This window comes from Acipenser ruthenus, chromosome 2 (genome assembly GCF_902713425.1).
Source record: "Acipenser ruthenus chromosome 2, fAciRut3.2 maternal haplotype, whole genome shotgun sequence".
Lineage (NCBI taxonomy): Eukaryota > Metazoa > Chordata > Actinopteri > Acipenseriformes > Acipenseridae > Acipenser > Acipenser ruthenus.
In genome coordinates, this window is record NC_081190.1 from 86,107,989 (window position 1) to 86,252,167 (window position 144,179).

General features: G+C 38.5%; 3 protein-coding genes across 3 annotated transcripts in view; 1 reads left to right on the top strand and 2 right to left on the bottom strand.

Moving 5' to 3' along the window:
• b4galt1l (DP-Gal:betaGlcNAc beta 1,4- galactosyltransferase, polypeptide 1, like) overlaps positions 1-18,149 on the top strand; it is a 23,547-nt gene extending 5,398 nt beyond the window's left edge. The window contains exons 3-6 of the mRNA XM_034014933.3: positions 3,521-3,708; positions 5,137-5,259; positions 14,235-14,339; positions 15,894-18,149. Of these exons, the coding sequence (XP_033870824.3) occupies positions 3,521-3,708; positions 5,137-5,259; positions 14,235-14,339; positions 15,894-16,029 (552 nt within the window). The 3' untranslated portion in view covers positions 16,030-18,149. The remainder of the gene's footprint in view (positions 1-3,520; positions 3,709-5,136; positions 5,260-14,234; positions 14,340-15,893) is intronic.
• Positions 18,150-45,957: 27,808 nt separating this feature from the next.
• On the bottom strand, positions 45,958-48,585 carry LOC117409672 (probable pancreatic secretory proteinase inhibitor). The gene is made up of 4 exons (XM_034015988.2): positions 48,350-48,585; positions 48,039-48,067; positions 46,832-46,944; positions 45,958-46,070 (listed from the first exon to the last, which is right to left on the bottom strand). The coding sequence occupies exons 1-4, from the start codon at positions 48,399-48,401 to the stop codon at positions 46,019-46,021; spliced, it is 246 nt and encodes an 81-aa protein (XP_033871879.1). The 5' UTR covers positions 48,402-48,585; the 3' UTR covers positions 45,958-46,018.
• Positions 48,586-57,603: 9,018 nt separating this feature from the next.
• Positions 57,604-118,288, bottom strand: LOC117408622 (phospholipid-transporting ATPase ABCA1-like). Its single transcript, XM_034013785.3, has 50 exons — positions 118,111-118,288; positions 114,002-114,118; positions 112,958-113,051; positions 111,411-111,552; positions 109,351-109,469; positions 102,238-102,359; positions 99,875-100,066; positions 98,510-98,599; positions 93,899-94,133; positions 93,222-93,361; positions 88,209-88,325; positions 86,591-86,788; positions 85,895-86,100; positions 85,440-85,616; positions 84,803-85,025; positions 84,452-84,673; positions 84,116-84,320; positions 80,921-81,034; positions 78,368-78,539; positions 77,802-77,933; positions 77,494-77,633; positions 76,727-76,864; positions 76,377-76,597; positions 76,185-76,257; positions 75,467-75,669; positions 75,211-75,259; positions 74,721-74,837; positions 74,451-74,599; positions 73,511-73,635; positions 72,914-73,012; positions 72,147-72,336; positions 71,750-71,844; positions 69,495-69,527; positions 69,161-69,266; positions 68,988-69,062; positions 68,434-68,603; positions 67,916-68,093; positions 66,792-66,907; positions 65,933-66,077; positions 65,369-65,492; positions 64,986-65,115; positions 64,534-64,654; positions 64,324-64,386; positions 63,581-63,687; positions 63,252-63,393; positions 62,760-62,894; positions 61,136-61,239; positions 60,672-60,764; positions 60,035-60,278; positions 57,604-59,335 (listed from the first exon to the last, which is right to left on the bottom strand). The coding sequence occupies exons 2-50, from the start codon at positions 114,065-114,067 to the stop codon at positions 59,195-59,197; spliced, it is 6,792 nt and encodes a 2,263-aa protein (XP_033869676.3). The 5' UTR covers positions 114,068-114,118; positions 118,111-118,288; the 3' UTR covers positions 57,604-59,194.
• Between the last annotated feature and the right edge of the window lie 25,891 nt (positions 118,289-144,179).

The following is a 144,179-nucleotide window of genomic DNA, read 5'->3' on the forward strand; positions in this document are numbered from 1 at the left end:
AAGTCTCATTGAGAGCTACAGAAAACGTTTGATTGCAGTGATTGCCTCTAAAGGTTGTGCAACAAAATATTAGGTTAGCGGTCCCATCATTTTTGTCCATGCCATTTTCATTTGTTTTCTTATTTACAATATTATTTTGAATAAAAAATCAAAAGCAAAGTCTGATTTCTATTAAATATGTAATAAACAATGGTGGATGCCAATTACTTTTGTCAGTTTCAAGTTATTTCAGAGAAAATTGTGCATTGTTCGTTTTTTGTGGCGGGGTACCAACAAATTTGAACACGTCTGTGTATATATATATATATATATATATATATGTGTGTATGTTAAGGACAAGTCTAGTTTTGCCCAGACCAATCTAGTTTCACCAAGGGCTTTTGGCGAATCCCGAAGTTACCACTTTTTTCGGCACTCACCCGCATCCAATTGGGTGAATCTAGATTGGCCCAGAACTTGAAAAACATGACCCGCTTTTTCAACAGTTTTCACTGAATTTCAGGTGAGTCTAGTTTCGTCCAACAAAATCGATGCTGGGTCAATCTAGTTTTGCCTATGCCAATTATTTGGGCGAGTCTAGTTTTGCATTTCTACACTCTCCCCTGCCAGCTTCCAAGTGTGTGTCGGGGTACCTGCCTCGCCTCCACTTCTGACAACAATGTAGTGTCGGTGTGCTGGGTTTCCAGCGACGATGCAGAAAAGGCAGGACACCAGGGCTGGTTTTAATAGTGGTTAAAACCACTCTCTTGATTAGCTCTCGCTCCCAAAAAGTCCAGTCAAAAAGACTGGTCAAACTGTCTGGAAACGAGTAGCCATGGCACTGATAAATAAGTGAAATTGGCGGGGTATGGGATTTGTAGATTTTAATGTGTGATTAACGGTGGGCAGTGGACACCAGTAAACTACATTCCCAGAGTACATTACGATTGAGCTATGAGAGGGTGCATTGTTAAATTCATCAGAGCTCTGCATCGCTGAGTCGGAAGTAACATCACTTGGTGCTCATCGGTGCGGGGAATTTAACAATAGTTTGGTGAATCAACATAGCTGATAATAATAATAGAAAGGTTGCTGCTGCGGCATGCAAAGCTGTGGTTGACCTGTGCGAGCTGAAAGCTTATCGTTAACCGACTAATTAGGAGCTAGCTTGTTGTTACATTAAAATGTAGAAAGCAGCTAGCCTGCAACTGTAAATATTTATAAATATGAATATATTAATGGATACACTTTCAAATACAGTTTGCCCTTTTTTCGCAACTTTGTAACCTATTTGTTTGAAGTATAAAAGGACATAACATACACGATAAAAAAAAGAATCTGTTCTCTCTCTCATGTCGAAGTCTTGTATGTTACAAGCTCAGTCGGCTACTCTGGGTAAGTTGGCAAATGTGATAATGTTTATCAATATGTTTATTATCGCGATTATATATTTATTAAAAACACACAACTCCATACCCCTTTTTCAAAAGATTTGGCATCTCTGAATCTACAATTACATTGATAATAGTATCTCCATACAAGACAAACTTCCACAGTGGGAGCGGCCATTTTGGTTTTGCTGCAGTTCACCGACTGTCAACCCCGGTGAATCGTTGAGCAACTCCTGGTGAATTTAACAACGGTTTGGTGAATCCGCTTTACATCAGTGCATGCAGCGGTGGATTTAACAACACACCCAGAGTTAGAGCTGTGTTTGTTTGTTTCAGCTGAAAAATAAAAAAAAAATCACGTTTATTTTTTATAGTCAACCTTTAGGGATTTCTAGTGAGGCTGTGTGGTCCAGTGGTTAAAGAAAAGGGCTTGGAACCAGGAGGTCACCGGTTCAAATCCCACCTCAACTACTGACTCATTGTGTGACCCTGAGCAAGTCACTTAACCTCCTTGTGCTCCGTCTTTCGGGTGAGACGTAGTTGTAAGTGACTCTACAGCTGATGCATAGTTCACACACCGTAGTCTCTGTAAGTCGCCTTGAATAAAGGCGTCTGCTAAATAAACAAATAATAATAATAATAATAATAGTGGCACACGTGTGCCTAAATTAAAATGTATATTCACACCAGCAAATTTGTCTCACTGTAGAGCCTTGTTATATCGTTTTGTTTCTGATTTAGTTCCTAAGAAGAATAGTTGCCACAGTTATTATTGAGGTGTACTTGCTGCTCACTGTGTGTTGTTGTTTTCTGTAAAACATTGATATCCTGTCAGTTAAGAAAAGGCTTCATGCAAAAGCTTGTTTTAACGTCTTTATTACGCTGGCCAGAGAACAGTGCTTACAACTGTATTGTCATATTTTAAACATTTTCTTTAAATTCTCAAATTAATAAATCGAAACCTGGATAGTAAAAAGAGACCTGGGTAGCGTCGGGTAATTTAAAACTGTATATAATATTGTAGTGCTTGACGGTCAGACGCCCAGTCTCCCTCTCACAGTCTCCTCTGGAGGCGCTAGAGATGGCCCACAAGAGGGAGACGGTCTGGGCGTCTGACTGCAATATATATTTAGGGCTTCTGTTTTTTCAGGTTTTATTAATTGTATTTTTTCAGTGCTTATTCTGAGCTATTTTCAAGTTTTATGTAAATCGTTTTTTTTCGGGGCTTTCGTTTTTGATATACTGTATGAAATCTAGTGTTTTTGGTTACTTTCCAAAATGCTTGCGCGTTTTTTTGTGTGTGTGTGTGTGTGTGTCAAAATATGTATAGTAATTGGACAGTACTTGCACACATAAGTTGTACCTTCTTTCCTTTGCTGTCTTCCACAACAAAATCCCTATGGTCACGGGCACATTCTTCTGGGGTTTTTGTGTGTAGGAATTTTTGTACATTTCGTCACAATTCTGTTTTAAATGCTCCTTATCTTAACTGTAATACAGCTTTAAATCCCGCTAACAAGCCTCCATCCTAATTGTAATCTTGTTTTAAATCTCGCAAGCGGAGTCTCCAATAGAAATGTAGGAATGCGCTGTCACTCAGCGGTTTTAAAGTATTCAGAACGACCCAATGATAGATGTCAGGAAGGCAGGACATTCCCCAGCACCCTGGGAATTTATTATTATTTTTGTAGTAGGTTTTATTTTTTCAGTGGGAAAAGGGTAAAGTCAACTTGAATAGATTAACCATTTCCACAGTTTTTCCGGTGTTTTCTGGTGTTTATTGGCTATCCACCGATTTTAATTATTTTTGTATCATGAGTGTTTTATCGGGTTATATCGGTTAAAACCGAAAATCAGAAGCCCTATATATATGGGAAGTTAACACTGCATTAAAATCTGAGATACTGTGTTACTTTACGCTTTCTGTTGGTGCTTAAACTTAAGAGACATGTGCTCTGTTTACTATTAAACCATGTCTTTACTTCTCAGAGACCTACTATTTAATTAAAAGAATTATCAATACCATTAAGAAAATATTACTAGGACAGAACTTCTTTTTTGTAGTACAGTACCTTTGCAAGACTTTTCTCAGTATAACTGAACCATTAAGACTGAACAAACCTTTTTTTTTTTTAAACCCATTTTAACAGTACGGAGAAGAAACTTTCAATCGGGCTAAGCTGCTGAATGTAGGCTATGCTGAAGCTTTGAAAGAATATGATTATGGTTGCTTTGTGTTCAGTGATGTGGACTTGATCCCAATGGACGACCGCAACATCTACAAGTGTTTTGGTCAGCCAAGACACATCGCTGTATCTATGGATAAATTTGGCTTCAGGTAAGTAAAAAAAAAAAAAAAAAAGCTATTTGCATACCATAAATACAAAATCCAGGGAAAATAGTATTTTTTTTTTATTATTTATTTATTTATTTATTTATTTATTTATTTATTTTACCATTAATTCATTTTCAGATCTAAAGGAAGAACATCACTTTTAGCTAACCATCAACCTTCAGTATAAATATTAAAATTTAAGAAAATGTGAACATTGTAGCTCTACTTTTGAAGTTTGTCCCAGTGAACTACCCTGAGTTTCATATAAACCGATTCAATAATATCTAGGATTTTGTCTCGACCACATCAGTGAGGGCTCTATAGTGGTTGACTGACAGCTGCATGCCAGGTATAGCTGACTGAAGCAATTAAAGGTGTGATCATCCATTACAGGAGTATGAGTTATCAGAGCCACACTTCTGTTTACCTGACATTCTAATTTTAAAAACTTGAATTGTCAATGTACTTTAGTCAAAGTTGAATGTAATTAGGTAATTCCAGCTCAAGTAGATCAAGGAGTGTTACACAACCCATTGCAGTATGTCAGTGACTTCTCAGTTAATTAATTGTTTTTGTATAGGTCATAGAAAAGGGCATTTAATCTTCAGTCATTCTCTCATACAGTGGGGATTGAGTTACACAGCAAGTATTTTGCATGCATACCTCCCCAGAATTTGGCCCACTTCAACTGGAAACACCTGACCATTCAAAATCAAATGTTTTCCATTTTGGGGGAGGGGGGGGTATACTTTTTAAATATTTAAACTGATCTTGCCTTGTTCTTTGTGCTAGGTTGTCCCTTTGTCCCGTTGTGTTCAGTGTGAAGTGTCAGAGCTCTTGACTGTTTTTACTTGATTGGTCTCCCAGTCTTGGGCAGCTTTCCCTAACTCCCTAGAATCAAAACCAATTTTGGTAATAATTCATTTTCTCACACAGCATTTTGTGCTTGGGAAAAAGTTCTCTTCTGATTAAGAAGTATTGAATCCATATCTCAATTGGCTGTATACCCAATGGCTCTTTCTGTGTCTTTTGTAATGTCTATCTGCTGCAGTCAGGATGCCCCTGTGAGTGAAGTGCTTCACCCAGGTGGATTAATCATAAATAAATACAAATTAAATTAATATTAATTTAGGCATTCAGGCACAGTAATGGAGTATCAGTGTGGATGTAAGCATAGTGAAGGTTATGATTTTTGGTTCAGTTAGGAAAGCCAGAAACAGATGAGGAATGAGTTTGTATTGAACTTTTTCTATGCCAGGTGTGATGATTGGACTATGACTATCTCTGTCTAATATACTGTATATCCTTACAGCTGTTCATATGAGATGAGCTGCAAGCACAGAGTGTATAAATTGAAACCTGTTTTGTCAAAAGGGGTGGTTGCAGAATTTAAGTTTAACAAGTGAAACTGATAATAATTTTGTCTTTCAGTTTGCCGTATCAACAGTACTTTGGAGGTATATCTTCTTTAAGCAAGGAGCAGTTTGAAAAGATCAATGGCTTCCCCAACAACTACTGGGGGTGGGGAGGTGAAGATGATGATATTTACAACAGGTATATGTATGCAGGTTTTGTGCATCCCATATCTGCCTATCACATGAATGATAAAGGTACATTTTCGTTGAATCAGACTTTACGTGAAATGGCTTTGTCTTCCACATTTTCAAAGGCTTTCATTACTTTTGCAAACAACATGGATCTGTAGCTCCATGCAGAGTCTGTAGTACATTTATCCTAGATAAATAAACCTGGAAATATTTAAAGAGCATTCAGACATATCCATGTTCACCCCAGCACTATTAGTTGTCTCTTCCACAAACTCCTTTAGACATTCATTCTGTCTCGTTATGCTCCCTTCCCTTTGACCTGCAAGCTGATACGACTTCTATATTGTGGTGTCTGGTTTTTGGATGATTTACACAATTCTATTCTGTGAATGAATGTAGTTGGTTTCATACAAGAAAAAATGGAGGCTCAAAGCATAGGTCAATATAAAAAAGATGACAACTTTGTACTAAGTGTATACTAAATGTGTTGGGGATTTCCCTCTTGCTTAAACTGCCTGCCATATTGAGGTCACATGACTTCAGCTGTCAAGAGACAGTATGGTGTGAGATGTTGTCTTCACATTTGGTACACAGCTGTATTCTATTCATTTTCTATTACCGACTGTAGTAGGTAAAACCCTGTAGTATGAAATGACTGATGACTCCACTCGGCAGCAGCTCAAGAAGCTTTATTACAGTGACAACTCACTCTCTCTTGGTTATTGACAAGGTAGCACAATATTTATACACTACTAGCGTAGCAACAATAAGCCCTGTTAATTAAATGCACAAATTAAATAAAAACCATCACACAAAAAAACCAGCAAGCAACTAAAAACACTCTTGCTTCCTCAACTACCTCTCCCTACTGAGGAGCTGAGGCCTCCTTTTATGTCAGGTGGCTGGGTGCTCATTGATTGTTAATTACTCCCACCTGACTCCCACCAATATTTACAAGGGCAGAGCCCTGCTCTGCCACACACCTCCCCCCACGTACAAAGTAAGCAGGCTGCAATCGGCCAAACTCACCCCCCCCTTTTGAACCCAGGCCCTCCCCCCAAGAGTCCCCTTATGTCCCTCAGGTGGGCTATTTCGGTGGGCGGTGGTGGGCGGGGTTGATGTCGGAGGCTCCACGTCTTCTTCAATGGCAGGGCCCCCGGACCTTCAAAACACGCAGACGCTGGCAGGGAACCTGGACCCTCGCTGGTGACACCTCTGGTGGCGGAGGCGGGAGCGGCTGCCCGTCACCCTCTGGAGGCGGGAACGGCAGCCCGTCTCCCTCTGGTGGCGGCGGCGGGAACGGCGGCCCGTCTCCCTCTGGTGGCGGACCCTCGGGAGCGGTGGCTCGTCTCCCCCTGGTGGCGGACCCTCGGGAGCGGCAGGCGGAGACGGTGGCCACTCTGGCAATGGCAGTTCCAGCTCCTCCGGTGGCAACGGCTCCAGCCACTCCAGCATCGGCGGTGGTGGCTGTGGCCATTCTAGTGGCCTCGGAGGTCGGGCTGGCACCTCCTGCCATCGCAGTCGGGTGCGCCTCCACTGAGCTCCTCTGAACTGACCTCCAAGGGCTGCTGAGGGGCGTCAGCCTTCTCCTCTTCCGGTTCTCTGGTCCGTGGCTCCACCCCCTCTGGCTCTCGGGACGGCGGCTTCACCCCCTCTGGCTCTCGGACGACTGGGTTCTCTCCCATGTCTTCAGCCAGATACCCTAAAACCATCAGGGTGATTTCTTGGATGGACGCCGGGTGGTGTTGCCTTTCCCATTCATCCCACCTCCCCCCATCTCGGCACCACAGGGCGTTGATGGCTAGGGGGAGGTCATTGAAGAGGTCCCCGTCTGGGTGTACCAACCAGTCCCAAATCTCCCGGGATGGTGGGTGAACCCGGTGGCAGTGGAGGTAGAGGGGTGGGCACTGGTATCTGGGGTGGCAGTTGCTCCTCTTCCTGGGCCTGGACGTAGGAGCATCCTGCCCAGTTGTGGCCGTAGACATCGCAGCGGCCACACCAGTCCGCTGGTGGCACCTCGGGCAGGCTCTCCAGTGGTGGTCCTCCTTCCCACACCAGGAACACCAGGGAAAAAGGCTGGCTGGGTCCTCCAGCTGGGGTGGCAGCAGCTTTTGTCGGTGCTGCCGCTGCCTGCTTCTTCTGCCCATCTTTCTCTTTTTTTATTTATTTTTAATTTTTTTCAACAAAAAAAAAATGCTCACAAAAAAAATTGATATCCAAAAAAAAATCCTGCATCCTGGAGGCGCTATATCCCTCTTCTGACACCACATGTGACAGGGTGGCGCAAGGGATGAGGCCCAGAGACAAAATACTTTTATTAAATAAAAGACACAAAATAAACAGGCAGGAGGGCCAAACAAAAGGTTTTTAAAACACAAACAATAAACACAAAGTAAAACTTACAGAAAATAAATCTTCCAGGCTGAGCTTTGCCTTCACTGGACTGCACAAATTAAAAAAAAAAGCACACAAAGAAAAACCTCAGCAAGCACCAAAAACCACTCTTGCTTCCTCAACTACCTCTCCCTACTGAGGAGCTGAGGCCTCCTTTTATGTCAGGTGGCTGGGTGCTAATTGATTGTTAATTACTCCCACATTACACAATAAACCTGGGCAGGGAGGGGAATTTAACCCCATCCCTGCCAATATTTACAAGGGCAGAGCCCTGCTCTGCCACAGTCATATAAACAGTTGGGTGGTTATTGCAGTCTGTCTTTGGGATAAAAAAAATATATACATATTTTAAAAAACTAAAAGCCTAGTCTTTAACTCATTTTATTTCCTGTGTGCGTTCGTGCCTGCAAATCGATGTTTATTTTTTGCAATGACCCGATTTAAAGTTTATTGTAACTGAAGTACTATTGGTTCATTTCAAAATACATAATGTATGGCCAATCAGAAACCAAAGTATTGCCATGCGGTCTAATATGACAAGCCGTTATGTCTGGTGTGAGAGTAAGAGTTTTTAGCTTTCAATCCAGTGAAAAAATCTGGATTGTTGACTCAATACTAGTACATTACTAGCAAAGGGCGATCAAGATGAAATACTTGAAATACTTACTTTTTTATCCAAAAGTAAATATAATATATTTCTTTCTGTTATAATACTGTAACTTTTATAATTGTATCCATCACACACTCCAAGGCTCTTGTGCGTTTTGGTGTATCATGTTATTGTACAGATCTTTTTATTCTGTTTTCATTTTATTATGATTCTCAGATGGGGGTACGTGGTGGATTACATTTTTTGGAAAGGGGTACGCAGCTTAAAAAGATTAAAAACCTCTGTTCTAATATGATTTGGTACAATGAATATCCTCTACTCAGTGATACACCAGCATCACTGTGACACATTTCCCAATATTTTCCCCAAAAGTGACAGTGAGTATTGTAGAGACACCTTGGTTGTATCTACAGCTTTATATTTTTATTTTTTGTTCTTCAGAAACAAAAGGTCAGTAAACTCTGTTGGCATATTTAAAACAAACAAAAATTAGAAATGGTAGTTGGTTCTGAATCAAACATCTTGACCCCCTCACTGAAGAAAATGTCCCCCTAAAATTTTGAGAGGGGGCCACATTGACTCTCAGTCTGTAAGTCCTGGAGCAAACACTGAGGTTGTGATACACCATGTTCCATTCTGCATCTGCGCACTGTGCTCGTACTGTAGCTTCAGGTGTAGAGTGGCATCCATCACCTGTGCTGACAGGTTTGTGCTACCGGCATGGTCACATAATATCCCGTCATCCTGGAATTCAATATATTCAGCTGACCTCAGATACGCACTCCAATTACTACCCTGATACTACTTATTCCGGTGCTGTGTTGGTTTTGACTGGCGGTATATGGGACAACTAGAATAAAACATATATCATTACTGCAGCGTTCGGTCCTGATTACAATATTATCTTGAAACTGACGAGACACAGGAAATCCGGTCTGTCTAGTTTCTGGAATATTTCTCTTCTCCACATCGTGCTTAACATTCCCTTATGCAAATCTCTAAAGCAGCTTGCATTCTATAGCATCTCTCTTACCTTGTTGTTAGATTCAAATCCTCAGATATATCATGTGATATTACTCGTAGAACATTAACAGCAATGTTAACGGCATCCTCGGTCATTCGCTCTGCCGTGGCCAGCTTTTGAATAGCATCGCCTGTTTTCAAAAACTGCCCATGGTTTTCTTGTTGTTGTTCAATGTCCTTTACAGAATTTAGGCCAGAATTCATAGCTCCAAACCACCCCACATTGTTCAATGTATATCTATGGCTACCGTTTTGTTGTCTCAATGGTTGAACCGCTTTCACTGCCGCAGGTACCACAGGGGTTCTTGAAGGTATCACAGATTGGTATGTGATATTGGTAGTGTGGTACAGGCCTCAATATGGGCGGGTGAAGACAGCGTCCTGTACCTCGGCAGCCCATTCAATACCTAACCCACCCACCTTAACATGTTGGAGAGACTCCTTATCTGTTAACTGTATTGCATCATACCCATAGCATTCAATGTATTAGTACCATCATTATCACGCCGCTGGAATTCTGCATTGATCCCATTTATTGTTGATTGAGCAGCCCCAAACCACCCTGCCAGTTCAGATAATACTTCACGCTTATGCCAGGTCCTACTGACCGTTGCTATAGTGTTTTGTTGGACATATCTTAATAAACCTTCCATCATTCATTGTGTAAAGAACCAGTGACGGGAAGTTAGAACAGTGACGTACAAATATGGGCACTGAGTAGTTGAAATGCACTGTGACCCTATGCTATACCACATTTTCCGAATAACTGTAGTGGATCTCCAATTTCAACTAACCCGTGACTAGGATGAGGATAGGTTAATTGGCATGGGAGGCATTTATTTTCCCTGTGGACCAACCGTCTGAAGGTTACATGCCCCCTTCCAGCTTGCTAGGCCCACTGCTAGCAAATTGTTTTCCACCTGGACCCACGGCCGATTACTATCCCCTTGCGTCCTTATGACATTTTCTAAATGTTCATGTGCCAGACCTGAATTTGTGCTGTATGTAGAGCAGTTGATCTTCCACATGCCTAATCGCCACACCCATACGGGTCCTCAGGACCGCAGGAGTGAGGCAACCAGCGTATAACTTCCTGGGTGTCATTCCCCCTTTGGCAATGAGGGTATCTCAGGGAGGATACTCCCTGGACATGCCGATCCATTGAGGAATGGATTCTACTTTCAGACCTGACTGACAATTGTTGGAGCTCACCCTGTGGGGACAAAATAAAGTAAGTACAGGACACCTGATCCATCCCACTTACTCATGAGATTCGTTCCATCCCAAGTCCATCACTGTGACCCTGTAAACACAAGGAAGTCATTATACGTTCAAGCTGGCCCCTAGCGGAAAAATAATTAATATTTATACAGTTTAGTTTGCATCTTAGGAACCAACCCACTGTCCCTTATTTTGTCCAGGTAACCCTGGTATCAATTAGGATCATTTATTGTTAATCTCCTTCACCTCCAGTACTAAAGGCATTAATACAAGCACAGGGCAGACCAACACAGGGCTCCATTGCTCATCTGTTCTTGTTTGGCGGCCTGATCAACATAGTTGTTGCATTTCCATTTCTCAGCTTCAGTACCCCCACTTTGTTGCAGTTCCAGTTCATCTCCCAAATATTGTCAGTCAAAGCCTGATGCTTGATGTTTGCTCCCGTTGTGATGATAAACCCTATTTAGCCCAGGTGGTCGTATAGTCATACACCACAATACTACCACTGGCACCAAAACTCCACCTCTGAGCTGCTTCGGCTGTACTGCTCAGTTCTAAAAGGATATTCATATCCCCTTCACGATTTATTACTGTTTCAGTTATCACATTAATCTAGTTATCATCACCTGTCCTGCTAGAAGCTCCTTAAAACATTAATTGTGATCAACATAAACAAAACATATCGTATATGTGCAAACATCCCTTAGCACATCACTCGCGTAGCTGAGTGAAACTGCTTTAGTCTTTTATGCTACACTCGACTGAAGCCTCAGCCTGTTACACAGTTGAAATCCTTGTAGATCACTTACCTCTTTCTGCCTTATTCATGGAACACTGTATAAACTTTAGTTGCTTCTTAAGCAAGGCATTCTCTTGTTGACACATTTTTGCCTTCTCCAATGCGGTAGTCAGTGCTCCCTTCACCTGGGGCAACACACTACATATTATTACAACTACTTTATCATTACGATGTTTGTCCTGTTTTGTCCACCATTCTCGGTGCTGTGCTGGGGTCCATTTAGGATCCCAGCCATCATCCAGCATTGATTTTTGCCATTTGCTGTGCTTTGTTAACACATGATCAATAACCTCAGTCATGGCTATTAACGATGTTCTGCCGGCTACAGCCCTATTCCGATGACTGCAAGCTGTGTACTTATATTCTGCCGGCTATAGCCCTATTCCGATGAGTGCAGCACTGCCTCTACAGTCCTATTCCGATGAGTGCAGCACTGCCTCCACAGTCCTATTCCGATGAGTGCAGCACTGCCTCTACAGTCCTATTCCGATGAGTGCAGCACTGCCTCTACAGTCCTATTCCGATGAGTGCAGCACAGCCTCTACAGTCCTATTCCGATGACTGCAGAACCGGCTCTACAGTCCTATTCCGATGAGTGCAGCACTGCCTCTACAGTCCTATTCCGATGAGTGCAGCACTGCCTCCACAGTCCTATTCCGATGAGTGCAGCACTGCCTCTACAGTCCTATTCCGATGAGTGCAGCACAGCCTCTACAGTCCTATTCCGATGACTGCAGAACCGGCTCTACAGTCCTATTCCGATGAGTGCAGCACTGCCTCTACAGTCCTATTCCGATGAGTGCAGCACTGCCTCCACAGTCCTATTCCGATGAGTGCAGCATTGCCTCTACAGTCCTATTCCGATGAGTGCAGCACTGCCTCTACAGTCCTATTCCGATGAGTGCAGCACTGCCTCCACAGTCCTATTCCGATGAGTGCAGCACTGCCTCCACAGTCCTATTCCGATGAGTGCAGCACTGCCTCTACAGTCCTATTCCGATGAGTGCAGCACTGCCTCCACAGTCCTATTCCGATGAGTGCAGCACTGCCTCCACAGTCCTATTCCGATGAGTGCAGCACTGCCTCTACAGTCCTATTCCGATGAGTGCAGCACAGCCTCTACAGTCCTATTCCGACGACTGCAGAACCGCCGCCTCGGGTTTGCAACTGCAAACACCCCGAGTGAAACCACAGTACGTACTATTCAGCCAACACCTCAAGACCCCTGCTCACTGGTGTACATCAGTCACAACACGTATAGCCTTTTAGTTGTTCTTTTATTTCACCTCATGAAGTTTTTTTTTTTTTTAATTTAGTTGTTGCCAATTAGTTTTTTTATTATTTTCTCCCCAATTTGAAATGCCCAATTATTTTTAGGCTCAGCTCACCGCTACCACCCCTGCGCTGACTCGGGAGGGGCGAAGATGAACACACGCTGTCCTCTGAAGTGTGTGCCGTCAGCTGCCTGCTTCTTTACACTCTGCAGACTCACCGTGCAGCCACCTCAGAGCTACAGCGTTGGAGGACAACGCAGCTCTGGGCAGCTTACAGGCAAGCCCGCAGGCACCCAACCAGACTACAGGGATCGCTGGTGCGCGGTGAGCAGAGGACACCCTGGCCGACCTAACCCTCCCTCCCCCCGGACGACGCTCGGCCCCTGGGAGCTCCCGTCCACGGTCGGCTGTGGAACAGTGCAGGATGCGCTCTATAGCCTGGACGTCGCCGGTTCGAGTCCAGGCTATAGAGCGCATCCTGCACTGTAGAGAGTGTTTTTACTGGATGCGCCACTCGGGAGCCCCCCCTCATGCAGTTTTTACCACTAACTATGGAAGGTGGTTTTCCATAAAATACTCACCCTCCGTGGCAGGACAGTACCAGACAGGAAAGAATATACACTGTGGTGAATCCTGTCCTTGTCGCCAAGTTCTGTAGTAGGTAAAACCCTGTAGTATGAAATGACTGATGACTCCACTCGGCAGCAGCTCAAGAAGCTTTATTACAGTGACAACTCACTCTCTCTTGGTTATTGACAAGGTAGCACAATATTTATACACTGCTAGCGTAGCAGCAATAGGCAGATTAACACGTCAGCATGGATATAGAAATTTTTCGAAGATGAAGATTTCCTTATAAGGGGTTGTTTCCTCAAGGCTTAATAAGACAGTTCCACAATGTTAACCCCATCACTGTTAACCTTGGCAACCACAGCTACAGCAATTATCAAATCTCAAACAGTCATCTCATACTAGAACATTCTGTGTTAAACAACATCATGTGATTCTCTTTAACCTGGTAGATGTAGGGCTGGGTGGTGGCTGCCTCTTCACCGGTAATCTCCTGGAATATTAACCTTTTCACTGCTATATTGTTTTAACTTTATTGTCTTCACATTTGGTACAGCACGTTCAGTTATCATTGTTTTGTAGTAAAAATGAACTGCCTCATTATTTTAACGCATCTGGCCAGATCAATCACAGTGATTACACACTGACCTTGCACTTAATGTTCCCCTTGCTATTCCCCTTCATTGTGCCCATGAGAATTATTTGTTTTTGTTCACTTCTAGTTGAACATGCTTTCCATTTACAACATCCCACATGAGCACAACTCTTTCATGTACTGGCGGCATTCAACATATAGTGAAAATACCTTAGCAAACTTCATTTGGTATACACTGGAACATGTGTAGGTATCCTTGTACACTTCTATATATTATATGTCCAATATATCTTGTCCTTCTCTCTTTCAGCTAAAAGTAAACATTGCATTGTATTGCATAGATTTAGGACTGGTGCACAAAACAATTATCCAACAAGGAACTTGTGGCTGATTAAGAGTGTACGGTATTACAAATGACTTGCAGTGCTAATACGGTAAATGTGGTATTTATTTATTTATTTATTTATTTATTTATTTATTTATGTATGTTTCTCAGAATTGTTTCTAAAGGTATGGGAATATCTCGCCCAGATGGCATTATTGGAAAATGTCGAATGATCCGGCATAACAGAGACAAGAAAAATGAACCTAATCCACAGAGGTATGTGTTTTTTTGCCCATTTATTTTTTAATTCCATTTTATTTTTACTTACTGGTTCTTTCCACAGCACACAGTCTGCTACCATGCCAATTTCTTGAGTTTTCATTGCATTTTATAGCAGTAATTCCCCATAATCCCCCTGGGGATGCGTTACATTTCTTGTTATTGTTAGTATAATTTTGAAAAATATAGACAGCTGTTTTGAAAGCACAGGTCTCTTTGAAATGATAGCTGCATAGAAAGTACACTACTGTCCGTTTCATTCAGTGGAAGCTGGAGTCTGTGCTGTGTTTATCAAAGCAGCAGGAAACAAAAGAAAAGGAAATAAATGTTTAAAATCAAATTCTTTTGTAGTTTCCTGGATATCAATAGGTGTTATCCGAGATATGACTTGGAACCTTGTTTTAGGTTTGTATGATTTTCAATTCCCCATTTGTTGTACCGAACGAACAAAAGACGAGGTTGGTTTTATAGATTATAACCGAGGTCTACTCAAGACAGGAAACCATCTTAAACTTTAGAGATATCCAGGATAAAAAGTTCACAAACACCACCAAGCACTCTGAACAGAACTTTCCATAGAAGCAGAATTGCCAGATGCTTAAGCTAGAAACATTGTTATGATGAAAAAAATCTTTAGTTAATGACGATAATAAAATGAATGTAACTAAAACATTTTATTCTGGGGCCGGTTCCACTAATAGGTCTTGACTTAAGTCTCAGACTTAAATTGGTGATAAGAATGCTGCACAAAGCTTCAGGGTCTTATGTAAGACAAGCCTTAACCTGCTGTTGCTAAGCACTGAAGACTGGTTATGCATTCTAGAACCTGTTAGAAAAAAAGAAAGTGGCTGCCAGTAAATCACATTTTTTCCCCCATTTCAAAAAAAATGAAAAGAAAGAAATCATAATAAGAAAATAATTATGGATATACTGTTCACAAAAAGTAGGGTGTATCTGATTTCAAAACATAATTTTATTTTATAATTCTATAATGACACATGAATAGAACTGGGATGTAAATGCGGGATGAAAATAGACATGCGCTAATTATCAGGTAGCTACCTGTACCTTTTGTGGTTTGTTGGGTTTTGCAATGTTAGCTGAATTATCCCCTATTTTTTTTTGCAAGCAGCATATTATGATGGCTAGACATCTCTTTTTTTAAAAAAAAAAAAAATGAGACACTGGATTACAAATTACAGTGATTTGACTGGAAAAAAACAAAGTATGATGGTTGATTACATTTAATGTGGCCAGTGAAATAAACAATCTTTATTGGTCTAAACTTCCAACCATTTTCATTTGTACTAGGACAGGATCATATTATAAATGGTTAATTCAGTTGAGTTTTGCAGCTGTGGTTTTATAAAATTAATATTTTGTGAATTGGGCACAAAAGGTTTGAGTAACATTTAAAAAACTATGCTGGTTAATTAGCCTTGTGTGATTTATACTTTTTTCTGTACAGAATATATTGCTGAACTTCCTATCCTATTTGTTTATGTATTTATTTTTTTAGTAATTGTCTGATAGATATACATTTCCTTACAGGTTTGATAGAATTGCACACACAAGGGAGACAATGAATGGAGATGGCATAAATTCTCTGTCTTACAAGGTGGTTGAAATTAAAAAGAATACATTATTTACAGAAATAATTGTGGATATTGGCTCTCCAAGAAGGTAACCTCCAGTATATGCAAATTTTGTTTTTATATATATATATATATATATATATATATATATATATATATATATATATATATATAACATTTCCCAAAATGTGCCTTATAATTTACTGCATGTAAATAAAATGTTGTTTGGCTCCTGAGATTGTGGAATCCAATCATACAGAGTTTCTGTTACTGTATATTGCTCAAAAATACTGCTGCGTCAGTTAATCCAATTCTTGTTTTAAATAACTGGTCAGTAGTGACAAAAGGGATATGTGTTTAATTTGTATGTAAACTGACAGGACAAAAAAAGAACCCTCTCTGCAACGTCAATATAGATCTGTAATCATACCGGCTCCAAACCGGTTATATCTGTTGCAACATACCCAGGGAAGACCCTTCATGCTTCGCTGTTTGCACCACACACACACACTGTAGATGTTAAGCTTCATTGGAGTTGTCACACCCCACCCAAAAAAAAAAAAAAAGAAGAAGAGGCAGAGGCAACGATGTGCTCTGTGATTCATAAATGCAAATCAACCACAACACTCAATATTTGTCCAAGGTGTATGTGTGTGTGTGATTTCTGTGTATGTAAATATAGGGTAGTGCAGACAGATTATTTCAATTTATGATAATGATTGTACTCTTGTTGGCAAATCTGGATAATCTGTGTAAAACATTGAGGATGATCATGGTTGTATGAATGGTTTTGGTCTATCCATATATTTCAGGTAGAACGCCTTCTTGTTTCTGTCTGACACAAAATTTAAAAAATCTAAATTCTCTGCACATGTAGAGCAAACCCTGAGTAAGTGGTTCACCAATGGTGAGTGTAGGTGATCGTAAAGATGGGTCTTTGTATGTTTGCACACACTTTTATATAGAGACATTGGAAGATTTTAAATAATTGCTTTTCGGGAAGTATCATTGAGCCTGTATCCCAATGTGATTGTAGCTTTAGTATACAGAACTCTGGCTGCTGATTCTAAATTATGCAGTCTGCAATGCAGCCATGCTGTAATGCAAAAGCAAAACTGAGGAAGGAATACATAAAGTTATAAAATCAGCAAATTCCTCTCTGACAATTTTCCTTTACTCAGTGTCTTCATGTTTTTGTGTCGCATTGTATTAAACAACTCTCGATTACAGTAGGCAATATATACAACACCTATATGTAATTTTATCTTTTATTGTATATGTAATTTTATTTAAACTGCAGTAAAACAGTTAATGGATAAAGTTTACTTTTTTCCTTTTCATTAAAGGCATTGAAATGTGCATTAATTGCCCTTTTATACCTATTATTGTGTCGAATAGAAATATGTCTAATGTTGATGCTGTATCTGTATCAATTTGTAATATCAAGTTATTTGAATATCTACATTTCAACATTTAGACAGCCTGTAGATGTGGGTCTAGCTCGGTTATTTAATTGCAGTGTCAAAACTTGTATGTTGTGTTATTTTTGTAACTACAATCTAAGACTTCCAGCTCAGCCTCTGCAAGATGTTCTATAGAATATTTCAACTATGCAGTGACATAGGCTTTATTAGGAAATAGTGGTTGTATTGATCTCTTATAGACATGCTATGACCCCATAAAGGAGCTAAATAACCCACCCCACCCTACCAATGGCCAGGTATGCTGTATTGCTCATATCTGTGAACTGATTTCAGGTCTCACTGGTTCAAGTGGTAAAACCGGAAAAAACGTGTTTGGTGTTTGTTTTGTGGTCTTGTCAAATGTACCATTGTTTTCAAATGAATAGCTGTGCTGTATTTTGTTTGCAGTAGAATGGTTGTAATATAGTGATATGATTGTAACCATAACGTTGTCTTGGGTGTTGCAAGGATGTTGGTTTGTAGTTTCTCTGGGGGAATTATGTGCTGTTCTCATTTTTCCCATCAGCAAACTGCTAAATAAATACCAGTCATTTTCAATTTGTTAACAGGCAGAGAAATTGCATGTACCCTTTTGTTGCCCCTCCTCCACCCCCAGTCCCTTCAAACCGTCATCGTTGTGACTTTCTTAGTTTATAGAGTATGCAGTGAAAATATATGTTTGTTGTGGTGTGCTGTTATGCAAAAATGTATTAGTTGGAATAAAAACATGTTTATTCAGTCAAAACAAAGCTTTGTTTATTTTTTTGTTTTAAAAGATGTACTGCAAGAATTTGAATGCCTCTTAACAGATAAATATAAATCATGCTAGTTTTTAAAAGCACACGACATGCAGTCCTGACACAGAAAGCACAAAAATCTCAAATATTTTTAACATTGTTTTATTTCTTTCTTGTTTAAATAACATTGCTGTGTGTGTGTGTGAAAGAAAAGGTTTTTAAAAAATGTACACAAAAGGATTAAAAGATTTAAAAATATATATTTTCAGGATGTTTCAGGCAAAAGCCCTTGAGCTGTTTAAAAAGAAAAGTAAACACAGTGCAGTAAACTTGTTGTTATTCAAGATTTGTAATTATTGGTACACTTGGTATATTAAATTGTTTTCAATCAAATATACCTGGCTTAAAACAAACAAAACAAAACAAAAAATGTACATTGCTGAACTAACAGAGCTAAAACCCAATCGTCTAAGAAGTGCTGCATCCTCATATGTTTCAGTAATTATTTCAAGATTTAACAAACTGTCCGAAGGTTAGTGATGAATATAGATATAGAAACATTAACAATGAGAAATGTATTTATTTATGTTCATTTAAGTGTTAGTAAATGAGCTGAATTATGTGCATTAGTAGACTAATATACTAATGGGTTGAGTTAGTCAGCCTGGTAATACCCTATGGCAGGTTGCCCCGTCCCTGTGTGTGTGTTTTGTGTTATATGTTGTATGTTGTGTGTATGTATTGGTTCACGGAGTGTGGGTTATGTAGCACAGGTGATGTAAAATGTATATTTGTATTTAGGCACGGGGATTGCACAATCACTCCACGTACAGATTAAAGTGGATATTCGTATGGAAGCACAGGGAGCACAGTTGGTTCACATGCAGATGTACCGAGATTGCAGATTAGGTGATTTTTTTTTTTTTTTTTCTAATTCACATTCATTATTTTTTTTGACCACTCTGCTGTACTTCTGTTTTTGGATGCTGTTATTCACACTGGAAAGCCAGACATTTGAGAAACAGGGTAGATAGGCGTAAGTATAGGTGCATATATGGCATTGCAGCCATTTGCACTGCGTCCTATGTAAGCTTAAGAGTAATGCAAATTTCTCAACACGCACCAATAATGATCCACAATTATGATAATGAGGGTCTCAATGAGTGCATTGGTTTATTTAGCGGCTGCACTTGCAAAGTTAAGTACAGAGAGCAGTAGTCGCTGTATGACATTTGTGGAGCACAAAAATACAAAGCAAAAAAATATGTCTGTGGAAGGGCAGCAAAGCCCTTGTGGTGCACGGAAAAGAAAAGAAAAATTCTGAGAAGGAGCTGAGCTTACGGCTGAGGTCACTCAGCAGGAAACGGAATTGTTTGGAAAAGCCTCAACCAACATCAGTTATGCTAGTATCCTTATGTATTGGCCTGTCCTTTTCAGCATGACATCTAGAAATTTGCCTAGACTCTGGAAAAAGTGGATTGAGCTATCCCTCCAGACATTCCAACTGTGGTCTGAAAGGAACCAGAGGCTAAGTAGTGCAGAGAACACAGCACTTTCACATGTGCAGGGTTAGCGGCCCCTAGAATGATGCTGGGGTCTAGCTCATCCCTCAATTATAATGATAACACGTTAGCACCACATCCCAAACAAAGTGACCCTGGGATTGAATATGCAGGGTCTTCATCTTGTCCTTCTCCTCCGAACGTGTTCCTGCCTCTCAACAAGAGCCAAGTGTCGCCACATCAGGAAGTGTACCACAGCAGCCATCCTGAAGCCAATGACAGGTCTCAGCAGGTGTGTGCTTTTATGCAGCTCTTATTTACTCTCTTCTACAATGGTTTGCACCTTGTAAGAAGAGGTGTAAAGTTTTTGGAGGGTCAGCAATTGCCTAAGTGCAAGGCAAAATCCTTACATCACATGTTAATGTTTGTGCCCGCTTAGTATCCAGATCCCACCCAATGCCATGCTCTTTTCTTTATTTGAATGTATTTCAATATAATTGTAGTGGATTAATGGTGGCAAAGTGCAAATCTTTAGCGGTTGGTAAAATCAGACTTTATGGCGGCTAAACCTGATTTAAAGCAGCATTATGGGGGTTTTGCACCCACAAATCACTTTGAGCGTATCCTTACACCTACCCCACAGAATCTATAATAGACAATGAGAGAATAAATAAGGTTGGAAACTAGTTTTAAAACATCACAAACACCTGGACCATTACATATGCCCTCCTTCGCACATACAATGGTACCAAAACATTTCATGAAGTTACAGTAAGTTGAATATCCATAGTTCTATGTAAAGTTTTAAAAAATGGCCAGTTAAATTATAACATATTGTCAACACATATTGTCAAAAGATGATTCTGTCAGTTGACATACCGAAAGAAAGTATAAATGTATTAATCTGTCAGAATATTGGTAGGCCATATTCATAGGTGTTTTAGTAAGTAAAAATATAGTAAAGTGTAGTAAGAAAGCAAGCAGGTAGTAATACTTAATGTAGAAGGCTAGAGCTGGAGAGATGGAACTTTTTACGCAACATAACATATCTATAGTACATAAATGACAATAGGGCAGACTTGGCAGTTGGGGCATGAATGAGAACACAGCCTCATCCACAGTGGGTGAAACCACCAACCCTGTGAATGTGAATAAGCAAAAAGTTTTAAAGCTTAATCTTGCATCTCTTGCATTTGGGTTACCACTGTATGTGTAAGTGCAGACAGCTGAACTACCTGAGAGGAGAACAGAAAGAGAAGAGGAGGATTGAACAAAGTGATCTGTCATTTAGCTGTCTGTGAGTACATCACTTCCATTTTTTATTTATTTTATTTGTTTATTTAGCAGATGCCTTTATCCAAGGCGACTTACAGAGACTAGGGTGTGTGAACTATGCATCAGCTGCAGAATCACTTAGAACTACGTCTCACCCGAAAGACGGAGCACAAGGAGGTTAAGTAACTTGCTTAGGGTCACACAATGAGTCAGTGGCTGAGGTGGGATTTGAACCGGGGGACCTTCTGGTTACAAGCCCTTTTCTTTAACCACTGGACCACACAGCCACCTATCTCTATCTTTGAATGTTATAAAACTAGAAATAAACAACTCAAGAATACTTATGAGCCCTTAATTAAATTCCTAAGTGGTTTTCTTCAATGGATGGTTTATTCTCCTTTCAGAAATAAAATGGTGCTAATGACACTTTGGGATAAATCACTTTGTAAGAATATTAATTTGCCCTTCTTGAGAGCTTTCAGAATCTGGAGATAAATTGGAGGTGCCTAAATGTCCATAATCTTTACAGCTGTGGCAAAAAGTTTTACATCACCTGCAATTTTAGGCTTGAGACATTAATAATAATATGTGGCAGTGTGCCCCGCCCCTGTGTGTATTTGTGTTATATGTTGAATGTTGAGCTACAACAAAAGACAGCCGCCTACAGTCTATGCCTACCATCGGCTCTGCATCGTGATCCCGATTCTGTTTCACATTTCTGTTTTAATAAGTTTGATGTACTTGCCTTTCTCAATTTCCTTTAAGCTGTATTCACCCATGATTAATTTCTTGTAAATTTGGTTCTACATATTCAAAAACAGAGTTCGAAAACATTTTCATTCAGAAGCAACAGGCAACTAAGGAAAGTGCAAACAGGTGACTGTGTCAGCTGACAATGCTGTCACATGCTTGTACTCACTGTTTGTACTCTGCACTCTTTTTTACAGGTTTCAATCAAACTGGAGTGGGTTTCATTTTTGGCATATTCTCCACACAGTCACATAAAGTATCTACCCTAAATCTTTTTCATCTCTTGGTTGGATAGCTATTTCCGGCATAGTAAATGTGTTGAGCAAGCACAGAGCATGCGCAGTTACCGAAGGAAGCAAAAAGTGACAAAAAAGGGGCAGAACAGTCTTGTATTTGCTCAAAATAAACAGGTACTGTCTTAATAACTTACTATTAAGTTATGAAGTTGTAAGCTGTAAAAGTATGTGTGGCAAGTGAAGTGCTTTATTGATAATTTGCTAGTTATATTCTTGGATATTAAGAGTTAAGACATTTTACTGTAGACGTGAGAATACAGCAATGTTTATTGTATAAAAAAATGATTTTGTTGTATTCTCAATCATTTAACGATTCATGAATTAATTGTTCAGTGTTTCATTTTCATTGTTATAGCCAAAAGAAGAATGAAGAAAAGGTGCACGTGTGTACGTGTTACATTTGTTGTATGTTTTACTGTGAAATGTGCACACCAATGATAACAATGTTCCTCTTAGTGCTTAATAATGAAGAGTGTTCATACATAATTGATTACTTGGAGAGGATTTATTTCTGCATATCTTCTGTTTAAAACAGAGTAGCTATGCAATAAGAAATATGTAGGTTACCCTGTCACAGACGCTGTCTCTGGGGAAAAAAAACTAACAAAATAAATCTCAATGCATCCAGCTTGGACCTGCAGTGCCTGGAGTGCAACATGGTGTGAACCTTGGCTGAGTGGGAGAGGTCATTGTCGTCTTTATCTCACCATCTGTTTATCTCTGTCTCCTTCTGTGACTGCCTGGAGCTGATCAGTCTGGCACGCCCTGTGTAAAACTGGTCCAACAGGCATTTGCACACTGCCTGGGGCTGTAGGTGTGAATGGATACTCTTCTGCTTTTCACAGAGGGCAGTCTCCACTCTATAATTATATATGTAAAATAATCACATTTAGATAACTTATTACAAATAATTTGTCTACACCCCCTTGAACTTTTTTCACATTTTGTTGTGTCAGTGCCTCAGAGTTTCATGCATTTAAATGATGATTTTTTTCCACTTATCTACACACCATACTGCACACTGTTAAGGGGAAAAAAGTTATATTTTAAAAATACAAAACTGAAAGATCATAATTGGATAAGTCTCCACCCCCCTGAGTTAATAAGAACATAAGAACATAAGAAATTTTACAAACGAGAGGAGGCCATTCAGCCCATCTTGCTCGTTTGGTTGTTAGTAGCTTATTGATCCCAGAATCTCATCAAGCAGCTTCTTGAAGGATCCCAGGGTGTCAGCTTCAACAACATTACTGGGGAGTTGGTTCCATACCCTCACAATTCTCTATATAAAAAAGTGCCTCCTATTTTCTGTTCTGAATGCCCCTTTATCTAATCTCCATTTGTGACCCCTGGTCCTTGTTTCTTTTTTCAGGTCAAAAAAGTCCCCTGGGTCGACATTGTCTATACCTTTTATGATTTTGAACGCTTTTTTTTTTTTTTTAATAAATTCAGTTGTTGCCAATTATGGAATGACCAATTATGATTTGAAGCTCAGCTCACCGCTACCACCCCTGCTCTGACTCAGGAGAGCGAAGACGAACACTGCGGACTCACCATGCAGCCACCCAAGAGCTACAGCGTCGGAGGACAACTCAGCTCTCGGGCAGCTTACAGGCAAGCCCGCAGGCGCCCGGCCAGACTACAGGGGTTGCTGGTGCGCGGTGACCCGAGGACAATTGTGCGCCACCCCCTAGGAGCTCCCGTCCACGGTCGGCTGTGGAATAGCCTGGACTTGAACTCGCGACGTCCAGACTATAGAGCGCATCCTGCACTCCATGTGGAGCACCTTTTACTGGATGCGCCACTCGGGAGCCCCCGATTTTGAATGCTTGAATCAGATCACAGCGTAGTCTTTTTTGTTCAAGACTGAATAGATTCAATTATTTTAGCCTGTCTGCATACGACATGCCTTTTAAACCCGGGATAATTCTGGTTGCTCTTCTTTGCACTCTTTCTAGAGTAGCACTATCCTTTTTGTAACGAGGTGAACAGAACTGAACACAATATTCTAGGTGAGGTCTTACTAATGCATTGTAAAGTTTTAACATTACTTCCCTTGCTTTAAATTCAACATTTCTCACAATATATCCGAGCATCTTGTTGGCCTTTTTTATAGCTTTCTCACATTGTCTAGATGAAGACATTTCTGAGTCAACATAAACGCCTAGGTCTTTTTCATAGTTCCTTTCATCAATTTCAGTATCTCCCATATGATATTTATAATGCACATTTTTACTGCCCAGGTGCAATACTTTACACTTTTCTCTATTAAATGTCATTTGCCATGTGTCTGCCCAGTTCTGAATGCTGTCTTGGTCATTTTGAATGAGCTTTGCTGCTGCAACAGTATTTGCCACTCCTCCTATTTTTGTGTCGTCTGCAAATTTAACAAGTTTGCTTACTATACCAGAATCTAAATCATTAATGTAGATTAGGAATAGCGGAGTGCATTTAGGCCAAAAAGTTCAATTTTAGTTTTGTCAGTCCACAAAACATTTTGCCACATTGCTACAGAATCTCCTGAGTGTTTTTTGGCATACTTCAAAATGGGATTCAAGGTGGGCTTTCTTGAGTAATGGCTTCCTTCTTGCCACCCTACCATACAGGCCAGATTTGTGGAGTGCTTGGGATATTGTTGTCACATGCACATTTTGACCAGTCTTGGCACCATTGGCCTCTTGGTAGCCTCTCTGATCAGTCTCCTTCTTGTTCGGTCATCCAGTTTGGAGGGACGGGCTGATCAAGGTTGGGTCTTGATGGTGCCATACACCTTCCACTTCTTAATTGTCTTGACCGTGCTCCAAGGGATATTCAAGGCCTTTGATTTTTTTTATACCCATCCCCTGATCTGTCCCTTTCAACAACTTTGTCCCGGAGTTCTTTTGAAAGCGCCTTGGTGCTCATGGTTGAGGCTTTGCTTTGAAATGCACTACCCAGCAGAGGGAACCTACAGGAACTTCTGAATTTATCCTGAAATCATGTGTATCACTACAGTTTAACACAGGTGGAGGCCACTTAACTTGGTGTTACACCTGAGCTAATTTAGGATTGCTATTACAAGGGGGGGTGGACACTTATCCAACTAAGCTATTTCAGTTTTTATTCTTAATTAATTTTCTACAAATTTCTAGAATATTTTTTTCACTTGGAAGTTGTGGGGTAGGATGTGTAGATAAATGAAAAAAACTATTTTAATGCATTTTAATTCCAGGCTATAAGGCAACAAAAGATGAACATTTTGAAAGGGGGTGTAGACTTTCTATCGGCACTGTGTGTGTGTGTGTGTGTGTGTGTGTGTGTGTGTGTGTGTGTGTGTGTGTGTGTATATATATATATATATATATATATATATATAATTTGACAAGTACTATCCTGGGATTTATTTACAAATTGAGATCCTGACATTTTGGCAACGTGCAATTACAATGCACAATTATAAAGTCAATCATTATTTACTTTGACAGCACATAATTGTCACAATTGTCCCTTTCTGACTGGTTAAAAAGCATTTCTGACACTTCTGCTGCTGTAAATTGCTGTCCTGAAGTCCCAGCTTTTGTTTTCTGGGCACGTTTTGAAGCCATGTTTTCAAAATAACAAACTAAGTTCTCCGTGCTGTTTACGCATTGTTTCACTTAATACTTGTTTCAGTTTGTTTGTTAGACTTTATCATTTTATATAACTCGCAACTTAAAAGCACTCAGAATTCCAGTCTACTTCAATCATATCACATATTTTTTTTCTAAAATGACCATGTCCCAATAAGCCTTTTGAAAAATACTGTAATCGCCGACTATAATACCCCTTCTCCACTGGCACATCTGACCCGTGAGGGCTCGGTACTGTACGGTTACGAATGGTTCTCCACCGGTTATTTGTCGAGCCGGACGAGAACCAAACCGTGAAACTCCAGCCTCACAAAATATCTGAATCCGGCCAACAGTGTATACTTGCAAGACGGACGACACACTCCTTACACCCCAAGCCTGGCACCCTTATAACTCCGCCTCTAAAGTGACGCAATTTCCAAGTCCTCACATTGATGCACTGATCCCACCCATGTGAAGTCGTTTTTTTTTTTGTTTACGGAATCTACTTTTCTCTGTATTGTCAATGTCGTAACATGTAATATGCCCATTTTATTTATGTTTTTCAAATAATGAATACATCGACATTGCGTTCTAAATAAACCATTTAATCATCATATAAACCATTTAATCATCAAACCATTTAATCATCATTACATTTACATCCCCCGCACCCACTCCTGCTCCAACCCCTACACCCACTGCACCCCCTACTAACTCAACCTCCTTCTCCACCTCACCCCTCTCAGACTCTGACCTCTCCTCCCTGCTCCAGGGTCACAAACCCACCACGTGTGCCCTGGACCCCCTCCCCACTCACCTCTTTCAAGCTGCTGCTCCTGCTCTACTTCCCTTCATCTCCTCCCTTCTCAACACCTCTCTCCTTTCTGGTCTCTTTCCCTCTGCCTTCAAAAAAGCCTCTATCACTCCCCTCCTCAAAAAACCTACCCTTGACCCCACCTCCCTCCAGAGCTACCGTCCCGTCTCCATCCTACCCTTCCTCTCCAAAACCCTCAAGCGGACTGTACACTGCCAGCTCTCTGCTTTCCTGTCCAACCACTCTCTGCTCGACCCTCTCCAATCTGGCTTCCGCTCTGCTCACTCCACTGAAACCGCCCTCCTGTCTGTCACCAACTCACTAAAGTCTGCCCGAGCTGCCTCTCTCTCCTCTGTCCTAATTCTCCTCGACCTCTCTGCTGCCTTTGACACTGTCGATCACTCTATCCTACTATCCTCTCTTGCTGACCTGGGAATCTCTGGAACTGCTCTGGCCTGGTTCTCCTCCTACCTCTCCAACCGCACTTACCAGGTAACCTGGCGTGGAGCAACCTCCAAACCTCGCCCTCTCTCAACAGTAGTCCCCCTTTGTCAGTCTTGGGTCCTCTCCCATTCTCTCTCTACACCCGCTCCCTGGGCCCCCTCATCGCATCCTATGGTTTCTCATACCATTTCTATGATGATGATGCTCAGATTTTCCTCTCCTTCCCCACCTCTGACTCCACCATCCCCTCCTGTATCTCTACCTGTCTGTCTGCTATCTCCTCCTGGATGCACTCGCATCATCTCAAACTCAACCTCTCTAAATCTGACCTCCTTTTCTTTCCCTCCTCCTCCTCATCCTCCTCTGATCTCTCTATCTCTGTTCCTCTGGAATCTACCACACTCTCTCCCTCTTCCTCCGCTAAGAACCTCGGAGTCACCCTGGACCCCTGTCTCTCTTATTCCCAGCACATCTCCACTCTGGTACGCACTTGCCGATTCTTCCTGAGCAACATCCGAAGAATCCGACCCTTCCTCACCAACTACGCCACCCAGCTCCTGGTCCAGGCCTTGGTACTCTCCCGCCTAGACTACTGCAATCCCTCCTGGCTGGCCTCCCTGCGTCCGCCACCCGTCCGCTCCAGCTCATCCAGAACTCTGCTGCCCACCTGGTGTTCTCTCTGCCTCACTTCTCCCACGCAACTCCACTGCTCCGCTCACTCCACTGGCTCCCGATCACCGCTCGCATCCAGTTCAAGACTCTTGTACTAGCCTACAGATGCCTTGACCAGACTGCACCCAGCTACCTCCAGACCCTCATCTCTCCCTACACCTCTGACCACATTCCGGCGCCTCCTCAAGACTCACCTCTTCAGAAAGCACCTGTAGAACTCCTCTGTTCTTCGCCTGGGACACTTATCACCCTTCCTTAAATGCGCTTTACTTGCTCTTATCTGCCCCCTATTTTACTGCATTTAATCCTGTACGTCAGAGTACTGTAATCTGCCAAGTGTTTAATCTGTAGTATTTTGTATTTAATCATATCCTGATGTAACTATCACTGACACTTATCTGCTGTATCATTTAATTGTATTTTGTCACACTTGTACTTGCTTGAACCAAAGTCATTGTATTTATCTTGCTCTTAATTGTATTATTACTTGTACTGTGATACTTGAAATGTATTTGCTTTCGATTGTAAGTCGCCCTGGATAAGGGCGTCTGCTAAGAAATAAATAATAATAATAATAAAGGCAGTATTAATTAATGCGCTTACGTTCCCATATAATATATACAAAAGCAGTAATCGTTAACTATTTGTGTATGTAAAAAAAAAAAAAAGACAATGTGCAAGCATTGTTGGGAATGGTCTTGATGTCAGCGAATTTTAAAAATATTACTTGATACTCTCTGATTAATATACTGCCCTCCGCTTCTTTGGAAACTGTTCAATTATCCGTTTGTTTCTATTGCAACAATACTGTTAGAACGTAACCCTATAAAAATGTACCACTGGATTTTGGAACAAGGTACGATGGTATCTGTGAAAGTACAATTGTATTGTATAATATATGTATCCTACACCATCAATGTACAATTCCCTGTGTTACAATAATGCAGTACAACCATAATAATAATAGTATAGCTACACTAAGAACTGTGGTACATTTTTATAGGGGTATAGTTTCACACAATCTACATTTACTTAATCGTATTAAAGTAAGAATTATGTGTGTCATTCTCATCTTATTTACAATGTAAAATTGACATGCTTACATCTGTATAGGTTAGCCTAGGTATACACAATAAAATATAGGATGCTGAAGTTCAGGTCGTCACTCATATTATTTGCATCCCAGTTTTTGTTCTGTCCTTTAAGCTCATATGCCAATTGATTTATCAAAGTTGAATGATGATCCCTTTGTTTAAGTCCCTTTGGTCATATTATGTTGACCTGCTTTTTGTCTGTGAGTATCCCACAAGGATCATCCCTTCTACAAGTACATGTAACCTGGCCCAACATGGATTTGTGTGTCACATATGCCAATGGAGTTTGTATGTCATAGCTAAATATCCCTGTGCCATGTATTTACATATCCTAAATGAAATACAAACTGAAATTAGAATTTCAATGTAGATGTAAAATAAAAATACAGGCCTGCGTAAACCATTGTGCAATCAGTTTTTAATATATATATATATATATATATATATATTTTCTATAACTGTTAATTTGCAGTCTGTGTGGAGTTTGCATGTTCTCCCCCTGTTCGCGTTTTCTCCGGGTACTCCGGTTTCCTCCCACAGTCCAAAGATATGCTGTCCAGGTTGATTGGTCACTCTAAATTGCCCTCTGTGTGAGTGTGTGTGTGTGGTGCCCTGCGATGGACCTGTGTCCCGTCCAGGGTGTAGTCCTGCCTTGCGCCCTGTGTATGCCGGGTTAGGCTCCGGCTCACCACGACCCTGTAAAGGAGTAAGCGGTTAATGATAATGGATGGATGGATGGATGGATGGATGTTAATTTGCAGCATGTACAAAGTAAATTAGATATAGGGTATATTCACCCCTGGACATTTCACATAAATATACCAGCATGTGGATTTGTGTTTAGGGCTCTGGACTCTTTACTGGAGGGTTGAGGGTTCAAACCCAGGTGGGGCACTGCTGCTGTACCCTTGAGCAAGCAGGTACTTCACAGATTGCTGCAGTAAAATACCCAGCTCTATAAATGGGCACAAATACAAGTCACTTTGAATAAAAGCATCAGCTAAAAAATTATCTATAGCAATTTATGTCCATATGTGAAACACACACACACACAAAATACAGCAATTTATCATGTAGTCACATAGAGGTGGTGATTAAATGGGTCTCTTTTAGCAAGGTGCAGTTGTATTGAAGTGAAAATGGTTGCCTATAGGTACAGTTGGTAGCTAAAAATGGAATTGAAGACAAACCAACCCTAACCCCAAACCCTAAATAACAAGCTGTGATGCAAGTAAAAATCCAACTACAGCCTCGTATTAAAGATTATAATCATTGAACACATCTGTGATGTTTGTTGGTATAGAAATGAATTAGTAGAAAGGGAGTGGATTTTATCTGTTCCTATTAAAATTGTGAGATTTTTTTGATTACATACACAACATACACATAGGGTAGCAGTGTAGAGTAGTGGTTAGGGCTCTGGACTCCTGACTGGAGGGTTGACTTCAATCCCAGCTGGGGGACACTGTTGCTGTACCCTTGAGCAAGGTACTTTGCCTAGATTGCTCCAGTAAAAACCCAACTGTTTAAATGGGTAATTGTATGTAAAAAATAATGTGATATCTTGTAACAGTTGTAAGTCACCCTGGATAAGGGCATCTGCTAAGAAAGAAATAATAATAATAATAACAAGGAGTTCTGTAACCACTAGGGGTCTTAATGAAGAACTTGATTACAATCTTTGCTCTTATGATTTATCATGTATATTAGGTTATAGTTTGTGGCATGGTAGTGTGGTGGTTAGCGCTGCTGCCTCACAGCTCCAGGGTCCCAGGTTTGATTCCCGTTTCAGGGGAGTTTGCATGTTCTCCCCGTGTTCGTGTTGGTTTTCACCAGGCACACCGGTTTCCTCCCCTCATCCAAAAACATACTGGTCAGGTTGATTGGTCACTCTAAATTGCCCTCTGTGTGCATGCTTGTGTGAGTGTGAGAGTTGGCCAGTGATGGACTGGTGTCCTATCCTGGGTGTAGTTCTGCCTTGCACCATGTCTGCCGGGTTAAGCTCCAGCTCACCGTGACTCTGTATTGGATGAAGTGGTTATTGATGGATGGTTAATATTTGTAATAATGCATTTATTGACATCCACATGTTCTCCGATTAATAAACATTTGGACTGAACGTGTTTAATTTTCCCACACATAAACTGTCAAAATCCCACATCAAGTATAATACATACATTTAATGGTGCACAATTCTGCTCCTCTAGAGTCGCAGTCAGTCCATCGGGTTTTTGTAGCTGTCTGTAAATCTCCAACTGCTTAAGAACAAATAAAAGGGTAAACTTGTCCAATTAAGCAAATTAATTCAAATCAGGTAATGAAGCCCTCGGGGATCAAAAAAATGAAAACCTTCTTGTCCCAGAGTTCTGCAAAGTAGATGTAACACAGTCATTCATTCACAGTTGTCTGAAGGTTTTTTTTTTTAAAGCACTTATTTATCGGTTTTCATTGAAGCCCTGCTTTCCTGTCAAAAGTACTATGAAAACAAACAAGGAGATCAAACAAAGAACTTTGTTACAAATATATAATGCAGTTTGGATATTAAAAATTAAAATGCAGTTATTTTTGACAGATATGTTTTTATGATATAGCAATAAATAATGAATGTAAACTTGTTTTTTTTTGATATTTTAAAACCAACTTTGGGGGGATTAAATCAACATTTAGACCCATCCACTAAAACCAAATTAGAAATATGTACTTAATAGCAGTTTGATTTATCATAAGTGGGCACTTTCTTCTACTAATAAATACAACCACCATTAAATTCTGACTTTGCGATTAGCTGGTGGGTCAAGATTTAATTTAATTCCCCCATTTCATTACACTGAATAAAGGGTATGAATAATTATGGAGCCTACTGTCTTTGCAAGTGAGTATTCCTGAGCATTCTCTATAAACATTTAAATAAACATATGTAAACAATAAGTATTAATGACTTTATGCACAATATTTTACTTGAAGTGCATATTGTTCACTAAATATATTAAACAAACTTCAACAATGTGACATGTAAAAACCATTAAATAACAAACCATCACACCGCACTGCACCCTTTAGATGGACATCCAAGTGCTTTTTTAAATGGTGGCATTTATTGGGTTTATATTTGCTTGGCTGGCAAAATGGACAGTGGTACAATCTGTAGCATTGGGTACACCGTTTCACCTCAGGCAACACTCCCTCTTTCACTGCTGTTATATGTAACTGAAATACAAGGAGCAAATTACAACAATAATAACCTACAATTAATAAACATCAGTGTATGTGTAAAAAAAAAAAGTTTTTATTGTATGTAAAAATAATGTGATATTTTGTAACAATTGTAAGTCATCCTAGATAGGGGCGTCGGCTAAGAAATAAATAATAATAATGATCTGTAGCTAATGTGAAATTTAGAAAACACTGATGTATATTGGTACAGTGAGGTATATTCAATGGCCTCTATACGCAAAGCATTTTTTGCACATTTTGTATTAGCATCATTTTTTTAGAGCTGTAAATGTTGACATAAAATGCAAGTTATGAAGTATGATTTTCTAATACACAACATCTATACATATTAAGCATATGTGCTGTGACTTCTTACATTTTATTCCTTTTAGAAAAAGTGTCAATGATAGCAAATTTGTGTAAAATGCTTTCAGTAGAGAGACCAATGTTTCTGTAATCGATGCATTGTTAGGGTGTTTATATATATATATATATATATATATATATATATATATATATATATATATATATATATACAGTGCCTTGCAAAAGTATTCAGACCCCTGACCAATTCTCTCATATTACTGAATTACAAATGGTACATTGAAATTTCGTTCTGTTTGATATTTTATTTTAAAACACTGAAACTCAAAATCAATTATTGTAAGGTGACATTGGTTTTATGTTGGGAAATATTTTTAAGAAAAATAAAAAACTGAAATATCTTGCTTGCATAAGTATTCAACCCCCACACATTAATATTTGGTAGAGCCACCTTTCGCTGCAATAACAGCTTTAAGTCTTTTGGGGTAAGTATGTACCAGCTTTGCACACAGTGTCGGAGTGATTTTGGCCCATTCTTCTTGGCAGATTTGCTCCAGGTTGTTCAGGTTGGTTGGACGACACTTGTGGACCGCAATTTTCAAATAGTGCCACAGATTCTCAATGGGATTGAGATCAGGACTTTGCCTGGGCCACTGTAGGACATTCACCTTTTTGTTCTTGAGCCACTCCAATGTTCCTTTGGCCTTGTGCTTGGGATCATTGTCCTGCTGAAAGGTGAATTTCCTCCCAAGCTTCAGTTTTTTAGCGGACTGAAGCAGGTTCTCTTGCAGTATTTCCCTGTATTTTGCTCCATCCATTCTTCCTTCAATTTTAACAAGATGCCCAGTCCCTGCTGATGAGAAGCATCCCAACAGCATGATGCTGCCACCACCATACTTCACTGGGATGGTGTGTCTTGAGGTTTAGGTTTGCGCCACACATAGCGCTTTGAGTTTTGGCCAAAAAGCTCTATCTTGGTCTCATCTGACCACAAAACCTTTTCCCACATCGCAGCTGGGTCACTCTCATGCTTTCTGGCAAACTCCAGAAGTGTTTTCAGATGGTACTTTTTGAGTAACAGCTTCTTTCTTGCCACCCTCCCATACAGGCCAGTGTTATGCAGAGCTCTTCATATGGTTGACTGGTGCACCATTACTCCACTCCCAGCCACTGAACTCTGTAGCTCCTTCAAAGTGATTGTTGGCCTCTCTGTGGCTTCTCTCACAAGTCTCCTTCTTGTTTGAGCGCTGCGTTTTGAGGGACGGCCTTTTCTTGTGCCTGGGTGGTGTGATGCAGCTTCCACTTCCTGATTATTGATCCAACTGTGCTCACTGGGATATCCAAACACTTGGATATTATTTTGTACCCTTTCCCTAATCTATGCATTTGTATTACTTTATCTCTAACTTCTGTAGAATGCTCTTTGGTCTTCATTTTCCTTCAGATTCACAGCCTGACCAATGATCCTTCAACAGTGGGGTTTTTATCCAGAAAATGTGACAGCAACTTTAATGGTTCACAGGTGGAGGCCAAAGTCAAGGTAATTGTGTCCTTGGTAGGGCAATTTCTTTCATCGGTGTAAACTGGGAACTTCCACAGCACAGGGGTTGAATACTTATGCAAGCAAGATATTTCAGTTTTTTATTTTTCTTAAAAATATTTCCCAACATAAAACCAATGTCACCTTACAATAATTGATTTTGAGTTTCAGTGTTTTAAAATAAAATATCAAACAGAACGAAATTTCAATGTACCATTTGTAATTCAGTAATATGAGAGAATTGGTCAGGGGTCTGAATACTTTTGCAAGGCACTGTATATATATATATATATATATATATATATATATATATATATATATATATATATATATATATATATATATATATATATATATATAATTAAAATGCAAAATGTAAGTTTTAAGTTTTGTTTTCTGGGGACAGAAGCCTGGTGTAACCTGAGCTGTTGCAGTCAGATCAAGGCAGTACAAACTAGTTTATGCAGGGAAAGCTGAGTGTTTGGTTAGATGAAAAACTGGTCCTGCAGCTTTTGGATTCTCCATTTCAGGCTGCAGAGTTGTCACAACTATCTTTTCAAACACACTTAAAGTCTGAGCCTTGTTTACTTCTGATCATTTATAGTAAGAAAGTCAAGAGAAAATACAGATTTTTAGATGTAGAAGTTTTATTTCCAGATATGTTTAAATTCGATGAAAACTCTTTGTAAGAGTCAGTTTTTTTGTTTAATTTCAATCTATATTTTCTCTTGACTTCTCTACTGTCAACATATACACATAAAATTATAATATAATGTCACCTCAATGATAATAGAGCACTGTCCGCTGTAAGTCCAGAGTAATTTATGGAGGGGGGAAATATATACAAATGACAAATGAATACACATTTAATATATGAAAAGTGTATATATGTTTATGCAAAATTGTACAACTTAAACGACGTAACCAAATGAATAATAATTATAAAAATGAAAGTTTAATCATTGGTGTAACTTCGGATGTACCGCATGCTAACCTGAATCTTTGTTACTTTTAAGTGGAAAACAATATATCTGCCTAATTGGCATTTTTACCGTTATGTAACAGAGATCTTTGTTATAACTAGCTGTAGTCGTAAGTAACCAGTGTTTATGTAACCCCCATGCTTCCTGTTTCCAAATATGGGTATCAGTGAGTCTGTTTCTTTAACACGACCCCCCCCTTCTGTGCCCGCAATAAACACGTGCACAGTCAGTTGCCTGCATATTAATTTCGAGGTATGACACAGGCCCGGTTTTTGGGATGGAACCGCATAACAGTCTCGCGTTTTGATTGGTCCATGTCTGTCACATGAATACGTCGTCACACGAGTGGAAAAGCGTGCAGGCATTTTTAACATTGTGATCAGATAGAGAGAGCGATTTGCTTTCCACAACCTTACCATTAAAATATAATGTGGTATTACACTGTACTGATATTACAAACTATGAGGAATTACTTTATATAAATTATCATGTTATGCACGAATGTAAGAATTGGCTTTCTGTGGTGGTGTACTTTTTTCTTTCAAGTAGCATATATCTATAATCGTTTTTGCGATATATTTTAATATAAAACATATACGCTATTGCAGTTTTGTTACAGGATACATTAGTTTATCTCTAATGTAATCACAGTTTTACATATAGACTGCCCCTGTTTTCATTTACGTCCCAAATTCTGGGCCGCTTTACTTTTCAGATAATGTCCCAAATTCTGGGCCGATTTGATTTGCAGATAACATCCCAAATTCTGGGCCGCTTTGGTTTTTAGATAACGTCCCAAATTCTGGGCCGCTTTGGTTTTTAGATAACGTCCCAAATTCTGGGCCGCTTTGATAACATCCCAATTTCTGGGCTGCTCTGGTTTTCAGATAACGTTCCGAATTCTGCATTTTCGAATTCAGGCCAGTTTTTGAGATATTCTGCTTAGCTGACAGCCGAGTTACTAAGTCATGCATGCACAGTTTACCATAAACTGGACCGTTAATTCATTTAAGAGTACATGAATCAAAGTTAATGTATTTTTTACTCTCCTCAGAAAACATTTAGGAACATGGTATACAAAAAAAAAAGGTCATCTCATTTGCTTATGTAATGTCCATCAATATATAGTGAGGCATAGGGGTTTATCAGAACTTCTGGGTTTAAGAGACCAGTGCCCTTCAACAACTTCAAATAAATCCTATTGTATTGTATTAGTCAGCATTTCCCTTATCTATTCCTGATCATTTATACTGTAGGTCAGGGGTTTTCAACCTTTTTTTGAAACTGTACCCCTTCTATCTGGAGGTTTCAGCTCGAGTACCCCTTTACAATTTTCGCTCAACTGAACGGTACCTCAGTTACAATAAAATGGAGAATAATTTGACGGCCTTTTGTAAAAGTTTGAAGGCCTTTTGATACCCAGCATACACTGCAATACCCAGCAAAGTTATACACTGATATTCTGATAGCACAGCAATTCAAATGAAGTTTGTAATTGGTTGTGTTCTTCAAATACACAATAAAAAGTGATATTTATAGGGTATACAGTTATACAGCGATACAGTGGTTTCGGACATCTAAGAACAGGTACTGCAAGCATCTGGATTCATACTCAGAGGTACTCTGTAGCCTCCTGGGACATTCACAGCTTGTTTGACACCCTCTTGTAGCCCGTTTCTGCATATAAAGCAAAATGCTGTTTGTCAATCTCTCTTTATTCTTATAAATCAGTCTTTGCAAGAATCATTCCAAAAACACTTGAATCAGTTAGGCACTACCAGTCTGATACTACAGGCCTTTAAATTGCAGTACCAATTTGCAAGTTGCTAAGTGGTTGCGTTCCTCAAATTTGCACTGCAAAGTGATATCTTAAAGAATAGAGTATATAGTGCTTTTTCTCGCCTCCCCTCTCTTTTGGTGCAAAACTGTGCTCTGATACACTCAGGCTGATACTGTGATCACAAAACACTTCGAATGGACTTAAATTGGTGCTTCTGTACTCTTTTTAGATGCACAACAATCTTAGCTAAAGAAAATGGGTTCCTTCGAGTTCGTAAGACCCACGACCGCCATTAGCTGAGCCTTACCCCGATGGTGTTTTTATAATGGGATTTGCCATAGGGAAGGGGGTGGTCTCTTATCGTACCCGTATCTCCACGACCCCTGGGCCAACAAACTCAGAAGGACATTCTTTGCATGCACAAGAGTCTTAGCTAAAGAAAGACATCAGCCACGGGTTCAAACGCCACCCCACCGCCAGATGGTGGGCGTTGCCCCAAAGGGGTTTTATAATGGGATTTCCCATAGACATTTTTCAGGGTGCTGTATCTCGGGTTCCGGGGGTCCCCAAGACTTGAAAATCGGTATGGAGGTCCACCTCGGGGCCCCTGTCGATCCCTCCAAGTGACGTGTCCCCAGCTAGAAAGGACACCAGTTTAGACTTTTTTTGCCAACCTAGAGCTCAAAAGCTATTGGAAATGCAACCTTGACATGCCATCATGCTGAAAATGTGAAAATTTGTTGAAAATGTAGCATTTGAAAACGGGTGGCTCCCTGTGAAAGAGGGCCCCCAGACATGACCCTAGGAAGTTCAACCCGGTTTCTAGGCCCCGGGGTCATGGAGATATGACCCCGAAAAGGGTAGTTTTTGGACATTTTTGACAGGGCGTATCTCGGGTTCTGTGGGGGTTAGGAACTTGATTTTTTTTTTGCGTTGGGGCCCCATGGGGCCCCGCACAAGGAGTCACCATTTTCATGGTTCAAATGCCAAGACGGCTTGGCAAAGTGAATTTTTTCGTCATGACATGAGTTTTTGGGTGAACCACCACACCTTTTTAGGGGGTGGTTTGGGGTGCTCCCCTGAGTCTATATCACTTTGAATGGTGGTTCTACGTGCTCGGGTTCGAGAGATATGCCTGAAAATGTGTTTTATAACACTGCCATAGACATGAATGGGGCTGAATACCCGAAAATATATTTTGCAAAGAATTGCTATGGTGGGTGTGTGCGTGCAGGGGTTGCATGGTGGTGTGTGCGTGCAGGGGTTGCATGGTGGTGTGTGCGTGCAGGGGTTGCATGGTGGGTGTATGCGTGCAGGGGTTGCATGGTGGTGTGTGCGTGCCACGGTTGCATGGTGGTACACGTGTGTGGAGGGGAATTGGAGTTCAGGTTTTGCGCACAAGCGGGGCGGGGAAAAGACTGGGAAGGGTAGGGTAAAAGAAAAATTACTACAATCATTTATTTTCACTTTCGACTCCCAGTCTCCTTTCCCTCACTTTATGATTTTATTTTGTGATTATTTAATTATTGTCAAAATAAACGGCCTTCATCTACTCACAGTTGCAGTCTCATTTCTGTCCAAAAAGAACCTGAAACACTACAATATATTGATGGACGTTACATAAGAAAACGAGATGTCCTTTTTTCGGAATACCATGTTCCTTCCCAAAAATGTGTTTTAATATTAGCATTTAATAAAGGTAAACGACTGCTTAAATTAATTTTCATGTATATATTTCAGTGCAATGTAGTTTCTTCATGTAATAAGAAATACGTTTTTTAACATTTACATTTCTGTTTTTTTCATTAAAAAAAAAAAAAAAAAAAAAAAAAAAAGATTTCTGGGGAGAGTAAAAAATACATGAACTTTGATTAATGTACTAAGGGTTACTCTCAAATGAATTCACGATCCAGTTTATGGTAAACTGCATGCATGACTTAGAAACTCGGCTGTCACTGATTCCCCAAAACTGGGCTGAATTCGGAAATGCAAAGCGGCCCAGAATTTGGGATGTTATCTAAAAACCAAGGCTGCCCAGAATTTGGGACGTTATCTAAAAACCAACGCGGCCCAGAATTTGGGACGTTATCTAAAAACCAAAGCGGCCCAGAATTTGGGACATTATCTGAAAAGCAAAGCGGCCCAGAATTTGGGACGTAAATGAAAACAGGGGCAGTCTATATGTAAAACTGTGATTACATTAGAGATAAACTAATGTATCCTGTAACAAAACTGCAATAGCGTATATGTTTTATATTAAAATATATCGCAAAAACGATTATAGATATATGCTACTTGAAAGAAAAAAGTACACCACCACAGAAAGCCAATTCTTACATTCGTGCATAACATGATAATTCATATAAAGTAATTCCTCATAGTTTGTTATATCAGTACAGTGTAATACCACATTATATTTTAATGGTAAGGTTGTGGAAAGCAGATCACTCTCTCTATCGGATCACAATGTTAAAAATCCCTCACGCTTTTCCACTCGTGTGACGACGTATTCATGTGACAGACATGGACCAATCAAAACGCGAGACTGTTATGCGGTTCCATCCCAAAAACCGGGCCTGTGTCATACCTCTTAATTTCCAATGTGCAACCGAGTGCCAGAGCTACCGTCCTAGGAATACATCTGAAATTTCTATATGCTGTATCTTCACTGTCCTGCATTGCTATATTTTATTAATAGTTCGTGGAGACCGGAGATTACGAAGAGTGGAGGACTCGATCCATTGCATCTACCGAGACGGCTTGTAATATTGCAGCGGGACTGTACAGTTCAGCAGAAGGACTTGTTTTTTTTTATATATTTAAGTCCTCCGGAGGTACTTTAGTCGTTGTGCACAACTGATAGAAACATTTTGTTTTATTCTATATTTTTATTTCCAATGTTTTTTTTTTTTTTTTACTGTGAACAATATTGTAACACTTTTAATTGCTACATATATATTACTTTTATAAACATTTTTTTCATAAAGTATATTTGTTGTTGCTGAGTGATTCTTTATAATAAAGTAACCTGGTATAAATATATTAAGGCAACTGTATAACGTAAAGTACATTTTCTTAAGAAGGGTATACGCAGCATTAGAGAGAGATCTCCAGAATTCACATATATTTTCCCTGAACTTAATTCTCAATGTGACTCATTGTAATAGTGGGTTACATTTACACCCTGTAGCAATGTCATCGTTATTTAATAAACATTAATTATAACTTTTATAAGTATTTGAAAATAAATCACATTAAAAAATATGTGATTTAAGTAATTTCAGCGGACACTAACAAATGTTTCTAATGTATATAGATATAAGTTAGTTACACATTTTAGTTATATATATATATATATATATATATATATATATATATATATATATATATATATATATAATAACTCATGGATAGTTAAATACAAAGGCGAATTTAACAAGTTAAACATAGCTTGTATGTCCTCTTCTGTCAAAATTTAAATGCAACCGTGCTTGCAACAACCGTGCATATGTTTCTCCTTCTCAAATGTGACGCCTTTCTTTTTGCGTCACTGTAGAGGTGGAGTTAGATGCGGAGTTAAAGGGTGCCAGGCTTGGGGTGTGAGGCGTGTGTCGTCCGTCTTGCAAGTATACCCTTTTCGTTAAATTCGCAGCCTTTTATCTGAACGTGGAGTACGTTTGCCTCCTTGTGGAAAATACAGCAAGTTACATTTGAAACACCAGCAAATGTACTGAACTAAAAATGGCATATCCAAAGAACGTTGTTATATTGGAACAATAAGAAGGTTCCACCTGATTATTATTGTTTTAACAACTGTACTGTACTGTATTCTTTTATGGTTTAATGTCCTCAGATAACGTTTTACTAATTACACCACACACGTGGGTTGAGCAAATTACTAGTGAAAATGTGCACACATATTTACATCTGATGTCAATTAAAAGTGTTACAACAGGCGATTTTTCTTCTAACTACCATACAAATTTACCCTTTATCAGTGTACTTGTTTGGCTTTTACCCGTCTTTGCTGAGAGTCTATCCAGTACAGGTTAGGTTCATTGTGGCGGAAAATGCCACTTACAGACAAACACATCTTCCCCGTCCCGACGCAGCCCTTACAAAAAAGTCCTAAAGAAATCCTGTAGGTTTTGTGTAGGAATCCTGTAGAACATGTAGGAATTCTGTAGGTTTCCTGTAGGCTTATTAATAGTCCTGCATGATGGAAAAGAAAATCCTGCAGGATTCCTACATGAACCATTATAGTCCTTCTGGCTACCTGTAGGAATCCTGCAGGACTTTTTGACAGAAACCTAGGTCCTTCAGGATTTTTGCTATAATTAGTATTGCCCTATAGTACTCCTGCAGGACTGGTTAACAGAAAAATAAATACTAAAGAATTCCAATAGGAATCTTTTCACCTCAGGAGTGCTTGCCTTTAAAATGTTGTGTAGGATTGTTATCAGTTATACAGATTTATTCTTAATTTCTGTTTTCATGTTAGCTTTCATTTTTTTAGGAATGAACAGCTTGACAATAATTTAGAAATTACTGTAAATGTTTAGTAGGAATCATGTAGAGCATTTAGACATTATTTCTTGAAATAGCTGTTAGATGCCAAATAATAGCACTATTATGACACTGGCAGAAGTGTATATTAATATATCAGACCTTTATTTAATTAATTTAGTGTGCTCAGATTAATTATCCCTTGCTCTTTCTAATCTGGATATGTGCAATTCAAACACCATTTTACCATTTCTTCCCACTTTTGGAGATACCTGTGATTCAAGCGATTCATATTTTTCAACAAGCTGGTAAACTGATTGGCTCAAGAAAATGCATCCAGCTCACAAAAATCTCCAAATATGTACCACTCAAAACCTGGACTGACAAGCCCTGCTGACCCACCTCCCATTCTCTTCATTAAAGACCCAGGCTAGCCAGCTAGGCTCCAGCCATCCAAAAAATCATACCTGCAACTTTTTGGTTTATGATTCACTTACACTTTTACTGAGTCAGTCAGTTTGTTGAGACTTGACAAAAACAAAAATAGAATTGAATCATTTTTTGTTAATACACTTTATATGCCCCCTGGTACCTGTGTTATTGTTAGTTTACAGTAGATACACAATTCACATAACGCGATCAGAGTAGTTTATTAATAATCTTTATTGCATGTGAGGAAAATATACATATCAATTGTTTATTTTATTTTTTGTATAATAAAAGTAAAAATAAACATAGATTATACAAAATATAACTGTCTAGTTTTGCCCGCTTGAGGTGTGCCGTTACATAAGGGGTGTGCAACTGGGCAAAGTAGGCAGGACTAAGGAAATGAAGAGAGCAATAATTTAGACAGTACTTGACTGGAAGCCCTGTGTCGGTAAACCTAAAATTGGTATACTATGTTAAACGGGCTTACTACCAGTCAAAACTCTGGCAATCCATTCTGGAGCAACTGCAGCCTGTGAATATTCTTAGATGAAAAGGGTCCAATAGCCACATCGAGAAGACAGTAGCCTATGTTAGACTAGTGATAACTTCGACAGCAATGAGTCATTTTTTTAATTTTTTAATTTTTTTTTATAATTTAGTCGTTGCCAATTATTTTGTATTATTTTCTCACCAATTTAGAATGGCCAATTATTTTTAGGCTCAGCTCACCACTACCACCCCTGCGCTGACTCGGGAGGGCGAAAGCGTGTGCCGTCAGCCAAACGGTTTTTTTCACATTGCGGACTCACCATGCAGCCACCCAAGAGCTACAGCGTCGGAGGACAACGCAGCGCTCTGGCAGCTTACAGGCAAGTCTGCAGGCGCCCGGCCAGACTACAGGTGAGCCGAGGAAAACGAGAAAAACCTTGGCCGACCTAACCCTCCCTCCCCCCGGGCGGTGCTCGGCCAATTGAGCGCCGCCCCCTGGAAGCTCCAGTCCTCGGTCGGCAAAGGAATAGCCTGCACTATCGAACTCTCGATGTCCAGACTATAAGGTTCACAAGTATACACTGTTGAGCGCCTTTACTGGATGCGCCACTCGGGAGCTTCCAAGTCTTTATTTTTGAATTCTTATTAATTACATTTACTTTAATCAATTTCCCAGTAGTTTGGCTGTACAGAACAATAATTTCTATCAAGCTCATAAACTGCTTCTAAATTCATCAATGTCCCTAAAAGATCAGAAGATTTAAGCAGTTGAATGTCATTTGATATGTTATTTATTTGATGTATGCCTGTAGCCAATGCGTTAGTTCGTGGGTCTTTAACAATCCTGTTATTGCTAGTTTCTAAAGGGTTTATTTTTAATTAACCTAAAATACACAACATCACCATTCGAGATTATATAGACCGGAACAATTACTGTTAAATTACCGTTAGTGCTATAATCGCTTTGTGACAATATATTGGAACACATTACGGCATAACATCAAGTGTCCCAATTATCACCCGATTTGAAACACACACACACACACACACACACACACACACACACACACACACACACACACACACACACACACACACACATATAGGGATTAAAACTTTTAAAATAATTGTACATAAGACTGTAATCATAAAAAAGACGTTCAGGCATTTGGTTTATTATATTCCCAGGTAACAAAACTAGACTCATGAAAATGTTAAAATAAAAAGAAAAGGATATATATATATATATATATATATATATATATATATATATATATATATATATATATATATATATATATATATATATATATATAATGAAGAAGCTTCCCTACCTAAGAAAAGAGCACTAAAGAAAAACAAAAAATACGTCTTTGAAAGTGACTCAGAAGATGAAGTTGTCCGACCGGTGAGTTTTTGTTTTGTTTTATTAATACATTTTAAGAAAAAACGAATTACTGCAGTACATATAATTGTGCTACACCAGTGAAACTACAAATGCAAGTGAACCATTTACGTTTTAGTGTGTATGTAAATGTCCTTATGCAATATATCTATCACAACAAACTTAAATCTAACATTTTACACATTTACAACCCCACAGAAAAAAAAATGCAACTGAGCAAAATATGATTACTATGAGGAAAGTACAAAATCATCTACAACATGCAAAAGATGATCTATTGCAACAAAAAGATTTGGAAATTTAAAAAAAAAACTCAAGAAAGAAAATGATTTCTCACCTGACATGTATGTTGGTTACTAATCTATCTGCCTGCTTAAATACTGTAAGCATGTAAACATCAATCAATATGCCTATTAACAAAATGGAGACATGTTCTTAAATATTCCTGCTTCTTTGAATTAATATTCTAAAATAGCTATTTAAAGGAACCAATATTTAAAGGAAATAGATGTTTTGAAAAGAGATCTGGGTTTGTCTGACCTGTGCAAATTGCTGTTAACAAGGTAAGCTTAATAAGCAATCAACATTTCTGACTGGTTCATTTATTTATTTATTTATTTATTTATTTACAGTAAAACCTTGCTTTATGGCAACCTGAAAACAAAGACATCCTCACTCTTAAGGCAACTTTCTTCATTATTATTATTATTATTTATTTCTTAGCAGACGCCCTTATCCAGGGCGACTTACAATTGTTACAAGATACCACATTGTACATCATTTCACATTATACAGATATCACATTATTTTACATACAATTACCCATTTATACAGTTGGGTTTTTACTGGAGCAATCTAGGTAAAGTACCTTGCTCAAGGGTACAACAGCAGTGTCCCCTACTGAGGATTGAACCCACAACCCTCCGGTCAAGAGTCCAGAGTCCAGAGCCCTAACCACTACTCCACACTGCTGCCCTAGCAGCAGTGTGGAGTAGTGTGGAGCCCCAATTTGCTCATATTGAAGGCAATGTAAAGTTTCTTTCACTATTAGGACCAACCCTGTATTCCCTACAACATCTGCAGTCCCACACGTATATCTAACCTCTGTTAACTTCCAGTAAGATCCGCATTCAGTAAACTACCATGTTGCTTAAGAAGTGGCTACATAGTGCCAGAAGAACATAATATGAATGAAAGCTGTTGGGAGGATGAAAAAGACAAATTCCCAAACCATGGACTGAATAAAGATGTAATCCCAGTTACCAACAACTTTTTAAGGCTGATTAAGATTAAGGGTTTATTGGGGATCTGCTGTGGCCACACAAAATCACCCTGATGGCCACAAGCATACAGTGCATGGTGGTTGTCCATAAAGTAATTTCTAATTGCTTTAAGTTGTGTATAAACTGTATTTCATTATTTTATTTATCCTCTTCAATATTGATGGAATGTTTTTTTTTTGTTTTTTTTTAGGAATTAGGATTAGGAACAAAATTCATTTTGTACAGTATATAGAACTATGGTTATGGAAACTAAGGGTAACTGTCTAAATATTATTCGGTGCTTAGCAAGGACACAGTAACACTTCACAGCTGTCAGTATCAGAATCCTGGAAGACAACAGTTTTTTTTTTATGTTTGCTTAAATCTGAGTGTGATAACAAATACCCATAATTTTATCAAAACTGGACAACATGTTCCCAATATATAGCCTTCCATTTCTCAGTCAATGGCCAGTAATGTGGAAAAGCCGGTACTATAGTGCTGCATTTACAGTAATTTAAAACTATATATTTTTGTAACAAATGTATCTATATTGGACGAGCAGTTGAAAATGAATTCCAGTACACTTAAAAACTGAGCTACAATGGATTCAGAAAAAACGCAACAAATCAGTTGTGTAAAACTACAGATAGAGATCAAAATACAGCTCTGGTTTGATAAAGAAATATGCCTGTCTAGTATTTATCAGGCAGAAGCCTGATTTTTCTAAGCTTGGTAACTTTGAGTTGAGTAAATCTCCAATAATAAAGCTCTGTAACTACAAAAAGCAAGTGGCATTTGTGCATACTTACTTCAAAAATATAACAAGAGTATTACAAAAACAAAACACGACATTGATAAGAGAAAACATTTAATCAAAATCAACTTACCTTACCAAGTCGGTTTCACAGTTATATCTCAATATGTATTTTGGCCAGAACTTTTATAACTTTTTATCAAAATATTGACCTGAATTATTAGAAATAGCATATACAAATTAAGAATATGTACAGTACCAGTATGTATAATTTATACAAAAGCATGTAGACAAAAATAATTGCACAAGCACTGATCTCTTGTTCATAACGTTTCTTATCTTCAGTTCTTTTGTTCTGATATGAATGTTCATATGTTCTGGGGTAAATTGAACTGAAAACAACCCAAGCTTTTTCATGACTAATAAACACTCAACGGTGTGAAATTTAGAAATACTACGGAAAACTTGATAAGTTCAATGGCAAATGTTAAACTACGTTTTGAAATGTTTGCCTTTGAATTCATTGAGTTTCTCTTACTGTTTTTTACAAAGTAACCCTTACATACTGTATATATTCTATAGGCCATCACCTGGAGTGACAGACCATGGGGGTTGAAGTCAGTGACTCCATTGTGAACTAAAGAAGCTAGTGTCTTTTGCTGCTCCCTGTTTGATACACAAGCACAACAAAGTGGATGTTTCAGAAGGCTTTATTTGTTAGGAACTTCTATTGAAACATACAAAAGAGCCAAGTTAATCTGAGCAGATGCCTTCTTTCAGAATCCGGATGTCAGCTTTGGTAGTCCTGTGAAGGAAGGACATTGGTAAATGAATGATAATAATGACAGAAAAACTTGTAATGTGGTACAGAGGGTTTCAGGTAATACATGAGCTCACATGGCATTGTGTTGGAATATTTGGTAAAGATGAACTCCCTTTTTAAATGGCGTTTAAAAAAAAAAAAAAAAAAATATATATATATATATATATATATATATATATATATATATATTCTCCATGACATCTTATAGTTTACAAAACATTTGTTTGAATGTGTAATAAGTGAAACATGGCAGAGGGGCCTCTAGTGGAACCTTTTATTAATAAACCCAGTTCAGTTCCCTTTGCTTTCATGTCACACTTCAGTGCACCAACTATAACATCCAAACTGTTCAATTCTATAAAAATGAATTTTTAAGGTGATTGAGAGTGTATTCATTTTAAACAAACCAGCAACAATCAAAATAAACTACCCAAATGAAGGATGTGCTATGTCTGATAAAATTAAGCAAATGTTCCTACGTTATTGATTATTAGTTAAGAACAGATGATGGCACTAGTATCTGAGGTAGTGGAAGAAAACAGTTGTTGATTTTGCTTGCAATAGTGTTGTGATTATTCTTAATTGCATGAATGGCCAACAAACGATCAACTTCCAGCCGTTCTGCGTTTATCCACTCATTGGAAGGTTGGGTATGTTAATCAGTCATAGATATTGGATAACTAATCAATTGAAAGCTTAAAAATCATTAGGAATTCTACAAATAATTAAAACGTTAATCTTACTGTATTCTGCCACAGAGCATGCACTCATTCCCATAGGTGTTCCCATCGGTCCCACAAACAGGTGCAAAGTTCATAGGACATGCCAGGTTCATTTTAAAGCGGGCACAATCAGGCTAATAAAAGTAACACACACACACACACACAAAATCTGTCATTTTAATTAATATTTGAATGTGTTATTCATAATTAAAACAATTCTGTGATGTCGCCCTTTGATCTTTTGATTGATTAATTAATTCTACAAATCTTCTAACTAAAGTGACTGTGTGGCTTTGAAGAGAAGGGGAGTGTGGGGCAGATATATTGTTGATGAACGAATCCACAGAAAACTTTGTATTGCTAAATTGCATTGCATATAAAAATAAAAAAATACAGTTCTTAGTAATCTGATTTGTTGGGTGATGTTTTGTCGGAATCTATTGTAGCTCATTTAAGATTTAAAGGGTTCTTATATTATTTTAAAAATAATTGTTTTGTTCACGTATATCATTAAACTTCTGTCATATGTCGGATTATAAATTGGTTTGGGATTGTTAGAGACTGTTTTTATTTTTGCATTTTTAATACAATTTAGTACACTTTTCTGAGAGGAATAAAACTATTAGTTTTACGGTATAAAATTAGCAAGAAACATCCTGCGTTCTGAGTAGGCTAGTCTCTTAGCAGCTTTATACAATTACAATTAGTTTATTCCTCTCCTTTGTCTTTGCAGTTGCTTAAAAGCACGCACATCTTTAATTAGTCAATGCAGTTCTTACAATTAGTGGCAATGCGAGCTTTCCCATGTTGCCACAGAAGACACCCATACAATTCTTGGGTTCACGGTTTTAGACTGAAAAAGTACCTACAGCCACATGTGTAAAATTGTGTGTGAGTTTTGTAAGATGTACAGCTCTCCACTGATAACAAACTTGAAACCATTGGATTAAAAACAAAGCCCTGAGGTCAGAGGCTAGTGGACCTAGCCCAGTCCTACAATCACATGTTTGACAATGTTGTTTACCTTGAGTTATTTTTTGAGTCAACACCAAATCTTCATTTCATTTTCTAGTTTAGTAAATATATTTTAAATAGCAGCAGTTCCCCATGATATACCTAATAGAAAGGCCTTAACATGTAAGATGATTTCATAGTCCTCCACTTGTATAAAACTTGAATATTCCCCACTTTAGTGATTTGTTAAAGAAAAAAAGAAATATCAACTTACCATTTTGTACTCTGGTTGTTTATGAGCCTCTGAAATGAAAAAGTGCACCAAACAGATCCCATCAAATATTTTGAGGTATGTGTTGTGTGTGTATAAGGAACATTATCTATGGTTACTTCATAAAACTAGTAAGAAACAACTTAGTGGCACAAAGGAAATGATCAATTATTCAGTCATTTTGCTACTGTTTCCTATAAAATGATTTTATGCCACTCTAAAAAATACTTTGAGCCTGCTTCTAATATTAAAACATATCACAAACCAAGAAAAACTACAACACGCAAATAAACAAAAGGTAAATAATTTCTCACCTGAGCATAAGAGAACACACATGAATAAAAACATCACTTTCACACTCATCATGATGAGATCCAATTGCTAGCAGATCTGCTCTGGAGTTTGCTGCTAAATCCTGCTGCATTTAAATACGTTTCAGATCAGGCTGTTTACAATGTAGTTCCGCAGTGTTGTTTGTGCATGCCAGCTGGCAAGGTAGTACACTGTTTACTTAAGACTAGATAAATGTAGTTTTAAACCTGGTTACCACCTGTTACACTTTATTTGTTTGTAAATGCAATAGAAACTGAATGGCAGTGTAAATATCCTCAAATATGATAACTGTGACTTTTTGTGTGCCTAATACTAGATCCTGTTGGTGACCCAGTTTGTTTGCATTCCCTAAAGTTAATTATTGTTACATGGTTATTTCAGCACAGTTTTGTAGTGCTTTTGCCATGCCTATACTATGCATTTTTCTATGCTCTAAAGCATTTTCTTATGTTTTTACCATAACATTTTTATAAGGGCACTATTCGGGAATGCAGACACATACTGCTTTCCTCCTGGAACCTTCTTGGCTTGATGAACTACTGTAAACAGCTCCTGCTTCTATCTGCAGAAACAGGATGTTTTAATGATCATCTGCAAGCTCCATTGTTGTTAGGAAGAAACCAAAGCTTAAAAATACTAAAAGAAACTTTCTAAAATGAAATGAAAACCTTTTCAACTGTAAGCAGATTATCTCAGGGAAAGAAGTCCAAATTTACCACTATTGAGTGCATGCAAAAAAAATCTAAACTATAAAAAAAAAAAAAAGATTTACTTTTTACCGATAACACCTGCAACTCACTGACCCACTTAGCGGAGGTGATAGCCAAGAGGAAGGCTGTCTTCATAGCAGATACTTCAACTCTATGGAGTGTATCGGCTCAAACGGGGCCTTTGTGAGAGCCTCCAGTACAATATCAAGGCTCCACTCAGGGAGAACGGTCCTCCTAGGAGGGCGTAACCGCAGAGTGCTCTTAAGAAATAGGGTCACCAAAAAATGTGAACCCGGAATTTATGGGGGCATGGCACGCAGAGATAGATGCTAAATACACCTTCAATATGGAAGGTGACCTACCGGCATCAAAAAGTTCTTGCAGAAACTGCAAGATAACCGGCATGGGGCAAGAAACTGGGTCATGACCTAGTCAGACACCAATTCTGGAATTACTTCCACTTATAGGCATACAGCGACCTAGTGGAGTCTGCCCTAGCGCTCTGCAGAGTACCCACAACCGCGTCTGATAGCCCTAGAGCTGTCCAGCGGTCCCGTTCAGGGGCCAGACCCATAATTGGAAACTGCCAGGTTTCAGATGCCAGAGAGTGCCTCTCGCCTGAGGAGATTCAGGCGAGAGGAAACGTACGAGTAGCCAGGGAGAGGCCGAACGGCAGCACAGAGAACTCCCTGAAAGACGAAGCGGAGGCACTTCCTGTGCTCTGGACGAATGGGAACATGAAAGTACGCTTCACGTAAGTCAACTGTGGTGAACCAGTTGTCCGGCTGGACTGACTGGAGTATGTGACGGTGAGTCAGCATTTAGAACCTCCTTTCCTTCAAGAACTTGTTGAGGAATCTTAGGTCTAAGATGGGGCGAAATCCGGCATCCTTCCTGGGTACTATAAAATATCTAGAGTAGAACCCCACTCCGTAGGAGGTGGGGTCTATGAGACAAATGGCTCGCTTGCACAGCAAGGCGGCCACTTTCTCTTTGACTACCGAGACCTGACGAGGGTCCGACATGGATGTGTGCGTGACTCCTTGGAAGGGGGAGGTCCCAAATGGAACTGCAGCGCGTAACTGTTTTGCACGGTAACGAGCACCCAAGTGTCCGAGGTGCAAGCGTGCCAGTATTGCAGCTGTTGTGCGGTGAAGGGATGGGTCTGAGGCCGCAAGCCTTCAGGGCCTCAGCTGGGGCTGCTGAGGCTGGGGCGGAGCACTCTGAGGCAGCTGCCTAGGGCGACGGCCCTGGAATTGCCTCCTGGAACGCTGTTGCGCGGACACACCATCGCCTGCGTTCCTTGTGCTCTGTGGAGGTGCTCGATTTCCCATCGCCGCTGTGGCCTGTAAGCGATGCTTCAGGTCATCTGGCGGGGCCGTGGGCACTGGGACCGTCCTTGTGACGGTATGCACCTGGGGGGCCTGCCAGCGGCTTGACCTACCCCGCACCGAAGTACGGGGAGGGAGCAACGCGGCCACTGCTGCTTTGCGCTGCCGAAGGGAACGCTGTAAGATCTCCTCCACAGCTGGACCGAATGTATGTCCTAGGGATATTGGCGCGTCCAGTAACGCCGCCTTATCCGCATTGGGTACCGTTGCGAGGTCTCGTCACAGGAGCTTGAGTGCAGGGGATCTCCTGCGAGGGGCTCTGTGAGAGCGGGATGAGCGGGGATGGGGCTCCGAGCGCTACTGACTGCTCTGCCATGGGAGACTGAGTGTCTAGGCCCATGTCCCTTCTGAGCCTATTGCCATGCACCCTGGGTTGAAAAGCCGTGCACAAGTCGCAGAAGTCCTCTCTGCCCCTGGCCTCCGTGGTGTGTTGGAGTGCATCGACCACCGTGTGCACCGAGTGGATCTAGCGCAGGGTGCTCTGAGTAGCACATGTACCGAGCAGCGGGTATTGTGCTCGCTGGGATGCTATTGCACAGAGGGCACCGAGCGCACCGAGAACATTAAGCACCATGCGCACTGTGTGCACCGAGGCGATGTGTACCGAGTGTACTAAGCACCGAAAGCACCGGGTGGACCGAGCAAATCTGTGGACGGAGTACAATGTAATATATACAATTACAACAATAATACAGGGGAGCACACTGCTGTTGTTGTTGATTTTTTCTGAAGGCCCGACGCACCGAGGTGAGCGGGCCGAGGCAGTCGGCGAGGTCTACTCTACAGTGGGTCTGGAAAAATACAGCCTGTGGAGGACAAGGCCTGCTGTTGTTTTTTTTTTTGTTTTTTTTACCTAGCTGCTACACAATGCAGGCAAGCGGGATACAACATGTGCACTGCAGATGTCAGAATGGGTATTTAGTCAACAGCAGTAACAATATATATTTATATATATATATATATATATATATATATATATATATATATATATATATATATATATATATATATTAAAACTGCCACTGGCAGCCAGCTGAGTCGCTTGACAGCGGGGGTAAAGCAGAGCCTAGCCCCAGTGGAGGACGTGCTCCCACACGAGTGAAAGGCTGAAAAGACGACAACACTAACTCCTTTAAATCAATACTGCACAGGCAGTCAACTCACGTACCACAGATAGGAAAGCAGCAGTTTGCAACGTGAGCGCACGCAGGCTGCTGAGGAAAAAAGAAAGAAAAAGGCTGAATCAGGAGTCACAGATTCCTTGAAAGCGGCAAGCCAGCTTTCAGCCTGAAAGGCAAGGGAACTGCAGTAGACTCAAAGCTCTTTTTCACAATACGCTCAGATACCAACACAGAGGGTCTTACCTTACCGTCTTGAGAGGCAAAAAGAGAAATGGCTTCCTCAGCATGACGGTTTTAATCCCTCAGTAGGCAGGACCGAGGATGTTACCCCAGGAAGGGGTCTATCGGCAGCTCTGGTATAGACAGCTCAGAAAATACCTACCAATAGGCAGGCATATCTAAGGCCCTGTGAAAATCGCAGAAATTTTCTTTGAAATTCACGTTAGTGTCACAGGTAAAGTATCGTATTTTGCGGAATGTGCATGGAAATATCTTATAAATTACGTGTACAGATCATTATTTTTTTTTTAAACAGCAAATATACAGATAAATGCACTGACATCAAAATTAACATTAAAGTTATTCAAGCACTTTACAATAGCTTGTGAAACAGTGTTGTAATTAACAGCCTGTAGGTAAAGTTTATCTGCAGACAGCTTTCAGTTCTAGTACGTCAGGTATGGCATGTTCACCATTTAGGTCTTGCAAAACAAATACAGCAGTGGGGCAGCAGTGTGGAGTAGTGATTAGGGCTCTGGACTCTTGACCAGAGGGTTGTGGGTTCAATCCCCAGTGGGGGACACTGCTGCTTGTACCCTTGAGCAAGGTACTTTACCTAGATTGCTCCAGTAAAAACCCAACTGTATAAATGGGTAATTGTATGTAAAAATAATGTGATATCTGTATAATGTGAAATAATGTATAATGTGATATCTTGTAACAATTGTAAGTCGCCCTGGATAAGGGCGTCTGCTAAGAAATAATAATAATAATAATAATAATAATAATAATAATACTGATCTTGTGCATCAGTCGACTCATCAGTGACCACTGACAAGCAACCAGACTGTTTTACCAATTCCATAATCTTCTGCTTGTGATACTCGGCAACTTTAGGTAAGTATTCACATCTCAGCTGGGCTGATGAAGGAATCGCTCCACCATTTGCTACACTCTGTCTAAAGAATTTCCATAACTTTTGGTTGTCCAATTTTTCAAAAAGGATATTTGCGCACTTTTGAAATATGAAAGTCACCGTTTTTTGTTTCTTTGCAAGTAAAGCAGTCGCAGTACTGTTCTGGATTTCCGCCTGTCTCTTTCGGTGAATACTTGCTGTCAACAGAGGAGTTTCGGTAGTGATCTACAATAACGTTGCAGGACTTACAGAAGAGCTTACCTCCATTGCTGTGTAAACTCCTGCTGGATACTGCTTTACGTGATCTGCTGCAGACACATTTTTAGGCTTTTTAGAGACATCCATTTTCTTGTTTACAGTATGTAGTATTTTAATTTCCTGCTTAGATTGCATATAGTCACATGACATAATCACTGCACAGCACTGTGTGCATGACGAATATTACACGCAGGCACATATCAGAGCTGTACAGTTTCGTTAATGTGATTTTTATTTGTATAAAATACAAATAATGATGAAATAATTGTTATTTCTTAAGAATATTGTAAAAATCGCGGTATTGGGCTAATTTCACAATTTCCGCGCAGCCTGTGAAATCGCGATTTTCACAGGGCCCTAGGCATATCCCATACCTAATGTTGTTGGTGGTCGTCTTCGACTTGAAAGGGAACCACGTTCTTAAATCAATTTTCTTACCTTACTAGTCCCAGACACTATATTGTGTTGAAGACTTCTTGGTTCTTTGCTTGTTAATTTTACTTCAAAGTCCAGTCAGACCAAGTGACCTATTATTTGACACTAACATTGTTTTTAAGATCTGGGTTTCTCAACTTTACTCATGTAGTATTAAGATCAGTGCTTAATTTGTAAATCGGGAGGTCCCGCAACACATAGTGAGCGCGAGAGGAGGGGTGTTCCGGGGGGCTCTGAGGTACCGGAACGCATGAGAAAAAAAAGTGACAAACACAATGTAGCCAGACAATGTAATTATAACTTGTGTTAAGGTGTCATCTTTAGCCTTGGCTACAATGCTTGCTGCCGCTAAATGGGCCTTGGTTCAGGCATGTTCAAAAACCTTTTTTCTGAGGGCTCTTTGTTGTTTTTTTACTTCGGAGGCAGAAGACGTTACTGTACCTTTTTGCATGTTGTACAGCCCAGCTTTGAATTTTGCATGACAAGCCAGGGGTTATACGTTTGCTTTTACTTCAACTGAGCCTCCGTCCAAACTGCACCTGCTCCGGGCACTTCGTCGGTGGATGCACTGTCCTCCCTAGTGATGTGCAGTTCGCGAACAAATCGTTATTTTTGAATGACTCACTAAGGTGAACAATGGGAATCGGATCAGAGTCCCTATTGAATCGGTTCTTTTGATTCACCCTATGAACAAGCTGCGTGGCGCACAGGAGTCGAGTTACTAGCCTATCAAAACTCATGAAGTGATTCCTTACCTCTCGAGTCTGGCTGATTTGTTCGTTGTAACAAAGAAACCGGGCTGTCTCTCAGCTCGTTGAGTGTTATGAAACTGAAGACCGTATGTGCCATGTTGGATCCAAATTCCCACTTACTAGATATAAGAACTCTATATATCTCTGATCCAGACGGTGTGTACTTTCTAGAGTGCTGCTTCGCGCTGTCAGAAACTCAGATTACAAGTTTGTGCACCAGAATTATTATTTTTCTTACAGTTCTTCTTAGTTTACTATGTACGTAACCTTGTGTAAGTCTGCCACATAGGCTACTAGTTGTAGCCTATGTGTGTTTGTTATTTTTTATACACATACAAAATTAATCATATCTATAGTTAACTATTTTGCACAAATTATGATTAATACTTATAAGTCATCTTGAGTAAAGTCAGACAAATTACTAAATAATAATAATAATAATAATAATAATAATAATAATAATAATAATAATAATTGAGATATACACCTAATTTCCAAAATAAATAAATACAAACATCTACTGGTGTTGTAACGTTATTGTACCCAAGGCTTAATTATATAACTTGTGATTACATATTTGACCTTGAGGAATGAATGTATTTTATACATGACAATTTACAACTACGGTTAAATATTTTATAATTTAATAATGACGGCGATTCACCTAGTCCACAAGGTGAAACGCATTATCAGCTACGATACAGCAACCTTTTAGGAGGATATTGCACATTCTAACGGATGACGTCCTTAAACGTCTATTATATTTTACATGCACATTAAATATACATTTTCTAAATGTTATTTTACTGTGTTAAACACTAAAAAATACTAAATATATACACGTTTAAACTTTGTTTATATAAAATGTACATGTTGCGGTTATGGGTGTGCTTCAACGTGTGATTGATTACATGGCTAATCCCAAAGGTTTACTGGATAGAAGAGGAATTTTTTTGTTGTTGTAAAAAACAATGGGTGACTCCAAATGTATGGAAAAAAACATGTAAAAAATGTAATTGACTATTTTTTTTTTAAAGATTAAATTAAATTAGATTGATACTGATGGCTAAACAGTGCTAATGGTTCAAACTGTTATGTTATCTCCAAGATTCTAAATATATATATTATTATTATTTTGTCAAACTATATTTAATTTAATGTTTATGAACCCAGTCAACCAAATATAGATTCTCCCTAGCTTTTGTGATGTGCAGTTCGTGAACGACTCGTTCTTTCCGGTTCAAATAAACAATCTTAATGCGATCTACATTGATTGGTTTTGTGTCATTGAATCAGTGAATCAAATGAACGAAATGAATCGATTCACCAAACTGAACTGAATCAAATGAATCGAGTCACTAAAAAGAATCGAACTGGGCGGGAGAAATAACGGGGCAACTTTAACTGATCGCTTTTATTAAAATGCTTACAGTACAAACAGTGGAAAAAATAATAAATCATGCCGCGAGAGGTACCGGATCCGGACAAATTAGATGCCGGAACGAAAAAAAGTCAAATCTGAGAGGTGGCTGATTAAGAACTTCAAATTGTGTATTTTATTAAATGTAATTACAGATTGTTGAGTTCACCTGACCTTGCCTGGTTGTTGTTTGTCTTTCTGTAGCACACAGATAGTAAGCTTAGCTGGTGAGTTATAAAGAGAGAGTACATTTGAATCTGTGGCAATCCTGTTTTTGTATCACATGTTGAAGAGAAGTGACAGCTGTAGAAAAGTGGCCTGGTATTATATGACCTTGACCCGTGTTCTCTCACAATGTATGTAAGGTTGGTGGTATGCCTTCACAGGGATGGATAGAGCATGGTGGCGTACTGATCACAGGGAGTTTAGCAGTACAAAGGGGACGCAGCTACGGGAGTACGGCCCCTTACACTGACACGCTGCCAAGCCGGAGCGCTGTGTGTTTGTTACTGTTTGTGTTGGCAGACTGAGACAGATTCGGGAACTGAAGTGTAGGAGATGACATGCTTCATAAAGTAATTATGTAGCTGATTATTTGTATGAGTTTTTATATTTTCATATACATCTTAAAGCACATGTAATTAGCTAAGCAAGACTCTGCAATTTTCCTGTCTCTAAAAAAAAAAAAAAAAAAACGAGACATTTGCAGTCTCACGTATCTTGGCATCCGGGCAGAGAGCCAATGTTAGCAGGTGTCTAATCAACATGGGTGAAGGAATGGAGACACAGTGTGAAAACAGAACACCACGAACAAAGAACTAGTTTGAAACAGTATCTAACAGATTAGGTAAAGAATGTTATAGATTTGGGCAAGTTTCCTTCTTACCAGGAGGTGTGTTGAAGGTGTGTAATAGTAGGGTGGATCCATACTGATTGGAAGAAATGGGGCTTGGAAATGCTAATATATTCATAGTATTTAATGTAATGTTTTTGTTTGAATAGTCAGTCACTTCCTTGAATTGACTCCACATGATTGTGTTGTGATACAAGCGTACTTTGGTTCAAGCGGTGACCTGCGCATCTTTGCTTGCTGGTGTCCAATGTTTATATGATTGTATTAACAGTATTTATTTTATGCATATAAAGTATTTTCGATCAAAAATCATTTGTTGAATTATTTTCCCTACAGAAGCCATGGAGCCAGCACTACCACCTTTGACTGTGATTATTGTTGTTTTATTATTTTGGGAACCTTTTTGTTTGGGACTGCAAGCCCACCGTATGGTCCCCGATACCATTGATGGTAGAGAAGGCATTATTGTGAAATAAAATGGGACCATTATTGTAAATACATCCTCTTTGTGGACATTCTATACTTACTACAACCACTCACATCCTGAACCTAGGTTTGACAGGATTGCCGGTAAGACAAAGTAATATCTGAGTCCTGAGATGTACTCAAAATTCATGTGATATACCTCAAATCTAATCTGTTCACAAAACTTGAACTTAGAGACTGTTTAATTTGAATTAAATAAGGTTTAGTATTCCTGCATCTGTTCTTGAGGGGTTTGATGTGTGTATTTTCAAAAACATGAAAAACAGAAAAAGTTAGTTAAGGACCAACTGTCTTCCTGGAAGACATGGTTACTAACAATTTGTTCAAAATAACATTGCACAGAATACTTCTTAACAAACTAATCCTTGCGGATATCTGCTGCTTCTACACCAACAGAAGGCTAAATACGAGTCATATACTAGAACCTGGGACAAGCACTTAAAACATGAAAATCACAATGCATTTTGTAACTTTACTCCATTACAGCTGTGGTATCCCCTTGGTCCTTTGAAAAATATACAGTACTCAAAATTCATCAGTACCTTTACACTGAATTGAAAATACATCAACATAGCAAAAGCTTAAATTAAAGGGTTCATCTTTAAAAGCAGTTTTACAATACATGGAGGCAACTAAATGTTATGTTAGAATTAAACAGTTGACGACACAAGATGTGAACATTTGTCAAGTTTTATTTTGTAAATAAGTACTTTATATGCCAAGTAACATAGATATTCCCTTACAATCTTTTGTAATACTTTATGTAAAACAGTTATTGATATTATTATTTTTTTTTACCATATAGTAGGACATAACTTAAAAAATAACATAGTAGGACAGAACTTAAATTGTCATCAAAAAATGTTTGTGTGTATCTTATAAAGTCTGCAGGTACTCCAGTGTAAAAAAGAAACAGATCCCAAGAAAGACGTATAAAGTGCTTGCAATGGAGGAAAGCTACAAAACTGCTTTCTCATACTGTACTTAGTGACTAACTACAGACTCTAGTCCCTAGAAATGTGTGTGTATATATATATATATATATATATATATATATATATATATAAAAAAAAATATATATATATATATAAAAAAAATATATATATATATATTTTTTTTTTTCCAGAAATCTAGTACAAAAGGTTTAGAGATGCAACGATTTTGTTTTCTACAAATGAAATAATAAAGAACAGTTTATCTTGGGTTGATCACATTATCAGACAAGTGGTTACTATTTCATCTTCAGCAGCAACATTGGCATAAGCACTGCATATATTAATGTACACTAAAGAACAACAATATATGGACAGTTGAATAATAGTTTTGAAATGTAATCTAAAGGAAAAGGAACATGTGTATAAAATAGGGAAATAGAGTATAAATGTATATAACAGTTTACTAACATAAACACAATGTTAGGCATCTTGGTAGTCAAAGAACTTGTGATTCTTGGGTTCGAATACTGGCTTCTATGATGGAACTGATGATGTCTGCCCTGTCCTGTTCTGAGGACATTATCGACCTGTTCTGAACGTACTCGGTTATGTTTTTACTGACTGGTACTACAGTATTCTTTCTGACGTCACATTTTATTAAACAAATGTATACAAAGAATACTTCTATACACACAGTGATCTACAGAAAAATGACGTCCACTGTGTAACAGATACAGGTAGTACAATCACACACAATTCTTACTGTACCAGCAATGCCTGTGAATAAATCTTAAAGGATTTCTGCACCCCTAGGTTTACAGTATGTTTGTAACAGTGTTTAAAACTGTAATGCTATATTGGTCATCAAAATGCACTTCTGTATATATATAAATTAATACCTAGATAATTTAGAGAAACCCACAGCCTACCGATTACTGTGCAATAAACCACTTCGTAAAAATGTGCAGATCTTAAATTACCATATTTTACTGGCAGTGGCGGACTGAGATTAGATATAAATATTGTGAATTTACGAAACAAAAACAAACTGAGCTGAGCATCCACAATGTATAAAGTTACACTGTAATAAATCATAACTATATTCAAGTTTTTTTCCACTTCCTATCAACAAAACTAAAACAGGAACCAGAGGCACTGCCTCATTATTATAAGTGGAATTTTTGCATTGACTTGCATTGAATAGTTTCAGTAGAGCGTCCAGTTTTCCTTCCTTTGCTCCTGAACATCCCATTTTTTTCAGTCAGAAAAAAAAAAATCCTCTGTGCTTTCCAATATTTGGTAACTGCAATTTCAGTCTGAAAAAAAAAAATCACACACAGCTTTCTTTCACCTTGTCATTTTTCAAAAAGGAATTAAGAAGTGAAATATTTATCACAGTTTCTTTTCTGTGAACTGAATTGTCCTTTGAGTGATCTTCGTCACTTTGGTCCTTGGCAAAATTTACAAATACCTACAAAAGAAAAAAACAACAAAAATGAAAACCCACTTCATGTAAACCCACATTTCCAATTAGTGTTGTGCTATTAATACATAAACTAGCAGTATGTCAACTAACAGCAAATGCCATCACTACAATATATTGCAGATACTGAAAGTTAATCATAATAATCATAATTCATTATTACTGGATATTCAGATTTTTATCTGCACTCAAACTCTAGTTTATGTTTTCAGTTGTTTTCAGTTGTTTTTATAGGGTACCCTTTCAGTTACAGTTTCAAAATCAGTACTTTTACCCTTTTTGAGATTTTGCCATAAAATCCTCAGAATAAGCTACAAATCGGTCTTCTAAGATGGTAAATCACTAGACAAAGGTTTCTAAAAGATGAACAGTACAATTCCTTTATCAAATTCTCCAGGGACATTGAAAATGTGTGTGTGTAAAAATAAATATGGCATTGTCTGCTTTAGAGAGAGAGGCCCAGGCCTGAATGATGTTCGCTTGAGGAGCTCTGAAGGGACACACCGACAGTGTCTGACTGTAGCCAATTCAATTTACCTTCCATTCATTATCATTAAAATTCATGCATTTTAAATAAGAAAAGGGGGATAAAGAGGGCAGTGCAACTCTACTGTATCTAAACTATTGATATGTTTTGCTGGCCATTTAGATTTTACTTACAAAAAAGTGAATTAGCGTGCGACTTACTTGGTCGAGTGTAGTTTGTGATACTGAATAGTCTTCTATTCTGAGTTGGCTCTTGTTTTTGGAAAGGATGCTGAATAGCCTCGCCAGGGAGGAGAGAGAGGACGGCAGTTGATACTGAAGCATGTTTCGATGTTTCTCCTTCAGCACACTGCCAGGGAGTTCACATTCAATGAACTCCATGACAGGCTTCAAGTTAGGATTTGGGCCTGCTATTCGAAGAATTATCGTGTAGCCGTCGCCAAACCTGCAAAACAATTAGATAACAGGATAAATATGCTGGGTATTTAAACTGTAAATTGCATTTTATTTAGCAAGGCAAAGTCTAATTGTTTAGTTTTTTTGTTAGTACTGTATCACCAGACTGAATGCATCTGATGTAATCATCAGAAAACTGCAGTAAACCAACAAAGAAAATATGGAACTGTACAAGCCTTCCTGTCATCATACTTATACAGATGATACTCTGAATCAGCACATAATCGAACACGATACCATAGTCACAAAACTAAACCTTTAAGTTCTTATCTCTGCTACTAAAATAAGTCATAGAAGCGAGAACACTAGTTACATGACTATTGCCCTTTTCATCCCAGTCTTTCAAAAAAAATATTATATAGTAAAAAATCTGTATATGTACCTGTTTTTAAGGTGCTGCACACTGCCAAGGCATCTGAACCTGCCGTTTACCATGATAGCCATTCGCGTGCAAAGTGCTTCACATTCCTCCATACTGTCAAAACAAAATGACTCGTTAGACAAATTACACGAGTTTCACAATAGAAAAACCAACCTTTGAAATGAGTGAATGAAAGTATGAACTAATACACAATGATATCATGTATAGTAATTCCATTAGGGGGTGACATAATAAACCACAATGGTGAAAATAAAAAGACAAGACATAAGAGGTAAAAGTAGTTTTAAGAGAAATGTTTATAACCTTACTAACTACTTGTACAGACAAACCATACAGTATTACCATTCAGCAAGAACTGACTTGAGTACGGAACATTTTATACAAGACTGCTAAATGTTGAGAAGAACAATTTATACTGTGTATAGTTTGGTAGAAGTAGTATTTATTAAAATAGCATTACATACCTGTGTGAGGTAAGCACCACAGATCTTCCTTCTTTGATAATGCCAAGAATACAGTTCCATAGGGCTCTGCGTGCCTTGGGGTCCATCCCTGTGGTTGGCTCATCCTATTACAGACATCAAACCACCATTAGCAGGTTAAAACATTGTATTTTCTACATAGTGGTTGTATATTACAAAATAATTCCATGCATGCAACATGTTGTGCAAGCGTAAGATCTGCAGTTTTGAAAGGAATACATATTGCAGCAAACGTGTTTTCTTTTTAAATTGTGATATCCCTTCTAAACATTTTCCATAGCAATAAAGAATTGCAAAGTGTAATAAAGCACAGTAAAAGCCCGGTAAAGCACAGAGAGGTATGGTAAAGCCAATTAAAAAATATGGCAAACCAGGGTAAACTATTGCAAATGCATAGTAGCCATGGAAAAAAACACAGTAAAAGTGCAAAAATAGCATGCAAAAAGTACTCAGTACCAGGTTCAAAGCACGTTACTGTCTGAAAGTACATCAGTCAATTGGGGAAGCAACTGGTTGGTCAATGCCAATAAAAAAGGTGCTGAACAGGTGTGTATAAGGAAGTGCAGCACTACCAGCATGGCTTACAAAGTATTCTTTAAATTTAGTGTCGTACCAGATATCAGGTTTTAAAATGAAAATACGTGCTTACTGTAACACGTGTTTCTGATAAAAACTGTACATTTGATACAAATATGGCAAATGAATGCACAACAGGGAAGATGCATTGGGCAGCAGTGTGGAGTACTGGTTAGGGCTCTGGACTCTTGACCGGAGGGTCGTGGGTTCAATCCCAGGTGGGGGACACTGCTGCTGTACCCTTGAGCAAGGTACTTTACCTAGATTGCTCCAGTAAAAACCCAACTGTATAAATGGGTAATTGTATGTAAAAATAATGTGATATCTTGTAACAATTGTAAGTCGCCCTGGATAAGGACGTCTGCTAATAAATAAATAATAATAATGCATTACAATATATTCAGTATTTTACAAGCATCTCAGGTGATTTCCAAAAATATTTAAAATGTAATAACATGCAGGGTGTTTACAGAAGGGAGAGACTGCTATCTGGTGAAGAAGGAAGGAAGGAAGGAAGAGAGGGAGTGGTACACCATTATCAGTGTCTGGCAGGCTGTAGAAAGGATGGCTGACGGGTAATGTCAGACCAGGAAATACAGAGGCACAGTACTGTGAGTACAATGCACTGGTCTGCAGATTTATTAAATAAAACAGTTAGACAAAACAAAACACAGAGACACCAAAATAAACAGACAAACAAACAGTGAACAAACCCGAAACAAGTACCGTGCTGGTCCGTCCTGCATGAGTAGCAATTGTTATTTATCTTTTAAATTTTCTCTCCTTCTCTCTCTCCCATTCTCCACTACGAACACCCAACCCTGAGTGAGAAATTCATGCTGCTTTTATCTACATCTGTGCCGGGACTCGATTGCTCATTAACCATTCAATTGAGTCCAGGCACTGTCTGCGCAGTCTAACCCAAACTACACAAACTAAACCAAATACACCCGGGGGGGAGGGGCCTGGTACCCAGTCACACAGGCGTATGGGAAGGACAGGACGAGATGACCGGTCATTTTCTACTCACCAGGAATACTACAGGTGGACCTCCAATCAGAGCCATTGCAGTGGACAGCTTGCGTTTGTTCCCTCCACTGTAATTCCCAGCTCCTTTGTCCATGTATTTCACAAGTCCCAGTTTACGAACTCCCCATTCAGCAACCTGAAAAAGGCATTGAAGGCTTAGAATGAGGGTGGGAATTTACTATCACTAATTATTTTACTTTTACAAATCATAGCCTGCTCCAAAGAACTTTCCAAATAGCGTATATTCTGAATACACAATGAGGCATGCGATATCGTTATGTTTTTTTTTTTTTTTAATAAATAACCTTGACAGTTACAGTTAATAGGAATATATGTCAATATCAGGTATAAAAGAAAATGAAAATAATAGTTGACAGGTCGAGGGTTATGTAACTGACCAACATTTACAATGATTTAAAGAATACAAGGTCCTACGTGCCAGTTTGATGAAATCTGTTTAGAGCTACGGCACTTTCATTGTTTGGTATCGTACCTTACAAACTTCTTCTTCGGGAACTCCACGTAAAATGGCATACAATTCCAGGTGTTCTCTTCCAGTCAGCAGCTCATTAATGGCATCAAACTGAGGGCAGTAACCCATGTTCTGGTGGGCATCACGAATCTCTGACAGGACGCTGAAAAGAGAGCAATACAGAAAATAAAAGATGCTGCTGAAACATCACTAGAATGTGATGACCAAAACATTGCAGAGAATACATTAGTTAAGATAACTGGTATTTAATTCTGTACAAAGTTCCTTTTTAAACCATTTCAAATGTTACAGGTACTGGGGGGCATATTTTCAAGAAAGTTCATTGTCACCTCTTTCCGTTAAGAAAAGCTTCCCCGCCTGTGACGTCTGTGTCTCCAGTCAGCATTTGGAAGGTGGTTGTTTTTCCAGCGCCATTCACACCAAGCAATCCGAAGCACTAGCAAAACAGAGAAAAAGATTACTTCATTAACTGTAACACTTTCAAGCAGTCCACTCACTTGTGTTGTGTTAAAAGACCAAATACTTGTTTAATTGTTTGATTATAATTAGGGTCTCAAAATGAGATGCTGGAGCAGATTTCAGCTTTTTACTCCAGTGCAAATGAGCAGTGTTCCATTTCCAATTCCTGTTCATGTTCATAGCAACCTTGTGCCTGCTCACGGTTATGCTGTCCCTGTTCACCATGAATTAACATTCAGTGGTTTAATGTGTAATGCAAGGTTAAATGTGTAACGGGTGGTTCATATTTTGAATTCAATTGCAATTACTGTGTAGTTACTATGTAATTACATTATTACAAATGGAACTTAAAATACAACAAGTAAGAAAAAATACATGCCCATTGGAGGCTTAAAATGAACATCTATAGGTATAGAAACATTTAACACATTGAAGATGTGACTGCAACAGAGCAAAATCTACATAACTCTGGTTCTTTTGTATTGCAAGTAAGTTTGTAGTACAGTATTTTATTAAATACATTTTAAAAGACAACCGAGAGCAATGTACTCCCATTAAAGCAGGTAATAACGTTCTTATGCTTATGTCGGTACAATAAAAAAAAATCAGTTACCTCTCCTGGGGGAATTCCAACACAGAGCCTGTCGACTGCTGGCTTCCGTTTCATCCTGTACACCTGGAGAACAAAGACAAAAGGTCTTAAGCAATTCAAATGACACCATCTCTCACTTCCTGGAAGACTTCCAACAATGCCAAGCTGTGTTGTACAGAAACAGACCTAGAGCAATGGTTTGGTGTTGATGTGGTTGTTGCATCATCTCACCTTGGTCAGCTCTTTGAGTTCCAGAATGTCACTCTGCCCCCCACCACTCAGTATTCGCTGCCTCTCTTTGGCCACGTCTTCATCTTCGTCATGTATTGGTGGAAGTTTTGCAGATATCCGTCTGAAAAAAAACACAGAATATAAATTCAATTTGTTTGTGTTTTTTTTCATGGCTCACTGTGTTATGTAAACACATACTGGACTAGAAGCTGTCTTTTACAAAAACAAGAAGGCTGTGTTTATGTAAGCTATAAATCAGCTGTATTATGTATATCAATACTACAACAGTAATACAACAGCAGTGCAACAATGCAAAGGGATCTGATTGCAATATACTGCTTGTGTTCTACTGTAAAAGTGTGCAGAATAAATATGTATTGCTGTGTGTATCATTTATGATTCTCTTTAAAAAAAAATAATCAACATAAAAAGATAGGCCAATCGAATGTTACCTGGGTTTAATAAAGAATCTGTATTGGATTAGTACTGTAATGCAGAAGAAGACAGCCCCCTGCACTGCCATTGCAAAGAGGTTTCTTCCAACCATATCCCAGGAGAATGGCGACCTGAAGCGGTTTTCACCTGGAACAAGAGCAATTAGTTAAACTGATGAACATATTATAAAAAAATAACATGTATATTTTACTGAAATGTAAGAGGTTTTGAAATCCTGTGTGCTTGAATATTTTTCCCCCCATGCCAGTTTTTTATGTAACAAGCATTAGAAGGTGTTCCCTATCCCCACAACACATACATTCTGGACATTTTTATTGTTCCATCATGTGAAAAACTCATTTCTACTTTATATGGTTTCCATAGTTAAACACCAGCTTACCGAATCTTTCCAAAGCATCGGCCATTGCCTGATTTTTCACCATGTCGATAAGACCTCGTCCCAGACAAAAGTGAGGAAAGATTAGGAATACGGACTTCAGAATATCATTAATCGAGTTGTGACTCTGTTGAAAAAGAGCCAAACGATTAGCTTGACCTGTAGGCAGAGGTGCACAACTAAAAAACAATGTAAGTATTCTACAAATATGCTTGTAAACACACCTTGCCAATCTAGATTGTACTTGTAACTTCTTTTTTTCTATGCTGGATCACCAATCATATCCCTTTACCATTCGTTCTATGGCCTCCCTTTACCCTGTATATCTACAGTATATCTATCCCTCTATATTTAATGATACTGTAATGTTTTGAGATGGTTCGATCCTGTATCTTTTCTGCTGGGAAGGACCCTGCTGCTTCAAGCTGTGTCGGACAGTTGATGGCTGTTTTTGGCCTTGGTAATAAATATAAACCTAACCTCTGTATAACAAAATATAAAATATAATAAAAGCAGACGATATATGCTCAAACCTTCTTATTTTTAACCAATAATACTGTGACTTACGTCATTGCCAAAAAGGTCAAGAACGAAGGTTGCAACACTGCCATTGATTCCAATAAACAGGTTAACACTGGTGAGTACTACATAAGCAGTACTGGGGATTTTAAACAGGAACGATGCAGGGTACATCAAAGGAGTAATGGACCACCTATGAGGAAAAAAAGATATACATATATATTTATATTAAGATATATACACCCTCGCTATATTGCAGATTCAGATATATCGCGGTCCTTGAGTTGGCTCCCGCATTTTTACTGTCTAACTGCGTATGCCTTAGCTGCAATATACATAGGCACTTAGAATTACTGTTCTTTTTATTTCGTACCACACATCACAAACAACAACATACAAAACAATTAAAAACAAAGCATTAATATCGTACTGTTGTCATGTACACACGTATTGCACAATAACACAAAGCAAATTAAATATCTACTTGCTGAAGACTTTTTTATTTTAGCCAGCGAGGTGTTCACTTGTGGCAGCAATGCACTAGCAAAAGTCACAAGGCAGTGACGTCGGCTCCCTAGCAACAAGCCTCCAATGTTGGGAATGGATTCTTTCAATGCAGCGGGTTTGTGCATTTGAGAAAGGAGAGGAAGACTCATGAAATTAATTGGAGACTGAAGTTGATGAGAAACAATTACGCTCCGCTGTACGAATTAAACTGGTGTGCTGCTTTTTATACAAAAAATGAGAAAAAGCAGGTTGCGTAGAGGACTTATATTGGACCCTGACGTCCCTGATAAAACGAGCAAGTGGTTGTAGTGTATTTGTTATGCTTTTGACATCAGTAAACAGCAATTCAGTATCGAAAATGTCAATTCAATTGTTCTTCTTAAAGACTGTAGAAACCTACCCATACAGCAGCAGCAGCAGTGCCAGAACAGGAAGGTTGGCAGCAGAAACGTACGACTTTTGTTGAAAACAGACAAAAATGATGATGACGAGAGTAGCTGGCACTATATAGTTGCACTGAAACAAAATGGAAAATATTGTTGACAACAGGTTTTAATAAAGAAAACACTGGCAATATAGCTATACAATGAACGATCAGTTAGTTTACTGTAATACAGCAACTTTTAGTGTATGCTGTAAACAGCTGCAGCATTTCGATTTAATTCTGCATTTTTGTTGAGACATTGACATTTAATCAAAGGTATTTTTCATTCAAAACAAAAGGTACAAGGATTAAAGGATATATCCTTTTATCATCTGGATCTTAAGTAACTAAAACAATGGATTCACAAACTTACACTTTCTTTAATGACTATGTTTTTTAAAGTTGTGTTTTTTTTTATAAATTTAGTCGTTGCCAATTTTTTTTTTTTTATTATTTCCTCCCCAATTTGGAAATGGCCAATTATTTTTAGGCTCAGCTCACCGCTACCAGCCCTGCACTGACTCAGGAAGGCGAAGACGAACACACACTGTCCTCCGAAGCGTGTGCCGTCAGCTGACCGCTTTTTTTCACACTGCGGGCTCACCATGCAGCCACCCAAGAGCTACAGCGTTGGAGGACAACGCAGCTCTCGGGCAGCTTACAGGTAAGCCCGCAGGCGCCCGGTCAGGCTACAGGGGTCGCTGGTGCGTGGTGAGCTGAGGACACCCTGGCCGACCTAGCCCTCCCTCCCCCCGGGCGACGCTCGGCCAATTGAGCGCCGCCCCCTGGAAGCTCCCGTCCTCGGTCGGCAAAGGAATAGCCTGGACTCGAACTTGTAACGTCCAGACTATAGAGCGCATCCTGCACTCCATGTGGAGCACCTTTACTGGATGCGCCACTCGGGAGCCCCTTAAAGTTGTGTTTTAATGAAGTAATTAAGGTTTGGTACGCTACCTACAAAACCTCAAAACTTTATCTTTCTTTAGAAATAATTTTTTTTATTACACATTTTGAATATTATTGCCACTAAATTGTAAAGAGCTACAATTTTTTCCATAGGTAAGACAATGGTAGTCTGTATTTGAATTCCCTTGACTCACCATATCCCAGACGAAGTTTGCAAGCCAGTAGAGGCCGGGTCTGACCCCACTGATGAACTGCATGTGCTTGGACTTGCTAACTCTCTCTTGAATGAGGTACACTACAAAACTGGCCGGTACAAATGACATGGCAAAAATCACACAGATAGAGACCAAAACATCCACTGAGGTTGTGATCCTACAAAAAACAAAACAAAAAAAAAAACCATAAAAAAGTTTAATAAACTGTGACATGAATGCATACCTATAGTTTTGAAAAGCTCCCATTGTTTGTATAACTGTTGTATAAAAATAAATGGTGTGTAGAGCATCACTTATTGTATAGGAGACCTTGTGAAGTATGGGAAGCGAAGCTGGCTTCGCGGACTGAGAAATTACACCTCCAATACAATAAGACACACTACAGATGACTTCAATTAGCACTACAGTAATACAAAACAAAACTGGTTATCATTGAAACATTGCAGATTGTTTAGAAATTACTTCATGTTACAATATCCTATAGGTACAGTACTTACAGTGCAACTTGAGAAAGCTGTTCTTTGGTGAGGTTCAGAGGGTGATTAAAGGCGCTGATTCCATACAAACTGGGATCTTTTCCCTCTGGTAAACTGGCACGAAGAATACCGTTGTTCATCACATTCAGGAAGGCCCCAATTCCATGCCATCCTTTGTTATTAAACCAAATCTAAAAGCAGCACAATGTGTAGGTGTATTAGTTCATCTCTTTCCCACACTGTTTTGTGAAAGCACTTTTCTGAAGGTCATTGTTGAGGTTTAATCCAAAATATTATCTAAACAGGTAAATATAATTATAGTGACACAGTGGACCCTGCACTTCACAACAACAGCAAAGCATCTATTTCATTGGCAAGGGCCCCAAATTGTTAGACATTCAGATATGGTTGCTTAGCAATGTGGTGTGGGTCTTCAAAAACACACACAGATGATTAGAGAATTACTGAAGCAGGTGTTTATGGTACACAGGGTCCAGACTTGAAACAGGCCTACTCCAAGCAATGAAATAAAGAGAAGGACTAAATAAATGTAAGTGGACAATGTAATGATTTACCTTGACATTATCTTTGGTATCCAGCCCTTTCATGAACCCTGATAAGCTACTCATGAACCGATCTCCAGCTTTCCCCTGAAAGTAAGTTCATACAAAAAGTATTAAAAGGGAGTAAACAACCAATTGAAATCTTTCTTTACCAAACTAAATTCAACAGACACTAAAGCTTGTACCTGTTCTAAACTGAAGATCTTTCTGACTTGAATTATGGCATCATTGAGTTCCTCGCCAGGAGGAAGGACTTGTGAACTTCTAGCACCCAATGAGAATCCACCGTACCTACATGAAAATGGTTTCCATTAATGTGTTATTCTCAATAAGTAGAGCAATATACAATAAATTCAGATATCAATTTACTCGCCCACTGTAAGTAGGTGTTTAAGAATCTAAAACAGAATTGAACAGTGCCAGTATGGTAATGGAATCATAACCTTAATAAATTACTATATTGTAGATGCAGTACAAATCATTACAATGTTGCGCTCCATGCATGTTACAAACACATACCTAAATTCATTGACCCAAATCTTGTTCTTCAGACTGTGAAAATAAAATAAATTACACAATTACACAATGTATTTGAATAATAAACAATACTTAAATAAATTAGTATGGGCCAAATATTCAAACGCTTTGCGTGTGTCACAAGGGGAGTTGTAGAGATTTTTTTCCGCAAGTCCTATTTGCGAAAAATGTTGCACTTTTGAGTGAGATTCAAAAAAGATGCTGTGTTTGAAAAAATGGGTTTGCAAGTTGTTCTCTCGCAAGTGCTTTTCCCTCAAATTTGTCATGAATAATCCCGCAAGTTCACCACCAGAAGCTAAATTCAAAAGTTAATTTGCTTGCAAATCACTGTGTTGCATGGAAATCACTTAAGACTGGTTACACTCCTCTTAATTATTTCACAGGAAGTATTTCAGGACAATCTCTGTCTCTAGTTAAAAAGTGAACATGGCTTTCAGACAGCTATATTTGCAGAGCAAGAGAAAAAGAGGAAATATCGTGCAGGCAGAATATACAGACAACATATAACATTCCTTGACTTCTCTACTGAAGAAGTCGATTTACACTTTGATTAAATATAATAACATTTTGGTACATTTCTAACTCATTTAATTAATTTGTGGTTTATTTTAAATAATACTAATTACCAGTGCTTAAATTTGTAAAGAAAGAGGTGCTGGGGCGCAAGCAATGACAATAATACCGTTCTTAAGAAGCACACATTCAAAATTGTAACAAGTTTATTTGAAAGAGTATTGTACATACTAGTGTTAGATTTTATAACCATGTATTCTACATCATATGCAAAGCAGTTGTATGTGCAGAAAAATTAATTAAAGGCAATGCAGGTAACCCGTCCAATTTTTTTGCTCTGTGTATATGCACTATTATTCTTTGTTTTGTTATGGTTTGGTATTTAAATGGTTTAAAATGAAATTAAAAGTGGAAAGGAATTCAGATGACTCCAGAAGGCCGACATTGATAAAAAAAGCAACAAAAAACGTGCACGCACCCTACCCAAACAGTGGTTTGACCCATGGTCCGCGCTGTAGTAATATCTAGCTATATCTAACATTATTAGCGCTGTGAATACAACAGAACAAGCAGTTTGTGGAGATAGCAAAAAATAAATAAATAAATACATACATACATACATACATACATACATTTCTGTTTAGGCTAGATAGTTTTTAGCTTGGTTTGTTTGTATTCTCTATTAATTAAATTCTATTCACTGAAAAAGGAAAGAGAGAACCAAACCGTTATTATTGTTTTTATATTTTCTTTGAATAGGGGAAGTTAGCAGGGTAATGTTTCTGCGTGGGGGTAGGGGTACAGGCAGGCATGAACGCGTTTAAGTTCAACACTAACCCTAAATAAAATGTTGTTCCTGCTATTAAGCAGTAGTATAATCGGAACCAGGGGTATTTAAAAATAACCGAAGCCAGTTTTCACTTTAGTGAAGGAGGCTACAATATTTGTTTTCATTAAAAACGTGTTTATTGAAATTAATGTTCAGCTTTCATATTGAAGCTTGTTGTGTACTACTCATTCAATCAAACCAAGTAGTGTAGGAATTTGCATGTATTGTTCAAGATGTTTTTCAAATCAAGTGAGCTTATTTCAATTGTGTATAAAAAACGACAATAGAGTCGCAGTCCTTTTGCAGCCAGTGTCATCTTTATGGCACGTAAATGGTAAAGTAAATTAAATGTCCCTGGAGGTGGACTGTCTCTGTTTAGCGCACGCAAGAACTTGCAGAATGGGTAAAACTGTGTTGAGAATTGTAAGAAAATGCATTTGAGAGCAAAACATTGAATTACATTTTTAACTTTCATAGCTGAAGAGGTGCTGGGGCTATGCCTTGTCAAGCCCAAGTAATGCATCTTCATTTTGCAAAACATTGCGATGGTTCTATACCTCGAGAGAGTTGCGGTTGATTTCCTGTGTTAATTCATGTTAATTTATTAATTTCCGCAGCACTGCGATAACTGCAGTTTCTCCGCAACTCCTTTAGAATTCACTCACTTGCAATTTTACTTAAAACATTCGCAACGCAAGCAGATGAGAACATTCGCAAGACCTCTGAATATTTGCCCCTATATTTTCAGGCTTCATATTAGAAAATAAACTTGATTGTGACTAATCAAAAATAGTTTGTTTTGTAAATAAATTGTAAATAAATGAAGTATTTCATTCATCAGGTCCTGCTCCTTATACTGTAATTCCCATTCTCTTGAAAAGATGTCTGATAGTACCTTTTCCCGATGATCTGTGCGTATGTTTTCACAAGATAGTCAGATATATTTCTGCCTGTAAGGTTCTGAAGAATGTCTGTGGTACCATGAGTGATCTGTGAAAAAGAAACAACTAATAAGACCTTAAATTCCCTCAGAAAGTTGTTTGAAGAAGACAAAAGATACAAACATTTACTAAATTATAGGTAAAGTAAGCACACAATCATACACATGAGGATTAGAGTAGTATACTCTTTCCTTGGGGCCGGTCATATGGACGCTCTGTCTACTGGGACCAGCTCTCTATTGCAAAATTTTACTCTGTCCCTTTTGTGGTTATGTTAGAGGGTATGCCCTTTACACAGCACAGTACCAGATACCACCCTGGCCTTACAGATTATATAATTGTTTCCAATACCTGAGGGGGAGGAAGCCCACCAGCCCCAGCAGGGCATTCAGGGAGCATTTTCTTTTTGTCATCCTTGCTACATTCACAAGGTGGAGATGGGTTTTCCATTGTCCAGTTTCCATTTATAAAAATGTCCATGACACTCTGTGGTACTTCAGGCATGGTCCAATCACCATCGTCCTTCATGCATGGGGTATCACTGCACAGGAATGAACAAGGCACAATAAGACACAATACAGTAATGACACCAGTAAATATGTATATACCAAAAAAGACAAGATTTGCACTACAAAATACGTGTAGAAATTGGAAATATCAAAGCACATATGACAGCAGCAATAATGGATAAATACCATTTTGGAAAATACCAAATGAAAATATCCATCTTCATGACAATCAAAATTCTAAGGTAAAGCTATAAGTCACTAAGACAAATAGACAAACATTTTGACTGAAGAAGGCACCAGCACAAACATCTGTCTAATCGGCTTATAGTTTTGTCTTCAAATGAAAACAAAACACATAGGAGATTAAGAATTACATGTAGACAAGCAAAAAGTAAATTTGAACTTTGTACATTTTCAAGTACTGTATACTGTAGGCCAAGGTGTATTGTGAAATATACATCAGTGTCTAGTTAAATTTGCTACGGTGAAAATCAATGTCGTCCTTTCGTACAACACTTTAATTACATTAATTACACAAATTACATTTGCAGTAAGCTTTTACATAGTACAGTTAAAATGCTTATTTAAACACTGTAGTGCGATACTTACGGAATAGGGTCTCCACTCATACAGCGAGTACCAAAGCCAGGCTTGCTGGTCAGAGCTCCAAATAATTTCTGTATGTGAGCATCCTCAGGGACATCATTGCTGTGAAAAGACATTCAGACCAAATTAATATTCCACTCAGGCTAATCGCTGACTTGCAATGCAGTTCTAAACAATTTTGTGACACAACCAACACCCTCTTAACCCATACGTCTCAGCAGCATCCCTTGTACAATGCAGAACTCTCGCATACTACCCTAACAAAAACTGAGTTCAGTTAGGGTTATCATGGAAAATTACTGTCTTTATGGTACTGCCCATTTTATATAATACAGATTAAATATAGCTTGCAGAAATTCTCCTTAAAGAGTCAATTATATTTAGAGAATTACAGCAATTGATGGGAAAAATAATTTAACAAAAAACTAAATGTCCTGCATTCTATATGTCTAGTATGTTTTAAAATATGTCATTTTATTATCTCAACAAAATATTGTGAGATTTTCAATATAGACACTAGAAAGATAAAAGCTTGATATTTTCAATACCGGTACCTTAAATGTGAGTGTTGTACAGATCACACTTACAATGGCCACGTACCTTATGAAAGTGTACTGCTCACCATACATCCATGGCTGCAGTTCCAGGCTTGGGTATTTTCCAAAAGGAGGGACAATCAGGCTGAACACCAGAGCAATGCACACAAACACAGCTGGTAACACAATCTGAAACAAATGAGATGTCCCCTTATTAACAAAATTAGAACCAAAGCCAAGGGAACATCTTAATAAATTAATAAAATAAAGTGATATAGTGCCCCTCCTTAAAGGGTACATAAGGACCTTTTTATTTTATTGTGTTACATGTTCCCATGTGTTGCTACAACTGTTTACGTAAGGTCTGTGTATTGTTTTAATTATTATATTTTTTTGCATTTTGACCACTTTTTTAAACTTTTAAAATTGCATTCCCTGCTTCAAGATGGCTTCATACCTCTCAGAACTACATCTCCCATCATCCTCCTGCTCACTAGTAAATCCATCTCAGTTACATATGTGAGCAGGAGGATGATAGGAAATGTAGTTCTGAGAGGTCCATGTGGGTACATGTGAAGCCACCTTGAGGCAGGGATTGCAACTTAAAAGTTTAAAAAAGTGATCAAAATGTAAAAAAAAATTAAAATACCCATCACCTTACATAAACAGTTGTAGCAACACATAGGAACATGTAACACAATAAAATAAAAAGGTCCCCATGTACCCTTTAATAAGACAGCCCTTTATACTGTGGAATCAGTTAGAAGGCAGCTTTGTCCTGGCTTCCATTTACCCCATAATGCCATTACAGCAGCCCCTGCATACTTCTTATAGGATGGAACACAAATAGTACGGTCTTGTAACTATGGCTCCTGACAATAGCGTTATAAAAGGGGGGGAGCACTTCATGAGGTGGACAATACATCTTAGCAAAGTTTATCTTCAAACAAAGGGAATTCATAACATATGGCAATTACATGTTACATTTTAAAGTATTGCTTTACCTGGGCAAAGAAACCCTTCCGGGAGCGTCTTGCGTGCAAAAATCGTTTCCAGAGTAAAGCAACAAACTGCTGCCTGATAAGACTCCAGCCTTTCACCTTGAATGAGCCTTTCCCATCCATTCCGCTTAGCAGGTCTGTCTCTCTCGACTCTGTTAACCACGATATATCATTAAAAACATGTACGACACACCAGAAAACCAGTCACACATTTTACAATAATGGTTATTGATCATTTTGCTTTTTTTTTTTTTTTTTTTGCAATATTGCTACCTGGATCAACATCGGAATCATTTAAATCAAAGACATCATCCTCAGTGAAAGGTCTCAGGCAGCTTTGTCTGTCCCCAAAGGCATGTCTCCTGTTCCTCCGTGCAGGGATGGTGCCATCTGCAAAAAAATACACAGACATATGTAAATATTTGTTCATTCACTACAGATTCAACTAGAGTTCCTACCCCGCCACTGTTATAAAACATTCATAACTGACCAAACTTTAACCAGTTATATAGCTTATCAATCGCCGTAGCAACACAGACCATTATGCGGTCCTTCAGGCACATAGAATACCAGTATACATGGGCCACTAGATACTACATTACTTGCTATTCTGGGTTAAGGTAACACAACACACACTTAAGAAGACATGTGTCTCTGTTAATGTCTCCATAAAATACCACTAAACATGATGATAAATTGTAGGTTTACATTAAGTGAATTATTTTCTTAACTCAAGATTGTTTTAAAAAAAAAAAAAAAATACCTGTAATTTCTGCATCAACTCCACTGTCTTCAGCAACTTTAAGGAAAATCTACAAAAAAACAAGAAATTAAAATAATTTAGCATTTCATATATATATATATATATATATTCATATTCAAATACAACATATAAACTTAACTCGCTGGTCTTAACACATTTGTTAGGTTTGGTATAAACTGATTTTGATCTCGGTGATTGTGAATGTGATTGTGATGTTGGTAATATACTGTACACTTAAATTCTAAAGGGCTCTTACCTCCTCCAGCGTGGTGTCTGAGACTCCATAGCTGGAAATGCCCAGGTCTGACAGTCTGTCATCAATCTCGTGGAACAGCTCAACAAAGGCACCATCCTTAGCAGATTCATACGGTAAAATGTAAGTCAGCTCGTGTCCAAAATCTTCAACCATTCGAGCCTTCGGAACATGCTTCAGAATGAGGTTTGAGATAAGAGTCACATCTGAAAAGCAAGTACAGAATGGATGAAATCATAATGGCAACTATTTTACACAATATATACAGTAGCATCCAACAATACCCCTTAAAAAGTTTACCCTGGTACATTTGCATGGTATTCTTTAAAGTTTCCCATGCTTTTCCCATGGTTACTCTATGCATTTACTATAGTTTACCATGTTCTTTAATGTGATTTACCATACCTTTCTGGACTTCATAATGCTTTTACTATAGTACACTTTTATAAGGGTACCTTCAAATCAATAACTTCAATCATAAGACAAGAAACTATAGAAACTAAGTCAAGGAGATGCTTTGGCTAATGTCTAGTTTATATATTTACTTGTACTTCCCATTCATTCCTTATTTTTTCCTGCACAAAGGATAAACCCATAAGTGCAAATCTATGAACGACACATAAACACATTTGCGGCCCAGGACCTGAAGAGTGGATTGTACTGGTATCTACTCAATACCATAGAAAACATAGGTATAAATAACGCAAGCCGAGTCTCTTACCTATGATGGTTGTGTCACTTTCATGGTCACTACCAAGTCCAGCATCAGAACTGTTTTGGGAAACACTGTCGTCCTATAAAAAAAAAAAAAGTATAGAAATTTAAATATATTATACTGAGTGTCGCTGCTATTGCATGGAGATATGAGCCAACCATATTTGGTTTGGTGAAAAACATGTTATAAAATACACACCTTTTTAATGAATGATACTGTGCTGCTGCTGTTTCTGCATGAACTCAGGGATGGCTCCACATCTTTTTTGACCAGGGTCAAGTAATAGCCTGTTCCCAGTTGATTCTTCAGATAGAGTGATGACCCAACACAGCACAGCTTCCCATGAGAAATAATGGCGATTCTGTCGCCAAGAATATCTGCTTCGTCCATGTGGTGTGTTGAAAGGATGATCGTGCGGCCTGCAGCAAACAAGAAAGGTGATTTTTTTCCACCCTTGATTCAGAATTTAGCAAATCCCATTTTTTTTTTGAAAGAATGAAAGAGCTACATAACATACTGTCATTTTAGAAATGAAAAACTACCCTTACCATGGCGATATTTTAGCAGCAGATCCCAGATTCCTCTGCGGGAGTAAGGGTCTACTCCAGCTGTAGGTTCATCTAGAATAACGACCTTTGACCCTCCAACAAATGCCAGGGCGACTGATAGTTTCCGTTGCATACCACCTGAAACAGATAAGGGTGCATGAAGTACACAGCTAAATAAAGGTTTAGGTTATATATTTTTTAAATGGTGGTTACACCAGCGAGCAAAGTTTGGGAACCCCTGGTTTAGGCTATATACATTAAGTATTTAAAAAACATACTGTAGTTTCTCAGTACACAGATATGTACAATTTGTAATATTAGATTATTAAATTATAAGCAAGTAGATACATGTTGTGTAAGCATCTTCACAAGAAGAAACAGATACTTCCAAGAGTATGTTATCAAAAGATACGATGAGAAGAAACAGGTACTTTTGCACTGTCATTTATTTTGTCTACTTGACTTAGATTCATATAGTTTTAGCTGTAGAATAGGGAATCCATACATTTGTAATCAGTGTTAATTTTAAAGTGGTAATTGGGAGCCAGATTACACGCTGCGCTATATGTGCCCCTTTTTATGATGAGAATGCAAGAACAAGTGAAACAGCATAAGCCAGAGCTGAAAATAGCAATTTGTATTACACACTGTTTTAATGTGACAGAGCTTGTTATTCTTGATGAGCATTTTCCTTCAAAATAGCAGTACATACTTACACCTATATATAAAAGTCATAAGTCATTCAAAACAAATGAACAAAAAGTTACCAGAGAGCTGGCTTGTTTTTGCTTTCCGTTTGTCGGGCAGGCCTACGTCCACTACAATCTGTTCCATCTCTACTTTGACCTCCGCTTCAGACAGTCCTTTGAGCCGGGCGTAGAACCAAATGTGTTCCTCAACAGTCAGCCTTTCCATTGAAAAAGAAAGCCGAAATCAGTTGACTTGTGAGATTATACAGACATGGCAGCCTTTTGGGGTTGCCTACATAACATCTCAGCAGTAACAGCAATCCTTTTATATTACAATAATGTCTCCAATATTAAAAGGTAAGTAACCTCAAGAAGGTATTACTTACTGGTCAAAAAGAACATTGTGCTGAGGACACACTCCGAGATTTTTTCTGATTGCGCTGAGGTCAGAGCGGATATCTTTTCCCAGAATGTAGGCAGTACCGGATGTAGGTGGAAACAAGCCAGTTAATATCGACCTGAAAAAAATAAAAACACACACATATTATATACAGCTCAATAAATGTTAAAAAGCTAGCAAAAAATTATTCACTGCTGAGGTGTACAATTTAAAACAATTATTTAAATAATTTAATGGAAGACTCCTGTATGGAAAATACACTTTACTGAAATTGTATTTGCCATTCCTAAACAAACTTTATATTGGTGTTCTATTAGTCCTGGTATCCGACTATGCTGCACTTCCTAGCATTTAAACCCAACGTGCGGCCTCTCTTCTGGCAAGCTACGTTTACATATACTTCCAATAGGAATGTGTGCTGATGACACTTGTATAAAAGTTATTAACTATAAAAGGTTAAATATTTGATGTTTAATTTTGTACACAGCAATTCACTTTTTTCAGGTTCCCCAGACCATACAGTCACCACAAACATCTTTTAAATGATCTTACATAGTGGTGGTTTTTCCAGCTCCATTGTGCCCTAGAAACGAAGTGATCTGCCCTTCGTAGAAACCGAGTGTAAGACCATCAACAGCAACCTTTTTCCCATCTTGATAGATTTTAACCAAGTCCTCAACAAATACTCCAAGTTCAAGATGTGCTGGCTCTTCCTCAATGCAAACTGAAATGAATATATTAAAATAAGCTCAAATTTAGAGCGCATAACAAAAACAAGTCAAATAATGTCTGTGTAGAAAGAACACTGCAAATATCTATATATTTATTTATTTTATATAGCGCCTTTCATTAAAAAAAATACATAAAATACATAAAAATACATAAATATAAATAAAAAAAGAAAAGAAAATGTGCAGTAAGCTAATGTACAAAAATGGGTGTTGAGGCCCGATTTAAACAGACACAGACCGAGTCCCTGATAGACCTTGGAAGGGAGTTCCAGAGACGAGGGGCCAAAGAGCAAAAGGCACGATCTCCCATAGTTTGTAATTTTGTTCTTGGCGTGGAAAGGAGATCATTTTTAGCTGACCGCAAGTTGCCTTGCAGAATGTAGCAGCAAAGCAGATCCTTAATGCAAGATGGACCCAGGCTACCAACTTTACACAGCTGGTGCGGAGAACCCAATAGCATGACCTCTTGCTAAAATTTAATTGCAGAAAAATCTGCTGCATCCAAGTTTTAATTTCAGTCAGGCTGTGTGGTCCAGTGGTTAAAGAAAAAAGGGCTTGTAACCAGGTGGTCCCCGGTTCAAATCCCACCTCAACCACTGACTCATTGTGTGACCCTGAGCAAGTCACTTAACCTCCTTGTGCTCTGTCTTTCGGGTGAGACGTAATTGTAAGTGACTCTGCAGCTGATGCATAGTTCACACACCCTAGTCTCTGTAAGTCGCCTTGGATATATATATTAACACGTTGCACTAAAACATTTTGGGTCGATTGCAGCGTACCAAAGTTAGTCCACTTGATGCGTCTAACTAGTGGATTAAGCAGGTTTAGTCCACTTGCTTGGACTAAAGTTAGTACACTTGTTAATCACGATTGCAGCGTACCTGAAGATAATCACCACAGGTGGCTCATCGGCTAAATCGGACTAAACAAGGTCCTGATTGCAGCATCGTACCAAATTGGATGTGAGAAGATCCGGTTCAGGAGGACTAACTTAGTACTATGAAGTATAAGACTAACTTAGTACACTTGCTTGTCCTACGTTTATACAGCACATTTTAAAACAAAGACAGCGCCATTATTCTCTGAAATCGTCTGAAAATTATTAAAATGAAAAGTGAAGCCTTTTGAAGCATTTTGTTCAGTAAGGTTCCCTCGCCGACTCGCATGAAGCGCTTCATGCTCAGTGCAAGGCAGACCCGCATAACCCAGTGTCTTGGGTGAAAGGCATCTCTAAAATGTAACAGAATACAGAACTATATACAATATTTTAAATTATTATATAACATTGACAATTGAACTATGTACGATATCATTACCTTGTATCGTTGATACAATATTAAGCAATTATAAATTTTTTAGGTAGACTGAGAATGTAGCCTATAATTTGCGGCACCTTTTTCCTTTTTTCTCATTTATTATGGTTGAGGCACAAAATATTCTGAAGAGATAATTGTTTTATTCATAAAATGTTGCAAAAACTGTAATAAGTACCACACAATAAGATACTCCTATATTTAAATAATAATAATTTTTTAAAAAAACGTGTTTGATGTATTCAATTTAACCAACTGAAACGTCACATGTATAATTAGTATTATATAAAACAACTAATTTAGAACTTAACCTTCAGTGTCAATGCAGCAATAGGGTACTGGTATCAAATTCAGTTCCCCATGAAATTCAGGGCCCCCTGTTTGTTGTGCGCATGCGCTAAACAATCTTTCGCTTGTTTTCTTAATATAAGAGTCACATTATGGGCAACGCAGTGTTTATAGGTGCTGTTGATTAAGAAAAGGTAGATATTACATTTCAACTTAAAAAAGCATTATTTTTTAATCAAAAGCTTCCACGAACTCCATACACTTTTAATGATTCAGCAAAACTAAACAATGTAACAAAAAAGAATGCTTTTTTTTGTACAAGATGTCTGAGTTTGTCTTCACACCTTAAATTGTGAATTTCTATCCGCACTTGTACAGGCTTATTATGGGTTAGTCCTCATTGTCTGGCTGACTTGTTCCACTTGTTCAGACTAGCTAAACCACTTGCTGTTTGGTACACTGCAATCAGGACTAACTTAGTACAGATCTGCAGGATTTGCTAGACCACTTTTTAGTCCACTTGATGTGGACTAAGTTACTGGTACACTGCAATCAACCCATAGGGCCTGTTTGGCAAGAATTCTGCCTCCATTTCTTCAGGGAAAAAACATTATAAAAATAGAAAATATCATAGTTGCGTGCAGGAGCAGTGAAATTGTTGTTTTGAATTTCTTACTAATTTCTAACATTACATGTCTCTTACTGTTCATTTGTGTGATATATTTTATGGTACTGTGCCTTATTTACTAGGCACACAACAAAATAACCCTTACCTTCAGAGTTTTCTTTTCTAGTTGATGGCCTTTCGGGTATTTTCTGCTGTGTATCACCAAACCAATAGGACTTTGTAAATGGAAAATACCATGGTCTGGGAATCCCATACTGGCCTAAAGAAAAAATGTCAAGAAATGTATTTTCGTGAAACTGCAGTACAGATGAAAATTACGTTCTTTTTTATAAACATTTCTGTAATGTTCATATACAGATATACTTTACTTACAAGACAAAAACATCCGAGATAATATATACTCGCTCTGATGGCTTCAGTTGCTAAAAAATATATATTTCACTGCTGTGGCTTAGTGATTGTAGGGTTCATGAATTTATGAAAGGAGCACAGTATTTGTACGTAGGGCCCAAAGGCTGGTAAGTTGCCTGTGAAAAAGGAATCATTTAATTACAGTATTCCTTCGAATTTAAGACACACTTTTTTTAACAATTTTTTGCTTCTTAAAATAGCCTACGTCTTAAATTTGAGTGCAGTACAGTGATGAGTGTATTAAAATCGGCAACAAAAGCCGTGACTATCTGATTACACAAACAGCACCATGACTGACTGCTGAGAAATGACAACAAAGACGTCTGCCCGATTTCAAATTCTAATGTTATACAGGCAGCCACTTACAAAGAAGCGTCATTAGCTTCCTGAGGAATACAAAGAGAAGCTTTTACAATTTCATCGTTTCTAACAAATAGTACCAGCTTGGACAGATCGGAAATGCTGATTAGACCCCTGTAATTTTCGACATGCCAAGCAATACCACAGTTCACAAATTGGGAGAAAAACAGGTTCTGACTGTTGTGTTTGCAATGTGGTCAATGCTGTTGTGGTTGCTGGGTTACATGTTGCCTGACGCCGTGCATGCTCTTGCTGGGATGTGCGATGCCGTAAGTGAGTGGTATGTGTACGACAGAGACGCCATCTTAAGTATTATACAGTACGCAGCACAATAAAAAAAGCCCCATGGTTAATCTACAACAACATTGTTTCGTGTCAGTTTTGTACAATTCAACAGCGTAACTGCTGAAAAGAAATGGAAAAAAAACAATCTTCCTGCTGCCTTGGATCTCTACCAATCGCCCCTCTTCCTTCTCTTCTACACTCACCTCTGCCAAATGCTTCTACTTCCACTATCATTCAGTCTTCTACTAACAATCCCCGTAAACTTTGCTCTACCTTCTCCTCCCTCCTTAGCCCTCCCCCTCTTCCACTTTCCTCTATCTTGGCTGATGCCTTTGCCTCTTTCTCCTCCAAAATCACAGACATTCGCAAACTCTTCACTACCTCGCCTCCTTCCCCACCCACCCCGTCCTCTGCTCACTCACTCCCCACCACCCTCTGGAATCCCTACTATTCTACCCTCCTCACCCCTCTTGGACCCTGATCTTTGCACTCTGCTTCAGAGCCATAAACCCACCACGTGTGCTCTGGACCCCCACTCACCTCTTCCAGGCTGCTGCCCCAGCTGTACTATCTTTCATCTCCTCTCTTCTCAACACCTCTCTGCTCTCTGGCTGTTTCCCCTCTGCATACAAACAGGCCTGCATCACCCCCATCTTAAAAAAAAGCTCCCTTGATCCCTCATCTCTCCAGAACTACTGTCTCCTTTCTCCCATTCCTCTCTAAAACCCTTGAGTGGCCAGTACAACGCCAACTCTCTGCTTTCCTGTCAACACATTCTCTGCTCGAGTGTTCCCCTGGTACACTCCACTGTAAATGCTCTTCTCTCTGTCACTGATTCTCTACTCTCTGCCCGTGCCGCCTCCCTCTCCTCTGTCCTAATTCTCCTCAACCTCTCTGCTGCTTTTGACACAGTCGACCGCTCTATTCTCCTGTCCTCCCTCGCTGACCTGGTACTCTCTGGCACTACTCTTGCCTGGTTCTCCTCCTACCTTTCCGATTACACGTAACGGGTGTCCTGGCGTGGCTCACCCTCTGTCTCTTGCTCTCTTTCGACAGGTGTCCCCAAGGCTCAGTCCTAGGACCCCTCCTGTTTTCTCTCTACACCCGCTCCCTGGGTCCCATCATCCCCTCCCATGGCTTCTTGCATCATCTATATGCTGATGATGCCCAGATCTTCCTCTCCTTTCCCCTCTCTGACCTCAAAGTTTCCTCCCGTATCTTGACCTGCCTCTTGGCCATCTCCTGGCTGCACTCAAACTCAACCTCTCCAAATCTTGAATCCACAACCCTCTCTCTCTCCTCATCCACCAAGAGCCTCTATGTCACCCTCGACCCCTCCCTCGCCTACTCTCAGCACATCTCTACTCTGGCATGCTCCTGTCGCTTCTTCCTCAGCAACATACGCAGAATTCACAGCTTCCTCACTGACTACTCCAAACAGCTCCTAATTCAAACCCTGCTACCCCCCTCCACTCCCCCCACTTCCAGAGCTCGCTCCTTCTCCATCCTTGCCCCTCAGTGGTGGAACAACCTACCCACAGATATCAGGACTGTTAAGTCCCTGTCCACCTTCCGGCGCCTCCTCAACACACACCTGTTCAGACAGCATCTGTAAACCTCACAACTATTGACTATACCGGCACCCAATTGTACCAGTACTTGCACTGAACTGCTCCATACCTTGCTGTATTCTACTACTGCTCTCAATTATAATTACTTCCTGTATTTGACTTTACTATAGATATCCATATTCACGTTTTTTGTAAATGCCCTTATTTGAAATCTTATAAGCAAGTACTTTTAATATAAGTTAACTGCTCTTAGTCGAACCCGCTGTTGCATGTAATTATTTACTGTATTTTCTATTTTTTGCTCTTATTTGAATTTGATCTTTTCTGCTACTGATTTTATTGTACTTTACAACTGCTCTTGTCTGTATTGTGGTATTCTCTAATGTGATATTCTGATATGAGATACTTCACAATGTGACATTTTGTAATGTGATACTTTGTACTGTGATATTTTGTAACAATTGTAAGTTGCCCTGGATAAGGGCATCCTAAGAAATAAATAAATAAATAAATAAATAATAATAATAATAATAATAATAATAATAATAATAATAATAATAATAATAATAAAGGTTGCATCTTTGTAAATGCATATGTATTTGATGTTTTATTTTTTCCTCAAATTGAGGGTGGTAAATTTGGGCTGCGTTTTAAAGGAAATGATGGAATACGGTATTGGTGCTAAAATTAAAAATGTTATGAGCATTTCTTACCTGGGAAGACAGTTTCAATGTACCAGGTCATCACTCCATAAAGAAAAGCATCGAAAAACATGATGTATATGGAGGTAGTGAGGTTGTAGTTGTCTTCCTCTATAGGACTGGAGAGGAGATTGTTCCACTGAATCCCAACCCCCTGCTCTTCAAAGAGCGCAAAATACTCACAGCCAAACCCAAACGCCACTGGTGATAACAAACTCTGAAAGAAAACAACAGACAAAAGAAAGATACACAATTTGTCATTGAACAGTGAAAAAAAAATTCCCCCTTTGCAAAGCTTGAAATTAAAAATGCAAAAATAGTTTAGGTGACAAAATAATAATTACTTACAGCTATGACTTTTACAGTAACGCCCACGTAATCCTGCCAGGCTACACACAGCACGTAGGGAAGGTAGAGAGTGAAGTAGATGATGCCTCCACAAGCCGCAGCCATGTTTGCCCTCGAGAAAATTGTGCTTATCAAGAAGCATTGCATTATGGTCACGACAGCAAAGGTAGCGAGAAACATAAAAACTACACTCGGGTCACTATAGGGCAACAGGTTTCCTTTCTGCAGAGACAAAGAAATAAAACAAAAATACATTAGTAGAAATTATTTTTTTCTGATGAACTGAAGTTTTGCTGGAAACAAAAAAAAAAAACATTGGTCTGGCACAAAACTTTGAAAATCCAGACATACCTTGAGTATGAAGACCAAAAGTGAAGCACTGATAAGGAAAGGAATCAAGCTGCTAATGAACCAGCTCAGCCACAGCATGCCATTGTCCAATCCCATAATCCTCATTGTCTCCTTCAGACGAGCTTCCTTCTCATAGACTATGCCTTTGATAATGATAGCCACTGAGTAGATCCAAGCCAATATCATGAAAAGGGGCAGAGAGCGACTCATCACTTGCAAAAACCTGGATATGAAATAATTGGTTTCAAAACAGTTCACCCTTGTGTTTCAACAGAAGCATTTCAGCTTGTAGTTCCCAACGAAGGTGTTCCTTGTACATTTTCTGTGAAATCCAATACATTTTCACACCTAACGCAGATAATGAACTTATTTGAGTTGCTAAAAGCAAAAAAAAGTATTTTTTTAAGTTTCTGCTTTTTTGCATATATGTAAAGTTGTTTTGGGCCCTATATGTATAAGAAGATTAGTTTCTGCTGAGCATTTAAAATGAATCCTGCAAAAACACCTCTTGGCGCATGAAAATTCTGTTCTGTGTACACTGTTTTAGCCACTTAATTTGGTAACTTGAGATATACTTGCATTGATGGTTTAAATTGTATTAAATAATACTTGTATACTGTACGATCTTTTAACTTACATGTCATCCACATAACAGGGGTAAGGCATCTGCTGTATATAAACTCCAGTTTTCTTCTCTGTGCCTGTAACAGCTCGGATGATGCCCTGTTCGATCACATCCTGAAGGTAAGTAAATCCGCCCCAGATATAGCGCATGTCTTCAAAGGGATCTGCCCTCGGACCAGGGTCCCAGTACCTTCAGAAAAAAAACAGGGTCAAAAACAACATATTGATTGAATAATGACAAAAGTAAGGATTTTGCCTCCCTGGTATGCATTTTAAAATGTCAAAAGAATCCATTTGTCATCCATTTAGAATCTCCTTTAAATACAACAGTTGAATGAATGGCCAGTGAAATTATAGCTAGATGATCTCTTCCCTAACTAAAGATGAAAGTGATGCATGTGCACAGGTAGTGGACTACAATACCACTTCCCTTCGTATTATATAGAAATGGAAGTAGAATGATCGTACCCATCTTTAATCTTGTTGGTTCTCTCCACATTGTCAATGTCCATTCGGATCTTGTAATCCACATGCGGAGGCAAGTCACTACTGTTCGATTCTATTCCAGGAAATACAATTCCAGCCCAAAATCTTCTTTCATCAAGCAGCTTCATGGATGTGTTTATTAATCTCTCCTCAGTGGGAGCAGGCTCCAGTTTATCCAAATTCACACACTTTTAAAGAAAAAAAATATATAACATTCATTTAAAATGTCTAAAACTAATAAAATCATATATTTTGTTAGCATATTTTGTTAATTTGTCATCTCTGATAATATTTCTTGACTTAGAATGACCATGTGTACGACTTTCAGATAGAAAAATGTTAGCCCTAGTGTAGCAATTGTTAGTAATTTATATTAGCAGTAGGTCATTTTTACAGGAATTATTTCAATAGCTCTACATCCTTTGAAACCAACCTTCACCACTGGAGGCCTAGCATTGCATCTGGCTTAGGTCAGCAACAAAATGGAGTTTGGTAAGCACTAATTTCTTTCTAACTGCCACAAATTAAACCAACTTGGAGACTGAGCAGGTGACCCATCTAAGGCAGGCTTAGTGCTTCTTGCTGGGCCTGTGCTAGTGGATAAATAGAGAGCATTCTGGTTTCCATGGCTACTAACCCAGTATGGTGTAATATGTCTGTACTATTGTATATACCAACCTCCATGAAGCGTGATATAGTTAGAATAGCATGGTCAGTCTCGTTGAAAACATCCCTCCACGTGTACACTGAACCTCTAGTTTTCTGAGAATCTTCAGAGCGCCTTGATAAGAAACTGGAAATCGCTTTCACAGACCAGCCAGTGCCATTTAACTGTGCATCCAAGAAACTTGAACTTGCATTGTTCTGGAGAAGAGTCTGGATTCGGAAAAAGAAAACATATCTATAAATATAACACTATGAAAAATACATATTTAAATTAACCATTCAGTTATCAGTGTGTTTTAAAAAAGCAAAGCTTCTGAAAGTGTGAAGCTTTAAAATGACTGGAACTAAAAAGTAAGTATGTACAGCACCATTCCACCGGGGGGGGGGGTTATTAAACCTGCTTCTCCTAATTCCAAGTGACAATTTCCACACGTGAAACAAGAAGACTGCATATGTATACTTTAGTCAAACCACCCTGCAAACCCACATCCTGTATACAAACTTTGCTGATGTTATGAAGGTCTCTTAAACTGACACAAGGACGTAACCCAATCTTAATAGTACTATAGGTCAAAGCAAGAACTGAGATAGCTGCAGCTGTAGGATTGGTGAATGGTACCACAAATAACATTTTGACATTTGTTTTCACAAATTGTATCAATGGTATTAACCAATAAAAACATTTTAATCCATTGCAATACAAGAATGTGTGTTAATGTATCAGGGCCACGGTTCAATATTAGTTTCAAAACCACTATGTTGTCTTTGTTGGTAAAGTGATGTGTGGCTAGGGATTATTTAGGGTAATACAATGGTATCATATATTGTTTTTTTCCCTCTTCCGAATTATAATGAAATTTGAAATATACAGTTACCATATTATTATGAACATCACTAAAATGTCATGCTTGTTGTTATTATTTATTTCTTAGCAGACATCCTTATCCAGGGCAACTTACAATTGTTAGAAAATATCACATTATTTTGACATACAATTACATTACTTTTGTACACATTATTTTGACATACAATTAGCCATTTATACAGTTGGGTTTTTACTGGAGCAATCTAGATAAAGTACCTTGCTCAAGGGTACAGCAGCAGTGTCCCCCCACCTGGGATTGAAACCATGACTCTCTAGTCAAGAGTCCAGAGCCCTAACCACTACTCCACACTGCTGCCTGTATCATAATAGATTCTGTGTGTGCTATACCTGTCAAGAAAACAAATATTAAAGACAAAAACCATGACACAGAAATAATGTTAGGTCTTTCTCTGGCTATTGATTACGGTGGAGAATTCACAATGAAAGCCAGAATCTTGTTGAGCTTTGTGAATATGTCTGTGTGGGGTCCCCGAAGGGCTCATCCAGTTAAAGCGCTGTCGCTGGGAGCACAGGATTAGTCACACAGCTTGGATGGCGCCAGATCATGTCCGGGCTGTGCAAAGAGGCTGAACTTTTCTGGGGACTCTGAAGGGGGCGTCACATTGGCTTTTACACTTCTGGGGTGGGGGGATGGGAAACCGGAAAGGACTGCTTCTCCTCATCGCGCCACTGTAAATATGTCTATGAGCTGGCAGCAAAACCAATTATGGTTCTCTATTTTCCCAGTCAAAGCACTTGACTTACCCGAACGAGATCCATCTCCTGGCTGCGTTCCATGAATTTCCAGACCTTTGGTTTAATCTCGTCCCACAAGCCGCCAAGATCTCGAAACACACCCAGTTCCTGAAATGTCTTGTTAACCTGGGAGAAACAAAAGTGGCTCATTATCCCATTGAAGTCTCACAGAAACTTCAAAAGCTTTTCTTTATAAATAGAATGTTCATCTAAAACCCCCATCTTACTAATGTGATCTTCAGTAACTGTATGATCAAGTAATTCAAGTCAGTTTTATAAGGCAGTCAAAGTTTAAACCTTTAAAACAGTAAACACATATACAAACCTCAAACAATATAGTATTTTATTTAATGTTTAACTGAACATGTCCAGTTTTATGGATCTCGCATTCATTTTCACATTGTTTACAAAAGTTATTTAATAACTGATAGAATCCTGATGCACTGTAAATCACTAATTGAGCAGTGTGTCGAAAAATGTAAACTGTGAAAAAATACAAAAGTAAAATCTAAAGATATATAAATACTAAATCACTGAAAATGTGTCTGACAGTTTAACCCTCTATGGTATGGTGTATGTTTAAATATACGCATTAAAAACTATTGTTTTTAAAGGCTTAAATAGTAAGTAAGATACAAGAGGACAATGTATGTTGTAAAAAACACATGAAAGATTAGACCAAACCAGCAGATGGCGCTGTGAACCTCAGGCTCTACTTAGAACATAAGAAAGTTTACAAACGAGACGAGACCCATCTTGCTCGTTTGGTTGTTAGTAGCTTATTGATCCCAGAATCTCATCAAGCAGCTTCTTAACAGCTTCCTGACATCCCAGGGTGTCAGCTTCAACAACATTACTGGGGAGTTGGTTCCATACAGGGACGCCGAGAGCCGTCATGGGCCCCAGGGAAGGATTGGTATGTTATGTCCCGCTGCCCCCCCCCCCCCCCCAACCCATGGTACTACATTCATCCGACTTTGTAGTACACTGTAGTCTAAACCAAGCAATGATACTTGCAATCTTTGCAGTGTCTGAGGAAGACCATTCAACCGATACAGTATTTTGATAATGGGTTTGAAGGAAACTGTCAACAACACATAGAAATTTCAATATCTAAATTAAAATCTGCAGCAGGATAGTTTACTTTTTCTCAAAGTAGTTATGTTGAAGTTATTTACAGTATTCAAACTTTTTTTTTAGGTAAAAGTGAATAAATATTATTTTTTGTACAAACTCCACGTGTAATAGTCATTAATAGGAAGCTTTCTTAACATTCAATAACATACATTTTTAGCATAAACTACATTTTAATGGTGTTGCTGTACACTATTTTATTTATCGCGTGCCAAAAATAAACCACTCATCTCTGCTCTTAACTAATAGCGAGTATTGGTAAATATATTTGTATTTTAAGCGATACAACGGATCATTCTCTAATTGTGTTTACCACCAACTGAAGAAAGTACTTTATTTATTTTACACGATACAATTTTTCTAACAAACTGCTGCACCACATTGTTTTGAGCAAATTATAGATCTTAATAATAGAATAATTCATACTGTGGTTTATATTGTGCTTTAGGGTTCTTTTAAAGTATTTAAAAGTCTTTAAAAAAATACATAAAATTGCTGTGCTTTTTTTTCAGCTTTCTGGTGTAGTAAAATATGAAATGTGAAAGTTCAAATCATTGTGTGAAAGGAAGTGTTTGACAGCGGCTGGATACACAATCATTACACAACAGAAGCACATCGGCTCGGTGTGCAGTACTGGAGTTTTTCTTTTTAATGTGGTGGTGGGAACGCAAAGGGTCTTGTGCATGGCTAGTTGTTTTAAAATATTTTATATATATTAAGAAAAAAGTTCCCCCTTCATCGGGCCCCTCTTTGAGGCGTTGGGCCCCCCTTCGAGGCGTTGGGCCCCGGGGAAATTTCCCCGTCCTCCCCACCCTCTCGGAGGGCCTGCTTCCAGACCCTCACAATTCTCTGTGTAAAAAGTGCCTCCTATTTTCTGTTCTGAATGCCCCTTAATCTAATCTCCATTTGTGACCTCTGGTCCTTGTTTCTTTTTTCAGGTCAAAGTCCCCTGGGTCGACATTGTCTATATCTTTTAGGATTTTGAATGTTTGAATCAGATCACCGCGTAGTCTACTTTGTTCAAGACTGAATAGATTCAATGCTTTTAGCCTGTCTGCATATGACATGACTTTTAAACCTGGGATAATTCTGGTTGCTCTTCTTTGCACTCTTTCTAGAGCAGCAATATCCTTTTTGTAAAGAGGTGACCAGAACTGAACACAATATTCTAGGTGAGGTCTTACTAATGAATTGTAGTTTTAACATTACTTCCCTTGATTTAAAGTCAACACTTCTCACAATATAGGAGCAGTGTGGAGTAGTGGTTAGGGCTCTGGACTCTTGACCGGAGGGTCGTGGGTTCAATCCCAGGTGGGGACACTGCTGCTGTACCCTTGAGCAAGGTACTTTACCTAGATTGCGCTAGTAAAAACCCAACTGTATAAATGGGTAATTGTATGTAAAATGATTGTGTAAAAAATTATGTAATTGTATGTAAAAATAATGTGATACCTTGTAACAATTGTAAGTCGCCCTGAATAAGGGCGTCTGCTAAGAAATTAATAATAATATATCTGATCCGAGCATCTTGTTGGCCTTTTTTATAGCTTCAACAGATTGTCTAGATGAAAACATTTCTGAGTCAACATAAACTCCTAGGTCTTTTTCATAGATTCCTTCTTCAATTTCAGTATCTCCCATATGATATTTATAATGCTGATTTTTATTGCCTGTGTACTTTACACTTTTCTCTATTAAATGTCATTTGCCATGTGTCTGCCCAGTTCTGAATGCTGTCTAGATCATTTTGAATGACCTTTGCTGCTGCAACAGTGTTCGCCACTCCTATTTTTGTGTCGTCTGCAAATTTAACAAGTTTGCTTACTATACCAGAATCTAAATCATTAATGTAGATTAGGAATAGCAGAGGACCTAATACTGATCCCTGTGGTACACCACTGGTTACCTCGCTCCATTTTGAGGTTTCTCCTCTAATCAGTACTTTCTGTTTTCTATATGTTAACCACTCCCTTATCCATGTGCATGCATTTCCTTGAATCCATACTGCGTTCAGTTTGAGAATTAATTTTTTATGCAGGACTTTGTCAAAAGCTTTCTGGAAATCTAAATGAACCATGTCATATGCTTTGCAATTATCCATGAAACAACAAAACCGCTTGACTTCTTGTTGTGGAGTGGTGCGGAAAACTGAAAGGTAAGCTTTTAATTTTTTAAAGAAAAAAATAATCCTACAGCTACGATGTTGTGATTTTTTTTTTGGGTGCTGAAGATATTGATTGTATATATTTAGGGTTTCTGTTTTTTGGGTTTTATTAATTGTATTTCATGGTGCTTATTTTTATCTATTTTCGAGTTTTATGTAAATAGTTTTTTTCGGGGCTTTCATTTTTGATATACTATGTGAAATTAGTATTTTGGGTTACTTTCCAAACTGCTTGATCGTTTTTTGTTTTTCAAAATATGTATTGTAACTGGACAGTACTTGCACACTTAAGTTGTACCTTCTTTCCATTGCTGTCTTCCACAACGAAATCCCTATGGTCACGGGCACATTCTTCTGGGGTTTTTGTGTGTAAGCATTTTTGTACATTTCGTCACAATTCTGTTCTAAATCATCTGTATCTTAACTGTAATACAGTGAAATCCTGCTAACAAGCCTCCATCCTGATTGTAATCTCGTTTTAAATCTTGCAAGCGTAGTCTCCAATAGAAATGTAGGAATCTGCTGTCATTCAGTAGTTGGGGCGGGTTTAAAGTATTGACAATGAATCAATGATAGATGCAAGTCAGGAAGGCGGGACATTGCCCAGCAGCACTGTGAAATGTATTTATTATTATTTTTGTAGTAGGTTTTATTTTTTTTTTAATGGGAATAGGGTAAAGTCAACGTGAATTGAGTAACCATTTCTACAGTTTTTCCGGTGTTTTCTGGTGTTTATTAGCTATCCACCGATTTCATTTTCTTTGTATCGGGGGTGTTTTATCGGGTTTTATTGGTTAAAAATGAAAATCAGAAGCCCTATGTGTATATATATATATATATATATATAATTATTATTATTATTATTATTATTATTATTATTATTATTATTATTATGTAGTATTAGTGATGCATTACTAAGAAGAAGAAGAAGAAGAAGAAGAAGAAGAAGAAGAAGAAGAAGAATGCACCACTAATACTAAATAATAATAATAATAATTTGGTAGTAGTATTTATTATATGTGTATTGTAACACTTGAAATGTATTTGCTTACGATTGTAAGTCGCCCTGGATAAGGGCGTCTGCTAAGAAATAAATAATAATAATAATAATAATAATAATAATAATAATAATAATAATAATAATAATAATAATAATAATATTTTCTCCAGCTTTAAAAGTAACGTCCAGTTTATTTATTTGATAACAGATTCTAATATATGTGATGGCGGTGAGAATGAAGACATCAGCCCTTCCTCACAGGCACATGACCCAGCAGACATAGCATGTACTCAGTCTCCTTGATATGACAATGAACAACCTTTGACATTCACAGATCTTACAGCAAGACACAAAAAAATCAGCTGTAGATGATGTTGATTTGAAACGTGTGAAATGGCAAGTTAACAGGTCTGTGCACTTGCGGAGCACTTTGTGGAAGCATATCCAGAAACACATGTTGTAAACGTACAATGTATGTTTAAAAATACATGTTCATATTTTAATAATAATAAAAAAACATATGGCCTGATTCATGTTTCTGAGACCTAAATCAATCAAAAAAATGTTCTGTTATATTTTGTATAGTGTGTACCATAGAGGAGAAATGGCAAACACTAGAAGGTCTGCATGTATAATCTACTAACAGTACTTCTATAGCCTTTGTTTTATACTGTACATTTAACAAAAAACACACCGTCCCATAAAAGCTGTAATTTGCAATTACCTCGTGAATGATTCTTTGTGTGGCTGGAGTATCTGGAGTGTAGAGAATTTTACCAATGAGCAGAGGCTTCAGTGCTCTCCAGATCATTCTAGAGATTGGGCTGGATTCCAAATTGTTCATCATATTATTGCAGTAGGGAGCTAGAGGAAAACAATTTATAAAATTGAGTTACAGTTATGTTTCTTGTGTTGTCTCTAAATGTGAGGTACAGGGGTTAGAACATGCATTCATCACTATAACACTGAAATGCTTGTCTGCTTGACTTCGTCTCGACTTTGGAAATGATTGTGTGTTTGAAGTTGTGGATAAGGTAGAGGGGGCTGGAAACACCTGCATTCTGTTATGGTTAAATGGGCTGTCCCTCATTGGATAGATTCATTTATTAGGCAAAGAAACATCCCTGACATCACTGCTGAAAACCAGTTTCAGTCACAATGAACAAGGTTGTTTAGTTTTTCAGACTGGGAAATCAATTAATCTTAACATAGCACTATACATTCGCTCTCTGTGCAGCAAGTATTCGAATCCAAATCTTTGAACACTGCAGACTTGTATTTAGGTCTAGAAAAGAGAACTCCATTCAAAACCAGTAAGCTAATCAAATAAATTCTAATATTATATTGTGAAGTTATGTCTTAATACATTTAAATAACAAGTGCATTGTATACTGTACTTACTGGATGAGTTGTCATAAAAAGAAGTCTCATCTTCTGTGCTGTTTCCCCCAAACAGTGCTTTGTAGTTGTTGTCCTCGTACCAGTTCATTGACTTGATCTTGAGTCCACCTCCTTCTGGGTGACCACAGACAATCCTGGACACAGCCTGGTACATCTGTCTTGGAGATCCAGTGGCATTCTCGCTCAGGAATAGGATCTCATTCCTCATGTCATTCCAGCTCTTCATGGTGGACAGCTACAAAGAGACCAACGGTAAAACAGTAAGGGTCTGCTAATGAGATTCAAGCAATAATAATGGTTGGAAACCACACTAATTGTTCTCCAAAAACGCTACATGTTTGGAGACTGCAGACCTCCTGTCATTCCTGTGCCGAACTGTGTCAAATTCACATATGTACTTTTTTCCTAAATATATTACTTATCATGTATGGGTATTTGTTCAAAATTCAAAAGAATAATCTAATATTTCATTTAAATTAGCTGAGAAAATGTATAATTAGTATCATGTCAAAGTAAATAAATGTAGCATGAGTAAAATAAACCCAGTACCCCATCAAATGGCCAAAGTAAAATTAATGTATACATTGTTTTCCTTTGCATTACATCTGTTTGATAGTCAGATTCATAAATTATATTTCAGGAATGAATACGAACACGGATATTTGTCACCAAATTAATCAGCTGTTTAAATATTTCCCTGCATTAAAATAAATAGGATGTATATAAGTTCCTTGCTGAAAATTGGCACATGTGCTTATTTTACAGTTTCACAATATATGACTGTGACAGAAATACAATGATTCTTGGTTGTAAATCTCACTGCTGACCTGTGAGGGTGCTAAGCAGCGAGAACAGAGTTCTTTGGACGGGCTGGTCTGACAGTTCTTTCCCAGGGTCGGGAAGTCAGCCAGTCTGGATGAAGCGAGACTCTGTTGCAAGAACGCATTGACCCAGAAGGGAAACGACGTGGCAGCCGCAGACTGGAGAGGCGGTTGCACTCGTTTACCAAGGGGTCATGTGTGACGGCATAAAAGGGGGCGGAGAACCGCAATCTGTTCCTTAGTTTTGGTTTGTGTTTGTGAACCGAGAAGGACTGTGAGAGACCCCGTAACCACTGTTTGAGTATCGTGAGTGTTTTGCATGTTTGTCTTTGTGTAATTCATCTTGTTTGTAAATCTCTAGACTGCTAACACAATTCCGGAGCTGTCCCTGAGGGCCAGCACAAAGCTGGAACAGCACGGCACTACTGTCACAAAATAAACTGTATCACTCACCATGAGCACTACTGCACACACCCAGGACTGGTGACCATGTCGGTATTATTGTGTGGCAGATACGTATTGTTTATTGTTTAGGGTCTAGAAGCCCATTATTGTCTACCTCGTGCAGTACACACTGCTGTGTATTGCCGGGGGATTATTGTTTATTGGTCACCAGACGTGGATAAAAATAAAGTGCACTTTCCAAACTGGATTACAAGGCTCTGTCTGATTAATTGCTGCACTGCATCACTTCTGCACCTGTTCCCACTCAGCCACTTTGTCACAATGACTTACAGCTGTAGTTTCACATATTTTTCATACAAAATATTTTCCACAAAACTAAACAATACATAACAAGTAAACACTGAAAATACTAGCTGTGTAGGTTTTCCTGTAAAATGTTAACAGAGAAACAAAAACACCATTTGAAAACAAAATGTAATCCCCAGTTGAAATTGCCTTAAGGGAAAGTAAATAAAGGAACTGTAAACAAACTGGTCAACAAGGTTTTCTAGTTAACAAGGAAAAATCTAGTAAACACACAGCAAGGAATCTACCTTTTAATGTGAACATGACTGTGATTGTCTTTAGTGAATTGCTATACATGTTTAAAGAAAGACATGAGTAACTTTTTGGTACAGAAGTTGACAATATTGGACACAAAACAGGTTTCCTTGACCTGCTCACAGATTTTAATGAATTCTGGAAACATGCTTTCTATGATTATAATCTTCGTTTCAGCATTGTGCAAGACCCTCACAATAGGCAAGTACGGACACTGAGCTGCATCTGCCCCACAGTGAACTGATCTAATAATCCGCCTGACAATCTATAGAAAAACATCTGCTAGAACAAAAAGTTACTATCGGTCATGTTACAAATAAGGGATGTTGTTTATATTGGTGTGCCTCAGAATGATCCTTCTGCAACTGTTGCCCAAAAATGCATAGTGCTCAGCACTGGGAATTAGTCAGCCAGATTAGCAATTTTACTGTCACATGGTATCAATTATGTTTAAAAGAGCAGCAGTGATGTAAGGGGAAGCCACTGTAATATGATACCCAGGCGCATTCTCATGCAAGCCTACTCTTTTTTTTTCTTTTTTTTAAGCCTTTTGTTAAAACTGTATTTTATTATTTGTTCTATTTCAACTGGTTCCTAATCAGGAGTTTTTTTTATTATTATTATTATTTTTAACAGTGCTTTTCAGTCTCAACAACAACAAAAGATGTAACAACGTTTGTTAAAGTCATTTGAGATGAGGAATAACCTGAAGTGCCCTCCCTCCCACAGGAACTGAAAGGTTACTTTAGTTCATTGCTGAAGCGCACAGCGAGATTCATTTTTAGACAGACGAACAGAGAAAGGAAAACACAGGGGTCTTTGACATAATGATCCCCTTTTCAAGACTGTGCTGTCTAGTCAACAGCTGATCAATGTAAATAAAAAGTAATTTTGACAAATAGACGGATACATACTCTGCATGGTAACACGTTCAGCACACGCCATGCATTTCTATCTTTCTAAGTTGCATACATAAGCCTTTCACCACTAGCTACTTCCAAGCTCTTGTTTAGTGTGCAGCCCTTATTGGCTGTACTTTCATATACTAAGTGATTGACTTCAGAACTTGTGGCACTCCTGACCAGGGTCTGCTTGAAATGTTTTTCTGCTTTAAACTCACAGTCCTCTGGTTTAGCACTAACAAGCTGTGCAAGACCCAGTGCTTTTCTGTACTCCCTTGTTGGAACCAACAAACAATGCCAGTGATGTACAGTGCCTATCTCCCACTATGGACACACATTACAGAGTACACCATGTCCAAAATCCATGCACAACAACAGCCTAAACATGCTCAAGCTTCATCAACACCAGGTTTTCCTAAGATACCTCAGCCTTTCAAGTATCGGCACTGAAATAGTTGTTTACCATGTCCTACACTCAGGGCAGCAGTGTGGAGTAGTGGTTAGGGCTCTGGACTCTTGACTGGAGGGTTGTGGGTTCAATCCCTGGTCGGGGAAACTGCTGTTGTATCCTTGAGCAAGGTACTTTACCTAGATTGCTCCAGTAAAAAACCCAACTGTATAAATGGGTAATTGTATGTAAAAATAATAATGTGATATCTTGTAACAATTGTAAGTCGCCCTGGATAAGGACGTCTGCTAAATAATAATAATAATAATAATATCTCTTCAGCCAAAGAAGCAAGCACAGTAATGTAAGAAATTACAGGCTGTTGGAGGAAAAACAAAGTGGCAAAAATGGCATTCACTAAATTTGGCTCTCAGATTGTGCTAATGAAAACATCTCAAATATATGACAATGTGTTTGCTGTGGTGTATTTAACATTGGAGCTAGCAGAATGAACACGTTGCAAATTAAACTTGTTTTTACTGAAAAATAAACGGTAACATGCAATCATAAGAGTTGTCTGTTACATGCTGATCAGGACTTGACTAACGCTAAGCATGGGAGCTGCAGCATGCTGCTTCCCATATTACAACTGTGCACAATTAAAGCTTCGGTCACCAATTCCACAAACATTTTTAGCCAGTCTTGTGTTTTAGGGGCCTTGATGCTCCAAAAGTACATGTTTTTTCTTGTTGCTCTTGCCTTGCTGTGAGCAGTGCTGAAATAAATCTCTTTCACTGCACTAATGGAGTACTTTATCAGACACTACAAGCAGACTAGCACATGCTTAACCATGCAAAAATGTGTCTGTATTCACCATTAATACCTTTATTCAAAAATGTCCCTGTGGGAGGAGGAACACACTCCCCCCCCTCGACGCTACACGCCATAATGAGATAGGTGCCCCCTACTACCTTGTAAGTGCCACATACTTAATTGAAAACCTTGCTAATGGTGGTAACCAGACAATAATAAGCATGGAGGGCATCTCCACTCATTTATTTACCCAGGAAAATAATAAAAGCATGGCAAAAACAGACCATGTTAAGTGCCAGTTAATCATGTTTCAGTCAGACCCACAACACATACAATACATTTACACACTAATTAAGTCCAGATGAAACAATTTGTGCAATGGGAACATTCAGGATCTGTAAAACAAGAAATCATTTTTAGAGTACTTTAAACCAATTTCCAGCATTATTGCAGCTGGGAGAGAAGGTAAACTAAAGAGAATGGAGTTTGGGAGAAATACAAGTTTGTTAAAGACATCACAGGTCTCTTTATTTACTTATTTTTATTTATTTAAAATGTTCAGTCCAGGACAGACCCTTGAGATGGAACTTCTTGTTTGCAAAGGTGACCCATCGGGCTACAGACAGGTTACAATTCATTCATGCAATAAACTATATGATATAATATGCAAAAAATTGCTTACCTCAACTACCAGGGTTCCCAGACTCTGCAAGAGGTTTTCTGTGGCTTCCGATACCAGCTGGATGGAATGAGGGTCTGACTTCACTTTTTTCTGCAAAAAGTGGAAAAGAAGCATGTCAATTCAAAAGAAGCATGTCAATTCAAAAGAAGCATGTCAATTCAAAAGAAGCATGTCAATTCAAAAGAAGCATGTCAATTCAAAAGAAGCATGTCAATTCAAAAGAAGCATGTCAATTAGGTATACAAGTGTATACCCTTATTCTTTAAATATCTGTAGTAGTTGTAGGAAAGTGTAGTTTTTAAACTGCAAAATGCTTACAAAGACATTATTTGTTTATTTAGCAGACGCCTTTATCCAAGGCGACTTACAGAGACTAGGGTGTGTGAACTATGCATCAGCTGCAGAGTCACTTACAATAACGTCTCACCCGAAAGACGGAGCACAAGGAGGTTAAGTGACTTGCTCAGGGTCACACAATGAGTCAGTGGCTGAGGTGGGATTTGAACCGGAGACCTTCTGGTTACAAGCCCTTTTCTTTAACCACTGAACCACACAGGACCAGACATGCTGAGCGGAACCTTCTGGGGTGAGGGGTCAAGGTAATCCAATACTAGCCAAAACCCCAGATGCCTATGTATTAACAAGTCTTTCAAAACATCATCCTTGAAGGACAGATCATTGTACTATTTTTCTTACTAAGTTCATCTATGATTCCATTCTAAAAGAAAAAAAAATCTATCCTTGAACCAACATGACTTTGGAAAACAAAAGAGGCATTCATTTTATGTACTGTAGTTGTTATGTGGCCTTTGGAATTGGTTGCTTAAGGCTTTGACTAAAGTGTTCCAATTCATTTTGATGGTGTATCCTACATAAAGCAATGTTCAATACTTTGACTGCAAAATCCTTATCAAATTCACTATCAGTTCTGGTTATTTCTGCTACATATACATATCTATATGTCTACTAAATGTCTTTAAATGCTTGAAATGGGAACTACAAAAAGAAAGAAACACTCAAATCTTAACACACATACAGTATTATACAGTATAACTAAACTACAGAAAGTTAACTTTTAAACACCTTTTAAAGTCTCTTCTTCGTGTGGTTTTCTTCAGAGTTTTGAGAATTCTTCAAAATGGCTAATGCATTACAACTCTTTAATAACTCCAACTGTATCAATTTAATCATTGCAAATTTCAACATATTCATACCCACGTCTATTGGGTTGCCATTGCTGGTAAAGATCTGGGTTTCTGTTGGTATTTCATGGGTCTCTTTAGGATGCTATTGTAGTATTATTCAACCTTTTCTGTAAGGCCAACTAATTTTATCTGTTAGCTTCTTGTATATCATTTTACTTACCCGTATGGGTTTTACAAAATCTAGGTTTGAAAGAAAAAGTCTTTCTGCGCGATTCAGCCATTCTTTAGATGATGTGCAGATAATGTGTTCAGAGACTGAAGACACTCTGCTATCAGATATGGTGACAAAGTCTTCCAATTTTGTTACATTGCAAAGGTCCTTCAGACGCACACCAAAGCCTCTTGTAAGCACCTGAAAAATACAATACATAAGTAAACGAGAACTATATTTAAAATTGTCTTCTGCTCAACATGAATCTTGAAATTATATATATATATATATATATATATATATATATATATATATATATATATATATATATATATATATATATATACCGTAAAAAACAGGAAAAAGCCTTTTTAGGACCTAGGTGTTTTGTTTGTTTAGTTTTGTTTATTAAACATAGCGCATCAGCACTTAAAATCCTTTTTCTGTGTGCTGGGTAATTTTTTAAAGGGGCAACGGACGACCGTGAGTGCCGGCCATGTTACAATATATATATATATAGACAATGATTCACGTTGATTGGAAGAGAGAAGAGAGGAATCTGTGGCCTCATGTGAAAATACCACTAGGTTGTATGCACATCTCTTGATAAAAGGAATATTATGTACATACAGACGTGCTCAAATTTGTTGGTACCCTTACAGCTCATTGAAATAATGCTTCATTCCTCCTGAAAAGTGATGAAATTAAAAGCTATTTTATCATGTATACTTGCATGCCTTTGGTATGTCATAGAATAAAGCAAAGACGCTGTGAAAAGAGATGAATTATTGCTTATTCTACAAAGATATTCTAAAATGGCCTGGACACATTTGTTGGTACCCCTTAGAAAAGATAATAAATTGGATTATAGTGATATTTCAAACTAATTAGTTTCTTTAATTAGTATCACACATGTCTCCAGTCTTGTAATCAGTCATTCAGCCTATTTAAATAGAGAAAAGTAGTCACTGTGCTGTTTGGTATCATTGTGTGCACCACACTGAACATGGACCAGAGAAAGCAAAGGAGAGAGTTGTCTGAGGAGATCAGAAAGAAAATAATAGACAAGCATGGTAAAGGTAAAGGCTGCAAGACCATCTCCAAGCAGCTTGATGTTCCTGTGACAACAGTTGCAAATATTATTAAGAAGTTTAAGGTCCATGGAACTGTAGCCAACCTCCCTGGGCGCGGCCGCAAGAGGAAAATCGACCCCAGATTGAACAGAAGGATAGTGAGAATGGTAGAAAAAGAACCAAGGATAACTGCCAAAGAGATACAAGCTGAACTCCAAGGTGAAGGTACGTCAGTTTCTGATCACACCATCCGTCGCTTTTTGAGTGAAAGTGGGCTCCATGGAAGAAGACCCAGGAGGACTCCACTTTTGAAAGAAACATAAAAAAGCCAGACTGGAATTTGCTAAAATGCATATTGACAAGCCACAATCCTTCTGGGAGAATGTCCTTTGGACAGATGAGTCAAAACTGGAGCTTTTTGGCAAGTCACATCAGCTCTATGTTCACAGATGAAAAAATGAAGCTTTCAAAGAAAAGAACACCATACCTGCAGTGAAACATGGAGGAGGCTCGGTTATGTTTTGGGGCTGCTTTGCTGCGCCTGGCACAGGGTGCCTTGAATCTGTGCAGGGCACAATGAAATCTCAAGACTATCAAGGCATTCTGGAGCGAAACGTACTGCCAGGTGTCAGAAAGCTCTGTCTCAGTCGCAGGTCATGGGTCCTCCAACAGGATAATGACCCAAAACACACAGCTAAAAGCACCCAAGAATGGATAAGAACAAAACATTGGACTATTCTGAAGTGGCCTTCTATGAGTCCTGATCTGAATCCTATCGAACATCTATGGAAAGAGCTGAAACTTGCAGCCTGGAGAAGGCACCCATCAGACCTGAGACAGCTGGAGCAGTTTGCTCAGGAAGAGTGGGCCAAACTACCTGTTAACAGGTGCAGAAGTCTCATTGAGTGCTACAGAAAACGTTTGATTGCAGTGATTGCCTCTAAAGGTTGTGCAACAAAATATTAGGTTAGCGGTCCCATCATTTTTGTCCATGCCATTTTCATTTGTTTTATTATTTACAATATTATGTTGAATAAAAAATCAAAAGCAAAGTCTGATTTCTATTAAATATGGAATAAACAATGGTGGATGCCAATTACTTTTGTCAGATTCAAGTTATTTCAGAGAAAATTGTGCATTCTTCGTTTTTTGTGGAGGGGTACCAACAAATTTGAGCACGTCTGTATACACTTACACAGTTCACACACATCTTTACTAGCAATAATAATAATAATAATAATAATAATAATAATAATAATAATAATAATAATAATAATAATAATAATCCTCTGCTTTTACCTTTTCCAGGTTTACATTGGCATCCAATATTTCTTTCACTGCAAACTCCGGGAATGAAGCATTTTCCCGAAGAAATGTTGACAAGGTCTCATTTTCAATGAGAAAATCTTTCAGTTTAAATCCTATTGAAAATAAAAAGAAAATATATATCTGTGCTATGAAAAAGAAAATAGCAGAAAGTAATACTTATTATCTATTTATTGAGGGGTGAAGAATAATACAATACAATAACTTATGATGCAATAACCGCAGCACTTTTCATGATGAAAACATCCCAAAGCGTATTACAAATAATAGGCTAAATAGGCTTTTTAAAGTGACATATCAGACTTTAGCTATGCTATAAATTCTATCATTAATACCTACTCCTTTATAGCTAGCTAAATGATTAAAAGAGTCAACTACATGTTATATCATATAAATGAATTAAACTACTGTATGGCCTAAATGATGAAACATTATTAAAAGAACAAATTTGGAGTTCCATAGTAGGGAATTGGAAAATCTCATCGAAAATCACTAAGAATTAAAGTGCAGAAACAGCAATATTTGACGATTAAAGACGCATACAACGGGATAATAAACAGATAAGTACAATAATCTAAAAATGCAGACAGTATTATCTGTATGTATCCTTATAACAAAGACTTCTCGTTGTAGAAAAAAGTTCCTTTCAGTGTAACATTTACAGAGAATGCTATGGTGGAAGATTACAGGCAATGAATCATAAGATTCATTGCGAGTCTTTTGTTCAGCCTTTGGCAGAACATTCTGGCCTGGTAACAGCCCTGATTGAAAAGGCAACACTCTACACCACAGCTGAGTACACCCGGGTTACTATCAGTCATTGCTCCCCATCCTACATTGGCAGGATTGTATTTCAGACTGGCTGCTAAGCTTCACAACAGCCGTCACACACATACTGTACATGGTCTTGTCATGGAATGCAAAATACCAAAGACCTCAATTGCCTCATAGTCAGAACCCATTTACCTTACACAAATCTCTCTATAACCGCTGAACTATATAGTTTCAGTGTACTGCTATACACCTGTAAAGTCTCTCTGATTACTGAAGGTGACAAATGTTTTCCTTGCTTTCTTTTCAACAGTCAACAACTCAACATGCCTCCAGTTATAGCACACACACACAGCAGCTAACCCCTGCAGAGTTTACAAGAAAAAAAAATACTTTCCTTTGCTGTATTTGCTGTTGTCCATATAACAGCAATTTGTTTTTCAACATACTGGTATTCCCCATAGTTTGGGTATTTTTTTTATTCACGCACCATAGGTAAATAAACTTGTTTCAACTTGTGAACTTTCGCCACAGGAAAGAGATTTTTACTCTAAACATCCCAGTGTGTCCAGTTCGTGCTCCCTCTTGCAACAATGCTTGTGCTCTGGATGAGCACAGTATTGCAGGAGAGAGTATGATCTGAATACACAGCAACCCTTAGAAGACATTTTTTTCTCTCCTGGTGAACGCTCCAGTAAACGTTTACTCCACGAGTAAATGTTGAAAAATGTGTTGATTTGTGTCAGGGGTCTACCTAAATCGCAATTTTGCAGATTTTGCGGAAATCGTGAAATTGAGTGGTAACCGCAAAATTCACCTCTTTTAGGGGCCAGTGCATACCGGACAAGTATGGAGAGAAAAAAAGTGAACTACTGCACAACGCAAGCGACACAAACTACGTATCTTCCTTCTGTAGATAGGCCTTTTTTAATTCCTTCGCCGTCCTGTGTGCATTGCACTTAGGTAAAAAAAAAAAAAAAAAAGTCCTTAGACAAATAACATTTACAAAAAAATACTCCAAAGCGGTTAACATTCTTGTTTACTGTTCAAATGACAACAATGTTTAAATCAGCCTATCAGCACGCCTGTACTGGCTTTTCTGTGACCTGTACTGTACAGTAGGTGGTGGGACAAAGTCAGTGCTGCATTGTTTTGATTTAGGTTGCAAAAATCTAGTTTTCAGCATTGGAGGTAAAATACCAGAAATGGACGACAAAGCAAAAAAAGCAAAGTATATTTCGGCTGATGATCGTGTCAAGATATTTCCCAAAGAAACTGTACAGACAGAGAATGTCGGCAGCAACTGCTGGGGGATGTTGCCTTTAACAAATGACAGCACTCAGTTTTAGTAAGGAAGCAATTAGTAAGGAAGCAAGTACCACTATTTTTAGGCTTTTATAGTGCTCTGAAATATTGTCTACTTTTATGTTTAAACAGGTCTGTGAAATGTCAGCGAAATCCTAATTTTATTCCATAACCTACCTACGAAAAATACGTAAATTTACCGCGATTTAAGTAGACCCCTATTTATGACCCATTATGTGTGATTAAAAAATGTTAAAGTGTCAGCATTATATTTAAATATAATGCTGTGATATGGACAACATGGGACACAGCAAAGGTAACGTAATGAGAGTCTTGTAAACTTTGCAGGGTATGATGATTATGTACCATCAGCCAATCAGGCTTCTACCAGATGGTAGATCCCCGCTGCGACATCAGTGCATCAGCTGTGATTCATATCAAGTTTTTTTTTTTTTAATTTTCACTTCTCCATTTCATAAGCTTGTGATTGTCTACTATCAGCGCACTTCTTCCTTCTTATAGCGTACCTCCGCATAGATTAGCAGCGGATTCCCTGCTGCTGGTCTAAATGGTTCATAATAATGTTCTGCAGCCTGTCTTTCATGTTTCAATAACGGCAACATGCTGCTCAGACTTCACAGACTGCTGTATTAGCGGACCAACTTGCTTCAGTTCACTGACTGTCCACATACATCTTAAAGCTATAATGACAACTAAATAATATATATTGTTAAATATTGTTGCTGCTGTTGTAGTCCACATATGCCACAAATCTCACATTTTGAAGGAGAGAAGATATCAAGATGATTTGAAAATGGCAAAAACAAAAGGCAAGGCCAGAACTACTAACAGAGTTGTATGTCAAAAAACAGCGACTACAGCAGTGGTATCCAAGAAAAATGGTTAAGGGCCTAACAGCAAAACACTGCTCAATCTACTATATTGTTTTTTTATAAACTGTCAACTAGGAAGTTACATTTAGCACTTCATGGTAGTTGACAGATGGAACTTTCTTCTGATTTTTGATTTGTCAGTATCTTTGAAAAACATTATCATTAATGACCACTGTAATAAATCCATGCCAAAAACATATATTCCATGTCCACAACTGTAAATCTGATCTATCAGTATCATGTATCAGTATCAAGACAGGAGCTCTTAAAATAAACAAATCTCCCGGGCTGGATGACATCCTCCCAATAGTACTCAAAGAAATGAAAAAGTTATTTACAAACCGCTAACCAAGACCATGCAACAGTCTCTTGACACAGGGGTTGTACCGACAGACTGGAAAATTGCAAACATAATACCGATCAACAAAAAGGGAGACAAAACCGAACCAGGTAACTACAGACCAATAAGCTTGACTTCTATTATATGTAAACTTATGGAAACTATAATAAGATCCAAAATGGAAAATTACCTATATGGGAACAATATCCTGGGAGACAGTCAGCATGGTTTTAGGAAAGGGAGATCATGTCTAACTAACCTGCTTGATTTTTTTGAGGATGCAACATCGACAATGGATAATTGCAAAGCATGCGACATGGTTTATTTAGATTTCCAGAAAGCTTTTGACAAAGTCCCGCATAAAAGATAAATTCTGTAACTGAATGCAGTAGGGATTCAAGGAAATACATGCACATGGATTAGGGAGTGGTTAACATGTAGAAAACAGAAAGTACTGATTAGAGGAGAAACCTCAAAATGGAGCGAGGTAACCAGTGGTGTACCACAAGGGATCAGAATTAGGTCCTCTGCTATTCCTAATCTACATTAATGATTTAGATTCTGGTATAGTAAGCAAACTTGTTAAATTTGCAGACAACACAAAAATAGGAGGAGTGGCAAACACCGTTGCAGCAGCAAAGGTCATTCAGAATGATCTAGACAGCATTCAGAACTGGGCAGACACATGGCAAATTACATTTAATAAAGAAAAGTGTAAAGTACGCAGGCAATAAAAATGTGCATTATAAATATCATATGGGAGATACTGAAATTGAAGAAGGAATCTATGAAAAAGACCTAGGAGTTTATGTTGACTCAGAAATGTCTTCATCTAGACAATCTGGGGAAGCTATAAAAAAGGCCAACAAGATGCTCGGATATATTGTGAGAAGTGTTGAACTTAAATCAAGGGAAGTAATGTTAAAACTTTACAATGCATTAGTAAGACCTCACCTAGAATATTGTGTTCAGTTCTGGTCACCTCATTACAAAAAGGATATTGCTGCTCTAGAAAGAGTGCAAAGAAGAGCAACCAGAATTATCCCGGTTTTAAAAGGCATGTCGTATGCAGACAGGCTAAAAGAATTGCATCTATTCTGTCTTGAACAAAGAAGACTACGCGGCGATCTGATTCAAGCATTCAAAATCCAAAAAGGTATAGACAATGTCGATCCAGGGGATTTTTTTGACCTGAAAAAAGAAACAAGGACCAGGGCCAGGGGTCACAAATGGAGATTAGATAAAGGGGCATTCAGAACAGAAAATAGGAGGCACTTTTGTACATAGAGAATTGTGAGTGTCTGGAACCAACTCCCCAGTAATGCTGTTGAAGCTGACACCCTGGGATCCTTCAAGAAGCTGCTTGATGAGATTCTGGGATCAATAAGCTACTAACTTGCTCTTAATTGTATTATTACTTGTACTGTGATACTTGAAATGTATTTGCTTACGATTGTAAGTTGCCCTGGATAAGGGCATCTGCTAATAAATAAATAATAATAATAACCACCAAACGAGCAAGTGGGCTGAATGGCCTCCTCTCGTTTGTAAACTTTCTTATGTTCTTATGTTCTTATGAAAAAATATGTACATTTTAAAATATGTGATAAATACGCGTTCATTAATGCTGCGATTGGAATACTGTCAATACTATGTTCTAAAGCCAAGTTTTATCACGGTACCACAGCCCTGCTATGGTTTACCAATCTGTATTCATATCATCCTGATACCAAAAGGTATGTCAAAATAAGACAATTCCACAAATCTGCATTATCAGTGTTTGCAGTAATTTGTTTTCGTCAGATTAGAAAGCAAGGACGTGGACTTTGAGGTTTAACAGACTGCTTTAACAAGTGCTGTTGTTACAATACAAACTCCAACACTAAACTTACACAAAAGTGTGATTCACACAGGACTAAAAATCACCACATAAACAGGTGGTTTCGTAATTGTTACCCTCATCTGTGAAATTTAGACCCATGCGAACCGTCCATTTCTGTTTATCCCAGATAATTCTCAGTGGTGCTCTGATCTTTACTGGACATTGGGGCCTTCTGTAAAATGTCAAACTCAGGCGTCCTGTGTCTTTACTCCTGTGTGAATCAACCATGTCAGAGTTATGTTAAAATTGATACAGCATTTCCGGGGTATTCACCTCAAAGTAACACCAGACTTTACAATAAATCATAATATAATATTAAAATTGGTACCATCTGTCCCGAGATTCTACAGTTCAGTAAAATGCAACGATTGGGCATAACCAAATTGTGGATCAGGGAAAAATAATTGGCAACCTTAAAAAATGGATCCTTTGAACGGTGTATTTGAAGGTATGGATGGAAATACATTTCAAAGGACAAAATGGTTAATCTAGCAAAAGTCTAGTGGAAGCCTTAATAGTAGTACAGTACTTAATGTTAGATTTTGAAATGTCACTTTTTAAAAATGCTGTCAGTTTCTCGTTAAGTATATTAAAAGCTACTATGCCGTATGCAATTCAATATGTTAACTTTATTCAGCAGGTTTCATTAGACTTTATGATGCAAAATTAGTTAATTCTATAGGGTGATGTCAACCTTCGGCCATACTGATATAATATAGTTCAAGCTGAGAGGTGTATACATGTGATAATTCAACGTGGGTTCTTTGAAAACAATACTGTATCTATTCAGCCTGTTGAAGACAGCAGCCAGCCCAGGCAGACATGGAATATTAGCCTGTTAAACAGCCATCCTGTTTTTTTTTTTGTATGTTTTATCACGGTAAATATATAATTTGATCAGGTCCTTTTATTTAAAATGTCTGTCTAAAGGATGCAGGTGACAAGGGCATTGAGCCAAGACAGTGCCCCCTATGAGGCAAAGTGGGAACCAAACTACCCTACTCCCTACAGTAGACTCAAGCACTACTCAAGTGTCCAGACACACATACAGGACATTTATACAGGCCTAGGCTATAATGCAAAACCCTCTATTAGTTGTGCAGATAAAATATGCATAGGCCTACATTTTTCTCTGCCGCTCCGTTGAGATTCAGTACTCTTTCAGTTTTATATTGTAAATACCGGTATACATGTGTAAGTATCATTTTATTAATTCAAAACTATACTGAAATTTGGGTCTGACAGGTTCTAACTGTGACAGTATCTAAATATGTTAAATGTTGTACTGTACTCAACTTGTTCACAGTCTCATAAAGAAAAGGATAAAATAAATAAAATAGGAAAATGACAATGTAAAGAGTAGACATTTCATATCTTATGACATTAACATTGCTGGGTCTTAACTTGAACCTAAAATCCTGATACAACCCAAATAAAGCAGTCCACTGCAGTATCCTGTTATGCTCACTAATGGGTGTGCTTGAATGTTTTCCTGTAATTTGTCACTGTTCTAAAAAATTCCCTGAACAAGCTACTGTGACCTGCGTTTGCCTGATAACTGAGGTTCCAAGTCAAAGAGCAAAGAATAGTGGAACTATTCAAAAGACACACAATAAGCAGAATGCAAAAAATGTGTTTTCCATTTCACTAACTGCATGCTGTGTTACTGTTTGCATACCAAACTCTTTCATAGTCTAGCCTTTTGTGCCTTTAGCTGAAAGTCAAAATGCTGAATTTGAACTTCATCACTGTGCTACTTGCAGCAAACAACCTAGTTAAGCACATAAGCACATATTCCTAAGCATTCTGTCACAACTACCTTTACAGCTGTTGTTCCCTGTGCTTTGTCTACTGGACTTAGTTTTCAGTACTTTTACTGTTGAGCACTGCAGTACCTGAGCTTGTGTTCTGCATGTTCTTCAGGGCTTTAATAAGACTTCTGAATCCACCAAGGCTTTTGTCATTCTGACTGTACAGTAGGATCTTCTTTGCATCAGAAAACAGGCGTGAGATGCTGTGGGGAAAATAAATAAACTATACAAATATATGTGACAAATTTGAATAATGTATGAGTCCAAATATTATTACACAATAATATATGACTTGAGTTGTTTTTGAGCATTAATGCACTATTATTATTATCATTATTATTATTATTTATTTATTAGCAGACGCCCTTATCCAGGGCGACTTACAATTGTTACAAGATATCACATTATTTTTACATACAATTACATTATTTTTTTTTACACATTATTTTTACATACAATTACCCATTTATACAGTTGGGTTTTTACTGGAGCAATCTAGGTAAAGTACCTTGCTCAAGGGTACAACAGCAGTGTCCCCTAACTGGGACTGAACCCACAACCCTCTGGTCAAGAGTTCACAGCCCTAACCACTACTCCACACTGCTGCCCTACCAGCCCAAGACTTACCAGAACACCAATAACATATTGTTTCCATGGCAACAAAGAATATAAGAGGACATAATGCATTGTCTAACCGTTTGTGTTGTAGCAGTTCAGGTACAGACTTATGTAAATTGAGTAATGCTGCACTGTTGTAATGAGACAAAATGTGTAGAAAATAAACTGATGCATGTGGTAGAGTGGGTATATTTGGGAAGATTGTAAGAGCTAGATTGCAGGGTTGTATGCATTGATTTGGCAATAGCAATGTAAATCCGATCCAGGCCAAATGTTTAATATATATATATATATATATATATATATATATATATATATATATATATATATATATATATATATATATATATATACACACACATATATAGTAGCATTAACTCATGCTAATCAATATCCATGTCCATGCACTTATGTACTTATATTTGCTTCACTTCAAAATAACAAATGGTAACAATCAGCCAGTACAACACTGCAACCTGCTTGAATTTTTTGAGGATGCAACATCGACAATGAATAATTGCAAAGCATACAACATGGTTTATTTAGATTTCCAGAAAGCTTTTGACAAAGTCCTGCATAAAAGATTAATTCTCAAACTGAATGCAGTAGGGATTCAAGGAAATGCATGCACATGTATAAGGGAGTGGTTAACATGTAGAAAACAGAAAGTACTGATTAGAGGAGAAACCTCAAAATGGAGCAAGGTCCTCTGCTATTTCTAATCCTCATTAATGATTTAGATTGCAGACAACACAAAAATAGGAGGAGTGGCAAACACTGTTGCAGCAGCAAAGGTCATTCAAAATGATCTAGACAGCATTCAGAACTGGGCAGACACATGGTAAATGGCATTTAATAGAGAAAAGTGTAAGGTACTACACGCAGGCAATAAAAATGTGCATTAGAAATATCATGGAAGATACTGAAATTGAAGAAGGGAACTATGAAAAAGACCTAGGAGTTTATGTTGACTCAGAAATGTCTTCATCTAGACAATGTAGGGAAGCTATAAAAAAAGGCCAAAAAAAAAAAAAAAAAGGCCAAAAAAAATAATATATATATATATATATATATATATATATATATATATATATATATATATATATATATATAGTGAAATGTGTTGGCATTAGTAAGACCTCATCTAGAATATTGTGTAGAACCTTGTGTCACCGTGAAAAGTCAAGAAACACCATGGATTTAGAACCAGTTTTGCAGAGTGGTCCTGATACTATAGCACTCTTTAACCATACTGGTATGTGTACTAATTCATTCCATTGTAATAGCAGTGGTACTCCTCTAATGTCATTCCACTGCCCATTTAATAAAGTGCCAATGCATTGCTCTGACTGTGCAGTAACCACAATGTGGTAAAAAGAGAGTAAAACAAACAGAAATGTGCCATAAAAAGAAAGAGGGTACAGTTTTCTTTTTATTATTTGTACAATTACTGTTTTTTGTTTTACTATGTTGTTGAGGTCTTTGGTAACTGACTTCTATAAGTTTTCAACCACATTCAAACTTACATTGATTCATTGAAGTTTCCTACAACTCCTGGCGCTTCACCCGGTGTTGGGTACCGAAAGCATGGATTGTTAGCATTGCAGATGATACCCTGAACCCATGGCAGAGTCCCCGCTGAGGGCAAGGCCTTGTTAGGAAAGTGACCTGCGAAACACAATGAAATCTATCATTTACAATTTCTATAGTGAAGAGAAGTGAAAGGCAGTCAAGTGAATAGATATTTTTAGTTAAATGCGGAAAGGCTGTTAAAGCACTGTGCAAAAAAACATTCAAAGAATTTCATCACAGCTTTAGGTTTTAGACAAGAAAAGCCCTATCATGATAAATGTATTGTAGTGTCCTAGAGATCACTCTGACAGGTTTCGAGGTTCTAGGCAATACAATGTAATGAGCAGTGTCTAATACAACTTATCCTGCATGAAGGATTGCACTTCCTTTAAGCAAACTAGCTGATGAAAATAGATAAGGGAGGCAATTAGTTTATAAAAGCTGTTTTATCTGGTATGGCCAAAGATTTTTAACTCAGTCATTTAGGGTTGTTTTGTTATTTGATATGCAGTTCTAAATAACTGGTATCAGGACAGACAGCCACAACGTACACCAACATGGTTATGAGTCTGTGTTTGTTGTGGTGAGGGTGGGGTGCTAGGCAGAGGTAAAAGTAAAACCACAAGCAATACTTGCTTTCTATTTATGTAATTTATAATCACTTTCACATGTAAATGGGTGGACACCAACCACCTCCTCAACCCCCTGATGGAAAAATAAAGGTTTATGTTTTTTTTTAAATGTATAATTCATCTTTTTTTTTGTTTTAATACTACTACTACTACTACTACAGTCTACCCAAACTAAAAGTGTATCAAATTATTTTTGTGTGTGTTCTCCTATATTAAACATATTATGAAGTAAAAGAAACCTATTGATATGGCATAACTAACTAAAAGTTAATCATTTGGGATTTTTTTTTTTTTTTGAAAATGCAGTGTTATGATGTAATTTTATACTAAAACAAATGATTTGATGACAACATTCTGACCTGCATACTTTTCTCAGAAATTAGATCTTTGAATGGAAGTTTGCAGCTGTGAAACCACGACCTTCTCCCGCCCTTAAAACCTGCTTACTACAATGTCACCCTTTAAGTCAAAATAGGAATCTCATAATATTTATAGATCAATAAGCACAACCTCTTTTTATCAGAACTAATTGGGAGTAGGCTGTGTTCAGATAATCAAATTGTTTTGATAATCGAACTACAATGGTGAAATTGTCTATGCCTTTCCCAATCTATAAACCTAGACGAGATACAGAACAGCAAATGTATCTTTAAATACATTACATACAGTACTGAACTACACTGTAAATACCTGAGATTGAGGGCTGATTAGCATGTTTTCTATGCCAACAGGGAAGAACGAGTGCACATTGCACATGACAAGACAGGTTACCAAGGGGCTGTTCAGATAACAGGGGTGTTTGCATCATAGCGGTTTTTACTGAACCTATGTTATAAAAAGTAAAGCACTGGGAAGCTGCTGATACTTACACTCATGTTGTTCATATGGGGGGTATGACATCCTCACTGAGATCAATATGAAGAACAGAAACAGTGGCCATGCTATCTCAATCAGCAGCTGAAGCTAAAAAAAAAAAAGATGAGATGATCAACATTTTAAAAGGACTTTCTTGCCATGTTCTGTCTCAAACACCTATAATTAGTAAATGGCATTCAGTGCACACTTCAAAGCTGGTTCTAGCAGCAGCCTGGATTGTAGTCAAAGCCTAAATCTGAATGTCAAGGGAAGCTTTAAAAGCTGTTAATCAATAGTAACTCCCTGTTCTATTTATGTCCATGCACATATGTTTCATTATCAAACACTATAAATGCTAGTCACTGGGCCCTATTCACATAACTCATTAGCTATTTTAAAAAGTTATAGAATAAAATCATTTGATTGGTGCTGTACTGTTTCACTGTTAACACATTACAAATTCATAGTTCACTGATGATTTGTGCATTAGACACCAATACTACAGTTGCTGTAATTATCATTGATCGTTCAATGCTATGGCACATTATTTCAAGTAAAAGCTACTTACAGTTTAGCCTTTGAAACCTTAAACTGCAAAAGCAGACCCTGACAGATAACACTGGCTTTGAACCTTAACCACTCGCTATCTTTTAAAGTTCAAACAGGGGCATGAACCACATTCTTAATAATACACAATATAAAACATATTACAACCATGAAATAAATACCCTTTTTTTCTACATAAGATATTGTAACACCGAGTACACTCGTGCAGTAGGTGTAGGTGTCCGAGATACAAACAGATGGAACTGGAATAGACTGTGTTTTATAAGGGAAAGGGTGAAATAAAAAAATAAAAAAATAAATGAATAAATAAATAAATGAATAAATAAAAAGTTTAGGTTGTGATTCCATGGTTAAATACATAAGACAAACATTCCAAACACTCAAGCCCGGCTCAAACACCTAAATATACATTTGTTTCTTTATTCGACAGGTTCACTGATGTAACAGCTGACAAAGGAAATCTGAAATGGACACACTAAAAATGGCCTTACTGTTTGCCTTCTTCTGTACACAAAGTTTTTCCATAGCAGCAGCCCCAGTTGAGTGAAGGCAGACATCTTTCTTCAGCAGCTCCACCATGCAGCAGGGATATGGCTTTTGATAACCAACTGAAATAAAATAAGGGAATAAAATAAAATACTTTTTGTTTTACCTATATACAGTACTGTGCAAATGTATTAGAAAAAACATTGCTTCTGTAGCTTTCATTGATTGTGCATATGAAATCAAACCACTGTAATTAAAAATCTTGGAAAATTGTCAAAATAGGCAAATTAGTGACTGTCTACTAATTTAATTGATGACTTTAAGAGGCCACTTGAAACATTATCCTTACATATTTCCAGAATACGATTCTGTGTAAACAGTTTCCAGACATCTGAAGTGAGTGACTGCTAAAGTGGCATGATGATGTTTCTGAACAGGGCGGTGATTTTTGCAACAATTGAATTCAGGAGCAGCTCATCCATCTCAAGTTGTGTTTTAGTACAGACATGTTTAACACAGGCTAGAACGGCAAGAGGTCTGTATAGTTGTAAGAGCCGGTGCTGTCTAAACCAAGACTTTGCTGATCTACCCTGTGTTACATATACCGACTGGCAACTCAAGATCTTCTCAACTCAGGTCAAAGAACCTCAACACAGAGTACATTAAAAATGTAATTTAACATATTGGAGTAATTGTAATAAGAACCACTTTGAACATCATAAAAACATTTTTTTATGATGCTTCCATCATAAAAAAAATGATTCGAATGGAATTTGATGCTAGTCTTTCACCACTGCTAAATATTGAAATAAGAATGATAAAGTGAGAGGATTTATTGGAAGTGGTCAACAGCATTTCAATATGTCAAACTGTACATGATAACACTAATGTGAGAGCTTGAGACTTATACATACTTGGTTAAATGTTAAGTAAAAAAAAAAGTGTCTGCTAGCTTTTACAGCCTTATTGTGTACATTTCTATAGCTTTTTACTGTAACCTTGTCAACATGTGTATGTTACAATATACAAACAGCTAAACACCACTACAGTTAAAACTAGATATTTTTTTACTAGGCTTTGATTATTAAATAGTTAGACGGCACAACAAAGCTTTTATATTTTTGTATAAATTGATTCTTCCTATACATGTAAACACAAAATAAGTGTATATCTTAAATACTGATCTTTAATCCATAATCTTTATTTTGCAAAACTACACTGCAGTTCTTTTGTAGTTAACTCTTTACTGTGCGCTTCATATTGCAATAGAAAATGCAAAACAGTTATTGCTTTATTTATTTATTTATTTATTTATTTATTTTAAACTACACACACAAAGCCACAGCTATGTAGGCCTATGTATCTTGAGTTAAACACTGAGAACATCTGAGAAATCCAAGCCGAGAGCTTTGGTGGAAACATAAGCCTTAACTGTCAAACTTTTGACAAGTGAAATCAAATACACACTCAAATGCTGTATATCCTGAGTTGCCATTTTGAACAGACCATAAATATATAGGACACCCATTTGCAGACTGGAGTGAACTTGCAACAGGCATCTTACTTTTGAAACTCTTCAGCAGATTCTAGGACGGCTGACAACCTGTGCTACTATTAATTGACTCTCATTGCCGAATGGCACATCCTTTTCTGCTACTTAAAACTTGGATGTTCCTTAAAATTGTGGTTGAATTTATATACTAACTAAAGAAGTACCAAACAGCAAAAACTGTCAGAGAACAGCAGTTTCAACATCAACAATCAATACTTCAGAATGAGAGCGGAGATCTTCTGTAAATGGTCTTTGTGTGGTTTTATAAGAACATAAGAAAGTTTACAAACGAGAGGAGGCCATTCGGCCCATTTTGCTCGTTTGGTTGTTAGTAGCTTATTGATCCCAGAATCTCATCAAGCAGCTTCTTGAAGGATCCCAGGGTGTCAGCTTCAACAACATTACTGGGGAGTTGGTTCCAGACCCTCACAATTCTCTGTGTAAAAAAGCGCCTCCTATTTACTGTTCAGAATGCCCCATTCGTTAGGGCTGTTAAGTTTTGGTAACTATCTTAAACTTAAACTGACTTGAAATTGTTATAAATGAATGATGAGAAGTCTTTTCCCAATAGTGATGTTCTATTTTTCCTTTAGTTTATGTGTATGGAAATGGCTAAATCTTTGCATTAATATTATTATGACATTTGTTCATAGCCTGACAGGTAAATTGCTATCACGATTAACTATTAAACTGAATCCTAAATGTGTAACACCTTTTTAAACTCTTCAGTATTGCACCTCCTAGGTTTTAAAGAAAAGTTATAGAAAAAGTAAAGTTTGTAGTACATTTAAATAATAATTTATTTAAAACAAAAAAAACTTAATAGTAGCAATAATAAACTACACTGAGCAAATAAGTCGAAGTCAGCAATTAAGAACCTGTGTAATGTTAGAAAGTGGTACGCTGTCACATTGAAAGTGGTACACTGTGAGATTTTGACACAGGTGCAATCAATTGCGAAATAAATAAATAATTCAGAAGTCCAACACAAAGAAAATAACTGTACACTCAATGTATTGCATATGATAAATATTCACAAACTATTTTCTTAATGGTGGAAAAATATGATAAATCCAATTTAAAAGATGAAAAAGACCGAAAACAGCATAACGTACCAGATTTGAATGAGCACTGCTGTGCTTTCTAAGCGTAAACTGTTTAGAAGTTGTTTAGGCATGCGCGAGCAAGCAGTCCGCTGTGTGCCACTTTTTACCCGTGTACCTGAAAATAACACTACACCGGTTTAGGTGCGGAGCCAAATTACAAATCAATTTGTAATTCTGGTAAATTATAGAAGATGTTATGATGAATGTTAATGGAATGCACATTTATTTTGACATTTATTGTTGACGATTCTTTGTTCTTCCGGAGTTGCATACGGATATTCCTACCAGTTTATGTTAAAGAGGTTTCGGGCAAATTACCAGCGGTACAGAAATTGTTTTTTTTGTTTTTTTGTTTTTGTTTTTGTTTTTATAGCCATGCAGAATTTTCTGAAAATTGACATGGAATTGTTTATATAATAAAAGTTATTTAAATTTCTTCACTAAATAATCGTTATTTAAATAAACAAAATACAGCTGACGCCTAATATTAGGGGGGAAAAAAACATTATAAACTAAGACAAAATACAAAGATGGTAGAATCTGTTTGATTCAATTAAATCAATTGATAAGAAAATGCTATAACAATCAATGGACAACGACCCCTAGCGAGAAAATTAAGGAGCAACGTGCTATTCCCACATTGCTGGTGTCAATCCCCGATGGTAAAAACCATAAGAGTAATAGGTTACGGGTACTTGACTTGATTTTTATTGTACATATAAAAATAAAACATGAATATAATGATAATAACATAATTCTCATCAATATAGACAATGTACATTGGTTGAATTCTGGAGCTTGACAACGGTATTCCCTTGTCAAAACTTTTTTTTTTTTTTTTTTTGTATGTGGCGAATAAACCAAATCTAAACGAAAAGTAACATTTTCCTTTGAAAATCTTTATTTTGCTTGTTTACGTTGCAGCACGATAGGTTTTTATTGCGGAAGAAGAAAGGTTACTGTCGGTCATTTCAACAAGCTCTGTTCAATAACTGCAAAACCCACACAGGCTAGTAATACTAGTCTCCTACATAAACTGAAAAGCGAAAAAGCACCCGTTTTTAAGCGAAACAATATGCTTTACATACTGAATGCAGGACACACATATATAAAACTATTTTTGAAAAAAAAAACGACGAAAGACATAAACACACTACACTACAAAGTAAAGAAATATTACTGCTTTTTATACTTCACAGAGACAGTTAATTTAATTCCACAGTATTGTTTTTTGACAAAAATCACATATAGCAAACATACACATACAGATTTGTCACATATATATTTATTGTCAAAATGAGCTCACATATGTCGCATATGTCAAAAATAGTGGTTTATTAAAAATGAGTGCAAAAAATTATGAAATCCTTTGTATTAGGAAGTTCGATTATTACTTTCATTACTATAACCAGAGTCAACAAAGACTTCACGAAAATTGAAATAATGACAAACTTACCTTTTCCTACAGCCGTAACGTTTAGGCTTGACATATAAATGTCAATCTCTTAAATAAATTAATATTCGTACAACCTTGTTCTACCCAACGTACTGATCTCTTTACACCGTCTCTGTACAAAAGCGGTGTTTTTAATCTCAAGCAGCTTTTATAGCGGAGACTATAGAGCGCTGTAGAGACAGGGTTACTTTCGGTCAAAACTGTCCAAGTCTATCCAGTGTTTGCGCAGCTCGGTCATTTCAAAGGAAGCACGTGTAGAAAGAAAACAGCGATCTTAAAAGGGCGACATGCTTTGTCTTGTTTCGTCTGGATAGGCATCACTGTACATGAAAAGTAACTCCATTTTCTAAATATATCTTTGAAAGCAGTTCTGCACATTCATGAGGTTAAAAATAATGTTTCATGTGGCCTCCACCAGCAGTGGGTTATCATTCTCAAGAGCCACGATTGAAAGGTGTTGAGTACGTTCTTAAAACACAAGGCACTGTTGGCTAAATGAACCAGCCTTTCATCTCAGGGACACCTTGTTCCAATCCGGTTTAGGTCCCAAGTCAGGAGTTTGTTGGTCTCAACTTAGACCTTGTGGAACTAGAGAGGCCACAAGGGTTGGTTGGACAGTAAGACTGCCCTCTCTCCAGTGGCAGACACAGGAGTGATAGAAATGGTAGGCAATTAAATCAATTAACTAGGCAAATAATAATACAGGGAAGTGGGAAAACAAAATGGTGTATTTCAACACAGAAATAAGGCTGCATTCAGTTACTCTGCTGCAGTTCCATACAATATACACAACAAAATATCCACTATCATAAGAAACCCAATTTAACATTGCTTTTCAGGGTCATTGCAATTTACAAGCTACTGCATCAATATACAGTATTGTACATTTAAAAGCTCAAATTAATTATTTGACTCAAGGTATTTATCTATGTAGCTTTGTATGCATGAAGAAAATAAAATGCTTTGAGTAGCAGCTCCACGTATGAATCAGGGCAGGGTGTCAAATTCCAATGTCATCAAAATGGTTCCTGCTGTTACTCACATTACTTATGATATAGCATCAGCATTTGATCTTTTCATACCACCAGAAATCGAAACTATAATACTGGAAATGACCACCTTGGAAGGCAGGCGTGTGCTTGGTGCAAAGTGAAAAGAACTTGTTAATGCTGATATGCATTCAGATTGGGTTATTTTTGTTAGCCGGAGTGTGCTGTTTCACTGGAAACATTTCACATCATTGCTAAAAGTGATTTACTTTGATAATCGTGATACCAGAGCCAACCGATGTGAAAGAGACAAATTAGCTGCTATCAGGGAAGTGTGGGACAAATGGACAGATATGTTGCCTTTGCTTTACAACCCAGGACCAAATGTTACAGTGGGTGAACATCTTGTCCCCTTCAGACGACACTGTCCCTTTAGACAGTATATGCCTAACAAGCCTGCTTGGTGTGGCATAGAAATATGGGCAACCTGCAATGCTAAATCCAGCTATGCATGGAATATGCAAGTGTACACGGGAACACTGCCTGGAAAAGCACCTGAATTTAATAAAGGGATGTGAGTAATGCTGGAAATGACTCAAGGACTGCAATGTCAAAATATCACATGTGACAACTTCTTCACATCCTACAAACTTGCTGTGCTACTCATAAGAAAGTTGACCGTGCTTGAGATTGTAAAAATATAGAACCGAATTGTGCACTCATCAAAATGGGATTATACAGAAAGCACAGCAGCTGCTTCATACTGTCCAAAAAAAGCAAGAATGTTAATGTGGGGCACATGATGCACATGGATGCAACAGTGTGTACCTTTGTTGACAAGAAGCAAGAGATGATATTGGGCACAATTTCTCCCAAAGGGGGAGTTGACCTGAAAGAGGGGCAATTTTCATTGATAAAACTAAGAAAAGGTCATGTGACCTATCAGTATATATGTGCCATTTTGAATTGGATTTAGTGCCAGGTCTTGCTAGATAATGTGTATTATGAAGGGGCTAAACTAAAAGCATGTACTGTAGACCAAATGTATTCACTTTTGATTATATGTTTTGAATAATATTAACGTTTTGGATTGTGTTTGCACTTTTCTTATTTTTGCACTTAAGAAAGAATATGTATCTTTGTTTTTGCACAATGGTTTGTGTATGTTTATTTTCTTGTAGGAGCCACCTTTGCACTTTTCTTTGGTAAATATTTTTGTTTTAGAACCACACAGTTTACATTTACTACCACATTTTGTTTATACTGCATGAGTGACTCAAAATACTTTCTGAACACTAAATACAGTATAGCCTACTCAATGATTACTGTACATACAATTTGACAAACTGAATGCTTATTAAAATGTGTTTATCATCAGCCAGCACATGTATATCCCTTTAAGGGCACCGTTTGAACTCTGAGGGAAGTTTGGAATCTGCAACAAAAATCTGACCTACACCTCCAGGTTTTCTGTTGTAATTTAGAGGTCTAAAAATAAGAGACAACTTTGGCAAGGTATCAAATTACATGCATGGGCCTAGCAGGAGGGGCCAGGTTGCATGGTAAGTTAATGCTCTGGCCTTTAACCTCTGGAGTCCTAGTTCAAATCTAGCTCATGTCACGTGAAATAGGCTTGTTGGACTTGACCAGCTTAGCCCTACTATCTGGCATTGATGAAGCCCAAAGTTCCTATTTGTGTTTAAAGTTTTAGATGACATAACCTATGGTTGATGCATTAGGACACAGATGAGAGTGGTCCAGCTCACAAGTAAAATGACAGCTTGAGAGAATCCTAGGACTGAATGATGATGAGTTTCCAGGTTAGGAGTGAGGTGCACTCACAGAGCTACATGGGGAAGGGCTCATGGTGCACGTATGTAACCAGCACCTTTGTCCATTACCTATCATGAACACTATATTAACAAGCATTCTTGAAATATTCCTGTTACAGCAATATCTGAGAGTGGTTCTCCCAGGGCTGACTTGAGGCAAGCTCAGAAGACAATGTTGTGGCTAAAGCTATGTTTCTATCTACCACTGTGATTGACTACAAAGTGATTTGAAATCAGACTCATTAATTTCCTCGTTAGGTTTGCAGGCTGACAGATCTCTCCCACTCTTGCTGATGGTGGAAGTTACCTAAATAAGTGTACAGTGCAAAAAAGGCACGAGAGCCAGGTCTTAAATCTCTGACTGCAGAAATAAAATATGTGGTCTCAACATGAAGGATGTGAATATATTATACCATTAGGGAAATGCTGGAGGGTGGGAGGAATGCATTTATAAATAGCAAATAAACAAAAACATGACCCATACAGGTGTGTAATGTATGGCTTGAATTGCAGAGTGCACATTGCAGGTGAAACCGGCTGCAGCCTCAGTTTGATATTGGTTTGAGAATAGACTGAGTTTCATGGTGCAGATGGATATGTGGTATAAATGTGACATTTTATGGAAACCAAAATCAAAATCAAAAGTCTGGTGCGTTTGGCAAACCTAACAATCCCATCATAAGTATTCCGTCAATTACCAGGTGCTCAAATAAAAAACAAAATGGGAAGAGGCAGATCTTGACCCAGACTTTGGACTGAGCGAACACATATTCCAGGTCATCAAGATATAGCTTCATATTGTTAACGGAACCTGATACCGTTGCTGCAGGAGTAATAAAAGCCAAGCTGGCAACATGATAAGAGACTTAATCATTTTTCTTTCAGTAACTGCTTCATAAAATATGAACCTTATGACTGTCCACATTCCAATGGTGTGATGCTACAGATGCAGATAGAAATACAATGTTGTGTTCTTGTTATTTAATTCTGTGGTGAGCCAAAGAATTCCAAAATATTGCAGCACCATGAATATGTGCTCCATTGCAGCAGTGAGTGCACCTTACTCGCTTCCTCTCAGTCCAAGGGCTGTCCTGTGTGGGGATGTGATTAATGTCTAATGAAGCCTAAGTTGAGACCACCAAACTCATAAACTGAGGTCAAGAACTTTAGAAACATTAGCTATTGAAGTGAGATAGAAATCTTAATTGCATACAGTTGTATCTTAGACTTGCACAGTTATCTTAAACTGAATATGTACAAAGGTTACAATTTAGGTCAGACGTGGGAACTTTCAGAGGTTTCATTTTTTATGGAAAACAGAAAAAAAAACCTTGAAAATGTATAGTTGCTAATTTAAACTTTTAATTATAGGATGGATCTTGAAAGTTATTTTTATTATTAATATTTGTAATATGTTTCCTTGACTTTATGCAGAAGCATTTGGTCATTTGTGCCTTGCTCTGGAACCCTTTATGTGTTCAGTAATTTGTAAAGAACAATTGCTATATAGCAGGGGTTCTATATAACAGGCACAATATAAAACCCAAACAGTTTTATATTCAGCATTAGGGTTTCCATAATCTGATGATATTTCTAACCCTTAAAGAGCATTAGCAAGTAACAATTGTTGCTCCAAGTTAGTTATTATCATGTTTCACTAAACCTGCCTTTACCTTACTTTGAGATTTTAAATCATACCACAATGTGACTTTTCAACTCTGCAAGCTTTACCTACTTTACATTTTTTGTATATAGACAGAGAGAAGCAGTGGGGCCGGCAGAGTTCAAAGGTCACATTGTCACATGATTTAAATAGAATGAGCAACACTGCTCTAAGCCAGACAAATGCCGATTGAGAAAAAGTTATACTCAATGTGGCAGAGCAAGAGCCCTGCCTGTAAATAGGGTTGGTGTTTGTATGTGTTTTGGTGGTGGTTGGCAGGGATGGGGTTAATTCCTGTCCCTGCCAAAAACATGCGAGAATGTGGCTGTTCCTAAATGGAATAATTGGTGATAATTGGGAGCAGCCGCATCACATAAAAAGGACAGCCCAGCGCTCCATTAGGGAGAGGAGTTGGTGAGTTAGAGTTTGTGGTGTCTCTGCCCAGCCGGCGATTTTGTATTTTGTTTTAACCTTTCTGTTTTGTTTGTGTTATTTTATTTATTAAAGTGTGCGGTTGCGCTTTTCGCTGCAGTTTGTAAGTCTCTGAGTCTCTTTCCTCTGAGTCTCTTTTTTTTTTTTGAATAATGGACAGAGGTCGGGAAATCTGCCTCACCTGAGTGGTGCTTTGACTGTGGTGAGAATTGGCAAGCATCACCCGGCCACCCCCCCACCCGTCCATATGGCAGGAGGAGGAACTGACAGAGATGGGCCTCTCTGCCTTCCAAGTCACCTGGGATGGTGGTTTGGACACCCTCCTTGCTGGCTTGGAGGACCAAGGTTGGTGACTGGCCTGTGGAGAGCTTGGGCATTATGCAGTGTCCTGCCCTCTTCAGGATGAAGATGAGCTGCCAACAGCCCAGAAGAGCAAGGGGAGGAGAGGCTGGTCCCGAAGGAAAGCCAGGAAGAGAGGGCCACAGAGGGAGCTGTTACCATCCTGAGGGAGAAAGGGAGCCGCTTCTGTCTCTAGCGTGAGAGGCAGAGGCCATGCTGTTTCCAGTGCAACATCAAGAAGCACCGCAGGCTGTGTTGTCTACAGGACAACAGCCTGGCAAACCTCAGCAAGCATTGCTGCATGTTTTTGCTTACGATTGTAAGTCGCCCTGGATAAGGGCGTCTGCTAAGAAATAAATAATAATAATAATAATAATTGCACTTGCTGCTGAGGGGAGCCCAGCACCATTGTCGTGTCCAGCGCCCCGAAGGGGGGAGTCTGAGTGTTCAGAGCCCAAGAAGGGGGAGGCTGAGAGTCCAGTGACTGAGGGAGAGCCGCACCAGTGGAAGACAAAAGTTACATTTCTTGGTTACTTTTAAAACCTCATTGACAATGTCTGCCTGTCATCTCTAATGCTGTCAAGCTGTGCCTTAGCAGAATTTTAGAACCAGAGACATGTAAGCAATGTACCCTCCTCCAGAGCAAAAGCAATTGTAAATTGCCTGTAAAGTGGAGTGCCTTTAGACTGGTAATGCAATAAAAACATCTTAGCTGGTGTGAATGTTAAATGGTAAAAAAAAAAAAATTGTGGGTAGCTTCAGTAGGAATAATTTTGAACAACAAGCTGTGTCATTTGGGATGATTAAAGCTTAAAAATAAATATTACAATTCTGGAAGTGATTTGATTAGTACTTTATATATGGAGAGAATGTGATTTAAGATGTTGGATACGATTGATGATTTTGATGCAGTTAGGCGATCTTTTATTGATTACCTGGACAGAGATGGAGTACACTGAAAAGAATGAAAAGGCTCTAACAAGGCTTATTAAAGGAACAGCCTCCCTTTGAATGCAAACGTATGTATTCTTCAGGTATAGATGTGTATCATATATTTGCATTTGGAATGATCCCTGTAGTAAAATACTGTATTGATATTAAATAGAACTTTATAGCCCAACTTTTGTGTGTGAAACCAGCTGTATCTCTCACAAAAGTTATATACTGTTAATATTGTGTTATTTCACTTAGAACATTTTCTTTTACCTTTGCATCAGAACAAGAATGTTTTCAACACATATTGTATGAAATGCCTAAATTGCTCACGTGATTTTCACCTTAACTCAAAGCACCTGTGCACAGTAGTGTGAGGAACACAAAGGGCTGCATGCTGCATGTGTTTTCTCCGTCCTAACCCTGTACATTACACTACCTACAAGTCCTATGAGTAACTCATTAGGTTGTTATACATGCTTAGAAATTAAATACTGTTACCCGTTAAATGTATTTTGACAAAAAATCCCAAAAAATATCTTTGTGTATTTTTTAAGTTACCATTATATCATACAGCTGGCAAATTAGTTATGTTATATACCTTATTTAGAATTCAACTTGTATAACACTAAAGATCAGATATTTGCTAGAGCTATAATTTCTCAGCGGTGTTGCCACGTCGCTTGAGAAAAAGGAAGCACGTATCCCGGGATCGCTGATGTACATTGCCCTTTTAAATTTCTGAAGACTTTTAACACTAACGCGTTGCATTGTGGGAGATGTAGTTTTATTGTATAACTTGCGACAAGAATCTATTGCTCAAACAACAACTACAATGTCAAAGGTACCCTGCGAAGTCTTTGTTTGCAACTGAGAGAACAACGACGCGTGATAATGCATGCTTGCAGAAAATTAAATGTCTTATTTCTGCACTTTTTAAAAACATGTTTACTATTGAAACTATCGCTTGAGGTTATATTTTATTGGATACTGGATAACAACTCGAAAACGTGTTTTTCTAATGTTTTGACACTGTACTTTAAGTTGGAGTTTTAATATAGATAATTTAATCAAAACAGCGATCTGTCGAATATATTTGATCAGTTTATTGTTGCGTATTTGGAGGGGGTAGGTACAAGAAATAAAAGTACATTTTACCCATTTTATGTCCCAAGATAAATGTAAGTACCAGCATCCTTTGCTAAATACTGTATTTTCCGTAAATGTGATGTGGCACGTTGTATGTTCATTATTATTCTTATTATGACGCTTTTGGGCATAGTACCCTGATAGTGAATAGATGTACCATGGTCGAATCATAAAACTGCATAGAAAAAAATGGTAATGTACTCTTATCAGGAGACCTTTTTAAGTGAAATTATTTCAACGTTAAAAAATACTTTATGCTTACAGTAATAGTTAGGCTACAATCTATCACAAGACTGTGTAACACCAATATTTAGCAATGCAATGCTGTACATTGTGCACACATTTGGAATTGAACCCTTCTAGTTCTGATCAATTCAAGAATGATTCAGATATAACCAAACCATTCCAGAATTGTGCAGAAACTCGTTTAGGAATTCTTATTTAGTTCAAGGGAAGCTTGATGTTTTAGGGTGAAAAAAAGGTAATTCATGGAATTTATTGGTCGATTACGTAATACATATACAGTATTTGTATTCGTCATTGTGTATGTTCATATACAGTAAATGTACCTGGTAAGTAATGACAAAATTAGAGAAAATGCAAAGATCAATACGGTTCCCAAAATATAAACAGAAGCTGTTTATCGTCAAAAAGGTTAACATTTAAGTAATTTATCGTGACAAAAATGCCCTTTGACTATGTGCTTAGCGTGTGTATAATATTTGGAAAGTCTGTTTAAGAATCGCGCCTGTGGAAAAACAGTTACATTGTTCAATTTTTTCTACATTGTAAGACCATGTATGCAAAAATATAGTTCCTCAGCACACACCCTTTTTGGACATGTTTGTAATTGATAAACCTGAAGTAAATGGCAAAATGTAACTCCGGCGATGTGAGCATATTGTAAGCAAACGACACACCCCATGAATGGCCAATAATAATACCATCTATTCAAATGAGTTAAAGCTGGGGTAATAACCTGAGGTAACCCCACAGTTCAACAGCTGCAAATAGCTGCACGGTCATGATGTCTTTTAATGTGAACATCACTCTTTTTTGTTTGTTGGCTTTTTCTGCGCTACACAGGCGGCACCAACCAACCTACTGCTGAAGCAGAGCTGCTTGACCGATAGTAACCCCAAACCTAGGCAAGACAGAATAACCGCTTTGTCTACTTCGAGGTTGAAGATAATGAAACTAATTTATGCATGTCGCTCAGCTTTAGTTATATCTACATCTATCTATTATATATATATATATATATATATATATATATATATATATATATATATATATATAGCATATGTATGGTGGTGAGTCGGTCAATGCTGTTTGTGTGCGAGAGAGGCAAATGCAGTACAAAAATATTGTTCTCAACACGTTTTTGTTTTTGTTTTTATGTTTCAGAGATTGATATAAACGATCAATCTATCAAAAACATGTAGAAAATGGTTGAAAACAGTCTAAAAACGAAAACATTATCAGCTGCTCAACATGAACAAAACGAAACAGCTTGCAGGCATTCTGCGATGAGAGATGCTGATAGTGACCGAAAGTAACCTCACTGCGGTTGCACAGAAACTAGGTGAAAGGTAACGTGATGTCATTCCGCTGTGTTCTCAGCTGCTTGCAGCACGGTGATTTGGTAGATAGATATAGAAGCGGTTTTGTTATATTAGTAGAGTGGAGTATAACATATTGATCTGTCTTAATATAGGAAACATGGGATACAAATGGTCATGTATCACTGTACACATTGAAAAATAAATGGAGATATTCGACTTCACAACACTTTCTATTTTAGCATTGTCTTTATCCACACTCTCTATATCATCAATATAAAAACACTCATATAGAACAACTATTTAAACGGATAGTAAACAATTGAGGTATGTGGCAGAGCACAGGCTATGCACAAGGGTGTGTGTGTGAGAGTGTCATGGCTCGTGGCTATCTTGATGAAGGAACAGCCTGGAACCAAGATAGCCACAGTTTGCACAGCCACCTAGATTGATTGATTGATTGGAAGAGTGTGGAATATGAGAGAGAGAGAGAGAGAGAGAGAGAGAGAGAGAGAGCTTATTTTGAGGAGTTTTGTTTTGGAGTTGTAGTGTTTTGTTCAAACTGTTTATTTGTTCCTGTGTTTTTATTTATTTATTTTTTTTATTAAATATTAAAAGTGTTTGAAAATGCAGTTTCAGTGCCTGGGTCTAATATTTGAAAGGGTGCAGACCAGCGTTTCATGGGACGCTACGTCACAAGGTAGAACAGTAAAATATATTTACTCAGTCCTTTGAGTAAAAGTGTATTTTTTTTATTTTGTTTTGTTCATGATCATTTCTATAAAACAAAGAGTTTAGTGCAAGAGACATGTTTTAATGCATTTCTAGTCACTTCCCTTATAAAAGTTTCCCATAGTAAATTGTAAGTGTAATAAAGTTTAGGAACATAACCGGTCAACAGGATTCGGCATATACATCTAAGGCAGCTGGCCTAGTCTCTATGACAACCAGAAATATGTGTAGACTTTTACTCTTTGTGTTTTACACTTATTTTTAATTGTACTGAATCTGCAAAATTGTTACAAAAGAGGTAAAAGGGAGTGAGCCTAGCCCGGTAACCATAGCTACACCAATAAGTGAGGCCCACAGGTTTGACCAAGTTTGACTTCCTAGAATTGCCAGTTGCTGTGGCTAATTCAATATAGTTATTGTGAGCAATGAGAGATAGTGTAAGTTTGGAAATCTGCAAACGCAACCAGTAGGCTGTCATTGTTTTAAAGTGAGTTTTTGTACACATTGCTATGTATAGTCAGTCTTATTATTTAAAGCAACAAATAAAGCTTTGTTTTCATCATTGGAACTGTTGTTGGACTGTTGTTATTAGCACTGCATCACCTGTGCACTACAAACCACTTTGCCACAGATATATATTTAACAACTGATTGATGAAGAATTAAGAATGATTTCATAATATCCTATTAATTAGAATTCACTGAATTTATATTTATATTTACTCAAATGATTATCCTGCTTGCATATTTATATTATATTTACTGACTTAAGAATATAATTAGTCTTGCAGAATTGACTAATTATAGACAATTAATGTATTGCTTTCACTTGTTCACTTGTTAAGATTTTGCCGAACCATTATTGAGCTGATTTATAATATTTTGATATTAACCTTCTTTCCTAATTTTATTTACAAACTTTTGATAAAAGTTATAAAATATATGAGTTTTGTTGTGCAATTGTTTCCTTGTGATCTTGAGCTCGTTTGAGAGAAATTTGTAACTGAGTGCTAAATTAATTAAAAACCATTACACATTAATTATCTTCATTGGGTAACTAAACACCCAATCCCCCCTGCAAAAGCATAGTGAAAGCAAAGTATAGCATATAGTAAAACCCAGAGAGGTAAAGTATAGCCACTATTCAGCATGGCCATTAGTGTCAAACTTCCTGTACCTATTCTGATCCTGATCTGCAGGTCTCTAAATTGCCTGTAGCTGGCGGCTGTTACATTTTTCATTTTTTTATTTTGACTTGGGAGAGACGAAGGTGGACACACGTGTCCTCCGAAACGTGTGCCGTCAGCCGTCCGCTTCTTTTCACTCTGCAGGCCCGCCATGCAGCCACCTCAGAGCTACAGTGTCGGAGGACCACGCAGCTCGGGGCAACTTACAGGCAGGCCCGCAGGCGCCCGGCCAGTCTACAGGGGTTGCTGGTGTGCGGTGAGCTGAGGACACCCTGGCCGACCTAAGCCCTCCCCACCCGGGCAGCACTCGGCCAATTGTACACCGCCCCCTGGGAACTCCTGTCCACAGTCGGCAGTGGAATAGCCTGGACTTGAACCAGCGACTTCCAGGCTATAGGGTGCATCCTGCACTCCACGCGGAGCGCCTTTACCGGATACGCCACTCGGGAGCCTACGACTGTTACATTTTTGACTACTATTTTCTGAACACCTTAAAAAAAAAAAAAAAAAGGGATAATTAGGGATACGCATTTAGTTCTCAGAAACAGCCAAGAGTAGGGACATTGGTCAAACAAGCTGGGTTTTTGTTCCCCTCTGTTTTGATACAATTTTAATGTAAATTTTACTTAACCATAACTTCCACTGGAATGTTAATGGCGTGAGGTATCAATAGTCGCTCTGTTCAAAGGAGTTGGGAGGAGAGACAGATTCCAAAACACAACATGCTACTCCAACAGACCAGTGATCTATAAATAAAACCCAGCTGTTTACCTTTTTGTACCACCTTTGCCTATGCTGCTACTCCTTGGTCTATCTTATTTTCCAAAAGAAAAGGGGCCTCCTTCGGCCAAGTAAAAAGCTCCTCTGCTAAGTCTATTCATGCAACATTTACAATGAATGTATTATATTAATTTCTTATTCTTACAATTAATGTATTATATTCATTTCTTATTCACCAAGGTGTGGGGTTTGTCCTTAATACTGAATTTACCTAAAGACCCACCCCTCCCCCTTTTCAAGTAAGACTATTTTCAAAGCAGGTGTTCAGCACTGGTTTGTGTACGTTATTCTTGTGACGGCCAGGTCAGCATTATTTGCTTTCTTCTTCAGTTACATGTATAATGCAATGTTCACTTAATTTCTCACTTTTAGTTCACATTTATTTATTTGCTTCACATGATTTAAAAAAACAAAACAAAACACTTCCTTCAGTTCCAGCGCCCTCTAGTGATCAGCTGCTGAGGATCAAGTTTACTTTTGTATTTCTGACAGTACACAGTTGTGCACAAAACCTGCCTCACAACTGTTTTTAAAGACCATTTTGATTAATTAAATCAAGCTTTCAGTTAATCTTTTTGTCTGCTGTTTTACAGAATGTTAAATGCTACTCTCATTTTTTTTTTTATCTAATCCTATTTCAAAAACACTCTTCAAAAAATCTTAACATTTTTCTGAATCGGGCCCATTAAACATCGTGAATTAGTGAAGGGCCCTTACACAGCAAAGTACAGTACATGAACAATTTACTTTCAACCTGGCCTAACAGTGAATTACAGATCATACATTTTCAGAGGTACTAGTGTATATTTGTGAATAGCTGTTAATGAAAATGGATCTGTGGCAGGGCGGAAGCCCTGCCGTTGTAAATAGGGCTAAGTTTGGCAGGGATGGGATTAAATCTGTCCCTGCCAACAATCACAGGTGTGGCCATTCCCTAATTAGGTAATTGTGCTAAATGGGGAATGGCCACACATATATAAGTGAGACAAAATGTGCAACAGCGCTTTAAAGCAGCAGCTTCTGTCTCTGAGACTCTCATTCCTGCCGGTAACAGCTAGGGCCATGATGCTATCCTGCCACACATGGTGTCAGAAGTGGAATTCAGAGCAGGTTAAAAAAAAATACAATGGACAAACTAGCAGAGGTGTGGGAGCAGGAACAGAGGCGGCAGGAAGCTAAAGGAGCTTTGCTTTGTGGGGCTTGCCTGGAGGTTGGGCACCGGAAAGAGGAGTGCCCATATGAAGACACCCGCCATGTGATGGCGTACGTGAGGGATGAGGTGGAGTCCCTGAAAGAGTGGCTCTGCCTTAAAGCTCAAGAACAGTTGCCTGCCGGAAAGCCAGAGACAGGCTCCTCTGCCTCCCAAGCCATCTGGGATGGTAGCTTGGATGCCCTGCTGGCTGGCCTGGAGGACCAAGTTTGGTGGCTCGCCCGGTGGAGAGTTCGGGCACCTGTAGGTTTTATATAAATTGTAATCATTTTATGTGCCCCTTTAAATGGTATAAAAGACTTTGTTTCCATGTTACTACTTTGTCTGTTTCCTCATTTCTATTGTAAAATCACAAGCTTGTCTGGTAAAACCAGACATGCAACTTGTACTTCTGCTTAAAAATCTGTTTTTAATCATATGTGCGAACCACAAACTTCTGCTTAAATGACGCAATAGAATCCTAGAACCACCTCCTATCAGAGGGGGGCCGGACTCCACCTCCTATCAGAGGGGGGCCGGACTCCACCTCCTATCAGAGGGGGGCCGGACTCCACCTCCTATCAGAGGGGGGCCGGACTCCACCTCCTATCAGAGGGGGGCCGGACTCCACCTCCTATCAGAGGGGGGCCGGACTCCACCTCCTATCAGAGGGGGGTCGGACTCCACCTCCTATCAGAGGGGGGTCGGACTCCACCTCCTATCAGAGGGGAGTCGGACTCCACCTCCTATCAGAGGGGCCGGACTCCACCTCTTATCAGAGGGGGGCTGGACTCCACCTCCTATCAGAGGGGGGCCGGACTCCACCACCTATCAGAGGGGGGCCGGACTCCACCTCCTATCAGAGGGGGGCCGGACTCCACTTCCTATCAGAGGGGGGTCGGACTCCACCTCCTATCAGAGGGGCCGGACTCCACCTCCTATCAGAGGGGGGCCGGACTCCACCTCCTATCAGAGGGGGACCGGACTCCACCTCCTATCAGAGGGGGGCCGGACTCCACCTCCTATCAGAGGGGGGCTGGACTCCACCTCCTATCAGAGGGGGGCCGGACTCCACTTCCTATCAGAGGGGGGTCGGACTCCACCTCCTATCAGAGGGGGGGTCGGCTCTGCTATTGATAAGCATTACTAGGTTATACCTCTTTTGGGTGGAACCCCACGTCCTGTGGGATGTAACCTGCCCAGTATATCAATGCCTGTAGCTATTGTTTCGGAGCTTGAATACCACCTGAGACCTGTAAGTTTGCTTACAGTATTATTTTGCTTTGTTCCTGAATAAAAGCTTTTTTGACTGAAATTACTTGAAGAAGACTGACATTGTTTTTAAGAAGAAATTGAACCTTACACACCCGACGGTGTGTTGTCCAGTTCAGGGTGAAGAGGAGTTGCTACCTGCCCAAAAAGGAAGAGGAGCAGGAATTGGTGTTCTTGAAGGCAAGCAAAGGAGGAGCCAATACTTTATCCAGTGAGATGGAGAAGCCCCGTTGTCTCCAGAGCCAGAAGGGGAGGAGCCGTTGCTGTCTCCAGAGCCAGAGAGGGAGGAGCCACTGTTTTCTCCAGTGCCAAAGGGGGAGGAGCCATTGACATAGCTAGTCCTAAAATGGGAGGGGCCACTGCCTTCTCCAGTGCCAAAAGGGGAGGAGCAGTTGCTGTCTCCTGAGCAAAAGAAAGAGGTGCTGCCGCCATCTCCAGAGCCAATGGGGGAGGAACTTCCGTTGGCTCCAGACTTGGAAGGCCAACTGCTGGGCCAACCTCAGCAACCGCTACACCTGCTGCTAAGGGGGGCACTGTGAAAGCCAGCTGCCACCCCTCCCGTCATGCCCAGCAGACCCCCTGTTGCCGATTTTCAGTCCCAGGATTGGAATCCGGACCAGCCCGCCCTCCAACCCACCCACAAATAAAATGGACAGTATGGGACTTGTGGGGAAACGTTGGTGTTTTAAAGGAGGGAGGTTATTCAAGGGTGAAGGTGGCCGGTTGTGGCCATGTCTGCTGTGCACAAGGGGTGTGGGGTTATGTGGCAGGATGGAAGCCCTGCCAGTGTAAATAGGGATACGTTTGGCAAGGATGGGGTTAAATCAGTACCTGCCAGCAATCACAGTTGTAATTAAGTGCTACTTGGAAAATGGTTACACTTTACACTTCTACTAATGTTGCCTATTTTCTCCAGCTGTTTTGCAGCACCCCCTCCCCCACAACACTTTAACCAACATTTTCGGTAAGCTACTGTAGTCACAGGAAATGTTTTGTCACTGCTTCAAGTCTCTCAGAATGAGAACAGTGCATGAATGATAAACACATTACGGATAAGCATGTGCACATTTAGATTGTGCAACCTCTGCCACTGCCATCTATTGTAAGAAAACAATAAGACTTTACTTAAAAAGAAGTTAAGATTATATGTTTTCCAAAAGATAAAAGATCTTAAATGTTTGATGAACTTTTAACTGGCTTCTGTTTGTGTACAGTGCACAACATAAAATGTGTCCTGCCTTTTCATTTCAGCTCTTGGTAATTCAAAATCTGTTTTTTATAAACACAAAAATAAACTCCTAATCTTATGAACATCAAAACGTATTTTAATAATCATAACTAGGACTTTTGTGTCAACCTGGCCTCACTCAGTAAACAAATAAAAATGAGAAATTACCTTTAACCCTTTTAAATCTGTAAAACTATTTTGTAAATTGTATTTAATTTACTTTTATAAGTAAAGGCTGGATTAAAAAAATATATACTATTATATATATATATATATATATATATATATATATATATATACACACACACACACTATTTAATAGATAAATCAAGTAGACATATTTTTCTTCCAATACCTTTACAACAATAATGAAGAATGGTGTCTATTCAATTGCCACTGTTTAGATAATTAGGCTAATATAGGGTCATTTCTGTACAATGGAAGATAATTGCAGTCTGCAAATATATGTAAGATGCCAGTGATTTTTAAAAAAATGATTTTAAAAATAATGGCAGCATTTAGATCCATCTTTGTTTAGATCAGATGGAATAGATCTAAACTAAACCATTTGTCTACCTTTAACTTACCAGCATGTATTGTAAAAATGTTTAATAGTTTTTCCACAACCTTTTTAATTGTAACAGGTTGGACTTATATATAGCAAATTACATTTTTTAACATGAAATATTTTAACTGCAACTTAACTTAGTCTTTTCTTTGGAAATTCAGTACGTCTTAAAGATAAAACAGCAAATGTCAGCCAAGGAAATGGATTAGATCAAATCCAGTGACAGTTGGCCAAATGTGGGTGAAAGGTCACTTTGTTTTGCAGTGAACTCCAATAAAACAGGAATTGTTCCATTTCACAGGGCAAGCTGCGGTCAACCTGCAGCGTCAGCAAGCAGAAAACAACATGACAGGAGTAACAGGTGGCAGAGTAACAAAGGTTTTAAGACAGAGCTAATCTGACTGCCACATGCCCCCAGAAGAGAAGAAACTGGACAATGCTAAAAGATAAATAACACAAAACACACACACACACACACACACACATATGATTCATGTTTTCATATTTCTATTTATCATACATTTATATTTATAAAAAAGGGAATAAACATAATTATATATTATTGTTGGTACAAAATCATACTAAATGTTTTATAAATGCACATGGGTTGGTCATTCCACATCATATGGTCCAATGGTCCTCACCTCACCATCTCAGATTCTTTTGGTATCACATACGGATGTACATGGAAGTGTTTTTAGGAAGAATCCCAAAATATTATCTCTCGAGTCTCATTGTTTTGGAAGTTATGGACTTATAATGGGGGGTGGGGGGTGGGGTGCCCATGATGGATGAAAACAAGCACCAAAAAGGGGACACGTTTGAGGTCAGGTGCTTCAAAGTATTCAAGATATCTTGCACACCTTCTCTGCAGTTTCTCCAGGTTGTCTAACAACAACAAAGACTATATGTAATGGCAGTGACAAAGATAATTGGTAACTGAGTTACAGTATGGGCCCCCAAAGTGGATATCAGGCCAGAAATGCATTGCTTCAGCACCCCAGAGCTCAAAAGGTATAGGAGATACACACTTGAGCTTTTGATACGACATAAAACTACATTTTTCTGCAAAAAGAATGGCAAAACGTATGCTTCTACGTAAATATGGCAAATTATTTCCTTAAAAATGGCACACTTGTAATGGTAGTCTTTAGGGTTATATGCCTCTAGATAGCTTACAAAATTGTGGTTTATGTAAATAATTATCAGCTAAGCTATGTAGTGTATCTACATTTGGCAAAATTGTATTTGTATTGCAATAGGGACCAGTCTTGAGGAGGCTGGTCCCTATGGCAATACAGAATGGTATTTCTAGGTCAGCCATTTTAGTTTTTTGAAATAGTATATTAAAATAATCTTGTGCTAAAAGTTAAAAAGTAATTAGCATTATATTGTTGTTGCAAGTCTTTTTGTTCCAAATTAAATTTCAGTAAAGAAAAAAAAACATATGGAAGATCCATGTATATGGAATATATTTTGAAGCAGTGGTACACGTATTTTAAATCTGTTATTTTATGTTAATATATTTGTTTAACATAAGTGCACAATATATATGAAAATACATGAAAAAATGCTTTTTATAGATTTTAAATCATAGATGCATTCTTTTGATATTGCTTATTTACAAGTAAGATTACTAAATAATGTAATATTGTGCATGCTATATTGCATAATATCAGTTTAAAAAAGCAGACATTGTTAAGTTTAATTAAATGTGTGAAAGTAATGTGTGAAAGATTTTAAAATGTTAATTTCCCCAGTACAATGTGTATAGCACACACAATTACAATTTAAGTTAAGTTTTAGTGTGGTTCAGTATTTTGCTTGTGATAAAAGAAATACTGTACTGTTCTACTGCAATTGGGGAGAATGCTGGTTGGCTCCCCCAGGGACAGGATGCTAATGAGAGAGACCGAGGGAACACTGTTTTTGGGTGTTGTATGAGGCTTAGGGGGTGGCAGAAGGTGGGTCAGGGGACGGGGCGGAGAGTGTTTGTTATTGTCGACGAGGTCTGCTACTTTTTCGGCACGGAGGAATGGGGAATATTCCCTGGGTGTCTCCTTATTGTGAGTAGCCTTGAATATTTTACCATAGTTTACCATTTATTTAAAACACATACAGTCCATTAATAGAGCTTCCAAATAGATATGGACCATATATTTACAGTATATGTTTTTTCATATATTTTAAATATATGGTTCTTCCTTATGGGTTAGTAGAAAGTGTTTTATTTTGTCCAGTTGTCAGGTACAGGGACAAGGAGGCTGCTTCACAGGTATTGATGTTAGATTTTGCTACTTACATTTATCCTAAAACTATCCCCTGCAGTTGAAAAAATAAGAAAATCAACTGTATGCACTCATCATTCATTTATTTTCTTAGCTGCTAAAAAAATAAACCCAGTAGTTTTGGGAAATAAGAAAACTATTTTGATAAAATTGACAAGTGTCTTAGAAAATACCAGAAGCTGAAATGTGACCATCCACATTGTGCAACAGTTCTGCATCATGCTAAAATATGTACTGGCAAAAATGGTGGGGGTTTCTGGAAATTCATGATTTTCATGTTACGATTTACCCACCAGCTGTTGAATCTTTGAGCAAACTTTGTTTAATTACAGTGGGAGCTTTATACTCAAGTGCTGAAAAGATAAATCCCTCCACAAGAACCTTTGTTCTGTTCTAAAAATGAAGCCTGCAAAAGAGTGCCCTCTATGGGAAAAGTGTCAAACATGTTAGCATGCCTTCAATTATTCCTCAGTGGAAGAGAATGCCTGCTGAATTGTGAGGTTTGTTGCAATATTTCATAGAAGGTAAAAGTGAATAAATGTGTGAAAAAATATGAAACTAAGTAGACAAACACTACATGCAGTACTGAAGTGTCTGAGCAGAATTTGTTTTGTTCACTTTGCTTTAGAATACATTGCTGGTAATACATTTAATGTATAGCTACTGTAATAATAATAATAATAATAATAATAATAATAATAATAATAATAATAATAATAATAATAATAATAATAATAATAATAATAATAATCTTGTTGCAGTGTGGAGTAGTGGTTAGGGCTCCAGACTCTTGACCAGAGGGTCGTGGGTTCAGTCCCTGGTAGGGGACACTGCTGCTGTATCCTTGAGCAAGGTACTTTACCTCGATTGCTCCAGTAAAAACCCAACTGTATAAATGGGTAATTGTATGTAAAAATAATGTGATTTCTTGTAAACAAAGTCGCCCTGGATAAGGGCGTCTGCTAAGAAATAAATAATATATAATAATAATTGTACTGCTCTGTACTGCATTGTACACTTTAGCCTATTTGTTTATAATAATTATTCTGTCTATACCGTGCTGGTACTTTAAATATGCTTGAGTCTGACTGTTTTGTTAAAATCGGTATACCAGATTGCAACTTGTAGTTTATCAGTATGACTGTGTATTGTGATAGAGCTATAGAGATTCAGCAAACTTAAATAAAAAGGTTCTTGTTATTATGTATGATATTTAAAACATGACAGACATGTTGGGTTGTTCATTTTAAACTAGAAAATAAAATGTGTTTCTCTGAGGGCTTCTACATCTACATCTACGGGTTTCTTCCTCAATTTTTTTATTCCAGTTGAAACATTTGACTATTTTATATCGTATAGTGATACTTGTACTGAATACAGTATGATCATTTAATATGTTTTAGTATGTTTGTAAAACAATTGGAGGCTTATCTCTCCCTCTTCTTTATTTTTGTCAAGTAAACTTGTGTCAAACTGCTCTGGCTCACTTCTCCAGGTGCCTCTAGATCTAATAACCATACTGTTGGTTATGTAATTCAGGGATGGTTGTCAAATGGTCTTTCTGAATAATTAAGTTTGATAATCATGAAACTGTTCAAGATCCATTAAGTTACTGGTTCAAACTGAACAGTCACATTTTTTATCAGACAGTAAACTCCAGTACTGTCACAGTATATTATTTGTTTCACCACATGTCAGAGGCTCCTTGAAAAAGTATGCAGCTAATACAGTGTTTTTTTTATTGTATAATGTAAACAAGGTACACTTTCAGTTTAGTGCAGGAAAGGTAGTAAACATGTAAACAAACATCAAAGAATAATTCTAGTACACAATAACATTGAATATTATTGTGGCTGCATTAAAACTATGTGGCAGTTCTAGGAAGTTAAATATTTTAACTGAGGACTTCAAGAAAATTAATTTGTGAAGAAATCCTCACTTACTGTGTAATTGCATATATATATATATATATATATATATATATATATATATATATATATATACATATATATAGGTTAAATCCACTGTATTGGCAGAAGTTAATTAACAGTGGAGGGGCCTGGTTATTTTGTAAAGCACATTGTTCAAGGTAACAAACCCAATGACTTGCAAGTCCACAGAGGATTGTATAACCCACCTTATGATAAAAAGATAAAAAAAAAAAAAAAATTGCTCATGGAACAAACCAACACAGAGACTAAAGAAAAATGGACACTGTCTACACGTATTACTGACTTTCATATTGCTACGTTCTCTTAAAATCAATCAATCAATCAATCTGTATTTTATATAGAGCCTTTCATAGTGGACCACCATCACAAAGTGCTTTATAATATGCAGTAACACCAAAATACATAATACTTTAAATACTTGATATACAGTAAAAAAAAAAACAATGCCTAATACAATACAGTGAAAAATGCATAATACATGACGTAGTAGCATAATACATGAAATAATATCAACAATACAGCAGCTAATAGCAAATATCAGGCTTAAAGAGCATGGAAAGCAAGAGAGAACAAGTGGGTCTTGAGAGTTGATTTAAAGCGAGCGACGGTCGGCTGACAGTGGGAGTGTCACGCACCAAAGCTGGGAGAGAGTTCCAAAGAGTTGGAGCCATGTAGTTAAACGAGTGTTCTCCAAGTGTGGTGCACTTTTGCTTGGGGATAACAAGCAGGCCAGAGTCGGAGGACCTCCGTTTGTGGGCAGGGACATAGCGGGTCAGCAGGGTGAGGAGGTACTTGGGACCTGTGTGATGAAGGGCATTGTAGGTGAGCAGGAGAGTTTTGAAAGTAATCCTGAACTTTACAGGTAGCCAGTGCAGCTGGGCAAGATGGGGGGTGATGTGTTCACGTTTTTACATCTGGTAAGGATCCTGGCAGCGCTATTCTGAACTAGCTGCAGTCAGTTTATGGTGCGTGCCGGGAGACCACCATATAGAGAGTTGCAGTAGTTGAGTCAAGAGGAGAGGAGATGCATGACAAAGTATCTCCGCATCCGGGAGGGAAAGGTAGGGACGGACTTTGGAGATGTTTCGAAGATGGTAGAAGGAAGATTTGATCATGGAGGAGATGTGGGCATCAAAGGAGAGGTTGCTGTCAAGAAGTACACCAAGGCTTCGTACTGTGGGGGAAGGCAGCAGCAGACGGTTCCCGAGGTTCAGGGCAGCTATATTGAGATTCTTAAGTTGAGTTTTAGATCCTACTATAAGGAGTTCAGATTTGCTAGTGTTCAGCTGAAGAAAATTGGCAGACATCCAGGCCTCAATGTCTTGAATGTAAGTTGAGAGCCGGACTATGGCAGAGGGACTTCCAGGGTCAAGTTTTAAGTAGATCTGGGTGTCATCAACATAGGAGTGAAACATGAGGCTGTGTTGGCGGATGAAGTGCCCCAAGGGAAGCATGTAGATATTGAAGAGAAGAGGCCCAAGAACAGATCCTTGGGGGACACCACAAGTGACTGGGTTTGCGACACCACTGTATACAGCATAGACAACAGCCTGCATGCATCCGAATAGGTAAGAGGACATCCAGGAGAGACAGGTTCCAGAGATCCCAGCATACTTCTGAAGGCGGTCAAGAAGAATGCCATGATCTATGGTGTCAAAAGCGGCTGTTAGGTCAAGGTGGACAAGCACAGAGGGAGCACCAGCATCAGCATTAAGCAAGAGATCATTCACAATCTGGAGCAGAGCAGTTTCAGTACTGTGATGCGGCCGGAAGCCAGACTGTAGGGATTCAAGCAGATTGTTTCATCAGCTGACTGGCTACAGCCCTTTCTAGAGTTTTGGAGAGAAAAGAGAGATTGGAGATGGGACGGAAATTAGATAAGTCAGCTGGGTCGAGGGAGGGTTTTTTGAGTACAGGGGTAACTCGGGCAAACTTAAGGGCAGCAGGTAGTGAACCAGAGTCCAGGGACAGGTTAAGAGTGTGCATACTTGAAGGACCAAGATCAGAAGCACAGAGACGGACAAGGTTAGTTGGCCAGGGGTCCAGGGGGCACGTAGCAGTAGTTGATTTCAACAGTAAGCCAGAGACATCAGCAATGGAGAGAGCAGGAGGGGCAACCGGAGGAGAGTCAAGGTGGTCAAGTAATAGACTGGGTTTGTGGTGGGAGAGCGTAGAATAGATGTTGTCAATTTTGTTCCGAAAGAAAGAGGAGAAATCATGACAGATAAGACAGAAGGATGAACGGGAGATGCATCTGTCGGTAACTGGATGTAGGATTTGGTCAATGGTCTTAAAGAGAACATTGGGTTTACTATGTCCCATAGTTATGATTTCAGAGAAGTACTTCACCCTGACAGCGGCGAGCGCACGCCTGTAGCTACCGAGATGGTCGGTCCAGATCTCTCTGTGAAGCGTTAGTCCAGACGACCTCCACTTGCGCTCAAGCTTGCAGCAGGCTTAAGCAATCGAAGTTCGAGGGTGTACCATGGGCAGTTTCGATCTTTCTTGACGGTTCTGGTTATAAGCAGTGCAACAGTGTTGATGATATGGGTAAGGATGGCGTTGTAGAGGGTCACCGCATCGTCAACGGAGGATGGGAGAGTACCAGTTAGGGGGAATGAAGAGACACATTTGGAGAGTTTCAGAGGATTCAGCAGATTCTTGGGATGGAAGGAGATAACAGTATCAGTAGCAAAAGAAGGAGCAGGGAGATTAATATTAGCAGTGATTAAGAAATGGTCAAAGAGAGATATCTGAGACAGAGAGATTTGAGGGGTCAAGACCCCTTGGTGATGAGCAGATCCAGGATGTGTCCTCGGGTGTCAGTGGGGACGTTGACAGATTGAGAGAGTCCAAGACAGTCCAGAAGCGTGTTGAAGTCGGTCACTAGGGGGGAGGAAGGCAAGTCAACATGAATGTTGAAGTCACCTAGGAGTAGGATTTTGTCAGTAGAAGTGCAGACGAGGCAGAGGAATTCTGAAAACTCAGCAATAAAAAGTGATATTGTCTTAAACGGTTATTTATGGAATTATATCTGGACAAGTGGATTATCTCTGTCTATTCACATTCATTGGGATTCCAAATCATGTTATCCTGCAATAACATGATACAGCAGTTTCAATAAACAAACTTCACAAATGCTCCCAGCCAGTCTGCCATGGAATGACTTATTCTGTTGATGTCATACTCAGAGCAGAAGAAGCACTGCCTTTAAAAAAAACAAAAAAACAAGGGCTTTTAAAAAGTACATTGCACCTTCAGTATCATACAATAAAGCTATTGGCTGAAAATGTGTATACAAATTCATTAGAATCCCCGAGATGCCATCATCACAAGCTGCAAGTAATATCGCTACACTGGTTAATATTTTAGTATATTACAGTAGAGGGGTGGCCAAACGGTTCACTCAGGGTGACACTCCTGCAGAGTTTAAACACACAGTTAGTTAGCTGATAGCTTATCTTTTAGTTGTTAGGCAACCAAGCATGGCCACCACCATTATTATTATTATTATTTATTTCTTAGCAGACACCCTTATCCAGGGCGACTTACAATTGTTACAAGATATCACATTATACATTATTTCACATTATACAGATATCACATTATTTATTTTTTTTACATACAATTACCCATTTATACAGTTGGGTTTTTACTGGAGCAATCTAGGTAAAGTACCTTGCTCAAGGGTACAACAGCAGTGTCCCCCACTGGGGATTGAACCCACAACCCTCCAGTCAAGAGTCCAGAGCCCTAACCACTACTCCACACTGCTGCCCCATTAATTAAGGTCCAGAGTTAAAATGACAAATTTGGGACATATGGTATAGTAAAATAAGTATAAAATAAACTTACCGCCTTCCTCGCCATTCCAGTGACGTCATATTGTTTAATGTGCGTGCTCTGATGATTTGTTTTCTACTAACAAGTAGTCTGCTCCCTGCCTATTTTAGGGAATCCTTCTGATTTCCATTACATGAGAGTAGATGTTAAAACTTCATGCTGATTTGAACTCGGCTCTTGCCAAGATAAGCACCAACTAAGACGTATCTTTACAGTAAACTAATGTGATCTGCATCTCCATCCATTTGCATTTCCTTCCATCTGATGATGTAGATATCCTTCTGCCTGGTGTTGATGGCTGAAGCGTAATTCAAGGATCAGCTTATTTTGCATCCCCAGCGCATCAGCACACACAACGGCTGTGATGCTGGCTCCGGGGATCAACCACATTGTGGTCTCCCCAGTGCATCAGCATGACAACTGTCTGGATTGAGCTAAGTAAGGTACATCTCTGGGGTCTTCAAGTGGGCACCTTCCATCCTCGGTGTTTCGTCGACTAGCCCACGACACCAAGAGGGCTTGGCGGTGATTCTGGCGTCCCAGCATCACCCCCCTCCATCCCCCACTCAACTCAACCCACCTTACTTACCTGTACATCAGCGTTTCTTTCTTTCTATTGTGCTTGAGATCCCCAAGCAGAATCCTTCCGTCTCAACCACAGCCAGTTGCTGCTCCTCTCTGCTACTTCAGATAAGTTCTTCACTGTGCGACGCAACTCTTGGCCACTGAATCCGACGTCTCTGAGAAACCGGGTTGTAGAGTGTGCCACAAATCCTCGACAACCCACCTCCACTGGGTAAACCCAGACTCTCCATCCTCGCTGTTCCGCTTCAGCAGCCAGTTGAGCATAGCGCAGTTTCTTCTTCTCATACGCCTCATCTACAGCATCCTCTCATGGCACTGTTAACTCTACCAGGTGAACAAGGTGTGCTGATCCAGACCACAAGACATCTGGTTGAAGGTTAGTGGTGGGACTCTCAGGTGGAAAAATAAGCCGTTGACCAACACTATAAGAGGCTGTGTATTCCAGTGGTTAAAGAAAAGGGCTTATAACCAGGAGGTCCCCGGTTCAAATCCCACCTCAGCCACTGACTCATTGTGTGACCCTGAGCAAGTCACTTAACCTCCTTGTGCTCCGTCTTTCAGGTGAGACGTAGTTGTAAGTGACTCTGCAGCTGATGCATAGTTCACACACCCTAGTCTCTGTAAGTCGCCTTGGATAAAGGCATCTGCTAAATAAACAAATAATAACATCTGCCAGCATTTTCCAATCTCTAGCAGATTCCGGTTGTCCTGGGCGAGGCCTGGTTTTAACACCTTTTCTTGGCGATTGCTCTCCTGGGCGGAGGAATGGTTTTTTTTTGTGTGTAATGTTTTGATGGAACTGGTGGCAACTTATTGGTCATGTTATGCTTGTCTTCCAATGCTAAGGCCAAACATCGCAACACCTGGTCATGGCGCCAAATAAACCGTCCTTGGCTAAGAGCCACCTTACATCCTGTCAAAATGTGCCTTAATGTTGCAGGTGATGAACACAAAGGACTTGAGGGACCCTCTCCTACCCAGAGGTTTAGGTTCTGTGGTGATGGGAGAACATCATATGTTGACCTGATGAGGAAACTGATCTTGCTCTGTTCCATTATCCATAGGTCTTGCCAGACGATCTATTCTCCCTCTCTTCTATTCTCCCTGCTTGGCCTGGGAAACAACCTTTACGCACCTCATCCTCTCCTCCTGCTTTTGCACCTCATTGACTACCAGCTTCCTCCATTGAGCTGGAACTGCCTTGTGACATGTAGGAGGAGCTGAACTGAGATCAAGACCCCCTCTTCCATGCTGAACTTGACCCATGATATCACCGATTTGAAGGGCAGCCTTTGCATCTTCCACGGCTTTTTTTGCTGTCCACTTTCTTCCAGTTTTCAACACAGGTGCTGCCTCCCTTACGCATTTGTCGTGTGACTCTACTAATGTCATTTCCAATCGGACCTTGGTGCACTTAAACTCCTCGGTTAGAGCAGAGACTGGTAGCTGCAGTATTCCTTTACCATAAAGTCCCACTCAGCGTGGAACTCCCAACCATTTCCTGACTTATGAACTGATTAAAGCTTCCAGCTTCTCTAGTGTTGTCA

Coding starts and splice junctions, on each gene's coding strand:
- LOC117409672 (XM_034015988.2), bottom strand. CDS start 48,401: ATGATGAGTGTGAAAGTGATGTTTTTATTCATGTGTGTTCTCTTATGC. Junction 48,068..48,349: donor GTGTGTTCTCTTATGCTCAG/GTGAGAAATTAT, acceptor TTTTCATTTCAG/AGGCTCATAAACAACCAGAG. Junction 46,071..46,831: donor ATGCTCTGTGGCAGAATACA/GTAAGATTAACG, acceptor CTTCCTTCACAG/GACTACCAAAGCTGACATCC.
- LOC117408622 (XM_034013785.3), bottom strand. CDS start 114,067: ATGTCTGCCTTCACTCAACTGGGGCTGCTGCTATGGAAAAACTTTGTG. Junction 64,387..64,533: donor AACTCAAAGAGCTGACCAAG/GTGAGATGATGC, acceptor TTTGTTCTCCAG/GTGTACAGGATGAAACGGAA. Junction 62,895..63,251: donor CCGAAGAAGAAGTTTGTAAG/GTACGATACCAA, acceptor TGCCTTTTTCAG/GTTGCTGAATGGGGAGTTCG.